Here is a 143,516-nt window from a genome sequence, read left to right as displayed (position 1 = left end):
GTGAAGTCAGGGCAGGAACTCAAATAGGAGCTTGAGGCAGGAAAAAGCTGAGCGTAAACACTTTTTGCTGTCTGTTTCGGGACCATAGATTCAGTGTGACTGCTGCCTTGCGTCGCCTCAGCATGGTGGACGGTGTCCCCTTGGACTATAAACCAGAATTAACGCTTTCTCCCTTCCACCGTGTTGGGTTAGGTATTTGGTTACAGGAATCATAAAAGTAACTAGCACAGCTCCTTTCCCAGACATGGCCTCCTTTGCCTGGCTTCCCCAGGAGATGTCAATATGGACATTTGTGTGTAAGTGGCTTCTCTGAGCAGAGACACCAGGAGCAGCAAGAGAAATGACAACTGCCTCACAAGTCGGTGCACACATTAGGTCTAGAGTGCATGCTCACAGATATGTGACGTGGGTGTGACCAAAAGACCACGGTCTTCTTGACCAGCCTCACTCCTGCTCTGGACTCTCGCTTCTCCCTACCTGAGTATCTCATGCTGTGCTCATAGAATTACATCTCACTGGCATTCAGTCCCTGCTGCTAAGATCTCACACTGGGCCACCCGGATGACTCCACGGGTAAAGGTGCCTGCTCTCAGGCCTGATTACCTGAGTTTGGAGGGAGAACTAACTCTGAAAGTTGTTTTTTACCTCCACATGTATGACGCCCCCCCCCCCAGAATAGACAGGCAGGCAGGAAGACAGACAGACAGACAGATGTGGGTTTTAGAATTTAAAATCTTATATATGTGATAAAACACTGTGAAGCCCAGCTCTGCCCCCTCCGAGCCCTGAGTTCCCTTCCCTGCCCACCTTCCACCTTGCTGGGGCTTCTGTTCTGTACCATGTTACAGCAGACCACATTCTCACTGGTTTGGGAACTGGCCCAGAGTGCTGTGTTTCTCTAGTCCTGCAGGTATTAACCTCACCTGACTCCAAGGCTCATGGCAGAAGGTATGTCTGCTAGGAAACTTGGCTGCCCTTGCCTGCCCTGGAACCATTGGGCATGTACACAGATGGTCCCGGTGAGAGTGGGTCAAGATCCTGTGTGGCAAGACCCGCTACATGATTTATGGATCTCAATGTAGAAGAGAGATATGAACTATTGTAGCAAAGGCAAGAGAATTCCAGTGGGATGGCACACACCCATAACCAGCACTCCGGGAGCAGAAACTGGAGGCTGGCAGGTTCTTGGTCAACTTGGAGAACATAGCAAGTTCCATGCCAGATTGAGCCATTCCATGAAAAACTGTGTCTGTTTTTATAGATTTTTTTTTTGAGTTTGTGTTTTGTGACTCTTATGGGGACAATGGAGCGTGTCCTGGTGGCTTCAGACTAAATCACTAGGTTTCTCCCACCTTCCCAGGATGGAAGTCTAAAAGCATCAAAGTGAAGAAGCAACCAAAGTAGAAAGAAAGAAAGAAAGAAAGAAAGAAAGAAAGAAAGAGGGAGGGAGAGAGAGAGAGAGAGAGAGAGAGAGAGAGAGAGAGAAAACTTTTCTTAACAATCCAGCTAAATGTATAGGAAGGCCACTGATTTTTTGGAGTTGATCTTGTATCCTGCCACATTACTAAAGGTGTTTATCAGCTGTAGGAGTTCTTCGGTAGAGTTTTTGGGGTCGCTTATGTATACTATCATATCATCTGCAAATAACGAAAGCTTAACTTCTTCCTTTCCAATACGAATCCCCTTGATCCCCTTATGTTGTCTTATTGTTATTGCTAGAACTTCAAGCACTGTATTGAAGAGGTATGGAGAGAGTGGACATCCTTGTCGTGTTCCTGATTTTAGTGGGATGGCTTTGGGTTTTTCTCCGTTAAATTTAATGTTAGCTGTTGGCTTGCTGTAAATAGCTTTTATTATGTTTAGGTATGACCCTTGTATCCCTAATCTCTCCAAGACCTTTATCATAAAGGGGTGTTGAATTTTCAATAAAGGAGCTAAAAGTATACAAGGAAAAAAGAGAGCGTCTTCAACAAATTGTGCTGGCAAAACTGGATGTCAATCTGTAGAAGAATAAAAATAGATCCATATCTATCACCATGCACAAAACTCAAGTCCAAATGGATTAAAGACCTCAATATCAGTCTGAACACACTGAATCTGATAGAAGAGAAAGTGGGAAGTACTCTACAACACATGGGCACAGGAGACCACTTCCTACGTATAACCCCAGCAGCACAGACATTAAGGGCCTCATTGAATAAATGGGACCTCCTGAGACTGAGAAGCTTCTGTAAAGCAAAGGACACTGTCATTAAGACAAAAAGGCAACCCACTGACTGGAAGAAGATCTTCACCAACCCTGCAACTGACAAAGGTCTGATCTCCAAAATATATAAAGAACTCAAGAAACTAGACCGTAAAAGGCTAATCAACCCAATTATAAAATGGGGCACTGATCTGAACAGAGAATTCTCAACAGAAGAAGTTCAAATGGCCAAAAGACACTTAAGGTCATGCTCAACTTCCTTAGCGATCAGGGAAATGCAAATCAAGACAACTTTAAGATACCATCTTACACCTGTCAGAATGGCTAAAATAAAAAAACACCAATGATAGCCTTTGCTGGAGAGGTTGTGGAGAAAGGAGTACACTCATCCATTGCTGGTGGGAATGCAAACTTGTGCAACCACTTTGGAAAGCAGTGTGGCGGTTTCTCAGGAAATTCAGGATCAACCTACCCCTGGACCCAGCAATACCACTCTTGAGAATATACCCAAGAGATGCCCTATCATACAACAAAAGTATATGCTCAACTATGTTCATAGCAGCATTGTTTGTAATAGCCAGAACCTGGAAACAACCTAGATGCCCTTCAATGGAAGAATGGATGGAGAAAGTATGGAATATATACATATTAGAGTACTACTCAGCAGTAAAAAACAAGGACTTCTTGAATTTTGCATGCAAATGGATGGAAATAGAAAACACTATCCTGAGTGAGGTAAGCCAGACCCAAAAAGAGGAACATGGGATGTACTCACTCATATTTGGTTTCTAGCCATAAAGGACATTGAGCCTATAATTAGTGATCCTAGAGAAGCTAAATAAGAAGGTGAACCCAAAGAAAAACATATAGGCATCCTCCTGAATATTAACCTTCATCAGGCGATGAAAGGAGACAGAGACAGAGACCCACATTGGAGCACCAGACTGAAATCTCAAGGTCCAAATCAGGAGCAGAAGGAGAGAGAGCAAAAGCAAGGAACTTAAGACCGTGAGGGGTGCACCCACACACTGAGACAATGGGGATGTTCTATTGGGAACTCACCAAGGCCAGCTGGCCTGGGTCTGAAAAAGCCTGGGATAAAACCGGACTCGCTGAACATAGCGGACAATGAGGACTACTGAGAACTCAAAAACAATGGCAATGGGTTTTTGATCCTACTGCACGTACTGGCTTTGTGGGAGCCTAGGCAGTTTGGATGCTCACCTTACTAGACCTGGATGGAGGTGGGTGGTCCTTGGACTTCCCACAGGGCAGGGAACCCTGATTGCTCTTTGGGCTGATGAGGGAGGGGAACTTGATTGGGGGAGGGGGAGGGAAATGGCAGGCGGTGGCAGGGAAGAGAAAGAAATCTTTAATAAATAAATAAATAAATACATAAAAACAATCCAGCTAAAGAACACATGGGTACCCAGGATCTATGCCCCCCTTTCTTGTGACCCACAGACTCAAGATTAGTTACACTCCTCCTATAAAAATTGTTAAAGAAAATTACTCCTTTAAAATGTACAGAGACATATTTTAGAATAATCTTCCCATAGACCTTTTTGGGACTAGACGTGGTTTGAATAAAAATGGGTCTATAGGTTCAAAGAGACTGGCACTATTGGGAGGTGTGGCCTTGTTGGAGTAGGTGTGGCCTTGTTGGAGGAAGTGTATCATCGGTGGATGAGCTTTGAGGTTTCAGATGCTCAAGCCAGGCCCAGTGTCTCTCTCTTCCTGCTGCCTGAATATCCAGATGTAGAATTCTCAGTTACCTCTCCACCAACATGTCTGCCTGTATTCTGGCATGCTCCCTGCCACAAGAACAATGGAATAAACCTATGAACTGTAAGCCAACCCCAATTAAATGTTTTCCTTTATAAGAGTTGCCATGGTCATAGTGTCTCTTCACAGCAATAAAACCCTAACTAAGACAGTTTCAGGGTCTGGAGGCAGAGCTAACAATGTAAAGAGAACATGGTGCCCTTTCAGCCTCCCTGTGGCTTCTACCTAGCATACAGGCTATATTCTTCAAAGAGCCTAAGGTGATATTCCACCACAAGGATTTCTGCAGGTGTTTGCCTTGTGAGGGATATATGACTAGAGGTCACCATTTGACACCCTTGAAGGGCCCTGGATGAACAAATGGACAGTCCAGTCTCTATGAGCTTGAGGTCAGCCTGGTCTACAGTGAGTCCCAAGTTAACCCTGGCTACATAGTGAAACCCTATCTTGATAAACACAATAAAACGCAAAACAAAACAAACAAAAAAAAAGCATACCTGGGTTTATGAAGGTCATGGATCTTAGATGAGAATCTCTACTGATACTTTACGGAGCCATCTCTCTAATCCCATAACCAGCATAGTTCTTAACTGCACTCAAAATACTTATCCTACTTATACCTACAGGTAAGTGTAGCTCTCATTACTCAGTCAAAGAAATTTTTCTTTGAAACTGACAGAGATCATTACAAAAAAAGCCCCACAACTTGTTAAAACTCAGAGAACAATGGATCATAGGGTGCCTGGTGCCAGCTGATACTTCTACAGCTCAACTCCTGTACCTGAGGCTCAAGGTACGCCACAGAGAATGGCTAGATGATCAGGAAACCTGCTGTGAGATCGTGTCTTCCTGAAATGGCAGAGAAGCTTCAACTTTGATACCTCAGCAGTACGGCTGCCTAAACAAGACCTGAACAATGACACCAACAGACGTGTTAACACAGAAGGGAGACTGCTCACGGAGCTCTCACCAGGAGACACGGACTACAGGCGACTAAAAAATGCTGAGAGCTGGAGAAAACTCTTCCCCACGATGAGCCCCTAATTGGTTTTTCTAATACAAACAAGCAACACAAAACGGACTGAGCAGGCTGTCTGTATGTGTATATGTATCAAGTCTTTTTCTTTCCTGCCTGCCAGCTCCCAAATAATGGCATAGAGACTTCTTATTAATTATGAAGGTTTGACCTATAGCTTAGGCTTGTTGTCAACTAGCTCTTGTAACTTAAACTATCCCGTTCATATTGATCTACATTCTGTCATGTACTGCCCATCCTGCTTCTTCCCTGTCTCCTGGTGTCTCTTGCTTGCCTTGATTTCTTCTCCTCTTCCTTTCTCTCCCCAGAAATCCCGCCTATACCTTTGCCTAGCTATTTGCCATTCAGCTTTTTATTAACCAATCGCAACAATACACCTTCAAACAGAGTCCAAATATTCCACAACATGTATAAGTGTAATGTGTATGTATATGTAACAATAACAAGACAAAAAGCATGAGTTTGAGAGGGAGCAAGAGAGGACACGGGGGGAGTTGAAGGGAGGAAAGAAAAACAGAGTAATGATGCAATTATATTTTAATTAAAAATAAAACAGACAAGAATTGAAAAGTCACCCATGACACACATTTTTGGAAGTAAGATTTCCTAAAATGGAGAAGATGGAGGAGCACGTATTTAAGGGCTGCAAACCAGCCAGAGCCAGCCCAGCCTTGCTAGACTGCCAGTCGACCTTCAGTCTGTGAGCTGAATCATTATTAATATTGGTTTATATCATTACTGTACCCTTAGCATGCTGTAATGTGTGTGTATGTGATATGGGGGTACGTGGGGGTGGGGGTGTATGTGTATGTATGTGTGGTGTGTGGGGGTGGGGGTGTATGTGTATGTATGTGTGGGGTATGTGTGAGAGTGGTGTGTGTGTGTGTGTGTTTGGTGTGGTGTGTGTTTGGGGTGTGTATGTATGTGTGGGGTATGTGTGAGAGTGGTGTGTGTGTGTGTTTGGTGTGGTGTGTGTTTGGGGTGTGTGTATGTTTGTGTGGTGTGGGGGTATGTGTGAGAGTGGTGTGTGTGTGTGCTGTATGTGTAAATAGGGGTGTGTGGAGAGGGTGTATTGTGTATATGTGTGGTGTGTATGTGTGTAGCCTGTGGTTTGTGTGTATGTGTGGGGTGTGTGTATATGTGTTTGGGGTGTATTGTGTGGTGTGTGTTTGGGGTGTGTGTATGTTTGTGTGTGTTTGGGGGGGTGTTTGGTGTGTATATATGTGCCGTTCAGAGGCTGATGTCGGATATCTTCCTCCATTACTCTCCACCTTGTTTGTTTGTTTGTTCGTTCGTTCTTTGGAGACAGACAGAAGCTCGCTAAAGCCAGAGCTCACTGGTTCAGCTAGACCTACTGGCCAGGGAGCCCCTGTGATCTGCCTCCTCTAACTCCCAGATGGGCGTTGTGACTCCCAGGTTTCACATGGGTGCTGGATATTGGATTCGAGTCCTCATGCTCGTCTCGGAAGCCCCTTGCACAGCAAACCTCTCCCAGCTCCTAACATGAGCTGTTATTCATATGACCTGTGTTATTCTGGTTTTTTATGAGCAGCTTTGTTTTGAAGTTTTTAGATAAGCACTTTAAAAATTTATTTTTGTGGCAAGCATTTTGAATGAGCTGACCCACACCAGAACTGACTCAACACATAAGCTTAGAGATGGATGTCCAGGCGCCATTCACAGGTTGTAAGCACCCATATAATTCTATTTTCCAGATATGGTCATGGTTTCCAGTATGTTCTCAATGCTTCAGTGCATGGGCAAATGTATGCAGGTGTGTGTGTGTGTGTGTGTACTTATATATAGTATTCTGTATGCCACCACTTACTGTGTTATAAGATCTGACTTTTTCATTTGATTTTACCTGGGATATCTTTTCAGGTCTGTTCAGGTTCCATTCACATAAGCAAGCTTTTTAATATCTCTGTTTATTTATTCTGGAGTATGTTGTGTTATGCATGTATGTGTGGATACATGTGTGTGCCTGCACATGAGTGAGGAGACCTGAGGTTGATGCTAATGTCTTCTTTAATTGCTCTCCACCATATATTTTGAGGCAGGATCTTTCAGGGAAACCCAGAGCTCGCAGACTGGCTAGGCTACCAAGCCAGGTTGCTTCGCTGTCTCTGCCCTGGGAATTATAGGTAGCCACTCTACCCACCTGGCATTTATGTGGGTTTTGCAGGTCTAGACTCTGGTTCTCATGCCTGGGCAGCAGGCATTTTACCCTCTGGGCATCTCAGCGGCCTGAGAACTTTCAAAGATGAGCCATTAAGCTTGCTTTGGGGGTCAAACAATCGAGATCCAGGATTGCGGGGATTTGGGGGGTTGAAGATTGCCTCACCATCTCCTCAGGCCGGAAAAGAGTTCCTGTGCATGGTGAGGTAGCCCAGTGCTCCCTCACTCACACCACCTGCCCTGCAAACAGCAGCCACATTCGGTCATTCCCCACAAGCTCCAGCTGGGCTCACCCGCAAGGCCAGAAAGTTGGCTTCCCAATCGCAGCCAGTCTGTCAGCTGGCTACTGTTCTCACAGAATAAATTTGAGTTCTTGGGGAATACTGTGTTTCAAAATATAAGAAGAAAACTGCATAATCAAAGTGAATAAATTTTTAATTAAATGCCTCCAAAGTGGGGCATGATGTCAGCGTGGTTAACTAATATATTTAAAGTATGTTGAGAAATTTCATTATGTTTGCAAAATGAATGGAAAGTAACATTTCTTCTTCTGTAATGTCCTTGAGTGGTGCTTAGGGGCTGCCAAGGAAGAGCATGCGGTATGTACCCTATCGTTTTAAAAAATAAAACTGGAAAAATCATTTCTAAATATTTTGAAAAAGAGGGAATATGCACATATAGAGTTGGCCCTTCACAGCCACGGTTTCACACTGCAAGTTCCACTATCTGAGATTTAAAATGTTTGGAAGAAACTTGAATCTGTACCAAACACACGGAGAGTCGGCTTTTTGCAAGTCATTATTTCCTAAACAATACAATCTAACAATAGTTCACAAGGCTCTTACGTTGTGTTACATGTTAGAGGTCATCCAGAGACGCTGGTGGCTCTAGGCAGAGACCGTGGCATCTAAGAGTAGAGCTGTCTCTAGACACTGAAGCTCTTGGGGTTTCGGAATCCATTCCCCTGAGAAAATCAAGGAACAACTGTGTGATCTATATATGTTAATGAACACTTTTGCATTTACTCCAGTGTGGGTTGTTCCTGGTGCCCTGCTTTTGTGTGTGTGTGTGTGTGAGTGTGTGTGTGTGTGTGTGTGTGCACTTGTGCGAGCACATGGCCAGAGCACAACCTTGTGTGTCCTTCCTCAGGAGCACCCTCTACCTTTTCTTCTAGAGGCAGAATCTCTCTTTAGCCTAGAACTTGCCCAGTAGGCTAGGCCGACAGGTGAGCTAGCTCCAGGGATCCCCCTGTCTACTTCCTGGGGCTAGACTACAAACTGTGCCCCACCTGTAGTGTTTGTACACTGGTTCTGTGGATTGGACTCAGGTCTCATCCTTATAAGGCATACGAGCACTTTACCTGCTGAACCATCTCCCCAGACAGACCAGGGCTTTGAAAAGGAAGCACAGGGGGCCAGTGAGATGGCTGAGCTGATGACCTGAACTCAGGGTCCCTGTGACCCTCCTCTCTTGTCCTCTGACCTACACCTACACAACACAACATGTGTGCACTAATACGCATATACTCACACAAATAAATAAGCAAACAAAAATGTAAGGGGAAAAGTTTTGTTTGTTAAATAAACAAAGGACGCAGGGAGCACCTCATGTATTTTTTAAGCCCCTGGAATTGGCACACCCTACGCTGATACAAAAATCCTCTTCTATAGACAGGAGGCAGGCATCAGGCCTCGGGTTGAATCAAGAGAAGTTTTTCCTGAATAATCTCTAAAAATAGAACCCAAGAGGCACTCATGAGGCCCCCACCCCTAGCTGACGAGCTGCGGGTGTAAGTTTTCTTCGGGGGAGTGGCCAGTGGTAGGCTATGCCAGCTCTAGTGGGAAGCCCACACAACTACACATATGAGCAGCATTAATTAGCCTCAGTTGATTAAAATAAATAAATAAATAAATAAATAAATAAATATAAATTGAGCTGGGCATAATAGCACATGACTTCAATCCCAGCACTCGGGAGGCAGAGGCAGGTGGATCTCTGTGAATTCAAAGCCAGATTGGTCTACAAAGCAAGTTCCAGGACAGCCAGAGCTGTTGCACAGAGAAATCCTGTCTCAAAAACAAAAAGCAAACAAAAAATTAAGAGGACATGAAGTTGGAAAGGGACCATTTATTGGGGACAGTCTGGAGAGAGTTGGAGGAAAGAAATGGTGGTGGATATGATAAAATATATTGTACACATGGATGCAAGTCTCAACAAATAAAGGTATTTTTTTAAAACTGAATAAAAGTCAAAATCGTCCCAATGTGCCATGGGTCTGGAGCTGGGAACCAGAACAGAGCAAAACAGAAACTGCACAGCCTGCAGGGTTTCTTCAAGGGCTCCTTAACTGCCTGGTGCCTTCAGAGCCTAGAGCTTCAGTAAAATGTATATAACTTCGGAAAGACATTCCCGTCAGGCTTTTCTTAGGGGCTGCAGAGGTGGTGCAGTAGTTAAAAATACAGGCTGGAGTTCTAGCACGCACATGGTGAGTCACAACTCTAGTTCCAGGAGACCCGGTGCCTTCTTCTGGGCTCCACAGATACTGCACACAAGGGGTGTGCAGATTGGCATCAGGCATAACAGCCACACACATAAAATAAAAATAAAGGAAAAAAATCAAAAACTATAAATTCAGTTTTGACAATCTCATCCATGTAGATAATGTGTTGAGACTGTTTTCAGCCCCCTCATTTCCCACTCTCGCTCCCTCTCACCCCTGCTGACCACGCTCACCAGTGGGTTAGATGTAACTATTTAGAATGCAGTGTGGCTATAATGGGATGACTCTTTCCCGTGTGGCTGATTATAGCCTGCCTTATTCCCAACACACAGCCAGTGAGATGGGCAACCAAAAATCTCAGAAGACTACATTTGTTACAGTTTAAATGCAAAACTCTCAGAACAAAAGTGACACAAGCTTATCTTAAAAAAGTATAATCCGTAATCACGAAATCGCAAGATTTAACTGTGAGGCTCTTGGCTGTTTCTCCCGAACACTGCCAGTTCCAGGGCCCATTCACGGCCTTTGACTTAGAAAGCCTGGCTTGAGAAGTGAGTTAGGTGTGTTCTGTTCTCTCCCAGGCGAACAGATGTGTCCTTTGAGACTTGGGGAAGCTGCACTTGGCAGAGACGTTGGCATCCCTGGACTGTGCATGGCATTGCCAGAGCCTCTCCTGGGACTGGAGTTCAACCCCAGCTACCTGCCCTTGGAGCATCTCGACTCTTTCCCCAGGACAGCCTACACCCAACGGGTGGTTGATGTGAGGTCAACTCAGGCCTGCTTGGAGTTCCTCTGGGGCGTTGGATGAGACTTTTCCCTGACTCCACTAAAGCCCAGTTTCTTCTCTTCCCACTCCTATCCCTTCCTTCTTCCTTGTCCTCTCCCCCACTCCATTGGCTCAAGTGCGCATTGTAGTGAACTTCCAACTCTCTCATCTCCACTTCAGGGTGTCTGAGGGAGCTGGTTCACCACAGAAGCTCAGAAAAGATTACTGGCACATTTAGGGATGACTCTCACATCTTCTACTGGTCCCACCGAGTCCCAAATCTTCTACTGGGTGTTGGGTCAACAGTGTCTCCTCCCAGACTATGTAGGTCCCTTCTGGAGAGCTTCTGGCCCAGCATTCAGGCCTCCAAAGGGAGAAGTCAGATAAATAGGGAGGTATCTGACCAAGTGTGACCTCTCTAAACCTAAGTCTCTTTATTTGTGTAATGAGCTAACACTCCCTGCTTCATAGGATTCAGGAGAAGATCCAGACACCGTGTGTAAAGTTACTGGGTTTCGGCTCTCTCTTTCTCCCAAAGTCTGAAGTTAGTCACTGACAGACTGGGGGAAAAGCCCTAGTAATCTTCAGGTAGAGTCCCAGTGACTCTCACGACAAAAGGCCATCTGGTTCACAATTTCTCCCAGGGGCTCTCTGGATAGACAGAAAGCCCCACCAAACCCTCCCAGCCCTCACGTGTCCCTCATATTATAAAAAAACCAGAGTTCAGAGAATAGGGGTGATCTACTCAAGGTCACAGTTGGGATGCTTGTTATATATATTTTAAGTTGGCACCACTGATCTCATAACCTTGTTTCTGCAAGAGGACAGAGAGTGCAGGTACACCCTGGGAGGAACTCTTTGATTGGTAACCAGGGAACAGGAGCCAGGTGTCCAATGCTCTTCTTATCAGGAAGTATAGGGAAGGAAGAACTGAGAGAACTTCCCAGTCTCTGAAGTGCCAACTGTTTCCTTGGATGAGGAGATACAGTGAGATACGGAACTAGCTTCAAAGACCCATCGGGCGCAGCCAACAGTGCAGCGGTCAGGGCAGCACTTCCTCACATCTACTCAGGGCTCCTTCACAGAGGTGACCACAGAAGTATCTATCTTGCAGGGCGGTGGTGGCGCACGCCTTTAATCCCAGCACTGGGGAGGCAGAGGCAGGCGGATCTCTGTGAGTTCGAGACCAGCCTGGTCTACAACCAGCTAGTTCCAGGACAGGCTCCAAAACCACAGAGAAACCCTGTCTCGAAAAACCAAAAAAAAAAAAAAAAAAAGAAGTATCTATCTTTATACCATGAGAAAACAGTTAACAGCTGCCAGTCAGAACCATAGGGACTTTTGTTTGCGGACAGCCCAGGGTGGGCCACTCCCCTGCATGCCCAAAGTGGGCTCCTGTGTTTTCCCCATTAGGCTTTTCCCAAGGCGTCTCCATCCTGACTGAACCCCTCTTTTTTTCCTCTCTCCCTCCATTTTTCCTAGGGTGTGTGTGTGTGTGTGTGTGTGTGTGTGTTTTTCATTTGTATGGGGACATGAGAACATGTACCCTCTCTCTGTGTGAAGACCCAAACATTGGTGTTGGTGATCACCCTTGACCCCTCTTTCCATTTGTCTCTCTGAGGTAAGGTCTCTCAATTAAACCTAGAGCTTCACCAATATGGCTAGTTTTCCTCGCTGGTTTGATCTGGTGATCTGTATCTATGGCTCTGCTCTCAGAGGTGGGCCACCCCCTCCACTGGCATCTCCGAGGATTTCTGGGGGTCTAGTCACGTGAGCAGCAAGCACTTTAACTGTTGAGCCAGCTTCCCAGCTTTGGCCACTCCTTCTGTCTTCCTTTCCAGCTTCCCTCCTGTGTTCATCCCTGCACCACAGCGTCCCCAACAGCATTCACCCAGTGTTGCTCAAGGCCAGGGTGCCTACTCCTCATCCAGGGACACTCTCCTAGAGGGCAGGGGGAAGGAAGATGATTCTCCTCCTCCCAACCCCTTTGGACAGCTGTGTAAAATTGTCACCTTGTGTCCCAAGTCCCCTGCACGGCATCATTCACTTTCCTGTTCCCCTAGTCCCCAGCCCTGACAGCTCAGCTCCTATTCCTCAGCTGGCCCGGACCCTGACGGGAAGACCGCTTCTTACAGCCCAGAGCTCTTCAGCACCCTACCCCACCTTCAGCCAGGTCACTGCCGGTTTTGTTGGTATCTCCATCACAGCATTTGCCATTAGCTGCCTAGCTAAGAGTTAACCAGATTAACTAGCTACCATGCTGCTTTGGCGAAAGTGAGTCTCACATTGCCCAAGTCTGATAACTTACAAGTGGCCTCCCGTTTCTTCAAACTTGGCACCAAAACCCGCAGTTCCTGTGGATGCGTCAGCGGAGGGAAAACTGATTTACTGGTCTAGGTTTGGAGAAAGTACACACAAAGGGCGTCTCGGTTTTCTGTCCCCTCCAGCGATGAGCACCCCCAGGACGGGAGGATTGAATGACTTGTGTCCTAGCCTCAAGAAGCCTTGTCCTGGGAACTTGTCTGCAGAGGAGGAAGGGTGCTGGATAGGCTCCCCTCCCCTGCCTGTCACCCACAGCATGGTGCCAGGGGATATTTGTGGGGCCAGAGAGCACGACTCCCTCCTACACACTGTCTTTCCACCCCAGGGGAGAGGTTGGACCCAAGAACTCCCACACAATGTGACCATTGATATTTGTGGGTGCCATGGAAACCTCTCTTGGGAGCAGAGTCCTCCCACACTAAACCCTTTGTGCCCTGAGCCAGTTTCTCTCCAAAAGCTCCCCCTTCTTAGCCTGAGGCTCCTCTCTATGACTCGGGTGGGGGAGCCAAAACCGGATTTGCTTGTGACAGGCTCTGCTACCCTGGATCTTGTCATCCCAGGCTCCTGCCTGGTCCCCATTGAGTCACAAGTGGCTCCAGAAGTGAGCACCACAGCTGGCTTTTTGGTTGTTCTGAGTCCTGACCACAGAGGCACACGGAGACAGGCACTGGGAGTGCCCCTTCCCTGCCTGTTTGCCTTCAAAAGCTGGAAGGCAGAAACCGCTCCTGAAGGGCAACCTCCTGCGGCTTGGGCCACCCTCAGTGACAAGCCAAGCTCTGACTAGGCCTTTGGACTAAATCGATTTGGGCCACCTAGTCCTGGTTCTCACTACAGGGCTCCACCATGCATTTTTCTTTTAAGTTCTGGTAACTTCTCCAGAAGTCACCCCTCTGCCCTTGCCTGGCTCCCTAAGTCTCCCTCACATTTGCTTGAGCCAGGGACTAGATGCAGAAACCCAGATACAGAATGAAGTCAGAGAATGTCAGGGCCACATGAGGCCCAAGACATAAGAGCCATGAACGTTCTTCCCTCCCTCTCTCCCCCAAGACAAAGATGGTGTTATAGAGAAACGAGTTTCTGCAGAAAAAAGGACGGGGTGCTGCCCACAATGAAGGTCAGGCCTAGCACACAGGGCCTCCAGTCTCCCTGGCACTATTTCCCTATGCTATTTCCCTACTTCTTTCTCTAAGTCATATAGTGATTATAGACAGGAGTTCAACAGATCTCTGGAAGCAACAAAACCCCACAGGGACTGGAAGCCATCACCCAAGATGTGGGCTTACCAACTAGAAAGAAGAATTTGTGACTAGCACCCCATTTTTCATCAGCAGCCATGGGCCCATCCCCCAGACCACTCCTCTCACAGATACCAGTGTGCACCTAGATATCACACAAGCAGCCATTCAAATAAGGACCTTGATGCTTTGCAAGCATGGGAGGGAGCAGCTTGCTGATGGACGACCAAGTTTAGACTGGAGCTCCGGGAGCGCAAACCCTAGATGGGTGACCAGGGATGGGTTATGTAACCACTCTTTGCCTTGATCTCACCCACTGTGAAAAGAGAGTAATAAAAATCTTCCTGCTTTCCTAGGATGCTGGAAGGGACTCGAGAGGTTAGCAAAACTCCAGGCTATACAGAATACATGGGATAAACAGACCATGCTGGTGTTAATGTCAGCTCAGGACACAAAGCCAGGTGCATAGGTAAGGGGGTCTCAGGCTAAAAATGCCCCACAAATGACACCCAGAGTGACCATGACTCTATCCCAAAGTAGTGCCCAGCCTGAGGGAGGAGAGAGCAATCGGTAGGGCCTGGGCAGCTGAGTGGCCCCACAGCAAGGGGTCCTGTGAGCATTCCTGCTCGGCTTTGACGTGGGGTGGCCACTGGGTTCCTGGAATGTCCAAGAAAAACAAACTGGTTATTCTGAGTGAAATTGCAGCCTGGCGGCAGGCTGGGTCTGCTTTAAATTAAACACAGCATTTCTCGGATTCTTCTCCTCGTCTTGCCACTGTGGGGTTCCAGGGACATTACCTCACCTCACCTTCCTGCTCTGAGGAAGGGGAACTGACAGGGTGTGGGCCTGGGGGGCTTAGGAGGGGAAGCTGGAGAGCCCACCCCTTCCTAGGGCTGAGGTACTCAAGGCCAATCTCGCTCCCTGCTCAGCCTCCCACGGAGGCTGGAAGGACAGACTGTGCCAGGAGCAGAGTGCACCCGGCCCTGACCTTGATATTCAACAAAGGATTGTAACATTTTCAAAATACACATCTCTCCTAGGAGTGCTTGGAAGGACCCGACTACAGTTTTATAAGTCTAAGGTTGGTCTCCCTCTTGGCCACCGTGTAATATTTAGGCTTGAGCTAGCCATGCATGCTAGTTCCTCAGCTGGCAGAGAGGCTCCTTTCCCTGCTGGGCACTAAGGTTTAGGCTGGAGTTCCTTCTGGTTTTTGAAATTGCTTTTATCAGGCTTAGGGAGTCCTAGAAAATTCCACAGTGCCAGAGTTAAGCAGCCCTCCTGGGAATGCCGGCTCCCTCAGGGAAGAGACAGCTGCGTCTTGCTTAGATCCTGAATCTTTTGCTTATTAATTTATTTATATTTTTATTAAATTTACTGTGTAGGTGTAGGTCAGAGGACAACTTGCAAGAGTCAGATCTTTCCTTCTACCAAGTAGGACCTGGGGGAAGAACTGGCATCCTTAGGTTTGGCCTTAACCTGCTGAGCCATCTCATTGGCCCTTTGTTTTTATTTTCAGTTGTTTGTTTATGACATGGAGGTGTGGGAGGTGTCCCTGCCTTGGCCTCCCAAGTACTGGGATTACAGGCTACACTGTCTGAGCCTTGTCCTGAAAAGGTAGAATGGTGCCTCGCATAGTCTCTTAGTTATAAGAAACAGGAACTTCCTAGGCGGTCTTCCCAAAGAGGGATCTTTCTTTCCTTTTCTTTATGGTTTCTGGATTTTATGAAGGCAGGCTAGGCTATGGCTTCTGGAGACCTGGAGCCTGGAGGCAGAGAACTTAGTTGCTCTCTTTTTGCTCTGTGTCAGGGGTTCTACCCCGAGTTTGATCTCAGACCTAGAGTCCCGTCAGCTGCAGAGCCTGGGAAGCCAGGCCAGGTTCGTGGCACCTGTGCTTCTGTCATCGATAGCGCCAGCTGAATGTTCCCTTTGTTCCTGAACATCGCCTTGCTCTGTCCCTGGAGACTAACTTGTAGGAGCCATGCCCACTAAGCCCCTTCACATTCCGGGTTCACACGGGTTCCTCCCACTGTGAGCCCCAGCAGGAAGCAAAGATCCAGAAACTTTAGCTGTGGCAGGTGAATTGGCAGTCACTGTCACATTCCTCAACTAAAGACAGCTGCAGGTTCAGGCCATTCCCTCCTCCAGCTTCAGCTGTCTCTGGGTGCCTGTCTGTCACCACGCTGTCACCATGTCCCCTTTGCCCTTAGAGAGGCCAGAGCTCCCCACTGTCACTGTCCTGGAACTGATGCTCATCCTGCTCACACCTTTGACTTGGCTCTTTCCTCTGCTGGCCTCTACTCTAAGGAGGTCACGGAGGTGACAGCTTTGTCCTCCTGTCCCATCCCCACTCGGCATCTGAAGGGCATGGATGAAAGTTAGGAGTTCTGAAGTGAAGTATGAGAAATAAGAAAACTGGATCTTGGAATGTACCCAGAATTTTGCCAGAAGTGAGAAATCATACATTATTTCTGGGTGCAACTACTTTTTAAATTTTTTATTTTTATGGCTTGCATTGGTGGCACATGCCTTAAATCCCAACACTCACAAGGCAGTGAGTTCAAGGACAGCCTGGTTTACAAAGCTAGTTCCAGGACAGCCAAGAGTACACAAACCCTGTCTCAAAACAACAAGAAAAAATAAGGCAAAACCAAAAAAGAACAAAATTATTTTTATGTAGTGTGACTGTGTGCAGTGTGTGTGTGTGTGTGTGTGTGTGTGTGTGTGTGTGCGCGCACAGGTGCCCATGGAGACCAGAACAGTGTTGGAGATTGTGGAGTTTGAGAGTTAAAGGCAGTGGTGAGCTGCTCACCTTGGGCACTGGTAAAGGAACTTGGTATTTGGGAAGAGCAGAAAGCACACTTAACTGCTAAACCTTTTCTCCAACCCTGTACCACAATTACTTCTTTGACAAGAAATGTTCCATTTTCCTGGGAAAATATGACAATATGTGAAATATACTCCCAATTCTCCTCTTTAGTACACAGTGTCTATACAACTTATTTGTATGTTGTTGTTGCTGTTATTGGTTTGTTGCTGTTGTTATGCTGCTGTTATTTTGTTTGATTGTTTTGGAGACAGGGCCTCACTCCATAGTCCAGGCTGGCCTCAAACTCATGGCTGTCCTCCTATCTCGGCTTTACTAGTGCTGGGATTACAGGCATGAACCACCATGCCCAGTTTAAGGATATAACTGAATCCCCTACCCCACCTCTGCCCTATTCATAGGATTAGCCACAAAAATTCCTGTCTTTTTCTTTTCTTTTTTTCTAGTTTGGTTCCTATGTGTTTCGCTTTCAGTTCTGATGTATATAACCTAGGGGTATGACTCTGGCTCTTGCTCTGTCTGTTTCACAGATCTCTGTCAAATTCATCAAGGCTTGGCCCAAGCCTGGGCAAGTCAAGCCTCTTACTGAAGCATTCTGCAGCTCCCCACACAGGCAACTCAACAATGCAAACTTATATTCAAGGTCTCTGTTGTAATAGTATAAGTAAAATGCTGTGGATCCCCAAGTGGCTGCAGCAGGCAGCAGGCCATGAAACCATGCTGCAGGTCCCCAAAGTGGTGGCAGGCAGTGGGCAGTGGGTCCCAAGAGCAGTCAGTCCCAGGCAGAGATGGCACAGTTCCCTGAGTAGCTATAGTGGGCCACGAGTCCCAGGCAGGGAGCCGCATGGTGGGTGAGAGACCTCAATGGGGCAGCCAGTCCCACAAGGAGAGATAGACAGATGGGCATGCCACGATACCACACTGCAGGTCTCCGAAGGTGGCTGGTCCCAGGCAGAGTGAGGTTAGATATTTATTTAGTGGGTTATGGGGGGCAAAGGGGAGAAGGAGAAAAGAGCAGAGAGAAAGAGGGGGGGAAGAGGAGAAGTGGGGAGAAGGGATAGAAAGAAGCTGCCTCTTCGAGAGGGAGACAGAAAAGGAAGGGACTCAGGCTAGAAGCTGAAGATCAGCTTGCCTCAGTGGATGGGAGAAGGAGTGGGGGTGGCTTGTCTCTTAAAGGGACAGAGCAGAACATTACATTCCCGTCTCTTTTTTATAATAAAAAGGTGGGAGGTTAGGCACAACAGGTTAAAGGAATTGGGGCAGCAGATTCTCAAGACTGCTTCCTGCTTATTTGTCGGTGTCATCTTGGGGGGGCCTGAAAAAGCTGGGTTCTGGTCACATCCTGGTATATCTGGTCTGTTTGCTCCTGTCTGGTGTTTGTGGTATGGATACATCTGGTGTCTCTTACACCTGTTTAAGTTATTGTCAGTACAGAGGACAAAGTTAAGTTTAGGAAAAAAATTTGGACCAGAAATTGAACGTGATGTATCTGACCTGTTTAAGGTGGATCCTTCAACTTAGCTCCCTGGAACTCACACAAATTCTTTTGGTTTGTGAAAACAGAACTTTTAGACATATACATTGTATAAACAGTAGCATATTTATGTCAGAATGACTGTGACAGATATTTTTGCACAATGAAAAGTATTTTTAAGACTATGGGAGACAGGGTGAGAGAGAAATTTGACAACTTGTATATGTCCTCACACCATTATAACTTGAAGGCCTTGTATTTGTATTTTATTGAAATTTGTTTGGTGAGGCTGTCCTTTTAAACTGACAAAACCTCTCAGCTGTCAAACTGCATCAGAGATCTTTGAGAAGGATCTAATTTTACTTGAGTTATTGATTTAAAAACGACAGAGAACTTACTTGGTTGGCACCTAGAGCCCCTCCTCAGGGTCCTCCATGGTCACTGAGGGTCATATTTGCCTTTTGCTGTTTAGTGCAGAGCCTGCCAGGCTCCAGAAGATCCTGTGGGCTAAGAAGTCTGTAGGAAGACAAGCCTACCTTGACCTGAGCAGCTAGGCTGTCGATTCCAGTGATTCTGTCCACTCTCTGGAGATCTTCAGTTCAGATGAAAGGCAGTTTTGCCCAGTGGTCAGCACTTGGCAGTTGAAGCAAATTGCAGAAGGACATTGTTCTGTACCCATTTGTCTTCTTTGGAGGAAGTAGAGTACTGCTGCTAGGAGCCATCCTGTCTCTTTTTGTTATAAAAAAAAGTCTTTTGATAATTAAATATTTAAATGCCTTATTCCCCCACATCTTTGAGCAGTTGAGGGCTGTTTGTCAGGTATAACTACAGTATAGAATCTGCCTGGAGAGCTGGATCCAAGCTTGATTGTACTGGCTTTCAACTTAACAGGTAAAGCAAGGTTGGATTAAATATAAAGTAATTTTGTAAGATACTTAAAAGTACATACTGTTATGGGTTAAGTAAAACACTGTGGATCCCCAAGTGGCTGCAGTAGGCAGTGGGTCCCAAGAGCAGCCTGTCCCAGGCAGGGACTGCATGGTTCCCCAATTGGCTACAGTGGGCCACAAGGGGCAGTGAGTCCCAGGAATGGAGAGGCATGGTGGGTGAGAGACCTTGATGGGGCAGCCAGTCCCATGAGGAGAGACAGACAGATGGAGATGCCACGACACCATGCCACAGGTCCCTGAAGGTGGCTGGTCCTGGGCAGGGAGCTATGTGATGGGTGAGAGACAGAGACATGAATAGGCCATGAGACTGAGGTTGGATATTTTTTTTAAATATTTATTTATTATGTATACAATATTCTGTCTGTGTGTATGCCTGCAGGCCAGAAGAGGGCACCAGACCCCATTACAGATGGTTGTGAGCCACCATGCGGTTGCTGGGAATTGAACTCAGAACCTCTGAAAGAACAGCCAGTGCTCTTAACCTCTGAGCCATCTCTCCAGCCCCCCCTTTTTTTTGAGGTTGGATATTTATTAAGGGAAGAAGAGAGGAGAGAGAGAGAGAGAGAGAGAGAGAGAGAGAAACAGAGAGGGGGAAGGGGAGAAGTGGGGAGAAGGGAGAGGCAGAAGCTATCTCTTTGAGAGGGAGATGGAAAAGGAGGGACTCAGGTTGGAAGCTGAAGATCAGCTTGCCTCAGTGGATGGAGGGGAGTGGGCATGGCTTGTCTCTTTAAAGGACAGAGCAGACCATTACACATACCAGTTTAAAACATGAGATTTATTGCTTTATAGTCTTGAATGAGATAAAATGAACAGACAATTATAACATTTAACAGTAAACATAGGTGCATTTAAGTTATATGTATGAACACACATACAGAGTGAACAGGAATTGGGTGAATGGATGCTCTTGGTGGGCCCTACCAAAGGCATGCCACTGTGCAAAACACACATGCAACAGAGTCAGCAAGAGGAATTTAGAGACAAAAACATAAGTAAACCAGGGGACCAGGCAGAATATACCTCGCAAAGATGGCTGAACTTGGTCACCTGACCTGGTTCTCAGCCAAGATGGTGGTAAGGTCACCTGACCTCAGTCAAAATGGCAGTGGTCACATGTTGTATAGAAGAGAGACCTAGAGGAGTGATCTGCCCTGTTGCCCAGCTGCCATGCCACTAGCTGTGGTGGGAAGCAACAGGCTGGAACTGAAAACAGCTGCTTTATGGATTCAACCAATCTTGTTGACAGCAGTAGCAGTGGCAGGGACAGTTTGGGGAAATTCCTTCCATTTGCCAGTGTGCTGATAGTAGTTAGAACGTTCCCAAAAAGTGGAGCTGGCAGGACACTGGTAGAGTGAGGGTAGGAGCTGAAGAAGTAGGGCATTAAGGCCCAGGGTTTTAGGGCCTCTAAAAGACATCTACCCCAGGGGGAGGCTGGATTGACAAACATGGATGGCTTGCTACCCATAGTTGAAACTGTGAAAACCCATGAAAATGGCAACACCACAAGGCCTATAGGGAGATATCTCCCCTCTATAGACAGGGTGTAAATTGACAGCAAACACACACACGCACACACATGCACATGCACACACGTGCATACATGCATGCATACACACACACAGCAGAACTGAAGCTAAGACAGATGTGACAGGTGTTAGAGAGAACTCTGCAACTGTAGTTGATGGAAAAATAAGTCATTGCCCAAGAGGGGGTGGCAGCAAACACAGGGCTTGTAGGAGAGTGTCCTCTGCTTACAGGTAAGGTGCTAAAGCCTGACTGGATCTGGTTAGTACAACTCAGAAACCAGAGAGGCCAGAGGCTGCTCTGAGCGGCCCTTCGTGGTGGAGAAAAAAAGCAAAGAAAAGAAAAAGAAAAAAAGAGAAAGAAAAACCTGAGGGACCCTGGGCCCCTAGTTGTGGGAGAACTGACCCTTGGCCATCCAAACATGATTTTAGCTAAGGGAAGTACTCCAGATATGAATGTCAGTGAAGGGCTCAACCATAGCCTTAAAGACCATGGTTGGGGTCTGTCCCCTAGTTTCTAGGAACATCAAAAGATTTCCGGGATCTCAACAGTCAATTCCTTGGGTTCAGAGAAATGGTTAAGCTGACCAGAATGGGGAAAAGTCACCAACTGAAGCCAGTGGTGTGCATAGAAATTTAGCTCAGGCAGATGGAATGGAGAGTTGTTGTAAGGAAATCTGGTTCCCAAGCCCAGGGTTCCACGAGCCCTCAGCCATCCCACCTGAGGGCTGGAGGGAATGTGAAGAGCCTGGCTAAGTCATGGCACCAATGTAATGGTAAAAGTAAAATGCTGTGGATCCCCGAGTGGCTGCAGCAGGCAACAGGCCATGAGACCACACTGTAGGTCCCTGAAGTTGCAGCAGGCAGTGGGCAGCCGGTCCCAAGAGCAGCCAGTCCCAGGCAGAGATGGTGCAGTTCCCCAAGTGGCTGCAGAAGGCCACAAGTCCTAGGCAGGGAGCCTTATGGTGGGTGAGAGACCTTGATGGGCAGCCAGTCCCACCAAGAGAGATAGACAGATGGGCATGCCACGATACCATGCCACAGGTCTCCGAAGGTGGCTGGTTCCGGGCAGGGATGCCACCACAGCAGGGAAAGAGACAGATGGATAGGCACACCACGCAGAGTGAGGTTGGATATTTATTTAGTGGGTAATGGAGGGGAAAGGGAGAATGGGAGAAGAGCAGAGAGAGAGAAACAGAAGGGGGAAGGGGAGAAGTGGGGAGAAGGGAGAGACAGACACTGCCTCTTCAAGAGGGAGACAGAAAAGGAAGGGACTCAGGCTGGAAGCTGAAGATCAGCTTGTCTCAGTGGATGGGGGAGGGAGTGGGGGTGGCTTGTCTCTTAAAGGGACAGACCATTACATCTGCAGTCAGTTCCCAGCTCAACTTTACAGAAACTACCTTTCCTGATTAATCAGATCCTCATTGGACAGACATTGAGTCCCTTCTCACACAATACTTTTAATCATTCAGTCCTCAGTTGCAATTACTTTGACTATAGCAACCAAAATCTTAGATAACAAGAGCCTTGTGCTTCAATACAGCAAATCCGAATACTGTGCAATTGATTGGTACAATAATTTTTTTGGCGATCGATTATACATGCCTATTTTTATGGTTTGAACAGGTCATGTTCCCCAGAGGCTCAAATGTTCAATACAATGATGCTATTTCCAGAGGTGGGGCTTGAGAAAGGAGGTCCTTAGGGGTTTGCTTTAGAAAGGTATAGCTGGCTCTGGGTGCTTTCCCGTTTCCTGTCCATTACAGGTGAGAAACCTCATCCTCATATCGCTAGCACCATGGTATGCTGCCTTACTGTAGATGTAGAATCAATGAAGGCAAGCACCCAGCCGAAATTTCTGGAGTAGTAAGCCAAAGTAAGTCTATGTTTAGAGCCCTGGCCCTCTGCCACACAGCACTGGTTGGGCAGAACAGCCATGATTGTGGTCCATATTATTACCTGAAGTGGTGTGGATGCCTGTGGCCTGGGTTGCTGCCTGAGGCCATGTTGATGTCTGAGGGCAGTGCTGAGCAGGCCCTGCCCCTCATCGGTAGTGGGAGAGTTACCCCATCCCTCACCAACTGCCACACAGCTGGTATGGCTGTGGTATGATATAGTATACTGGTATGGCATGGTCACAGGAGAGCTGGCCCCATGGTGTGGGCTAGGGGGAGCTGACTCTGCCAATCTCCCCCCACTCCCCATCTCCCCTCGCACCCTGAGCAGGTCCTGGCCCTCACTGGCCACAGGGCAGTGATGGAACTGGCATAGGAGAGCCAGAGGAACCGTAAGTGCAGGATCTCCATGACTCTGGGCAACAACAGGATGGTAGAGAGGAGTCCAGGGAGGATCCAGTGTTGATGCTGTAGTGGAGCCTTGATTCATTGCAGCAAAAGGATATACTGTGTGACAAACCAAGGTTCCACGGTAAACAGATGTGTGGTGGAGAGCAGGAAAGGAGGAGGAACAATGTAGCACACACACACAATGCGTGTGCCCCCACACACACATCCACACAGCAGAACTGAAGATAAGACAGCTGTGATGGGTGTTAGAGAGAACTCTACATCTGCAGTTGATGGAAAAGTAAGTCATTGCCCAATGGAGGGGTCATCAAGATTTTTTTCTTTTTTAAATTTTATTTTTTTTAAATTTCCCTTGTGGGGATTACAAGGGTGTAAAGGGTAGACATGGAAGGACTGGGAAATGTTGGATCTGGATGTATGATGTGAAATTCCCAAAGAATTAAAAAGTTTATGATAAAGAAAAAGAATATGTTTGTTACTTTTAAAACAGCTATGGCCAACAGCATCTTAGATTAGGAGTTATTTTGGCTCATAGTATGGAGAGTATAGCCCATCAAGGGGGAGGCATTGAGAAAATGCCTCCATGAGACTGGGCGGTAGACAAGCCTGTAAGGCATTTTCCTAATTAGTGGTTCATGGGAAAGGGCCCAGCCCATTGTGGTCCTGGGCTCTATAAGAAAAAAGATCCATCAAGTTGAGGAAGGCAGCAGGGTGTGATGCTGGGGGCCAGGGCCTTCTTCCTCACAGCTCAGAGAATGAGGAAGCAGAGAGCCAGGAATCCTCTTTTTCTCCTTTTCTCTCTTTTATTCAATCTGATCCATTACCCCCACCCCCAGTCCATGGGATAGCGCCACAAACCTTTACAGCAGAGCTTCCTTTCTGAGTTAAAACTCTCTGGAAACACTATGACACACATGCCTGGAGCCGTGCCCCAAAGGCCACAGCTTTTGAAACAGATGCTTGCAAGTCTGTCATGAGGTCATGAGTTAGTCAATGGCAAAAATTTGTGAACACAAAAAAAAATAATTTGAAAGGAAACATGAGGAATTTGAGGTGTTTGAGAGAGTACTCCTCATGTTACACACTGAGCATGTATCCCATGATGATCTTAATATGTGCATGAGAATGACTTTGAACTCCTAGTCTTCTGCCTCCCCACCCAAGGCTGAGATTATAGGCGTGTACATTCATGCCTACTTCATCGAGTGCCGGAGGATGGCACCCAAGGCTTCGTGCATACTATGCAAGCATTCTACCAAACTGTGGCATTTTTACTACTAAATACAAAGTTTTCTGCTTTTATAGACATATAATAGCTTAATTATAGAAACGCAAAGGTTCTTAGCATTGTCCATCATTCTTCACCATGAAATTACGAAGTTAGTGTGCCTTGGAATTGTATTTTTTTTAATTTATTTATTATATTATGTGTATAGCATTCCTTCCACGTGTGCCTGCAAGCCAGAAGGGGGCACCAGGTCTCATCACAGATGGTTGTAAGCCACCATGTGGTTGCTGGGAATTGAACTCAGGACCTCTGGAAAAGCAGTCAGTGCTCTTAACCTCTGAGCCATCTCTCCAGCCCGGAATTGTATTGAGTTGGAATGCTAGATTTTGAAAAACTGATAAGCAAAACTGAGTTACTTAATAGGTTTTCTGTAACACAATAATAGCTTTCTCCACCAACAAAGTTAGCTAAATCAAGTTGAATTGAAAAAAGTAAAAGAACAGGTTTATTTGAGCAAAGCAACTTCCAGATGATCAAGGCAGCCCCAGAGATCAAGGCGGGAGAAGTCACACACCCGAGCTAAAGTAGGGAGCTTATATAGGTGAGGGGTGATGATGTGTCCGCCACAGGTTGGGTTTGTACCCGAGTATGGTCAAAAGCTGAGCACTTTAAGCAGGGACTTGGGCTTCTGGCAATTTCAGGGAGGAAGCTTCTGCAGCCGCCAGAGAATGCAGAACTGGGCTTTTTGGTGCCTTTTCTTTGTTGGAGATTCTCTGAGAGGGCGGGGTTCAAGAAAGAGGAATGGGGCTTTCCGGATCAAGCAGGAGTGAGCTGGAGGTTCCAGCCAAACATTACTGACTTGATTTTGTTATTTTGAGTGCTAGGGACCAAAACCAAGGCTAGTCAAGCATATCAAACCCCCAAATTTGAGATTCTGATTTGAGATTTACAAAAAGTTTTTATGAGGTGAATTTTGGTTTGGGATTAAGACACACTTTTCAATAATTTCTGAAATGGCCCTAAATATACTCTTTCTGTTTTGTGGTGTTTACAGAAAGAAGCAAAATCAGAATCTACACTAACAACTTAACAATCAAAATGTTGGGTCTGGAGAGATGGCTCAGAGGTTAAAAGCACTTGCTGCTCTTCCAGAGGACTTGAGTTCAGATCCAACACCCACATTGGGCAGCTTACAGTTGCCTGTGACTTCAGCTCAAGAGGATCTTGTCGCGCCCGCCTCGACCAGCAAGGAAGACGCAACACCAGAGCTCTTCTTGCAAGCAGTTTATTCAGGACCTTGTTCACAGCAATCTTTCTCCTTCTCTTTCTCTCTCTCTCTCTCTCCCTGGGCAAACCTCTCCCAGCCTTTAAAAAGGCACGGGCCGCCAACCCCGGATTGCCACGTGGGCACTACCCATAGATCCACGCATATGCAAGCAGCTGACGATCATTGCGTGATAATAGCATGAGTCAGGCCTTAGCCATATTAGGAGTTGATTATCACAGAGAGCACTCGATTTTTTCGATCGCGGAGGGCGGAAGCCAGCACCATCAGGTGCAGCTCCACGCAGCTCTCTACAGGATCTGGCACCTCCTGGCTTCCGCAGACAACTGTACATACATAGTGCATGCACACACACAGACACATAAATAAAAATAACTTAGAAATCAAAATATTGATCACTGGAAGAAAGTCGAGGATGTTTTATGTCTTAAAGTATCACATATCCATCTAAGACTTAATTCTGTTTCTAAAAATAATCATATCCATCTCAGAATAAAAATTTACCTTTATTCTTAATAAATGATAGAATTGCATGTATATAAAATCATGGTTCTGTTTTCTTTGTGTGTGTATGTGGTGCATGCATGTGTTTGCATGTATGTGTGGATGTGCTCACCCATGCATGCACATGTGGAAGCCAGAAGCTGACATTGGCTATCTTTCTCAGACTCACTCTTCACCTTGTCTTTTATTAAGATAGAGACTCTCCTGGGCTGGAGGGTGGCTCAGGACTGGCTGCTCTTACAGAAGATCTGGGTTTGGGTCCCATCACCCACATGCCCACTCAGAACCACCTGTAACTCCAGTTCCAGGATATCAAGTGCCCTCTTGTGGCTTCTTTGGGCACCAGGCATGTACATGGTGCACATACATGCACACAGGCAAACACATCCATACACATAATAAAACAAAACCATTAACTTTTTTTTTAAAGATAGGAGTTCTCATTGAACGTTCAGCTCGCTGTTTCAGATGGCTGGCTGGACTGACTAGCCAGAAAGTCCCTGGATCTACCTGTCTCTTCCCCACACACAAGCAGGGGCACAGATTCATGCTGGCACCTCTCTGACTTTCATGTGGGTTCTGGGGATTCAGCTCAGGTCCTCATATTTGTACCAGCAACCACTTTACCTACTGAGACATCTCCCCACCCAAAAATAATTGTTTTAAAATAAATTTCCTTCTGATTTGTTATCAACAAATGTTTTATTTGCATACCTTTTTTTTCTAAACCTGTGTACTTGGGGTCATCTAAAATTTCTCAGGTGAAAGAGTATAAGTGAAAAGAGCCCTATTCCAGGGGGATTCTAACTCCAGTTAAACTGGCAATTAAGATTAATCATCCCAGCATCCTTTGTTTGTTGTTTATGGCAGAAATTTTGTCATAACAATAAAAACTAGCACAGCCCCTTAGGAACCAAAGATTTTGGTGCTTTTCATTCTGCCCCTGGCAAAATTGAGCATAGTCAAACATTAGGTATTAAATATTTATACCATAAACCAGAAATGAAAAATTTTAAGTTGGTGTCTTAGCTAGGTTTTCAGTTTCTGTGATGAAATGCCATGACCAAAATCAAGGTGGGGAGGAGAGGGTTTGTTTCACTCACTCTTCCTTCCACCTGACTTCAGCATTGGAGGCAGTCAGGGTAGGAACTCAAACAGGACAGGAACCTAGAGGCAGGAGCTGGTGCAGAGGCCATGGAGGAGGGCTGCTTACTGGCTTGCTCCTCATGGCTTGCTAGCTTTCTTAGAGAACCTAGGACCACCAGACCAGGGCATCCACTTCCACAATGGGCTGGGCCCTCCTATCAATCACTAATTAAGACAATGCCCTATTACCTGCATACAGCCTGATTTTATAGAGGTGTTTGCTTAATTGAGGCTCCCTCCTCCCAAATGATGTTAACTTGTGCAAAGTTGACATAAAACTAGCTAGGACAGTTGAATTTTTACTTTCCTTTTTTAAAAAGTTTTAAAATATTTTTATCTCTGTGTATGTGTATCTCTGTGTCTCTCTTTGTCTTGTGTGTGTGTGTGTGTATGTGTGAGTATATGCACGTGTGTGTGTGTGTGTGCACATGCACATGTATGCACGCACTGTACATGTGTTTTTGCCTTTGGGGGCCAGAGGAAGGCATCAGATCCCTTGGAGCTAGAGTTACACACAGCTGTGCACCACCAAACATGGGTTCTTGGAACTGAATTCATGTCCTATGGAAGAGCAGCGAGTTCTGCTAACCCCTGAGCCATCGCTCCCATTCTATGTTGCAATGTTTTAAAAGGAGAAAAACTATACTGATCAATGGAAGACAGTGCGTTTTTCCCATGAAGAAATCCCACTGAACAAATCTTTTCCGTTTCCGCAGTCGTCTGAGTCTAAGAGCTTAGGGGAAGTGTAGCGGTTCCCACAAGGCCTGTGAGGGAGCCTCTCACGAACGCTGTGACAGCTTTAGTCTGGGACACAGATGCTGCATTTCCTTGCCCTCCTAAGGGAAAGTAGATGCTATCACATGAACTTGTTTGGCCAAAAGAACATGAGTGGAATGACACCCGTTAGCTCTTGGATGAACTCACGGATTTAGCCAAACCACGTCTGGACAGTGTTACTATCCACTCTTGAGGGCAGGTTAAAGATAAAGGACTTTTTGAAGTCAAAGATGGCAATGACTTTGGAGATAAGCTAGTAACCAGGTGAGACTTGGGGCCCCAGGGAGCTAGGTTTCCACAGTTCTGAGACCTGGGCTCCATCTACAGAGCTATGAGAGCTCCTGGTGCGCTGAGGGAGAACAGGAGATCTCGATGGCTGACAGCTGGCTCTGAACTTCTGGACTCCCTGTCCCACACATGACTGGGAGCTTGAGGAAGGGTAATGGAGACAGATGTAAGTACACTGAGAGGGAAAGTTGCCAATGATTTTTCCATGTCTGTGGACACTGGAAGTCTCTCTTGGAGACGGTTTGCTCATCTTCTCCTTTGAACCTCAGTGATCACTGGGAATTGAGCAAAAACAATATCAGGACCTTTAGCGGCCAGAAGTCTGTGGCACCCGGAACCCTCTGTATATGGAGATAGCTAACTGGGGTCGGGAGGGTCCTGGGAAAGCAGGGACAGGCTCCAACTGTTTCTTCCCTTGTGAATGTCAATGTGACCAGGACCTTCTGTTACCAAACTCAGGGTCATAATCTGTGAAGTCTAAGTTTGGCTACTGGTCCTAAGCAAGTCAATTAAAATGATCAAATTAATAGCAAATGGCAGAAAAAGATTTATAGAATGTGACATTTTGAGAAAAGGGACAACGACAGCCCTCACTCTAGTTCATATTCAGCATCCTGAAGTGACATTAAAGTTTAAACAGAGGGCTGGAGTGATGACTCAGCAGTTAAGAGTACTTCCAGAGGACCGGGGTTCGAGTTCCAGCAAGCACATGGAAGCTTGCAGCTGTCTATTGCTCCGGTTCCAGAGAATCTGGCATCCTTGCACAGAAATACATGCCAGCAAAACACCAATACATGTAAATAAAAATAAAGTTTAAATAGAAGGACAGGATGTGCAGTCTGAGCAGCAGCAGTTAGGATGTGGTCCTGTTCTCCACTGACTCATCATTGCCTGAGCTTCAGGCTTATCCTGCCTGGTGGTCTGACAACTTCGAACCTGTGAAATCCTTGCTGGGGATGAGCTCCCCCTCTGACTAGTGCCAGGCTTGTCTTTTCCTTCTCTCGCCATGAGGTTTCTGGGACAATGTCAGTTTTGTTCAGTTGAAGCTCCATCCTAAGCCCCTTCCCCAATCTCTCTCCAAACCTTGCTGCATCTCAGAAAACCCGCCAAATAATGACCCCTCTCCCAGAGATGCTCAAGACCACTCCCACAGGGTACTTAAACTTCCCCCAGAAAACAGATGCGTGGTTTTCCGGTCTTCCTTTCCAGTCTCCTCTCTGTGGGTCTGGAAAATCATCTGGCAATATTGTATCCATTCAACCGGGCTTTTTCTAATTCGGTTTGATTTAGTCTGATATGGATTATTGCTTCAGCAGAGAAGCTGATCGGGGTGTGGAAACTTTTCAAGTTTCTTTGGGTTCATTGTTTTATAGCCTGATAGATTGAGGGAAACAAGAATGTCTTCAAAATGTAGTCATGCTGGATGTGGTGGCTCATGATTTAATCCCAGCATTCAGGATGGAGAGGCAGGGTGATCTCTGTAGGTTGTGGGCAAATAGCATAGGCTAGTCAAGGATACATGGTGATATTATGTCTCAAAACAAACAAAAATTTTTCTAATATTGAAGAAATTACATCCGGAGCTGTTAAGAGTTGAGGACCTGCCCCAAACTGCAGATCTCAGATGAGGTAATGGCTCTTGTCAACTACTTGATGATATTCTTGTGGAATGTAAGTTCACAACCAATTTAGCCTTGCCTAATTTGGATCCATGGAAGCTATAAAATTATACATGCATGTTCATTGAAGTTTGTGATAATTTGTTAGGAACCAATAGGAGACAAATATTCCACACGACAGACTTAAGATCTTTTCCTGAGTTCAAGGGGAATCCACTGAATGGTTTAAGGATGGTGGGGCCAGGATTATATTTATACCATACAAAGTCTGCTGATGGCTGCTTCCAGAAGTGTGAGCATGAATACAGGAAAACTGGTTGGGAAATTTCTAGAGAGAAGAGGCAGGAGGAGAGAGAGATGCAGAGATCTACCGAGGACAAAGAACAGAGAGAAAATTGGTTCTAAACACACTGGGAAAATGATGATGGAGCCTAAGGGTAGAGGAAAGTGAAAAAGAGGTCAATTGTGTCTTCCAAGCTTAGGAAGACAATCTCTGAGCCAGTCATTTGGGGATAAAGAGAAATTAGCAAATATATACAAGCTTGTTAAGTCACAGTGTATATTAAAGCCATGCTTACTCCCGTTCTTATAAAAAATCAAGTTTCTAAATCTATGTACAAAGAGTTTTCCTAAAATACTAAAGGCTCTAAAAATAATATCCTAGGAATCATTGTATTTCAACAGTGGGATCAGCTTGTCTGTTGCTGTGGTAACAACTGCTGGGATGAATGGCAGAGAAAATTTCATTCACGTAAAGCTAAAGTTAAATGGACATCGGCATTTGATAGCTCCCACTTTAGCTGATAATCTACTTCTGTGGTCTTCACCGTCGCCATGTACATGTCCTCTGTCCTCGTCTTTAGTAGGCTTTCTTTTCTTTTTTCCGTTTGTGAGAAAAGGTCTCGCAATGTAGTTCTGGTTGCCCTGAAACTCACTTTGTAGACCAGGCTGGCCTGGTACTCACAGAGATCCACCTGCCTCTGCTCCCTGAGTGCTGGGATTAAAGGTGTGTGCCACTACGCCTGGCTAAGTTTTCTTAACGTTAGTGACATGATGAGATGAACTGTCTTCCCTGTACAATGTTTAAATGACAACAGAGTATTAACATCACATAGCAAAGCAGTGCAGAATCAAGATGTGCTACCTCAGACCCTTCCAGGGCTGGGTTGGGTGATGGTTTGGATGGGAATGGCTCCATAGCCTCATCTATTCAAAGACTTGGTCTGCAGTTGGTGGAGCTGCTTGGGAGAGGAGTAGGGGGTGTGGCATGCTGGAGGAGCTGTGTCACTGGGGATTTGAAACTTCAAAGATGTGCACCATTCTCAATGTGTATGTCTCTCTGTCTTGTGGTTGTGTCTCAAGATGTGAGCGCTCGGCTATTGCCCCAGTGCCATACCTTCCTGCTTGCTATCATGCTCCCCATTATGAAGGTCACACTCTAACCCTCTGACTCTGTAAACCCCAAGTAACCTTTGTCATTTACAATTTCCCATGGTATCTTATCACAGCAATAAAGAACTAAGACGAGCGGCCCTCTGCCTTCCTGGCTCTTCTCAGGAAGATGACTTCCCAGCTGCATAACCCTTATAGGATATGTGCAAAACAGGAAGCAAAGTGGAGGGTGGCCTTCCTGCCAGAGACTTGGAGAATTCTAGACAAACATTTCCCAGGATCTCTTATACATCATTGGCCAGGGTTCGGCCAACCATGACTGAGCACACTGCAGCCTGGTTGAAATTTCCGTGTGTAGAAGAGGCAGGTGGGCAGCTGGACACACAAGCAACCTCTATGGGACTGGAATGGTGACTTAAGGGGAAGATACTGGATGCTCTTCCAAAGGACTAGGCCCCAGTACCCACATGGTGGCTTACAACCACCTGTAATTTCATGTCAGGGGATCCAGAGCTTTCTCTGACCTCTGTGGGCTCCTGTATGCATGCAATGTGCATACCTACACTCAGGTACACACTCATATACACATAAAAAATTTAAATTATAAAAAAGAAAGCTGACATTGCTGTCTACCTTCCTTGTGCGATTGTGGACCCAACCCCTCTTCTAAGATCCCATACAGATAGCAGATGATGGAAGAGATGTGGAAAATATTCAACTTTTATAGAGCAATAAACATTACAGAATAAGAAAGCCACATCAGAGTCATCAGGGACCTACCTTCTCATAGGAGGGATGTTGTCCAAGACTGTGAGCCTAAGAAGTCCTCTGATGAGCCTAAGAAGTCCTCTGATGGGTGACACTCACCCTGCCCCTTTCCCCAGTACAGGCTTTGGGCCTGGCTAGGGGAAGTCCTCATCTTTCCATGACTAAGCTCCCAGAAACAAGAATTCTTGGCTACGTTATAAAGATGCCCAGAAAAATGCTGGGGAAATGAAGAGAGGCCATTGAGCTGTGGGTGTATCTCCTGGGAAGGCCTGTGCGGGGCTTGGAAAATTACCACAGGCTTTTCTTCAGCCTTGGGAAACTCACTGGAGGTCAGGCCCTGAGCAGAACTTGACTTCGCGTTCTCCTCTCCCATCAGTAGCTGTATGGACACTTCCCATGGGTAAGGAGATGAGCATGTGTAAACCAGTTGCAGAAGGCCCTACTCCTTCCTTGGGACCATGGGCCCCAGAGAGCAGCTTCCAGCATTGTTTGTTTCTTGTTCAGTCTACCCAACAGCCTCCTTCTGATCTGGTCGCTCTGCGACCCCTGCTCATCCACCACTCAAGACAGGGGGGCAGACGGTCCTGAACTAACCCACATGGCTACTCACTTGTCCCCATCACTGGGAAAGCTGGTCTTGTATGTGTTAGTTATACCTGTGGCTGACAGCATACAGCTACCCTAGGATAGTCCTACTGCTATGAAGAATGTATCACACAAGGCAAGGTGCTGCCTAAAAACCTGTGGTGATGCTTGTTTGTTTTCAGCTTGACACAAACTAGGGTCATTGGGAAGAGGGAACCTCAGTGAGAAAAGGGCTCCATCAGATTGGCCTGAAGGTATGCCCATGGAATATTTTCTTGATTAGTAATTGATGTGGGAGGGTCCAGCCGCTATGGGTAGTACCATCCCTGAGCAGGTGGTCCTGGGAGGTATAAGAACGCAAGCTGGGCCTGGAAATCAAGCCAGAAAGTAGTGTTCCTCCATACTCTGCTTCAGTTCTTGCCTTGAATTCCTGCCTTGACTTTCCTCAATGATGAACTGTGGTTAGAACCAAATAAAAACCCTTCCTTCTCTAAGTTGCTTTTGGTCTAAATGCTTTATTACAGCAATAGAAAGCAAATTAGGACGAAATCCATGCCTGGTGGGGCCAGTCTGCAAATGCAGAGCAGGACATGCCAAGGACCTCAGGTGGCAGGATGCTGTGTGAGATGGTCTGGCTAACAGGCTAAGAAGCAGAAGCAGGCAGAAGCCTGGAGCACTGAGGACTGCGGCCTCTGGCAGCAGTTGGTCACTGATCTTCAATGTGATGAGCCTACAGTCCACAAACTTCTGTAGAACTTCCTTTTTCCCTGAAGCACGATTAATAAAAACACAGACACAGAAACTGGGGTTCAACCTAAAGATCCAAAAAGCAAAGCAGCCAGCCACTGGTTCTTACCTCGACCTCAGTCTGAAAATGGTGATCCTGCCTCCAAGAATCTCACAACGAGACTGACACTGTAATCTGTCTCCTCCTGTTTTATAACCTTCTCTACTTCTGGGATTAAGGGTGTGCACCACTACCACCTGTTTTCTATGACAAGTTAGTGTGGCTACTAGGATTAAAAGTGTGTATCATTGTGGCTACTGGGATTAAAGATGTGTGTCCTCACTGCCTGGTCTGCAAGGCTGGCCAGTGTGGCTGTTGTACTTTTCTGATCTTCAGGCAAGCTTTATTTATTAAAATACAAATGGAATGCCACTCCATTTCCCTCCAGCAATCTTGACCTCACGTCTTGCCATCTGCTCAGTGATCAGAGCAGAGGAGTGTCACTTTGCCCCAGACATTACCGAGGGATTGTGTCAGGAGGTGGCTGAGCAAGGATATCAGCAGTCTTCATTGAGATGCGTGCCAACTCTAGGGTGACATTTTCACTTTCTCTAAGTAGATTTGGTTCTCTGTGAAACAGCCAGTAGGAAGCAAGCCAAGGATTTGATCACATGGCACCACAGACGGCCTGTATGACTACAGAGCCCACACCGGGCTCCCTATGCAGTTTAGCCACGGGCTTTCCGAGTCCTTTGAGGAGCCCAGAATTTGGGTCTTGGTACTTTTTTCCAACTTCCAAGTCTGCCTTTTTGCAATCTGGGAATCCATAAGATTTCTTTGGGGAGTTTTCCCTGTACCACAGATACAACAGAGAAGAGATGCCCCTGATCTGTATTCTGGAGGGAAGTTCCCTAATAATAGTGAGCTTCTTCTGAACAAAGGGGCTGGAGACAGGAAGTTTAAGAGCTGTTTCTGAGCCAGCAGACTGGCTTCAGGTCCTCAGTCTACCACAGGCTTGCAGATCTGTCCTTGAGCAAGCTGTTGTTAACAGAGGGAAGGAGTCACACCCCTTACTAGCTGATGATAGGACTGGGTGAGCGGGCCACGGCACATGCTACTCTATCCAGCTCAGAGCTGACCGTATGGAAGGCTTTGCAAGCTTCAACTTTGTACCAAATTCTTGACTTATTTTATCTCCTCGTGTAATGATCTGAGAGAGTATTTAAGGCAGGTTGTAAAAGGCTATTTTTACATACAACAAATAATTCTTTAAAATAGACAAGCAGAAGCATACCAAGTAAAAACAAAAAGGAGTGAAAGAGGGGCTGGGGAGTTGGCTCAGTCAGTATGGTGCTTGCTGTGCAAGTATGAGGACCCCCAGGAACCAGATCAAAAGGCCCAGTGTGATGGAAAGCTCCAATAAACCCAGCACTGGGGAAGCAGAGACAGGTGAACCCCTGGCGCTCCCTTGCCAGCTTAGCCTACTTGGCAAGCTCCATGCTAGTGAGAGACCCCATCTCTTATCTCTCTTCTTTTTTTTTTTTTTCAATACAGGGTTTCTCTATAGCTTTGGAGCCTGTTCTGGAACTAGCTCTTGTAGACCAGGCTGGCCTCAGACTCAAAGAGATCCACCTGCCTCTGCCTCCTGAGTGCTCGGATTAAAGGCATGTGCCATCACCGCCCGGCTGAGAGACCCTATCTCAAAAAGATAAAATGGTCAGGCAGGGTGGCACAGATCTTTAATCCCAGCACTAGGGAAGCAGAGACAGGTGGATCTCTGAGTTCAAGGCCAGTCTGGTCTACAAAGTGAGTTCCAGGACAGTCAGAGCTGTTACACAGAGAAACCAAAAATAAATAAATAAAGTGGACAACAGCTGAGGAACGAGACTTGAGGTTGACCTTTGGTCTACATACACGTCTCTCTCTTTCTCACACAAGATATAGATAAAGAGACACGTGCAACAAACACAATTTTAACTAATGAAAAGGAATGAGCAATGGTTAAAGAAGCATTCTATTTTTGTTTTGTCTTGTTTTTCAAGACAGGGTTTCACTATAGCTTTGAAGCCTGTCCTAGAACTAGCTCTTGTTGACCAGGCTGGCCTTGAACTCAGAGATTTGCCTGCCTCTGCCTCCCAAGTGCTGGGATTAAAGGTGTGTGTCACCACTGTCTGGCCTGTATGGCTGATTGGTATGGCTGCTTTGCCCTCTGATCTTCAGGCAAGCTTTATTTATTAAAACACAAATAATATACCACTGTAAGAAGTAATGGAGAAATGCCGTTTCATCTGTGGGGAGACTAAAGCGGAAAGGATTCCACCCCCTGGAAAGCACACCCAGCCCATAGGCGGGTGTGGTGAGGCCTTTCAGCCTTGCACTAGTGACGTCTGCAGCTGGATGACTGCTGTGAAGACTACACTGAACTACAGCAGCATTCCAACTTGTACCCACTAGATGCCAGTAGCATCTCTACAGCTGTGACAGATGTGCGGGAGGAGGTGCAAATGTGCCCAGTTGAGAAGCACCTGGTGTGCAGGTGAACACCTGGAGTGTGGAGGACTCCTTGAACACTTGTTAACCACTAATGTGCACACACGAGAAAGGCATGCAGGAAGGCCGGGCACCTCCCTTGCACAGGAGGGAAGGAACCTGTCCTCTCGAGGCACACATGGCTGGACCACGATGGGAGCGAGGCTGGTGTGGGAATGGAAACTGCAGTGGGAAGCAATGACTGAACTAATTTTTCCAAGTTTCCTCTCTCCTGGCCTCTGAGCACCTTGGTGACTTCTCTTTCTTCCCCAAAGAGCCAGCAGTTTGGTCCTATATAGAGGACTGTGCGGTGCAAACTCACATGGTGCCTTCTGGATACCTTAACCTTTGGTCAGCAACGAGGCAGAATTTCCTGGCGAAGTGCATTTGGCATGCTGTATTACTGGTTCTGTGAGAGCAGGCCCACACGGTTCACACAAGTGCAGGTTGTGGTGGGATGGATGCAGGATGGGAGAAAACTGGGAGAATGGGCACTGGGTGCAATCTTTGGGAGCAGGCAAACAGTAGGTGCCACCGAGCACAAAGCCACCCTGTTGACACCTGCTTCAGTGTAACCACTACAGAGCCTTCAGTGACACCTGGGACCTGCACCCAAAGTCCTTAACACAGAAGGGCAGAGGCACTTGCCGAACCAGAGGGATGGTTCTCCTTAGATATTGAGGGTCTAAGTTTTTAATTTGCTGAGCTGGGCTAGTCCAGAACCTTGCAAGAGGATTCTCCCACACAGCTGCACTCTAGCCCTTGTTCTTTCGGACAGGATCTTACTATGTAGGTCAAGTTGGTCTTGAATTCACATGGAGACTTTGAGCTAGAGAGTCCAAGTGCTGGACTTACATGTGTGTGCCATCAAGCCAAACTGTAATGTGTGGATAAGAATTTCTCACGGAACTGTTTTAGAGGAAATATTGGCTGTCAAACATCCCTTCCTTTTGGCCCTGTGGTGTCCCGGCAGGAACTCTGGAAGGTGGACATGCCGTTTCCCTAATGTGCTGGACTCGGAAGCTTTCTGCTGAGAGAACAGCACCTGTTTTCTGCCAGGCTTCGTGTTAGGTCATTGCAGCTGCCTTTAAAGCCCCTTTAAAACCCTGCAGACAATGTGTGGAACCAGAAGACATTGGCTATCTAGAGCTCACGCTAGGACCTAGGGCTAGAGACTCACTTCTGAGAAGTCGTCTCACAGTTATGTGAAGTTAGTTTTAAGTTAGAGTACTTAGGACTGGGTTAACTAAGCCTGTTCTTGCTGTATAATCTTCTGGAGCTCTTCCCACACACAGGTTGCATCCCAGGTCATTCTATCTTAATCTTGGAGTGTGGTTTTATTATCAGCCTTCTAAAATAGTCGCTAGGTGCCGGGGACAGAGTTTAGAGGTAGGCCTGGCATGAGCGCCCTGGGCTGTCCTCAGCACTGAAGGGGGATATGACTCCACTCCCAAGCAGAGGAGTAGCGAGAGCACATTGGGCTGTTCGTATCTAGAGCCTGCTCACCTCCCTCTCACGGGGTCATTTTATAGAATCACTTGTTTGTTTTGGTATTTCTCTGTTCGGAACCCTTTGAGGCTGGTCTCCATGGCAGGTTATGGCAACAGTCTTGGGAGTATTCTCAGGACTGCAAATGTTCTTTTTCTGAACAAAGTTTGAGTTTAAGAGTTACAGTGGCCCAAGTTAAATGTGAGAGAGAAGATGGAGACAGAGGGATCAGATACTGCGAGGATGGGTAGCCGCCACCACCTCAGGCTCCAGTACAGGCCAGGTCAGGCACAGGGGAGGTCAGTCCCTAGCCATGCTTTTCCACTCAGGGTTTGCTCCTTCAGCTCCATGCACTTCAGTTCCGGGGGAGGCTGGGGCCATGAAACCATATATTCTCTAGATGCCACAGCCCTAGCTTATTTTTCCTACGAGGACACCTTCTCACCACTCTACTCCACATAGAAACAGTAATGAGTTTACCTTTTCACCCTGAGAATGAGTGCCTTATCCTGCGGGCTGCGTCCTCAGGGTAGGGTTTTCCAGGGACCCTTCCTCCCTGCCTCCCTTTGAAGCTGTGACATTCTTCTATGCCATGTCCTATAGTCTGTCACAAGGTGCTGGCTTTCTTGGGTGCACACAGGAGGCACGGGCTGGATCCCATCATGAGCCTGGAAAAGGCTACAGAGTCTCTCTCTTGGCAAGGCCTACCTTTAACCCAGCTCATTCTTGAGGCCACTGCGGCCCTCTTACTCCACAAAGGTTGACACAAATTCTTCCCATAGGCTTCTGTTCTGTGCTTCTGGCCATGGGGCCTGGGAGTCAGAGGTGAAGAATGGGGGTCAGGGCTGAGACCTGTCCATAGATTGCCAAATAAAAGCAGGAAGAAGTAACTGAACTTTGACTGTGCCAAGAAAATCCCAATGATCAGATGTAAAAACTATAAATGAAGGGAACAGATTAAAAACCTATGTCTTGATTCTCTCCCAACAGCCAGTCCTGGCTATGTTTATTACTCAGACCATGCTGGAACAACAGTGGACAAAAATAGAATCGGCCATGGTCGAACAAAGCCTCTGCCCTTTCGTCCTAGTCAGGACACCTTATCGCATGCCTCAAAGACCTCACAGTACAGAGCCCGTGGGTGACTGCAGGCTTTGACATGAAGCTAGGAGCAGAGGCAGGAAGGCCAGGCTACTTGCTAAATAGCCCCAGAGGGACCCCTGGGGCTTTCTGTGAGGTAGAGAACTGCTGGGGTCCCGGAGATGTCCTGGCTGTGGGGCTAGTCTGCTCTGGTGCATGCAGTCATACAGCAATGCCAACAGGACCAGGCAGGGCCTTGCGTCACTTTGTCTTTGGCCTGGGTGGAGACTCTTTGAGTACTCTCCTCTGGAGGCTGCACCAAAGAGGGCAGGGAGGGGAAGCCATTTCATGTCCTTTCAGGCTCTTCAGGAGGCCCCAGGGATGCTTTCTCAGCCACTGGCAATGGTTCTCACCGGTGGCACCTGGGACTGCCAACAGCAATGGCTCACAGTGGCATTTTTGCTGTGAAGTCCTGGGCATTCGTCAGGGATTTGGCCGAGGCCTCCTGGAGCACAGGTAAAGCCATGGTCATCCTGAGGGCTTGGGCAGCCTTGTTACTGAACCCGAGATGGGAGCAGAAAAGTGAAGCTGGCCCAAGCTGCTTTCTGGAGCCCAAGGTCTGCTATGTCACTCTGAATGGCCAGCTGTGCCCACCCTCAGGTCCTCCGGGCTAGGCAGACAATGCTGCTATCTTAGGGGCTGCTTGAGCTCGAACAGGCCTGTCCCGCCTTTGACGACTTTCCCCACCACGAGACAGGCTGAAGGTGATTTCAGTTCATCATGGGATCCTGTGAGAAACAGAAGAGCCTGTGTCGGGGTCTGAGGACTCAATGCCGAGGTTGTGTAGCGGGTGCCTCAGAGGCCCTGCACACTCACACTGTGGCCCTGTACCTAGTTTGGAAGAGGAGACACCCCGCCTTATTCCATCAGAATGCAGACCTTTACTGTCTGTTGCTTCTCCACTTCTGATTCCAAGTTTACCCATGCAAAGACGCACTGCGGGACGAGCCAATTTGACTAGGGAAGGCCCAAGTCACTGCTCACACTCACCCATCATGGTTGCCTGTTTGAGAAACTGGAAGCTGGTTTCAAATGTCATCTGCTGCAAAGGGGAGGAACTTGACTGGATCCCAAAGCGATTGAGTGGCTTATAAACACCCTCAAAACACATATAGTCAGCGACCAGGGAGAGATGGCGAGGGTCAACTGCAATGCCTGTCACGGGGCAGAATTAGGAGGGGTAAGCAGTGACAGGAGAAGAGTTGGGGAGCAACACCTGACACAAGGCAGCTGCGACCACACCCCAAGGTGCCTCTCAGCTCCTCTACCCCTCACCCTACACCTGGCCCAGGCACTGCGCGGACTCCATCGTCACATAAGTTCATCTAGTAGCACAAGAAACAAGAATCTGTTGGACGGTGCTGTTTCTACCTGGAATCTAGAACCTTGATGGGTCAAGCCATGAACCCTGAACTTCACAAAAGGCACCAGCAACTGGGACATCACTGAGTGGCTTCAAGAGTCAAAGCCACCATCGCCCATGCTCTCTCATGGGGACTCTCAAGCAACTACAGCCCCTGTATACTCCACACCACGCTTCTGTTCCCACCTGCATGCACGGCTGACTCGGTTCTCTGCCATGCCATTGGGCACTCCCACTAGGCCAGGTATGCTGTCATGTTCTGCTTACCATACACTGCAAACACATCCTTAATCTCCTTCTCAATGACCCTCAGTGCAGCCTCGATGCCGTAAGTGTTGGCCATGGCGTGGATGTCATTGGAGTAGAGGCGGCGCAGGTCCAGCACCTGGGCAAGGGAAGGAGAGACTGACCTAAGTGCCCATTGCCAGCTCTCTTCTGTGTGCATGTCCTCTACCATTCTCGCTTGCCTTGTGCCCATGGCTGACCCAGCTGGTGCCAAGTGTGCAGAGGCAGCAGGGATGAGGGAAAGGGATGCTGCTGGCAGAACTGCTGCTGCACACCAGTCAGGGCTGTTGTGACCAGACAACTCAGGACGCACTTTAGATTCAGCAAGAAACATTTTTTCGTTGTTCATTATTATACTTTTAACAAAGATCTGTTTACTGGGATGGATGCTTGGGAGGTAAGGAGCAGTCCCTCAAACACCTCTCTAGGGTGCCCAGGGCAGGAACAGGTTGAACCCCACAAGTTCCTGGGCCTCATTAGAGGCCTGAGGCTCCAACTGAGCCAGAGGGACTCTCAGTGGCTCTGCACTATGGATGGAGCGGGCCCTGCCGCAGTACTAGCCACACTGCACAGGAGACGGAGATAGGCTGCCAGGCTGAGCACTTGAAACAAACCCCAAGTGAATATAGCCACATCCTGCGCACTCAGGAGATACAGATCTCTTCCTGCTCACCCCTTGGGCAAGCTCTTGGTAAAAAGCTCTAGAGCACCATTGGTGGAGGCAGAAGCACGGGAGCACAGGACTTTAGACAGTGCAATGTGGACGAGGAGATAAGGGACCAGAACAGCCCCAAACTCCTAAGTAGCCTGGAGGAAACCCTTATGCCCTGAAGCGTTCTATAGAAAGGAGAAAGGACTGGGGAGGAGATGGGATGGAGCACAGGGTCTCCTTCAGCTCCTGGCAGGCGCTCTGTGTTGGGCTGCAGCTACCTTTACCAGATAAAGCGAGCAGCAGTACTCAGGCCAGCAATGCAGCAAAGTGCTCCCTATACTCTACTTTAGGAAGAACTTCATTTCAAGAGAAAATAAAACACAAAGAGGGTTCTCAAATGACTCTGAGAAAGTCTGGGCTAATGTCGAGCAGGTTTCTATACTGCCAACCTAATAGGCACCAAGAGTTCCTGGGTCATGGATGAGGGCGCACACTTGATTTGGGGACCAGAGTGTATGTAGCACATATGTTTCAGCAGGGTCCAGTTGGCTGACTGGAGCTCAACTCCCAGGGCCTAGTTCCCAGAAGAATATGAGGTCAGGGCTGAGGATTTGTCACAGAGCAGCACCCAGGCTGCAGGCTCACACACCTCGGAGTACTTGAACAGCTCGGGGAGGTTGATTCCCTCTGTGTTCAGCACAAGCTCCTTCTCATTCTTACTGTTGGTTGTTTCGTTCAGGAGGCACCGAGTGATTCCCTTGGTTGTATAGACAATGGCATTGTGGGCCAAGGCCATAACCAAGGAGCTCATGTCAAAATTAGTCTTCATCAGTGGGAGCTTCAGAGTTACCTACAAGAGAAAGAGAGTTGGGTCAGGGAAGACACTTTTCCTAGCCCCATCAACAGGGCAGAAGCCTGCAGGTCCACTCAGTGGTCTGGTTGGGGAGACCATCCTGCTGCAGAGGCTGGCAGGAGGACTGAATTTGGGTAGTTTAACTGACCCAAACTCAAGGTTGAAACAGGCAACAGAAGTCAGTGAGGACACTGAGACTCAAGCCCACCCCACTGCCGGTCCTTTCAATGGCCACAATGCAGTGCCTGCTACTTTGGGCTCGGGGTCCACAGCAAGTTCTGTTATACAAGCTACCACTTGGGAACCATGGAGTTTGACTAAAGAGAAGACAAGGAGTACGTCGATGCTGATATCAAAACAATCAACAACCATGAAATCCTTAGGAGGGCCAGGGGACATTTGGGGGCAGAAGAACTGATGGGCTACTGTCTCCTGGCAGGAAGGAAGCTGTCATATCTGCGGTGTATGGTGACATGTTTGTGTGCAGAGATTAAAGGATGTGACTCATTTCAAAGATTTACACTTACAAGGCCTGTAGTTGAGACTCACAAGCACACTTTTCTGAGCACTGGTTGGAAAGAGGGGTGCGTAAGGCTGTGCTTTAGAGGATAGAGTCTTCTGGGGGTGCTGGAGAAATGGCTCAGTGGTTAATAACACTGGTTGCTCTCCCAAAGGACCTAGGTTTAATTCCCAGCACCCACATGGTGGCTTACAACCATCTGTAACTCCATTTTCTGGGGATCTGATGCCCTTTCTGGCCTCCAAGGGCACTGTACACATGTGCAGCCATCCTTAAAGACAAACACCCATATGCATAAAATATTAGAAAAGGAAGAGAGCTTCTTCAGGAGATGGCCCAGCTGAACAGACTGACCTGGCACCATAGGCTCTCCTCTGTGTCATACTGGTAGTCCTCAACGAATGAGTGGGCCTCCCGCACAGTCTGGATCCTGCGTTCCACAGCCTCTGCTCCCTGAGGCCTGGAGTGCCGGCGGGGAGGCTTCTGGGATGATTCCTCCTCCAGGCCTGAACCCTCTTCCTCACCTGGCTCATGAGCCTGGTGGGCACCTTCACTGTTGATGTTCCCTTCCTCTTGGGCATCCTCCTCCTCCACTTCCTCCTCCCCTTCTTCCTCACTCTCATAGTCAACCTGGCCAGGAAGTGAAATGCAGGCAGTTAGTGGGGGTCTAGTCACCTGGACTGTCTATGGAGCAAGCACTGCACCCCGTGCTGGCCCACACTAGTAGCTTTCCTGCTCTGGCCTGCTCACCTTCCTCCATTGACCTTCCTTGGCTGTTGCTCTGAGACTTCTCAGTCCTGAGAAGCAAGCCCTCCAAGGTGGCCTGCTTGCCACACAGCTTCCCTGGCTCACAGACTTTCTGAGCTATCTCTCCTATGACCCCTCCCCCCCCAACCGCCTCTGTAACCTTCTCTTTGTCCTTAGAGAGACTATGACACTAGGGATTGGTCTGACAAACAGGAGACACTCTGATTTATTGTCAGTCTCCTCCAGGTCCTTGAGTCTGACTTGTATCCAGGGTTAACCAGATTCAAGGAAAGTCCTGTCTGCTCAATCAAGAGGTATGCTGGACAGACAGGTCTTACTTCAATCTTCTGGTGGGGTCCAATCACGACAGAGAGGTATAGCCTCTAGGTCAGGGAGAATTCCTGAGGTGTGAGCACAGCCCCTGCACTAAGACAGCAGCCCTCACCTCCTCCTCTTGCTTCTCCTTGCGTTTGGTGTCAGAAGCATCTGCATCGCCCTCCTCAGCTTCAGCATCCACAATGTTCCCCTCCTCCTCTTCATCCCCTTCTTCCTCTCTCTGTAGTTTGAGAGTAAGGAGAAAAATAGTGATTCCCAATAATCAGTAGTCAGAGAATCCATCTGTCCACCCAATGACGCTTTTACTTAATGATCTATCCAATCCACCTTCCCACTTGTCCATCAGTCCACTACCCACCTGCTACCTAACCCAGTCCATCTACCCAGTGTCTACTCATCTAGCCTTGGGTTTGCAAACCTTTTTTTCCCCTTTAGCTTTTTTCCCTTTCACTTTTACATGCACCTGCGAAGTCTTTCAGGTTTAAGAGGTTTTTTTTTTTGTTTGTTTTTTCAAGACAAGGTTTCTCTAGGTAGCCCTGGCTGTTCTGGAATTCACTCTGTAGACCATCCTAGACTTGAACGCAGAGATCCCCTACCTCTGCCTCCTCAGTACTGGGATTAAAAGTGTGGGTCACCACCACCCAGTCAAGAGTTTTTAGAAATTACCTTTAGGTAGCATACACAGCGGTGGGCTTTGTTTAGCGCCTGAGTACTCTCGGTACACTTCCCCCTTCGTTGCCCTCTCCATCTTTCCTCCTTGCTCGTTCATTAGATCCTATGGCTCACCACACATTTCCTCCTTCCACTTTCACGTCATATATATATACTTCAGTACTCTTTCCTATTTACTCCTTAACTTTTAAAAAAGGGATTAGGGATGCAGTTTAGTGGTAGAGGGCCACCTCAAATCATTACAAGATGATAAAAATATTGCTCCAACAATGTTAGTGGAGGCAAGGAAGAAAAGCTGTCTTTCTCTTCCTGGCCTTAGTTTCAAGTTTCTAAGCCTCTTTCTGGCTAAGTCAAGACTGGGCAGATGGTTAAATACAACCCATGTCAATCTGTGCTTGAGTTAGTAAAATGGCAAAGCCACAGGACAGGAGGAACCTAGCACTTTCTCTGATCTAGATATGCCCAAAGACAGGTGGCACAGAGCCAGGCAGGGAATTCCCAGTACATGTGATACCTCACCCAGGTAGGCTCACTGCATCAGCACTGGCCTCTGCTTACAGCGCTAGGTAGTGCTAGTCCCTGGCCTTAGGGACCTCCTACACTGCCCCTTACCTGGTCCACTTCTACCTCCCCTGCTTTGCTACCAACAGTTTTTTCTGCTCCTTCTCTTTTGTCACTGAGGTTCAACTTCTCTGCTTCAAATCACATTTCTAGGCCTTGATGGTTTGGGCAAAGTTAAATGCAGAGAAAAATGAGACCAGAACAAGGACGTTCAAAGGCTCAGTGCACACCATCTTTGGGATGGAAACTTCTTACAGGCAGCCCCTGAGATCAGAGATGGATGTCTGTAGGTCCGACCCAGAGCTGGGCAAACCATATTGCTGGCACCCTCCCTGGCCTGGTCCACCACGCCTGGGAGTGAGTGCAGCTTGCAGGCCAAGAGCAGCAGATAATGCTGAGGTGTGTGGAAAGATGGGCTAGTGTCAAGAAGAATCTTGTAGAGTGCTGAGAACTGTCATGACACGGCCCCTGGAGACATGGGAGTCTTTCATGCCTCTCAGACTTAGGATGAGTCCTATGCACTTCGTAAGGGGTCTCTAGCACTTGCTCACCCGGTTCTTCCCGGAGTCCTCCGCGTCATCAAGGTCCTTCTGTGTAGCCCTTCTAGTATTCACACTTCTGAAGGCCGATGCTTTGCTATTCTTCTTTTTGATGGCTTCCATTAGTAGTTTAAAGAATCTGTATGAGAAGAAAGCCATGCAGTCCCGTCAGGATAAGTGTACCCTACCCTCTCGATGCTGAGCGATTGGCACGGGAGCTAGCACAAAGGACTAAGGCCAGTTTCTCCTACCTTCCTCTACCTTCTCCCACTTGATCTGTCAGAAAGAACATCAGTCCTACACTCTAGCCTGCTTCCTCTGGATACATACTCTGCAACTCCTAGACTAGAGTGATTCCTGCACATTTTGATTTGCTTGTCTGGACAATGCGGGTTTTAATATGTATGGTGTACACTTGTTCTAAGAAGCATCAGACACTTTCCCTAAGGCTTGGTAGAGCTTACATTTGGTAACTGATAGTTGTTGGTGCCACTGCACTACATTCTAATCAGCACAGCAGAACCAATTGTAGGAGATGGGAACCCACCCTGCCTGGGACAGCCTGTCCCATCCCAGACACCTGCAGTATCTCAAGAAAGTAGGTCTGGCTGGGTCAAAGGAACCCCCAGCCTCATATATGCAAACCCCATCAACTGAATGAGAGAAGGCTTTAAAGTGCACTAGAACTTCAAAAGGTAGTGCAGCAGGCTTTGTGGTACAGAATCATACACAGATCAGAAGCAAACCTAACTGCAAACACTCATCACCCCCATCCCTCCCAAGCTCCCTATTTTAAGGGTGCCTCAGTCTTTCAGCTTGCCCCATCTCTATCTTGCCATTTTTATAATCTCCATTCCCTAATCAGGCACTCAGACCATCCCAAATTGAACTGCTTTTAATTTTACAAAATATTAGTTCTTACCCCAACCCTTGCATTCATCCATTCTATATTCTGAGTCCAACCCTGCGCCTAAACCCACACTAGTCCTGTAGGTAAAGAGAATGATGAAAAGATAGGCTCCCAGCCCCCAAGAAGCATGGAGTCTTACTTTGAGAAGCAGGAGGTCAAATATTTTGATCATTAAATCCTAAAGAATGTCATTTCCCTACCCACATTTTATATTTTTTTAAAAACAATCTTTTTAAATACCAATCCCAGTTCACTCCCTCCTCCCTCTCCCCTCCCATTTTTAAAGATGTACTTATTTTATGTGTTCAGTGTTTGCCTGCATGTATGTATGGGCACCACGTGTGTGCCTGATACCCATGGAGTCCAGAAGAGGGCATCAAATTCCCTGGACCTGGAGTTACAGATGCTTGTAAACCACCATGCGGATGCTGGGAAGCAAACCTGGACCTCTACTGTGGTCTCTTAACCTCCGTTCCATTTCTCCAGCCACCCCCTCCTGTTTGCCTTTTTAAAGAGTGTATGGTTTTGTTGAGACCCACTAAGCCACTGACAAGCTTGCTCACCAGATGCTGAGGAAGGGGGGTAGGAGAGTCAGAAAAGAGGAGGCAGGGATGACTTTGGAAAGACACAATCTAAGTGGAAAGAGTGGACACTGAAGATGTGAGAGCCCAGATCTCATATGCTATGAGGAACCACTTAGGGTGGAACAAGGCAGACAGGTGCTTCTCCCTGAGGCTAGGTTCTCCCTATCGTCAGTGCCTCTGCCTGTCTCATGTGGACACCCAGCTCTGAGGTTTCTTGTTGTCCCTCTCTTCCTACTCTCAGGCATCCTTTGGTATCTGTATTCTAAGCAACATTCCCAATCTGCTACCATCCTCCAAGGCTAGGATGAAGCGAGGATGTAACTCCTCTAAAACACCTTTTGGTGTCCAGAACTATTGAGAACATGGGTGAAGGTGGACGAGCTAGGTGCTTCTGAATGGGGCGTAGCAATGTACAGTGTTTTCCTGAGGTGCTGTCAACGTGCTCTTCAGTGATGGTCTAAGAGCAAGGGGGTCACGACCCTCAGTGAATGCTCTTTGAAGGTCATGCTATTTGTCAGTGTGGCAAATGAAAGGAACCAGAGAGGCATATGGCAGAGGACCCACCCACCCCACAGAAACAATTATGAACTGGGAACATGACCCTTCGATGCCTCCAAAAGTGCCTGTCAAAAAATCCTCCCCACCTACTGCTTCAAGAGTCGGTTTCTGCTCAGTGGCTCAGATTGCAGGAGGGGCTGTAGGGTTAAGTCTCTGGTGGGGCAGGAGCCAGAACCTACGGTCCTTGAGTCTTAGTTCAGTGCTCTTTCTACTTTAGCACTCTGGCCCATTCTTGTAGGTTAGTCACACAAATAGTAAAAGTGATAGGTGCCTGTGGAGGAGATACCTAAGACCACCTGGGCTTCCGTGTCCCCATTATTCTTCCTTTTCTTTCCACTATGCATTAAAACAAACAAACTCCTGATCCCACAGATGAGGAGGAGAAAAGGAAAAGAGGTGGCAGAGGCAGGAGGCGAAGGGAAGGAAGGAAAAACAGCACAGGGGGAGGGCTCTCATGCCCTCTTCCATTTCCTGTGAGCTCTCAGGCCATAAGTGGTTGAGTCACTCACTGCCTGGGCTGACAAAGAACTCTAAAACCGCAGCCCAGATTACAGGCTGCTCTTACTTTTATTGGCCTGAGACCTCAGAGGCCTGCTACAGAGTCATGAAGAGTACTTCTGTCCAAAGTGTCGGAGTACACAAGGCCTTGTTTATCACAGCTTTTCAAGTGTGCAAGCAAAACATGCCTAAGAGCTGAAAAAGTACTTCACTGCTGAGAACAGCCATAGCTGTCACTTGCTGGGAAGAAACAAACAAAAACGTGGTATAGGAACTGATGTGATGGCTCAGTGGTTAAGAGCACTTGCGGCTCTTCCAAAGGCTAGAGAACCTATGTTACCTGTAAGCCCAGTACCAGGGAGATCTGACATCTCTGGCCTCTTTGGATCATGCCCGTACCCACAGACACACACATACAGACATAATTAAAATAATACATATAAATCTTTCTTTAAAAAATGTCTTACTGTCTTTACTCCCACAGGGTAGACAGAACTCTAAGTTCAGCTGGCATGTGCCTCATGGTGTCTTACCTGCTTGGCAGCTAAAGCTTCTGGGTGAAGAGAAATGGGGCAAACTGTCAACAGACAATTTTTGAGACTCAGTTCTTTCCTTCCACTCTATGAGATCCCAGGGATCAAATGTCAAGTTTGGTAGCATGTTTCTTTACCCACTGAGCCATCTTGCTGGCCTGGTTCTCTATAAGTTAGCAGCTCTGGGATCCTGTCTACATTAAAGGCAGTGGTCAGGGGCCTATGGCTGTATCCTGTTAACGATAGCATCTCTTTTGCCTAAAAGTGTATTTACTAGCTGCTGAGACTTAAACGTTAGGAGTCTGATTTCCTTTCTCTCCCTCTCCCCAACAAAACAAAACAAAACCAAAAAAAAAAAGCACGTAACACAAGACAAGAGGAGGCAAGCTTTTCATGTTTTAAAACAGAAGATATGGACACCCTGGCCCACATTTTTGCACATGAGAGCCAACCTCCTGAAATAAGTTCCACACTCTGCTAGTGGCCTCCCAACCCGCTTCACCACCATCAGGGTCAGGGGCAAGCCACCCTTCTGACCTTGTACACTCAGCATTATGGCCTATGCTTTCAAATACACAGCAGTAACCTGAACTTGAGAGAAAACGGAAGTTCATTCTCCGTACCTGATAGAAACCAGAATTTTTAAGCTGAGGATCCACTACAGAAGAACTTTAAAAACAACAGGCCACTGGTTTCCTATCAGCAGACTAGAAATACATGAGGAACCACATTACAGTCTGGAATCACACGGCATCCAACTCTATACCATGTGCTGGTCTGAACCACAGAAGCACCACAGGGAAGGGGCTCCTTCCATATGTTATACCATAAACTAGAGAGGACTCATCAATCCAAGACAAGCAGAGGGAATGACAAGTGACTCAGAAGGGTCTCACTAACAGGCCAGATTGGGGTAAGGGCTCAATATTAGGTGGCAGGGCCTACTGTTTTCTAAAACACTTCCTTTGTGGGATCACGCCAGGAGTGCTTCATGGGTCAAGGTCAAAGATGAACATAGTGAAGTCCTGACCTGGTTTCCATGAAGTGCAAGATGTCCTCAGGTCTCAGGCACTTCTCCTGCTGGTAATATGCATGTGGCAGGAACTGAAACCGGAGCTCATACATCCGGAATTTGTTCTGTTTTTCTCCCATATGGAAGGACTCTTGGACATCGACTTTCTGCAATACCTAGGACCAGATGAACACAGGCCCCAGGTGACTGTCCTGCACGTGGGTCACAAGATACCACGTCTGAGGCAGCTGCGGCCATAGCCCCAAACTCTGTACAAATCCTTGGGGTGTGTCGGGGAGTACAGCGCCTCCTGTGGTCATCTCCTGGGGTCTGCTAAGTTAACCCAGGGCTCATTCTTACTGCATCCATCAGGCAGGTGCTATGGAACTGACAATGACCTTCAAAGCTTCTTCCTGCTCAGTGCCTGGCAGAGACAGTGTCTATCTCTCCGGCAGAAGATGCCTGGGCAGCAGGATTAGACCTCCACCCAGTGTGTAATCCAGTATGAGAAACAGTTACCTCCCCCAGGCACACCCTGGTGAGCTGCTTCTTTAGGCTCTTCACTCTCTTCAATGCTTTCTTGGTGTTGAACACAGGCACACTCATCATGGGTGTCTTGATGTTGGCACTGGCCACCATGAGAATCTCCCTCAGTCTGTCAAAGAATAAGGACACATCTCATGAGATATAACCAAATCTTGTTTACCTGAAGCCTCTTTTAAAGATGGCAGTTTGTCTGTGGTATGAGAAGCCCTGGGATATTTATTACAGGGGAATATGTTTTGTCAGACTCCTCCCTGCAGTACTGGCTCGGCATGCAGAGTTAGATCTAAGGCCTGCTTCCTTCACTGTTCTCAGCACTTGGCAGCTGGAGCTAACCAAACAGATGAGAGAGAGGAAAGACTAAACTAGACCAGCCTTACCAACCCCACAGTCTGTGGGCTCAGCCTCCTGCAGTCATGGGTGAAGACCCTCGTGTTGGGAGGTTAGGGAAGCCACCCAGAGTCAATCTCCCTGCAATGGAATGACTTGAATGCCAGGACTGAGGGCCACACTTTCTGCTTTCTCAGAAATCATCACACTGCGTGTACAAACAAGTACCTAAAGGGCCAAGGCCACAGAAATGGCACTCCTGGAGTTGGGAGATCAGGGGGCACTGTGCTGGAGTGTTAACAATGTTCTTGTGTGTACGGTCTCATTAGCATTTCTGCTAACTTGATGAAGGAAGTGGCGGAGTGATAAAAAGGGATCTAAACATCTAGCCACAGAAAGCACTCTGGCTCCAAATACACTCCAAAATTTCAACTGAGGATCCAGACTAGAGAAGACATAATCTCTCACTCACCAGCTCCCTTCCCTGTCCCTTTCTCAGGGGCACCACAGACCTCACAACTGTACAGTGTGCACCCTCGTTCCCCCATACCTTGGAATGCCCAGAGTGACATTCATCTCGCCTCTGCCTGCAAAGTGGAAGGTGTTCAGTGTCATCTGTGTGGAGGGCTCCCCGATGCTCTGGGCAGCCAGTAGGCCAACAGCCTCGCCTGGGTCACACAGGGAGCGCTGCCACTTTAGCTGCAGTAAGGTTCTCAGGCTGGAGACAGAAGGGGACAGAAGAAATCAAGAACAAGTATTGGACTGCCCACCACACCACCAGAAACCAGAGCCCTAGCTGGTTCCTTGTTTGAATTATTCAGGTTTGCCACGAGAATATCAAGTGTCCTTGCCAGGCCAGACACAGGTCTCTCAGCAGTGGTTACTTTAGGGACCACTCACATCCCCTCCCCCACTAGCAAGAGAGGCTTGGAGAAGCCTACACTTCTTGCTGTGCAAACTGAAAACAGGTTCAGGCTTACCAAGCAGCCAGAGGTAGGGGTGTCCACTTGTATGTGGAGATCACATCACATGTACCTGCACTACCTTCACTCTCTTCACTCTCACAAACTGGGATGTGTATGAACAACTCTGTGTGGAGGGCAGTGCACATGTGCAGGAAGCCACAGAGCTACATGTCCATACATGTTCTTCCAGGTGCTTTCGAAGGCAATTGTCACCTTCTGGGAGGCAGGTAGAGGCTGCCTTCCTCTTCTGGAGAGGGTCAGGAGACCCACCCACCATGACACTGATCAACATCCTCACCTGTCTAGAGAAAGCTCTGATTTCTTGTAACTCCTCTCTGCTTGAGCTGCCCACTCCTGAGTGTAGTCATCAATTTTTTTTTCAAATGTTTCAGACACAGACGCAAAGTAGATGTCTGGGCGCCACACAGACAGGCTAGGGTCGGGACAAGGAGCAGCCCTCTTCTGGTATTTCCATCGGCTCTGCTCATCTAGTTCATACCACATCTGCAACATCTGAACAGACAGCAAGGCATGTCTTAGCTAGGTGGGAAGGCACAGCCAGTGGCACGAGAAGATGAAAGCAGAGAGCAGTGCGAGGCGGAAATCTAAAGTACCTCGACACTTAAACCAGGGGCACAGACTCTGTCCCACAGCATGCTGTTGACCAGGATGCTTTTGGCAATTCATCCTGGCCGGTCTGAAGCACAGTAGGGGCAGGACATCATTATTTACTGTCAAATGGGCAGTGCTCATGATTGTGGTCTGATAAGAGGCAAAGAACTGTCCCAGGCAACTAGGACACTAGGAGTGAGGCGACTACCAAATGCCAGTTAGCACCTCTCTTCCCTACCCAGGCTGGCCTCTCTCTAACAGAGCTCTGCCCACAGCTGCCTTCCCTCTCCACTTCTAGACTGGTCTCCTTGACCCTCATGCCTGGTGTGGTGAAGAACCCCAACCACCAGCCCGAGTAATTCCCTCAAGCTCTGCAACTCATAGCCTCTACTGAGTCTCCTAGTTAGAGTTTCACATGGCTGCCACTGGCATCTTGACTAATATCATTCTTTTTTTTTTATTAAATTTATTTATTTATTAAAGATTTCTGTCTCTTCCCAGCCACCGCCTCCCATTTCCCTCTCCCTCCCCCAATTAAGTCCCCCCCCCAAGCCCAAAAAGCAATCAGGGTTCCCTGTCCTGTGGGAAGTCCAAGGAACCCCCACCTCCATCCAGGTCTAGTAAGTTGAGCATCCAAACTGCCTAGAGCTGCAAAGGAAAAAGGCCAAGTAACTTATAAAGGTAAACCGATCAGAAAATAGTAAAAATATCATTCTTTATTACAGAGCAATCCCTTATCCTTCTCTAGCTGGGGCCTGAACACGCCAGGCACTGTGGACACAACCTCCCCATGTTACCTGCTGGGTTTCTGGGCTGCGGCCATTCTCGTTCTTGCCCTTTAGGTTCAAGGCTTTCACAGCTGCCTGAATCTTCTGGGAAAAACTCAGGAAGGCGCCTCTTCGCAGCAGGGCACTGGAATGCTTGCTATGCCATTTCTTAATGGCTTTGAAGTGGCGGAGCACTTTCTGGGGATCTGCTCTGGATAAAACTTCCTGAAGATGCTTGGACTTCATTATCACCTAAGAAGACAAATCACACAGACAAGACGACAGCGTGAAAGGTTGGTCACACTGCTGACTTCAAGGGGCCCAAGGTGCACAAGAGTCCTCAGTGCCTCTTGGAGGGATCAAGCACTCATTGGGGGAGAAAAGTCCTCACTATCAGAAGAGAAGGCAGCTCATTCAGAGCAGGACTAGGGAGAGGAAAAGACAGCCTGGGTAGCAAGACAGGTGCCAGAAAGGCAGGGCCCAGCCAAGAGTGAGATCTTCATCCTGCCTGGCAAACGTGCCTAATGGCACATGCCTTTAATCCTAGGAGGCAGAGGCATGCAGATCTCTGAGTTCAAGGCCAGCATGGTCTATAAAGTGAGTTCCAGGACAGCCAGGGATACAGAGCGATACCTTGAAACACTCCCTACCCCATCCCACCCCCCAAAACAACACTAAGTCCTGGACAGCTCATGATGGTTTCAGCTCCCCAATCTGCATTACTTGGCAGTAAGGAATATGTAAGTTACAGATGTGTGTAAAGTAGGCCTGAATTCAAAGCCTTGCCCCACCTCTTACCAGTTAGCTACTCTTTTAGTTGCCTCAGCTGTCAACTGGACAGGGTGCTACTACAGTCCTAGAACCAAGAACCAAGAAAGTACCCACTGACCCCAAAAGCAGCTACTATTCCACAGATATGTATTGTCATGGCCTAAGCAGGAGCTTTGAAGATATCAGATGCTTCAGGACAATGATGGGGGCTTTTCAAACTTCCAGCTTTTCTCAGTGGTCACACAGATGGAGTGGCGAGACTAGTCATCACTCACAGGCACAAGGGTGAGACCTTACCTCATAGTTGCTGGCCAGGAAGGGGAACTGCTTGGGCTGCAGGAACTGTGTCTTGGGGATGTCCAGGCCATCCTCCCCATATAGGAACTGTACCACGCTGCCGTCGCTATCACGGACTGTCAGATCATACTGGATGACCAGCCCTTCCAGGTGCTTGATGATACACCTGTGAAGAAACACCCCGTTCAGTGTCCACAGAGCAAACACCCCCAGGAGGCCCGAGAGGACCTGGTGACAGTAAAGGGGAAAAAAGGGGACTGCTGTACCAGATAAACACAACTCTAGGATGGACCACTTCCAATGCCCTGGGATCTAACATCCCTCAGCGAGAAGCTACATTTCCTGCCAGTTTTCCAGTGGTCTGGCTGCCACACTCCCAGAGCGAGGCTCCCATCAAGCCCAGCTGCTGGGGCTGTCCTTCACCCTTTCACTCTTCTGTATCTCAGAGCTCTAAGGGCATCCTTGGAATCACAGGCAGCCAAAGCAAAGAGAGATCAGTGTAGAGCTGACCAAGAAAACAAGGGGCATCATAAGAACTAAATGCTGACAAGATGTCCTTAATCTGAAAGCCTTCATCTTCAGTCCTCTCGTAGCGACTGGCTTTTTTTTTTTTTTTTTTTTTTACCTGCTTTTGCTTTCTGTCCTGGTCACAACTCAATGTCTGTTGCAGTTTCCCAAGACCCTGTTTGCTCTCCTCTGGCATTCAACCCAAGCTGGAAGGGTAGAGGTCAGTTCTGGCCACCAGTTTTCATGCTTGACTCAGAGCCTAGCAAGGTGGTGCCAAACACCAGCTTTCCCTTTACTACCCATGGCGGTGGTGTCGGTCTTTGGCCCTCTGCTATGCTGGCCTCACAGGTCCCAGCAGCTGCCCCTTGTGCCACATCTCTAGACTTCTTTCCTGAGCTCCAGGCCTATTGACATGCCTGCTTGGGATCTCCTGCTGCCACACCACAGGCAGCCATATTCCCCTCTCTGCAACAGCGCTCTTTCTACTTCCTATTAACTTAGATCTGCACTGCCTCTCGGGCCTAAACACTTCAGCAAGCAGTTCTGTGTCTTCCCGACTATCCCCGCCCTGAAGCCTGCCCTGTGCTCCTCATTCCTGAGTTCTCAGGAGCTCTCACTGGCAAGTGAATCCTGTGAGGTTTGCCCCAGTGTGACCTCTGCCCCACCGGCTGCTGCTCTTCTGTTCAGTGAGAAACTCCAACAACCTGCTGTTCCCTCTTCTTTCTATGGGTTCCATGCTGAGATTCTATCACACCCAGGTCTGTACTTCACACATACTGATCATGTACTTCCTGGTTTTTCTTAAACTACACAAGTATTCTTGAGTAATTGAGGGGCGAAGGGCCTCTGCTCATACAAAGGAACTGGTTAGGCGATCCAAGCCCCTGGGAAGAAAGGGGACTGACCTTACTTCCCTGACCCTGCTTGGGCACTGCCAGCCCTGCAGATGGGCATCTTACCAACAGATCACTCAATGTTATTTTTGTCCTCCCTTCTCTAATGCCATTGAGTCAAGGAGGAAGAGATTGGAACAGGGTGTGCACGCTTGAGTTCAGAAACAGAAGAAATGTCAAAGGCATAGAGAGGAAGCCATGAAGGAATTGTGCTGCCTGTTACCCTGCCCAGCAGGGCTCAGCAGAGCAGCTAGAGAAGCATGGGGTCTCCATCCCCTCCCTTCCCATCATTATTCTCAGAAGCATACATTCTTCGAGCTCAGGAAGAACCATGACAAAAGCCTTAGAGGCTGACCATCCCACTCTGCAGTGTGCGGGGGTGGACATGGGGCATGAGAATGCAGGATTTGCTTGCCTGGATGACTGGTCCCTGGAGTTGGGCTTGTCTAGGTTTAAGCTCTATAATCCATCTCCATAACAAGGTACTGACTCCTTTTCTACCAGAAAGGAAAGAAAAGGTCTTGGCTGGGAACCTCCCAGAGAACACCTGTTACTAGAGCACTCTGTACTTATCCCAGATTGCTGAGATTCTCAAACAAAGGACAAGCTACCATTACCACTCAGACATGTCCAACCTTTTGATCTTGCTCATCATATTGCCATCTACAAAGTTCAGCCCTGAGAACTGTGTAACCAGCTTTATATATGCATAGAGAAGCTCATAATGTTTGATGTAAGGTTATAAGTTTATGTTGGCTTGTTTCCACAGATATTTTGAGACACATGCAGCACATAGGTTGGGCACACGTAGAAGACCTGCAGAACACAGGACCTACTGTGTAAACCTCTGAGGGCAAGCTCTACCAGCAATGCAGAAATACTCTGTGCTATTTTCTGTCTCAGGCCACACATGGAGACATTTAAAAGAGATTTTATCATCCAAAGAACCCTTAGTGACACACGACAAGTGCAAGGTCCTGGGATACCAACTCCACCCACCAGAGGCTTCAGGTGCTTTTACCTTTGGAGATAGCCAGATCGGCTGGTTTTGACAGCAGTGTCCACCAGGCCTTCTCGTCCCGCCATGCAGTGAAAGAAGAACTCCTACGGAAATGTGAGAGCCAGGTCTCAAAGGCAGCAGTGAACACCACCCTATGCACCCTCTCCTAGCTATGCAGACTCTTCCTTTCCTAGAGCCTAGAACCCTGGTTTTCATAACCCCAATGGCTCCTAAAGACTTCTGTGGTCCTTGGACATGTGGATCAAAAGCACCAGAAGCCAGAAACCCTATATGTAGTTTGCCATCCTCAAGACACTCCATGCCAGATTTCCAGTGAGAAGAATATCAGTGTCAAATGACATTCTAAAGTCCCATGCTTGATTCTGCAGTTAAGGTGTTTTCCAAACTTCTCTGGTTTTAAGATAAGGACTTCATTTATAGTCCAAACTGACCTTCAATTGTGATCCTCCTGCTTCAGGCTCCTGACTAATTGAGATTACTGTTGTGAGCTGTAGTTGGGATTACACATGTGAGCTATCCCAGCGCAGTGATTTGATACACTAAAGGGTGGAAGTCAGAATTTGAAACATTTTTGTTTATCTCGCTTTTCCAAAATTGACTTCCATCACAAAAATACATTTACAACATCCATCAGCAAATATGCAAACACACACTGAGAGAGAGAGAGAGAGAGAGAGAGAGAGAGAGAGAACGAGAACTCAAGGTAAACTTTTATGGTACTATCTCATCCCTTATTACATGGGACAAACTATTTTCTTTACCACTCTACTCTACTTTATCACATAAAGGGATTGTGAACCCTATCTACTACAATGACAGGGTCTCTTTATTGTGTAACTCTGGCTATTCTGGAACCACTACGTAGAACAGCCTGGCCTCAAACTCAGAATCTGAAATATTCTAGACTACATCAACCCACTATCATCTCTTGCCTATAGGCTACAGATGACCCTGGGAATGCTTGTGTGGGGTCAATGGAGGGGCCTGTGGAGTACTCAGCAGCCTTGGAATAGTTCACTCTAGATTCGGCATCCTTTTAGACATACACAACACCATGGAAACAAGGGACTAACATCCAAAAGGCCATTCCCTTAAAGAATGTGTTTGCTGAAGCAAAATTAGGTACCTGATACAATATCCCACTATTATGAAGTGAGGGGAGGGAATGGGAAATGGGGACTTCATAAAATTAATCTCCACCAGCCGGGCGGTGGTGGCGCACACGCCTTTAATTCCAGCACTTGGGAGGCAGAGGCAGGCGGATCTCTGTGAGTTCGAGACCAGCCTGGTCTACAAGAGCTAGTTCCAGGACAGGCTCCAAAACCACAGAGAAACCCTGTCTCGAAAAAACCAAAAAAAAAAAAAAAAAAAAAAAAAAAATTAATCTCCACCATGTTCCTTTTAGTGACATGAGCACCATGGTGACTGACACTCCTTTTTTCTAGTTGCTTCTGAAGCAGCTAAGAACTGGCTTTGAGAGGCTACATCATAGACAAGGGTGAGGCCAAGATCAATCTTATCTTTTCATTTTCTTTTGAGATAAGGGCTGGCTATGGCTTTGGCTGGACTCAAACATGACAATTCTCCTTCCTTGGGCAAATACTGGGATTACAGCAAGAGCCACCACATCTGGCTCTTTCTTTTCACTTTTGCACTAAACATTTATCACATGCCTACTATGTGCTAGCACCCTGCTAGCTCAAGTATCACAGTGGGGACCACCACGAGATGGCTGTGGTCTTGGAACCTGTGGTCTAGCCTTTAACACTTTCCACTTGATTGTTCTTGTGGTGTTGTTGTCCCATGGCCTCACCACTACTAGGTCTAAAACTGAGAGAAAAATACTAAAAATACCACATACAGGAGGCCTGATACCAGTAAGGAACCTTCCAGTGACGAAGCCACCAGCCCTGGGGGTGAACTCGTAAGGCTCGAAGCAGGGTAGTGACTTGCCAGATGCCATCAAAGGGGGTCTCCGACCTTCCAACTCAATCTGGCCCAGCAGGCAAGAGATCTGGGGGAAGGAAACACAAAAGACACGCAAGGTTTCTGTGAGTGCTAAACAATGCTTTATCTGAAAACACTTCCAGCTTTCTTTCATGAGAGCATTCAGGAAGAGATCTAGAAGGCCAACCTAGTTGTTGTAACAAGTCATGGAAGCACATTTCCGGAAAAAGTTGGCTCTGGCTTACTTTTTACTTTTGGGGACAGTTGAGAACAAGTGATGTTTAGAAAAGAAGCTAAGACTTAGAATCATATTATACCTGGAAGGACCTTGAAGTTTTATCCTGGTTGGTTTTTAAATAACTTTACACAAGCTAGAATTACCTGGGTAAAGAAACCTCAGTTGAGAGAATGTCTCCATCAGGTTGTCTGGAAACAAGCCTATAGTGTAGTTTCTTTGTTAATGATTAATGTGGGTGGGCCCAGCTCACTGGGGGCAGGTTATCCTGAGCTGTAAAAGACAGCAGACTGAGCAAGCCATGGGGGACGAGTTGGTAAGCAGTATTCCTCTGTGGTTTCTGGTCCAGGTCCTGCCTTGAGTTTCTACTCTAATTTCCCTTAACCATGGAGTATGTCCTGAAAGTTGTAAGATGAAATAAACCCCTCCCCACATTGCTTTATCACAGCAATATAAACCCTAACTAAGAAAAGTTCCAATGGAGAAATGGAAATCCACAGGAAAAACTAATCCTAGAGCCAGTCAATGCACTCATGTGGGTGCTTAGGAAACGGCATGTGAAGACTCCTGGGCGGGGAGGCAATGTATCTATATTTCCTCTTGGTTAGTGGGCTTTTGGCAGGATGTTCAGTCTTTAAGCCCACTCTGTGTCGTGGTGCTACCTACAATGGAACATGCCCCTTAAGAGCCTCTCAAAGTCATCAGGATTGAAAAACAAAAAAATCCACATCACAACAGGTACTAAGAATTCTGAAAATGACTCCATAGCACCAGGGAACTCTGGGAAGACAATGAGGCTCAAGAGGTAAATGATCCTTAGACGAATGCTTACAATGCAATAGTAAATGAAAAAAGTGGAGCATGCAACATCATAAGGTTCTGCGTGTGTGGTGAGTGACAGTGTGAAATCATGTATTACTTGTTGAAGGCTAGAGGTTGGCACTGGCTGCTCCCTTAATCTCTTGTCACCTTTATGTTTAAAACAGGGTCTTTCACTGAACTTCAGACTAATCAATTTGGTTAGGCTGGCTGGCCAAAGAACCTCAGGGATCTGCCCCCACCCGCAAGAAGGGGATTACAGGCATCTTTTACTATATCCAGCTTTCTATGTGAGTTCTACAGATCTGAACTCAGGTCTTTGGGCTTATGAAGTGGACACTTTATTGACTGAGTCATCTCCTTATTTCAACATCAAGATCTATACTGAAATTTTACAGAGACACGGTGTGTAGATACAACATGAATATACACAGCACAATGCCTGCTGTTATAATACATTTCCATGTGGTATATAACTTGCTATTTCTATCAGCTCTGCCTACAGCACTGACACTGGATAACACCTGCACTGGTTTCTATATGCTTTAGTGTTTTTCAGTCTTCTCAAATCTGTTTTATGTGAATTGAAGATGTTTTAAAATCAGAAATGAATGAGAAAGCTGACTCCTGACAGCAGCCCACCCCTCTGGCACACTGAATAAGGTACTTTTGTTCATACTTGCATTGTGTTCACGGTTGACCCTTTGGCTCCCGACTGCACCATCATCTGCAGGTTGTTCTCAGGGAACTGTCTGTGCAAACCGAAAGGCATACATGCCTGTGGGTTAAATCAACACACAGGTCAGTTCAGAAGGCAAAATTATGACACAGAAACAATAAAGCCAGAGAGAGACTTTATCTATGGCCAAGGGCTAAATTGCATTAAAGACAAAGGAAAGCCTAATCTGGCACTATTCTTCCACTAAAATGTCAAATGGGTGCCTGCCCTCTGCTATGCTCAAAAGAACCAAGTTTCATTAACTGGCTAAATGGCAGCAAAAAGGGAAACAAAAAGCTGAGAAGCAGGGTGGGGCTGGCAAATCCACTCTGTGATTCTGACAAGGAGCTGGATGTGGTGGTTTGAATAAGGATGGCCCCAGAGACTTATTCACTTATTTGAATGCTTAGTCATTAGGAAGTGGCACTATTTGAGAGGATTAGAAGGATTAGGAAGTATGTCACTGCCCTCCTCCCCCACCCATCAAGAAGTAGAACTCACTCAGCTACTTCTCTGGCAACATGTCTGTCTGTGTGCTGTGATGTTCCCCACTGTGATAATAATAACTAACCACCGAAATTGTAAGCAAGTCCACAATTAAATGTTTTCCTTTATAAGAGTTGCTTTGGGGGCTGGAGAGATGGCTCAGAGGTTAAGAGCACTGCCTGCTCTTCCAAAGGTCCTGAGTTCAATTCCCAGCAACCACATGGTGGCTCACAACCATCTGTAATGAGATCTGGCACTTTCTTCTGGCCTGCAGGCACACATGCAGATAGAATACCGAGAATACTGTCTACATAATAAATAAATTAAAAAGAGTTGCCTTGGTCATGATGTCTCTTCACAGCAATAGAACAGTGACAAGATAATAGGTAAGAATAAAGTCTAAGCCTGCCTTGGTGGCGTATGCCTTTAATCCCACACTCAGGAGGCAGAAGCCTGGTCTACAGGTAAGTCTGGACAGCCAGGACTACATAGAAAAAACCCTTTTTTGGTTAAAAAAAAAAAAAAGCAAAAAAATAAATAAAATCTAAGATGAGGTCCTGATGAAGCAGGCCAGAAAAGCTCAGCCTAGATGCCCAGAGCTAGTGCACCACAATGTCCACACTTGCCAGCAAGCTCAGGAGAAGTAGGAAGCCCCACCAGGAGATCCTGAGGGACAACGGCATGGGGGCATGGGTTCTGCCTGGAGATCCAGACACCCTATTCAACACAGAAGGGGCAGAGCCTGGGTTGGAAGAGGGCAGGAAGTGGGAGCTGTGCTCTGTCAGTGCTGGTGGACAAGATCCCCACCTTCCCATGCAGTGCTAGAAGGCTCTCCGAATAAAACCGTCTATTGAGGAGCGCTATCTTCTAGGCCACCAATCGAATGCTGATAGGCAGGAAGGGGACCCACAGACAAACTCTGATGTTGTCCTTTCTTTCCTCAGGCTGGGCCCCAGGGTTGATCAGGCAGAGTGAAAGGTAGGCTGGCTTCTCCTAACCACAGGGTAGGGAGTTCAGGCTCTGGGGTAGGAGCACAGGGAGAAGCAAGCTGTGATCTTGACTTAGGCAGATTCCCCTCTCCTTCTGAACTGCACAGGCTGGGCTTGGCATTGTCTGCAAGCGCTGTGAACCAGTGCTCCCCACATGCCTGCTTCTAGGCAGGAACAACTCGGAGCCCAGGCACATTACTTATGGAAAGAAGTTCCCACAGCAAGTACAAAGCACAGCATGAACTTGAAGCCAGGCATTCACCCCAGCTCTGCGGCATAAGTAGCAGTGGCTTCTGCCCCTTCGTTCTGTTCACCCATTTACAGTGCTGGGGTTCTACTGTGCAGCTTCTTTCTTCAGTCCCATTTAATGCAGCAACTCCAAAGTAAACACATTTAGAAATGTGGTACAAACTGTTCCCTTTTTAGCAGGAACCTAGGGCCTTCCCAGACTCTCATGGAGAGAACGAGACCCGGAGCTCTTCATAAAGATGCAGTCTACCTACCCAACTTCCAACCTCACCTACTCTCAAGGGCCCAGAGTGAAAATCAAAATGTAACTAAAAACAAATCAACAAAAATCAGTATTCAAAAAGATGGGGATTTCTACAATGTATGTCTAGGCTAACCTTGTTGATCTCATTGCTGTAATGGTTCACTTCCTCCTTGAACTTCATATCAATCATATTAAAATCCCTCTGGTCTTTCCCCAGATGGGCATCCTGCCATTTCCCTTGGATCTCATCACATGATGCAGCTTCTGGCAGGTTCAATGCAGCTCTGACAGCCTAGAATGAAGAAAGGAACAGAAGATGGTAGCTAAAAGAGGGTGTGGTTTCTATCTGTGAGATGAGTGGCCCCTGGACAGCAGGTCAGCCTCCCAATCCTCTTCTTTACCCGGGGCCCACACTGGGTGGATTCTTCAATGATGCGCTGTCTCTTCATGTCTGCATCTGGCTTAACCAAAATGTCTTCTACACCTGCAAAGTCAAACAGATAAATTCAACAGGGCCCAGGCCTAATGTCTCACAGGCTTGTGAACTTGGTGATACTCAGAGCCAAAGCTGAGAGTCACAGACACAGGAAGATCTGGAAGAGTGATGTTCACATCAGTGCATGCATAAGAAGGTCTAAACATTTCATAAGAGATAAAATTAAGGCTTAAAATTGAGGTATGTAGGTAGGAAGTAAGCCTAGGCTTGAGCTACACTCTGCTGGCTACATCCAATAAATCTGTTTGGGGTGAAAAGGCTAGAGATTTTGGTTAAAAAGCTGTTCAGTGGTGGAAGAGAGGCAGTGAGTATCCCAGGAGCCCTATGTGCAGGTCACACCATGTCAAGTGTGGGCAACAGTGGTCCTCAGCACTGCCTCAGAAGAGTAGAAGACCTGCATCCATTAAGTAAAGCCCATCCTTTGGCCCAAAAGATTGAAGAACAGCTCACCCTAAACAGTAATTTCCTTTCAACCCAACAATATTTTGTTTCCACCTGTGAATGGCATAGACTTAAGAATACCTTATCCAAGGTTTGATTGGGAAGGCAACAACTGACGATTTAAAAACTAGAGCAAACATCTGGAATCCCAGTACAATAGCATGGAAACTGGAGACTACATGTGAGCACAAAGAAGAAGAAAAGATTCCTCTGTGTGGAAGCCAAAACCACAAATGCAGGCCCTGCTACAAGGACACATCCAGGCCATCCTTGTAATGATGACCTCTGTCTAAACAGAGCTGGAATGAGGTTGGCCAGCTTTCTCCCAAAGCTCCACTTGCTCCTAGCTTGGCTTTGTTTCCTCTGTCAGCTTTATGGCATATGGATCATCGATGCACTTGAGCCATTCAGGTTTGTACCATGTGCTCAGAATGCTACAAGCATGACAGTTGCTTAGGTCTGGTCTTTGCTTCTGAGTTGGGTGTAGGAGCATTTTCCATCATAAAGGGTGAGGTGAAGAAAGGAGCAGGATAGGAGGAGATGGGAAGAGTTGCTCTGTGCCGTGGCAGGGAAAGGGACAGTAGCTGCAGAAAGTCAGATAGATAGCACTGAAGGGAAGAGCCTAAACATCCACCAAGAAAATGATCTAGATGCCATCCGCAGGGTCTGCAGAGCCAGGGTCACGAGCCTAGTACTCACCCAAGGTGAAACCTCTATAGAGCTGCAGGTAGGCAGTGAAGAGGCGGGCTAGGCAGGTGAGAACCCTGCCGCTGGTCTCACCCCCATAGATCTCATAGCAGCAGTGGACCAGGCCATAGGCAGAGCTCCCGTAGTGTGCCTTGTCCAGCACTCCACAGAGCAGCTCCCCTTCCCTGATGATCACCTGTGCAGGGAAGGGTTACTAATGTCAGGTTGCAGGGGACATCTCTTGGAAGAGCCACCCACACAAGTCAAGAATTATTAGCTTTATTGTGCATGTCCCTCTACTGTGGCCTGCCTCAAATCCTTCAGGGAAAAAAGGAGGGATTATGTGAAACTAACACATACTTTAAATAAGGGAGATGAACACACACTGGCTAAGTTTTTAATTGCACACATTAAGTTGTTGATCTATTCAGGGAAAAGCAATAGCTGCTCCAGGTCTGCACAGGACGTCTGTCAGTCCTGCTACAGGACAGGGGATGAGCTTCATGGGTACAGTTCACGCTAAGCAATCAGGGACCCTAGGTTCAATACTCAAAACCACAGAAAAAAGAAAGCAAGAGGGAAGAGGGAGGGACGGAGGAAAGCAGGCCCTGTTAAAAATACACAGCCAGCTGCACACTTGAGATGCTTGCTCACGAAGAACATAGGGGCCTTGGAAATCTTTGGGGTGGGAGTATTCTCATAGCAGCAAAGCACTGGCCTTCCCCAAGCCTGGTTCCATGTTTAGAGCAAGGATTTGGAGACCTCATAGCAATTTGGTGAACTCAAGGCACCAGAGGCCTTGAAGAAAACATGGGCTCTACACTGTAAGCACTGCAGAATCAGCACCAGCTTCTGGGAAGCCTTCCCAAAACAACAGCAGTTTCATATGAGAGCCAGAGGGCAGAGAACAACCCTCTCCACTCACCCCTAAACAAAAGTGGATACCACCTTGGACAAAACTCATCTTCTGAGGCACAGCATCAGTTTCTGGATTCATTTTAAATCAACCTGCCTACCACCAGAAACAGAAAACAACTTTACAAAGAGCAGCCATACCTGAGACTCACACATGGAGTCAGGGTCAAAGTCAGGGACAGGCCGTGGAGTTTCCTTCACCCAGGCTTTACTGCCAATTTTTGCCTTTCCAGATAAGTTCAGGGGGATGTAGTCCTCTGGGATTATGTTTATGAGCAGGGTTGACACAACCTGGAGGAAAGGGGACAATATGATGGAAGGGGAAGAGTTAATTGCTCTTTTAGGACCATCTGCCTCATGATGCCATCTCTCAGGCTTTCAAGGCTCAGTAAGGTGATCAGGTCCTCTGAAAGACAAGCCCATCAAAAATACACTAAAACTTCATTAGGATTTTTATTCCCTAAATACTTCAACCTAAAGTGAGCATCTCTGAGAATTGCATTAAATTTCTGAACAGGCCAAAGGAAGGATAATTGTTTTGGGGTCAAAATAAGTATTTGGTAATGTGGTAAAATAACAAAGGCGAAGCTTTCGTGACGTTGAGAGAGATGGGGAGGCTCCTAACACTCGTCACCTGCCAGAAAAGACACGCTCCTCAGCTGTCCTGCAACAGAGACCATTATTCCTGTGTTTAGTAACTTCCTCCCTGCACAAGACTTGGCTTCTCAAGGCAGGGACATAACGGCGAAGAACTGACTAAGGAGCATTCCTTGGGAGGCCTGAAATGTCTAACTGAGACGTTTCAGTTAGACTGGCTGCAGAGTGGGGCACACCAGGGATTGGGGTGCCCTGGTATCAGTCATGCAATGAGGACACCTTCTGATTGAGCATTGTTTATTCATAGTCTTTAGACAAGCTAAATCTACTCATTTGGCAATTACCCATCAAATGCTATGAGCCAGGCACTGCGGACAGAGCCTTGACTCCCTAAGGATTCATGCTCTAGAGGAAGGTAGGACAAGGAAAGGTAACTCAGAGCAAGAGTGAGAAGGCACCAGGGCTTTAAATAAGCCAGGGAAGGCTTCAGCCAGCAGTGGTGAAATCCAGAGCAGTCAGGGACAGGATCATGTGTTTGCGGGCAAGGGGCAGGAAGAGTAGGTGGAAAGGCTTAGCCTGAGTGAGAAGGAGAGTATCTGGTAGGTATTGATGTGTTCTGCCTTGGCCAATTAGGGATACTATCCCCAATACCCTAACCTGCAAAGAGTGGGAATAGGAATTTATTTCTATGGTTATGGGAGCGGAGAAGGACAAAATGAGGCAGACTCAGAGTCTGGGAAGAGTCATGCTTTCTAGTTCATAAACAGAGATTTCTTAAGCTGTCTTGGCTTGGTGGAAAGAGTGTTTAGAAGACTTACAAGGGTGCTAATCCCATTCATTCTGCTCCCGTGACCTAAACATCTCCCAAGGCCTCATTCTGCAATACTATCCCAGGGGTGGGGAGTAGAGTGAGGGTTGTGAACAGGAATCTTGAGAAATAAATATTCAGACGAGAGCATGCTCTTATTAACTCCCGACAGGACCATTTACTGTAAATACATTCCAGGTCTACACTCTGAACAAAGTAAATGCCTTAGTGAACAGGTGTCACACTGATAAGACTGCTAAGCCCATAACCTGATTTGCCAATCAGCTTTTAGAACACTAAATGCTACATCAAGAATTAATTTTACTACAGAAAGGCCAGGGTGTCTTCCCAGAATCAACCAAAAAGATTATCACTTGGTAAACAGTCGCTGATAGAAGGCCAGGAGAGGCACTTTCTCAAGCTGGTGTTCTACAGAGGAAGGCAGGTGTCTCTAGGGACAAACAATGGACTAGCTTAGGAGGGCTGCCAAGCACATCCCCACAGAGGGAGCAGGCTGGGGGAAAACAGTCAGGTATTGTAGGCAAGGGGTTGGAGAGGTAGCTCAGTGGTTGAGAGCACTGACTGCTCTTAAAGGGGATGTAGGTTCAATTTCTAGGACCTACATGGCAGCTAACTGCCTATAACTTCAGTTCCGGGGATCTGATGGCCTCTTCTGGCTTCTGCAGGCACTGCATACACATGGTGCACAGATACACATGCAAACAAAATACCTGTGCACATATAAGTAAAAGAAAGAAAAATAAAGAAAGCAGATAACTCTGTTTCTGGAGCAGAAGGCTCACTCTCCCCCACACCTCAGCTCTACAGGCTAGGGTGAGGCGAGTGTGGGGTAAGAGTCGGGGCAAGAGGTGAGGCTTCCCTGGGCTGCTTACCACAAGCTACACCTTTAGCAAAACAACATATGGCTAGTGGGGGCTGCCAGGTTGGACACCGTCAAGACCAGAATTTGGTGTACGGTAACACACATAGGTAACCATTCACACACAGAGAAATAAGGCCTGCTATCTCACCCAAGAGAACATCTGACAGTGAAGAAAATGCCACAGACTAAAGACTGGAATAAATACCAACAGCCTGGGAAAGAAGCAGCATTTATGCAAAAGCACTGCTAACATACTCAGTAAAAGTCTGTGTGTTCTTGAGGAAAATCAGGGGCAGGACAAGGATGCCTACTCTTGTCGTTTCTGCTAAGCAGTGTCCTAGAGGTTCTTGCTGAGACGGTCAGGTAAGAAAAAAGACAACATGCACTCAGATTGGAGAGGAAAGAGGAAAATCATGGTATACAGAAGATGTTCTTAAGCATTCCACAAAAATTATCATCAGAGCTAGTATATGACTCTGAAGCTGAAGGGGATCAACTTACAGGAGCAATAATGCCACCATCTGTTGGCAACCAACAGTCTAAAAACTAACAACAAAACCCACATATAAACACTAAAACGAATCAAGTACTTCAGGAATAAATTTAAGCCAAGAAGGGCCAGCAGGATGCCTCAGCAGCTAAAGGGTGCTTGTGCTAAACTTGAAGATCTGAGCTTGATCTCAAGGACTCGCACGGTAGAAGAGAACGGACTCCTGCAAGCTGTGCTTCGACCATGACACACATACACAAACCCTAAAAACAGTAAAAACAAAACAAAAAAAGAAAAAAGGAAGAAACAAAAAGAAAGAATAAAAGAAAAATTTGAACCACACATGGGCAAGTGGCTGAGGGGATAAGAGCACTGGCTGTTCTTGCAGAGGCCCCAGGTTAGTTAGTTCCTAGCACCCCATCAGGCAGCTCTCGACTGCCTATGAGTCTAGTTCCAGGGGATCTGATACCTTCTTCTTGTCTCCGTGGGTGGCTGAATGTATGTGCTGCACAGACAGACCAACAAGCACAAAACACTTACACAATAAAGATGACAGCACAGCTGAGAGGAGTGAAAAGGGCCAGCTGACCCTAAAATTCGTGGGAATGCAAAGGATCTCTTGGTCAAAGCAATCTCAAAACAGAAGAACAGAGCTGGAAGACTTTCATTCTGATTTTAAACCTCACTAAGAAGCTATAGAAACCAAGGCAGAATGGCCCCGGCATTATGATACACACTAACAAAAGGAATATAAATGAGTCAGGAAGAAATATCTGCAAGTAATTGCTTTTAGATCTAGTGTTGAGGACATTCAATGGAAAAGATCAATACTATCAGCAACTGTGCTGACAAAAAAGCACACACACACAGACACATATATATCCAAGAACCAATTTTGAACCCCATCTTATACCACAAAAGTTAACCCAAAATGGACCCAAGACCTAAATGTATAGCTAAACCAATAAGATGATTAGCCATCACAAGAGGAGCACAAGCGACAACACAAACACCTGGTAAATTGGACTTTATCTAAATTTAAAACTTCTGTCAGTTGAATGACAAGAAAATAGAAAAATATTTCATACAATAAGAAAAAATTTTATAAACCACATATATGGTGTAATGCTAATGGCCAGAAAATATAAAAATTCTTATGACTCAATAAAAAGACAAGTACCATAGTAAATGGGCAAATAACTTGAACAGACATTTGTCTAAAAGACATTTGTCTAATCTATTGACATTGCTGGGACAAATATAAACTATGTCAACTTCAAAAAACAGCTTGGGTGTTCCTCAAAAAATTACAGAATTACAGTATGACTCTATTACTATAGCATACATACAGAATTATAGTATGATTCAAATAAGAACTGAAAACACATGCTTACAAGGGGAGCAGGTAGAAGAGTTCATGGCAGCTTTACTTGTAATATTCAAGTGGAAACAACCCTAAATATCCATTCTTAACTGAAAATGAATAAACAAAATGTAGTATGTCCACATGACAGCATGTTCTTCAGCCACAAAAACAGTGAGTAATACACGTTAGCCTTCAGAACATTATACTAAATCAAAGAAGCGTGTCACAAAGTCTCACTGTAGATTTAGATGAAATGTACAAATCAGGCAAAGTCACAGAGACTAGGAGTTGAGGGGAGGAAGTGGGACTGATCACTAATGTTCACTAATAGATAACAGAATTTCTTTGTAGGGTGAGAGCAATATTCTAGAATTAATTCTTAAAAGTTGTCCTCTGCACTTACGGAAATGTTCAACATCCTTAGCCATCAGAGAAATGCAAATCAAAACAAATATGAGATTCCATCTTACAACTGTAAGAATGGCCAAGATCAAAAACACTGATGACAACTTATGTTGGAGAGGATGTGGGGTAAAGGGAACACTTCTGCATTGCTGGTGGGGGTGCAAACTGGTACAGCCCCTTTGGATATCAGTATGGTGATTTCTCAGAAAACTAGAAAACAACCTTCCTCAAGACCCAATAATACCATTTTTGGGTATATACCCAAAGGATGCTCAATATTACTACAAGGACATGTGCTCAACTATGTTAATAGCAGCATTATTTATCATAGCCAGAACCTGGAAACAACCTAAATGCCCCTCGACCAAAGACTGGATAAGGAAAATGTGGTACATTTACACAATGGAGTACTACACAGCGGAATAAAACAATGACATCTTGAGATTTGCAGGCAAATGGATGGGTCTAGAAAACATAATACTGAATGAGGTAACTCAGACCCAGAAAGACAAACATCATATGTATTCACTCATAAGTAGCTTTTAGACATAAAGCAAAGAAAACCAGGCTACAAATCATAATCTCAGAGAACCTAGACAACAAAGAGGACCCTAAGAGAGACATACATGGATCTAATCTACATGCAAAGTAGAGAAAGACAAGATCTCCTGAGTAAATTAGGAGCATGGAGACCATGGGAGAGGGGAGGGGAGAGGAAGGAAAGGGAGCAGAGAAAAATGTATAGCTTAATAAAATCAACTAAAAAAAAAAGTAAAAAAAAAGTTGTCCTCTGACTTCCACATGAGCGACACACACACACAAACAATACAGTAAAACAAATTTGTGATTTGCAATGGTGAATCTTCATTGTCAACTTGATGGGATTTAGAATCACCATAGGAACACAACTCTGCGTGTGTCTGTGTATTTCTAGAAAAGTTTAATTGAAGAGACCCACTCCTGGATGTGGCTGGCACCACCCAAGGGAGAGCTGAGCACCAGGGTTCATGTCTCCATGCTTCTTGACTGTGCATGCAATGTGACAGCTGACTCCTGGCCACCAACCTTTCCTGCCATGTCAGGTATTCAGTTACAGCAATGAGAAAAGTAATAGCTGTTCTAAACAAAATATTAGCAAGTCAAATTCAACAGCTGCAATGATGATTTAGATATGAACTATTCTTTCAAAATTCCCCTTGTGGTGAAGGTTCTGCCCCCAGCTGGTGGGACTACTGAGAGATGGCTGCACCTTGAAAGTGCTAACTCCATCAAATGGGCCAATCCACTGAGTTTACTGGATCTGCTGATGTAGTAGAAGGCATAGAGTAGAAGGCCTGGAGCACAGCCCTGAAGGGCCTCTCTTCCATGCTTCTTCTTGGTTCTTTTTCTGTCTACTGTCCCTCTACTATACCCTTAACGTTCTGATTCACCAAACAAAGGTCTGGAAGCAACAGAGTCAAGTGACCAAAACTGAAAGCTCTGAAACTGAGCTACAGTAAACTCTTCCTCATATAAAGGGCTTTGTTACTGCAACAAAATGGAGACATAATCATTCATAAAATAGTCATGGTGTTTTAAGACTTTTATAGACTAAGCTGGCAGTGGTGGCACAGGTCTTTAATCCCAGCACTTGGGAGGCTAAGGTAGGTGGATCTCTGAGTTTGAGGCCAGCCTGGTCTACAAAGTGAGTTCTAGGATAGCCAGGGTTACACAGAAAAACCCTGTCTTGAAAAGAAAAACAAAAAAACAAAAACCAAGACACTTTCACAGACTTAAAGAATTATAGAGCTGGAGGAGGCCACAGAGATTTTTTTCAAATCCACTTTTTATGGGTAAAAAGTCAAGACTCTAGAAGTTGATCCTTGAAGCTGAACTTAGAGGCCCAGGCAACAGTAGAAGAATATACTGTAGTGTATTTCATCATTTGGTTTCCATGTATACTATTATATGTTTGCTTTGGGCATTAAAAATCCTGAGTTTGAATTCCAATTCTTCCTCTAATAACCCCGAACATGTAATTTAACATTAGTCTCAGCATTATCATCTGTTAAAGAGAGAAAGCTAGATTTAAACACTAAAAAAATCAGGTGTCAATGAACTCAGCAAAGCCTTTGGTTATTTCTCAATGAACCTTAATACTAGAACTGTAACACCATTGGCATTTGCACTGCATCTGAATTAGGGGACACCAACTTCATGTTAAAATCAATAAACAGGAACCATGCAACCTGCTCTTAGAATCACCTTGAGTTTTCCCAGACCTTGGAGCCCCACGCAAAGGGAAGGATTAGAGACTTTGTTGTCTCTGCTCTAGGATCTCTTGGAATTGAAACTGTTATATGAGTGGCTTATTTCCTTTTAAAATATACACTGGCTGCTTTCTCCCAATTACCTGCTTTCCTGTCCACAGTGGGTAGGGCTTCAGGATGGCAGGAGCAAAGAGCTTCACACGTCCCACTTTGTCTGTGAGCCCTCGGTACACCAGCTCCATGTACTGCTCCCGGGTGAAAAAGCATCCCCGAATGGTCATGTTTGCACCTGAAACCATGTGATCTTGAATCAGTCCTGCCAATGGCTGGCCATCCTGAAAATCAAAGAGAAAAGAACAAAGCCAAACTTCAAGTCACAGTCTCCAATTTGTAACCATGTTCTTGGAAGTCACTTTGATCAAGAGCTTTCATATAAAGGCCAGACTATCCACCCCATGCTCTCCCTTAGAAACAGGCCTCACAATCACATGACCAGGAGTTACACTCGCCTCAACTTTTGCCAGCCGCCTACTGTCTTATGGCAAAAGTATTTCAAGCTCATTTAGTTCCACAAGCCGTCCTTTTCCTATGACCATCTGGTTCTGGTTACTCAGCAGATTTCTGGCATTTATGCAGAAGTTTGGTCTGGCTGCTGTCAGTCGTGTTCTTGTTTTTTGTAGTTTGGTTTTATGCTTTTGCGTTTTCACACATTTCTGGCCTTGTTCTTCTGTAAATCAGTCATCCATTTAACAAATATTTATTGAGAGCCTACTGTATGCCTAGGCATTAGGCGGATCATCAGACTATTTCAGGAAAAGACAGATAGTAAACAAATGCTGAGACGAGTACATGACCACAAAGTGTTTTAAATGTCACAGAAGAGCAGCACCGAATGGGCCATTTACAGACTGGGGAGGGGTGGCCAGACCCCATCTCTCTGGGAGAAGCGCTGCAGCTGAAGTCTTAGGAATGACTTGCTCTTTTTGAGACAGGGTCTCACTATGTACCTCTGGCTGTCTGGAACTCATTAAGTAGACAAGGCTGGCCTTGAATGCAGAGATCTGCCTGACTCTGCCTCCTGAGTGCTGTGACTAAAGGTGCGGGACACCACAGCCTGGGCTCAGGATTCCTGAGAGGATCTTGATGTATTCGACTACACGGAGAAAGAACGTCCTTGACTAGTGTGTCTTCAGAATACAGCATGTGGTTTAGGTAAGTTCTCACGAAGGTACTACCTACCTAAGGCCAAAACATGGGATTTTATTAAAACCCCAGGTTCAGAGGGCACATTAAATTCGTTTGACATTTTCTGTCGTTGCAATACCCAGTCTCCTGGACCTTATCTGCCAGGTCTGTGTTCATGGTAACATAGGCAAACGGAAGTAAAAATAGCACACTGACTGATATTCTGTAAGTAGTTTCTGAAAACTTTTCAATGTTTACAGGAATCTGAGGAAAAACTGATACTAGAGCTCAAAGAGCATTATCAGCTGTCATATTATGGCCATGTTTCATAACCAAGGGCTTGGCTTGGGACCTCACAGCACAGTTGTTGGAAGAGCCGGAATGTGAACACATGTACTAATTCAAAGACTGAGGATTCTTGTCAAATGGTCTAAACACTGTAACGACGGGTCTATGAAAGCTCATATAGTCATTAGAGATGGGCTAAAAAGAGGTGCCATAAACATACGCCAGGACAGATGGACTGTGCAGCCTTTCTAATGAAGGCTTTGAGTTACTAACACAAATAAAAACTATCTTCCCTAGTGACACTGGGGAAATCCACTGCATTCCAGGGCCAGCCCCTTGTCCAGAAGTAGCTGGCCAATATAAAACAGATTGCATGCATTTTTGTGTGTGTGCTTTTGTTTTGTTATATTCTGTATTATTGATTTTTTTTAGTTTTAATTTTTGTTCCTATTTTTTTAAAGAACATGATGAAAAATACTGTATGAAAAAGGTTTAAATAAAAAGTTAAATAAAAAAATCTTAATCCACATTTTAATCCAAAAATGATCTTATTTTTCTTAGAAGAAAAATCCAAGCTAGGGGCTGGAGAGATGGCTCAGAGGTTGAGAGAACTGACTGCTGTTCTGGAGGTCCTGAGTTCAATTCCCAGCAACCACATGATGGCTCACACCCATCGATAATGAGATCTGGTGCCCAGAACACTATATACATAATAAATAAAAAAATTAAAAAAAATTCCAAGCTATGCATTGATCTATCCCACAAACTACAGTGAAGGGACTTTATCCCAGTCTCTTGGAGCAGATACTACAGAATTTCCACTCTTTAGGAAAAGCAATAATTACTTATATGACATACCTGGTGCCTTTTTTTTCTATATAGATTTTTCCAGGACTAGAAAATTCCTTAAAGAGCTAAATTGCTTTCAATGCATTAATCATGGACTCTAGGGAAAAATGCTAATTAATTTGATTATTAAGGAACTACTTATAATTTTGAATTTCCTAAAAAACTTTTTAGGGTTGGAAAGCACAATTCTGAATTAAAGCCCCAGAAAACTGTCAGTGCTGCTACTATCTAACATTCCAGCAAGATGACATTAATATTAATATCTTTGGTTAGTATGCTAAGAAAATAGTGTGTTTTATATCTTGAATTTTATAGTTAAGTAAAAGTCAGGAAACTGCATCTTAAGTTTTGTTAAGAAATTTCCACAAAGCTTTGGCCCTTGGAAAACAAAGGAAACAGAAGGGGAATATTATTCAAACAGATAAATGAAAAATTAGGTTCTTTTCTTTCTTTTTTTTTTTTAAAGTTAAAGTTCTATTCATCTGAGCTTTTAATTAAGAGGACAACACAAACTACAGTGAAGGGACTTTAACTTGGCCCCACAGTTAGGCAAAGATGCAGAAAAAATGAAGCAATGAACACTGTGAAATGTAAATGAAAGGAAGGAAAACGACCAAAGAGAGAAAGAAAGAGTCCTAAAACAATGGGTTTTCTGTTTAGCTAAACCAACCCTGACTATTATTACTCTGCCATCAATGATGCTGCATTTTTTACAACCATAAGGATTGTAAAATAAGGATTTCCCTCTCAATATTTATACTAAAGACTAAATAAAACTGATCAAAATCTTAACTATATTGACAAAACAAGCTGGCTGAAAGTAAAGAGAACTTGTAGACAACCTCCAAGGTTCCTTTAATTCAAGGGCTGGGGACATAGCTCAGTGGGGCTGGGGACACAGCTCAGTAGAAGAATGCATGAGTAGCATAAGCAGTGTCCTAGGTTTGGTTTTTGGTATTAAAAACAATTTTTAAAAAAAATTTATTTGGGCTAGGCGGTGGTGGCGCACGCCTTTAATCCCAGCACTCGGGAGGCAGAGGCAGGCGGATCTCTGGGAGTTCGAGGCCAGCCTGGTCTACAAGAGCTAGTTCCGGGACAGGCTCCAAAGCTACAGAGAAACCCTGTCTCGAAAAACCAAAAAAAAAAAAAAAACTTATTTGAGTTCTGCTTATCGCTCTTAAGCATAAGCTGAACCTAAAACCTAAGACACGGGGCACGCGATGAGGTTCATATGGAGTCACAGGCCGGTCCTTTTCAGGGCACATCACAAAAGGAAGCCTCCGACTGCTCTGTGGACTAGCCCATGCAAGCTCATTAGTCTGAAGACCTCAGGGTGCCCCAACTCCCCACGGACACAAAACTCAGGTCACTGTCACCACCTCACCTGCCACTTCCTGGTAGTGTCCACCTTTGGTGAAATGGGCTCAAACAGTCCCTGGTGTCCACACCTAGGCCCAAGCCCAGCCCCAGCCATTAAGTGAGGCTAAGGATTAGAGGTCTGAGTCTTGACCTCGACACTGAAGGCAACTATTTCTCTGTTTCTTACCTGAAAATGGCACCTATTTCTAAGACTGCTGTGAAGCCTGCATAGGAAAATGTAAATTGCTGACATCATGTACTGACCAGTGTCTAGGGCCTGGTACATGATCACTTCATGCTACTATCACTCTGACAGCTACTCCTGCTATTATTAATTTTTTCATCTACTGTTATTACATGAAAAAGTAAAGAGCCAATTTTCACATTAGCAAATTATCTTTTCTAATTTCTGAGTGGTCTAATGGGCTCAGAACTCCTTCCTGTATTAGGCTTTCTGCTAATCAATGGCCTGTAAATGTGGGCAGAAAAAGCAAAGTTAAGCACCAACTGGTACCGGGTAAGCTACAGTGATATATTAGGGTAACAGAAAGCTGACAGGGGAGAAGAGCTAAGGGGCAGACAATGCTGGGCAGCTTCTAGCATTCCCCGAGTTCATGTTTTCCCTCTCTGTAGCAGAGCCAACACAGGGACCTACAAGCTCCCTGTGACATTCCTCAAGTGTAACGTGTAGATGTTAGTAGTACTTACCTGTGAGGACTGTCAACAGTGGGAAATAAGAAGTGTGCACAGAACTTTGCAGTGTCTGGCATGGAATACACACTTGTAAATGGTACCTGTGGCTTCCATTGCTATTTCTAGTTTCTTCAGAATCCACCACACTCCAAATGAATGTTATATATCAGTGCCAAGAAACTGTACATTCTGAAAAGGCTTCAGTCCTTTGAATAGGTGGAAAAGACGAAATAGAGCCTGGAAAATACTCAGCCTTTCTCCTCAGTCTGGCTTTCTTTGCTCTGTTCCTCCCTTAAGCACTCACTGACTCCAGACCCCTGACATGAAGTGAGCACATCAGGGGATAAGGAACAATAGGAGAACATTATATCCTTCTTCCCGTACCTTCACTTGGACAGCTCTGACCACATCATGTTGCCCATGAAGAATAACCATGGAGGGAAATGGAAGGAATTCAAAGAGATGCCTTCATGGATTGTTGGGGAATCTCACCTGGACTCCTGGGATTAAGCTGCCTCTTAAAACAGGCTCAGAGATGGGAAAATGAGGTCAATATAGCAGGAAAAAGAGGGAGGAAGGAGGAAAGAAAACACTTAATATATATGAAAAAGCCTTCGGGAATCATACTATTTTTATTTATCTAAAATCACAGATGATATATTTAAGTATACATGTATGTATACACACACATAACTTAAATGAAGTTCTCCTACTTGGGCTAATAATGTTCCCCTTGAGCCATGGACTATTAAGCAAAAACCAGTAATGAATAACTCCCTTTTGAGCTGTTGGTCAGGGGAACCCAAGAGATGTGCCCTCTTCTGTTAATGCCCCTGACCACCTCCCAGAAGTCAAGTCCCTATTGCTGAGATATCATGAACTTCAGCCACAGAATTTAGTGGATCCAAACTAGATTTGACCCAAAAGCCTCCTTCCTGAGGACTAGTTTTCATAGAAAGTGCTATGCGAGCTGCCAAGGGAAGGAAGCAACCACTAGCCCTCCTCAGCTTTGGTGCCCATGAACCACATCAATGACCAGCACAGTAGGTATCTGTGCAATACTGGCACTCAAGTCTTAGAAATAACTCACAGCTGTCTCACTGGACTTACAGCCTGCTTAAGAGAAAGGAAATCATGACTGGTACTAGAAACCAAGATAACTACCTGAGCCTAGATAGGTTATAGAAGCAAGTATTATTGACATTTTACTAAATTAGCTAATTTCTAACTGTATTCCAAATACTTACACATACATCCTCTCACCCCTCATCAAAGAAAACTACAACTGGTCAAAATGAAGAGAACAGCTGACCTAGTACCTCGCCCAACTGAGATATAACTGTGTGTGTGTGTGTTTTGGGTATATAATCTATAACACAATTATTGCATCTAAGACACAGGGAACATGATGAGAGGATTGAGAGACTGTGAAAGCCAGAGCACCAAAAGCCTGCTATGAGACTGTGTCTCCTAAAAATGATACACTTTAACCAGGATACCTCAATAATACGGCTGCCTAAACAAGACCCCAACAATAATAATACCACCACACATACGATCACGGAAGGGGAAAATCTTATAGGGCCCAAACCCAAGACAAAGACAGTGAACTAAGGGATGCTAAGAGTGGGAGAAATAGTCTTGCCTAGGAATAAGTCCCTTAATTGGTTATCCAATACCAAGCACAACACCCTGAAATCATATTGAACATAACCTGTTCAGTTCATTTTGTTTTGCATACAGTTAATATTTATGCACTTAAACACACACACACAATAATAACAAAATAGAAAGAAAACATAAATTTGAGAAAGGAGTATGGAAGAGGCTGGGGGGAAGAAGTGATGTAATTATATTTCAATAAAAAATTTATAAAAATAAACAAGACTAACCAAACGGGAAAAATACACAACCTTAGGCTCCTCATAACTAAAGAATCAATCTTCTGTGGGTCTTCATATTTTGCATGCTAAATGCTTGCTAAACCAGTAAGTTAGAGAATGCAGACAAGTCTGGAACAAAATGCTATTATTCAGCTACTGAATCTGAATCTGGCTCCCTGGGATGGCTGTGAGAGTCAGAGGACCAGAAGTCTGCTGTGAGACTGTCCCAGGTTTTATCCTAACGTTTTAAGTCACAAGACAAAAATATTTCACTGATTTTAGGCACTAAGAGCTGAAAAACACACTGTGAAGAACCTAGAACCTCCTATTCCACACACGCCTCTCCTGGAGCTGTCCACCAGCCAAGGTCCAGACTCAGCACGGTAAGTCATGCTGGTGACAACCACGACATGGTCTCAAGGTCAGACTTACCTTGGGAACAAGATACTGCTGATCAGTGCAGGCCAGGACATAGGCTTCAGCTCGGCCTAACTCACTCTGGGGGAAGTGGGCGTTCATCTCGTCTCCATCAAAGTCAGCATTATAGGCTTTGCAGTTGGCATAGTGAAGGCGTAGGACCTTTTCTTCAGGCAGAATGTGGGCACGGTGGGCCTGGATGGAGGGTCTGTGCAAGGTAGGCTGTCGGTTCAGTAGGAGAATGTCCCCATTCTTCACGTGCCGGCACACCTGGGGACACAGAAAGACGAGTAGATGAGTGCCAGTGGGAACATCTGCAATATCACCGATCCCTTCAAGGGCTTACCACACTTCATTCTGTCAACTCTGTAGGCCTCGTGTTCTAGTCAACTAGATGAAAGGGGAGTTTTTGATCTACAGAAAAGCTCTACAAACTGAGAAATTCTCAACGGGCCCCTCTGCTCAGAGGTGTAAGGAGCAGACATGGGTGGCCACACATCTGTGCAGCAAGCATCACCTTATCCAAAATGCACAGCTGAGCAGAGCCCTAGGCTCCTCTTTCAGAGTTAACAGAGAAACAGATCAAAAGTCCGCAAGACTGCAAGCCTCCATGGATTTCAAAGAGCTCAACAGTTTCCCAAATCCTCCCAAGGTCACACATGAATCCCACAGTTTAGTAGTAATTAGACCAGCTTCTCACAGAATATCCAAGACTCGGAAGACATGGCTTGGTGAGCCTCAGTTCAGTGACCCCGAAAACATTTTGTGCTTCAAAAATTCAAAACAAATATAAAAGCTAAAAACTGTCATAATCTTTTGAGGAAAAAGATCTGAAAATACCCCTTACAACATTCAAACCATTTCCTTTTAGCCTTTCAGGAGGGAGAAAGCATCAAGGTAAGCAAAAAGAAGGTATGTTTGTGCCACCCTGTTTACAGTAGGAAAGAAGTAGAAATACCCCAACTGTCCCACAGAAGTAGCTGTAAATCCCAGGGTATGCTCATTACAGAATGCTACACAGAGATAACAGATACTAAATTAAATCAATACTAGTCTGAGTGTGATGATGAAAGACATATTAACACAAAGAAAAAAAATAAAATCCCTGCAGCATGTAAGGAGAGCACCTGCATATGGGAAAAGGTGAGAAGCGCCTCACTGCTAGGTCCCTGGGGCATGGACTCAAAAGGAAGGGGAGTAAGGCACACAGTAATGTCTGAACCATCACAGACAGGTCATAGTATTGTTCATATCAGAATACATACTACTTCTACAAATAGATTTTTTTTGTAAACAGGGTCTTGCTGTGCTGCCAAAGTTGGTCTCAAAATTATGGTCCTCCTGCTCTGCCTGCCAAAGATGACTCTGTGTTAGGCAAAAGCACTTCCCACTGAGCCTGGTGGCCTGACTTCGATCCCTGGGACTCACATGGTGGAGAGAGTGATGTGCTCACCGAAGGGAAAAACCAGAAGATACAAACTTTAAAGAATAAAAAAGCACAAGAAATTTTCCCCATCTAGACAAACACTGATCAGACTTCCCCTTTCAAACCCACTCTGCCGTGCTCCTTTGACAGAACACCTCTGTCTCAAAGCTGATTTAAAACCCAAATGACACTTTTGAAAACAACTACCATCAAGTGCCCCAGAGGACATGGACCCTTGTTAACTGTCTCTCTTCCTCAGGTCCCCTCTGGGCCGCAGCAGTTGGGAGGTGGGAGGAAACAGATCTAGTATCCTGCTGTTGCCGTGTGTCTGAGGGCACACTGAGAAGCTGGGCCTGTAAGCTGGTCTTCAGGCTGTGAAGAGATTTATTTCTTCGCTCCTTCCCACAGGCCGTGTCAGTTCTGCTCAAGTTCCATCAGAGGAGCAGTCTTAAAAGCACAGGGCCCGTGTTTTCACTTCCCAAGGAATTCCAACCTTTCTATGCCCACACCAGAGTCCTTCCTGTGTTCCCAAGGAGACCTGACCTCTGAAGATTCCCATGAGCATCTCTGCTCAAGAAACTGGCTGGCTCAGTGCGTCACAGCCTGAGGTTTTCTTTCCTTAGCGTCTCAAGGGAAAAGTTGGCCAGATCTGTGGTCCAGTCTCAAAAACACAGGCTGCGCCTAGGATCTGAGTCTAGTGAATCTAGCACAAGCAGCTTCACTGCAGCTGGGAAGAGATGTAGGCCAGTCTGCCAGACAGTGGCCAAGCCAAACAAAAACCTGGAGCACAGGGCACTCCCCTTGCCAACCCAAACCAGGGCTTTTCCTTTCTCTTGTCACTAAATAAACACTACGGTGAAAATTAGTGTGCCCCAGAGCCTGGGTCAGAGTTTGCAAAGGCAGGCATGGGGCCAGAGGCTGCTTAGGGTAGCTGACAGGCAGAAAAACAAGCCTACACTATCCTGACCACTTCCTTCTTGATGAGGCCCAGGGGAAAGAACAGGGGTTACCTCTGTCACATGGAAAATGACCTTTCCGCCAACCCTTCCCCCTCATCTAACCTGTAGGTTAACCCTTCATCTCCTTCTGAGTCGCCTCTCCCAGGCCTTCTGCCCTGTCCTGAGCTCTGTGTAGTAAATGCCCAAACTCTTTCAAATGACAAACAAATTAGAAGTGCATGAATACAGAAGTCGAAGCATCCTAAATTTACATAGCATTATTGACATTTTGACATGAAACTTGCCATCCCAAGTCGCAGGACCTGATGGGAGGACCACTTTTCTTTGCACAGGAATGGGGAACTCAAACACAAGAGAGATGGGCACACACAGGGATAATAAAACGTGGTGAGAGCAAGAAGCAGGGAAAGGGATAAGGGTACAGACTGTGTGCTGGGGAACACATCAAGGAGGTACCTAACGAATACCATCTGCGGCATGGCTTCCTAGTTTATAAATAAATATTTTCGGACACACATTCATCTGTCTACATTGCTTTTACACTACGTAGTAAGAGCTAAATAGTTGCAATAGCCTGTAAGACCAATTAAAGTTGAGATATTTACTATGATCTTAGGGAAGAGAGGGTTGGGCTGAGACTTGAAGGAACAGCAGAAATCAGCCATGGAGTCAGAGGGCAGAGCCCCAAGCATATGCAAAGCCTGAAAGGAGATGAAGCCAGCTGCAGAGAGCATCAAACAGTTTGGGTTGAAAGGTAGGACCAGTGGAGAAAGCAAAGACCACAGGTGGCCTCATGACCTTGGTAAGGGTTTGAGCCCAAGTAGGAAGATAATCAACTGAGCCACCCTAATTCACCGTCACAGCTATTCAGGGATCTCTCACTGGCACCATGTGATCTCCCGAGCACACTGCAGTTGAGCAACCTCCCTCAGTGGAGCTCCCTACCTACCATTTGCCTAGCCCCACCTGAGCCCACAGAAGTAACCAGGTCACCTGAAGAAAGCACCCTAGTGCCTCTGCATTATCCTTACACCCCCATAATGTCAGACCGTTTCTGACTGACCTTTCAAATGTCCCTAGCTACTTACTGCCTATTTCCTCAACCCGAGGGCTCTGAAATCTGTCTCCCTCTATGCTCACAGGTGACTTTGGCTTCACCCTAAAGAACCCCTAAAGAACTACATACAAGAAACAAGAGCAGACACAAACCCAGCAAGTCCAGTCTCATCGCTCCCTAACTTCCCTGCTGCTCCCCAGCTCACATTCCCAGGGAACCTCCTCTTCTCTTTTCAATGTACTCTGCTCAATGAGTTTAATGTTTTGACAGCTTTTTCTTAATTCCATGGTCTCTCCCATCTAAGCCTCACACTTCTACTTTTTACAGATGAACCCTTATTTTCTCCAAAGTCATCTCAAATCTAGAAGGGCTAAAAAATGGTCTCTTTCCTTGACGCCTGCCCCTCTTCTCTCCTGATGGAAACTATGTTCCTCTCCTCTCAGCAGCCTCCAGGGCAGTGTCCCAGTACTTGGCCTTGATTCCCCGGCAGCCCAAGGGCTCACTTCTGGCTGACAGCAGATATTTATTGGCAATCCCTGCTGTGTCCTTGCAAAGCCTGAGCACACAGTAGGACCTCAGTTCTAATGATCCCTCATCATGCACTCTTGAAACCTTTCTTCTCACTGCAACTGTTTAAGAGAACAGGAAGATTATTCTACATTTGCCTGGATTCATCAAAGTTAAGTGAAACAAACTTCTCAAATCCCTCACATAGCTCCAAGCAAAAAACCTAACAATGTACCAACATGACAAAGAACAAAATTGGTATCTTGACCTATCTATTGGTCTGAATGGTGTCCCTGTCACCAAAGCAAAATGGCATAGAGCACAATTTAATTCAAGTAGTGTTGCTGTTCTGATGGAGTGGAACTATAAAAACAAGGAAAGGGAGGACGGGCCTATAGTGCTGCTGCTAGCACTGGACAGCAATAGGAATGAATGGTCACCATGCCAAGCCCAGAGTGTCTCTGCTCTTTCAAAGTTCCTTCTAGACAGGTGGGAACTTTGTCGTGTTTGTACCCATTATTACAAACGGCCAACCTTAGAAATGCTAATTCAGTATGAGGGCTGAGTTCAAATTGTATTTCTCCCTAGCTCCAGTGAAGTTGCTCCTGATCTGAGTACCACCTTTCAAGTAGCCCCTTGCAAAGGTAGCATGCAGGAACCAGAAGGAACTAATCCTAAACCTTCATTCACTCACAATTTTTGTCCCCTGGGGCTTAGGAGCGCCTGTGGCTGGTGTCAAGAGCTGTTTGGCCACAGCTTCCCGCTGTGTAGCATCTACTGCGCTCAGGGCTGTGCGACTGCCATCCTCATTGATGACCATGGAGGCTCCTGGGTGCACGTTGGGTCCATTAATGACTGCTTGTCTCAGTTCCTGCACGTTCCAGGGGGTAACTGGCTGAGGGTAGGTCAGTTTTGTGGCAAATACCTAGAAACAGGATTGCATGTTAAAATTCAAGAGGGGCAGACAAAGGTTCCAGGAATACAAAAACTAACAAAATGAATTATCTGATATCCTTCCAAACTGTAGGGACCATCCACTTAGCCAAGGCTTTTGGTAGGCAGAACAACATCTGTCTCCTTTGTGGAGTCATTGTGCTTTGCTCGCTCCTTTAAGGGAACAAACTGAGTAAATGATGTATTAGTTTCTTAAACGCACGCTGAAACTTTACAGGTTTGCCAATAAAATCAGGATCGCCAAAGGAGTGGTATGGGGCACTTGCTTGAGAGCCACCGTACCCTCCACATCTTAGCAGGCATCACTAACTGCTAAGGGTACTTGTGCTGAGCCCAGGTGTAGCATCAGCCAGTGGCATTTGAGGGGAAATGGATTTGCAATTCTGAGACCCGAGAACATTAAACACTAGACTGAAACCTGCTCTAAAACAGGTGAGTTCTCTACAGTTAAGAGAGTTTCTGAACCACTGATTTTTATTTATTTGATACTTCAACATATACACAAGTGCATCAAAGACTTTGGAGTTCAGGAAGTTAACACCCCAGGTCCTGTGCAGGAGCAGTGTAGGAGCCCTGCCATGATCCCACCTCTTTAACTTTGTGCTAACGGACTCATCTACTGTTTGGTCACCACTTGGCCCACAGCTTTAGGAGACACTAATCTGGTATGTGGTTTCCTGCCAGACTTTAGCTCCTTATCTCCCTGTGGGGGAGGGGAGGAGAGCTGCAGTTTTACCCACTCTGTTCTTCCTGGTTCTCTTGTAACAACCCCTGGCCTCCACTACTCTGAGAACTGGGGTAGAGTAGGGGCTAGTAAGTGAACAGCATTATAATCTCTCCTCAGGATACAAGCCATTAGTAAATAAACCAGACACTCTAGGCACTGAGGTCAAAGCTAGGGTGGCCTCTACATTCTGTCTAGAGAAGAAAATGAACATGCCTAGGCCTTTCCTTCTAGGGCTTCACACTTAAGAATACAGTTAGCTTTCATAGCGCCTTTCTTTGGTATAGAGTCCAGCTTTCTGTTGCAAGGACCTGCAGTTCCTGGGAGCCAAGGAACACAGGGTAGAGCCTTCTCTGCCTGTTCTTGACACAGCAGGCTCTTGCCCAGGAAGCCAAAATGTGCCGGAGAATCACAACACTTTAGCTCTGCTCATTAGCAACTTCCCAAGAGATGCAGGGTGGCGTATAAGGAAATGAACTTTGCACAGAGGGAATTAAACCATCTTCAAATTATCGACCTCAAGGCCCATTACGGAGGAGTCTGCCGGAGAGCTGCTGCTAATGAGCGCCAAGGCTTTAACTGGTGGGGAAGTGAGAAAAGGAAGCTGGCTCGCCAAGGGAGCAAATGGTGGACAGGCGAGCCACTCATCCCTGGAACTGGGAGGGACAGGTGACACACGCTACCTTTCTGAGGGCTTTCCTACTCTCCACGGTCAGACACCCACATGGGATTGAAAGCCCCTTGCCCTCTCCTTTTCCCACCATGGACTCAGCTGGACATGGAAGGTATAAAAACTAGGTTAAGACTGACAAGAATACGATACAGACACAGATGTGGAATAACCTCGGTAAAAGGATGGCAACACTGTTCTGCACCTCAAGTTCCTCCCCACATGTGAAGCACTAGATGTTCTCCCCACCGCAAACTAAACTCTGCCCCCAGACCTTTATGGCACACCAGCTATCTCCCAGCTACCACCAGCAAAATGAGGCCTCTCCCCAACAACACACCAAGGGAATCCCAATCTCATTCGTGTTGATGTACATATCTGGGCAAATGACCGAACGGGCAGCATAGTCGACTCGCTTTCCCATCATGTGCTTCCGGAACAGGCCTTCCTTCTTCTCAAGGATCTGTAAGGAGCAGAAGTGACAGTGACAGAACACCAGGTAACTCCACTACATTTACTATTTTCCTGCTTCTGTGGCAGTGTGGATAATGTGCATTTATAAACATGTGGATGGGAGCTGGGGACGTAGACCAGTTGTAAGCTGTGTATTACGGACCTTCACCAACTTGTGATGGGAATCCAATTCCCTGCTCACCTGTCTTATGCCAGGGTACTTTTCCAACATTAATTTGTCCATCTCACTGTCAAACACAATATTGACGTGGCTCTGAAGGCGAATCCAAATGTTGTAAAGCTTATCTGTGAGAGATTGGCCTGGAAGCATACTTAAAAAGGATCGGTCGATAACAACTGAAGATTCATTTTCCTGGGAAGACAAACCCAAGGGAATAGGAATGATTAGAGAAAAACCTGTTTTTACTCAACCTAGTTTTGATTTAAAAAAAAAAAATAAGAGCTCAGCCTTGGAAATGCTAAAACTGGAGTTTAGCCTCTGAAGCTGACAGAAGACGAACTAAACTTGTCGTACGTATCAGTACACATCAGCCCCATCATATACCTATCAGCTTGTCTCTTTTAGTAGTAAAGTTTACTCAAAATTCATAAGCAGAGCAACACTGTGCTACGCACATGAGAAGCTGAGGCAGGAGAGTCTTGAGACCCTCCTGGTATACATAGGAAATCCTATCTCAAAAATCAAAACTAAACTAAGATTTAAAAAAAAAACATGTGTGTGTGTAGGCTCCTATCTTAAGCTTCCTAATGTCTTGTGCACCAAAATAAAGAGAGCCTTAGAAGCCCTTCCCTTGGGTACTCTACTTCTGAGGCTTCTACCAGACAAGCGAGTTTCATGTGGAGTTGCCTCTTTAGTTAAAGGTTTAGGAAAACGTGCTTTGGTGAATTTATAAAAATGCGGGTGGAATGCTTGCTGCCATGCAGGAGCTCCACCCCAGCACTGCAGAAACTGTGTGATGGTACACTCTTGTAATTTCAGCACGAGGTAGCAGGAGAAGTAAAGTCTAAGGTCAGTCTTGGCTATATAGTGACTTAAAGGCTAGCATGGAGTACATGAGATGCTATCTCCAAATAATAATAAACAAATAATAACAATAATAGTATTACTATTATTTTAATGTAGGTCAAATAATTTCTTAAAAAGAAAAAAAGGCTTCCCATATAGTACTGTAGGTTTATAAGTCCTAAAGTGGGTTAGATTAAGTTACGGGCTGATCCTCAAGCTTAAATACTTATCTAATCACTTAAAAATATTTCTATCCCATATCCTGTCTCTTCTGCTTCTCCTGTTATCTGCTCAGGAAAGAGAAGTACAGAGATCCTAGAATGTCTTAGAGCACCACCTACTGGCCAAATTGGGCTGCAACTGGCCTAGGTGTTCAAGTCCTCCACTGTAGTTTAAACTATCGGTGTATCAAGGTTAAGGGCAGGTGATGATCCAATAGATTATAGTGTCATGGTGATAGTCTGGGTTTGCCCCCACAATCAAGGAATAAAGGAATCATCTAGGAGGGTACATGCAGTTCTGCAGGCAACATTATGGTCTCTTTCATCATGTGCATGACGGCAGAGGCATGTAGAGCTGAACCCATGGCCTATACAGCATTTGCTGGTTCAAAGCCACATGATTACTGTTGAAATGAACAAGATCTTGTCCACTGGCTTCTAGTCCCTAGGAACTGCTCCCGGGAGAGCACTGCTATGGGAATACAATGATGAACACAAACTGGGAAAAGGACAAGAATATGTCTAATTAATCAAAGGGAAATTGGCTTAAGGATCAAGATGGCACTGGTTCTTCCCCAAAGATCAAGCCCTGTTATTACAAAAGTTTATCTCTACTCTGAAGGGACATTAAAATAAAATTTGTAGTCCTGGTCACTGGATTTGGTTATGTTATGGTTTTGTTTCCCATACTGGACCAGGGTCTGCAGATGGGAACTCTCTCTTACACTAAAACCTGTTAAAAGACGCCTATACTGACTGAAGTAAACTTCAGCAGAACCAGAGAAAGTTTCAAGGAGCCATGCAAAGCTAAGTGCCCAGGGGCAGTTTCAAGGAGCCATGCAAAGCTAAGTGCCCAGGGGCAGTGGTGTCAATTTGTGACATCACTGGTTAATAGCAGGACTGTCTGAGTAGCTGGCAGGGAGTCTGAGAGGCTGTCTCTCCAAAGCTGGAGAAGGCCATTTCTATTTGCATCCTGACTGCATTTCGGGGATGAGAGTGACTTTAGCAAGTATTCTAAGTACCCAATTCAGCTTTATGTTCACTACAGTTAGTATAAGACCCAGAATAATGAAAGGGGTAAGGAAATGTCAATAGGAACAGTCTTATTCTAGAAAACCCACTCTATATTGTCCCCGCTGCATTGCTGAAGTCCTTATTGAGCCTACAACACACATTCTTAGAGCCCGAGGGAAGACTGCTTGCCTTAGAGCAGCTAGTGGTGCAGAGCAGCCTAGGTGTGAAACCTCACCATAACTACATACACTACAGCGGAGATGAGTCCAAGAAATCAAAGGGACTGACGAAACCATGGCACTGTCATTGGGCACAGAACCTAAACTACACCTAGATTTATCTAGAATCAGGTCTGTGTTTGTCCCAACAATTCATACTGCCCACCATGGGTGCTGCCCACTGAATTAACATCTTGCACAGCCATAGGTTCTGTGCCTGCGAAGGGTTAGAACCCAGTGTGTAGTTCTTATCACACCAATCATTAACCAAGCCTATTATACCAGCACCGAGGCAGTCCTGACCTTGTCTGTGGTGAGTTCTGTCACCTCACAGGGTAGCTTCTGTTCTTGGGCCATCAACGCCAGAAGTTTCCGGATCAAAACTGCATCCTTCATGACAGCTTGCAAGTTCACGGTCTGGCCGTTAGTAAACATCTGGTCCCCCAGGCGGTTGACGGGGCGATATCTGCAGAGTGACATAAGATTCTTCAGCCTCTTAACCTATTTACCGAATTAACACAACACAACCAACTCAAACAACCATCGTGTCGAGGACAATCAAATAACAGAGAATGCTCTGGCCACTACCTGCAGCCTTGGGCTGACAGTTTGATTTCTCAGTGCTCTAGCCTTTCCAGTCCTTGCTCAATACCTCTGCCCACCCTTCTTATGCAAAGTTAAGTTCAAACACATTACCTGGAAGGCGGCACCACTATGAAATCTAGAAAGAACATACTAGGGTTGAAACTGGACTCCATGCCAATATCATCCAATCCCGAAAAAAGGTAATTCAGGAAGAATCCTGCATTTGAAATAGAAACCAACAAGACTATTTAAGCCGATGTATAAAGATATAAAAATATCACTGAGAAAAAAAAAAACCCTCAAGGTATGGCAATGTGGGAGGTCCTTCTGTATATGTGTTGCTTTTATTGGTTAATGAATAACTGCTTTCGGCCAATGGTTTAACAGAATATAGCCAGGCTGAAAGATATATATATATATATATATATATATAGATAGAGAGAGAGAGAGAGAGAGAGAGAGAGAGAAAGAGTAGGTGGAGTCAGAGTGAAGCCATGTAGCCACAACTGGGGACAGATGTGCCAGAACCTTGTCAGTAAGCCACAACCATGTGGCGATACACAAATTAATAGAAATGGGTTAATTTAAGATATAAGAAACATGCTTAAGTTATTGGCCAAACAATGTTGCAAATAATTTGGTTTCTCAGTGATTACTTCAGGTATGGGCAACTGGGAACGAACAAGCAGCCTCCACCTACAGTATGGGATCATATGTAATTAGAAAACAGTTTTTCATAAAAACAAACCAAAACCAGCCTGGGTATATGACAGCTTGTGTGCAAGTTAGATAACAAAAAGACACTCAGGGACAATAAGTAAGTAAGAAATGAGCTGTGCAGGAACATGAAATTGTTATCACCCTCTTGATGTGTAATCTTATATACATAATTAAATATTCGCTACTTTGGACTCTAGACAAACTTAATCAAAATTTAAAAAAAAATCAGGTCAAAATAAAGTTTAGCCTTTTAAGAACAAAAGATAAACTGGGCAGTGTAGCCTTTAATCCTGAGTTCAAGGCCTGGTCTACGTAGTAAGTTCAAGGCCAACCAGGGCTATATAGAGAAACCCTGTCTCAAAACCTCAGGGGGAAAAATGTAACATTCTTTCCATGGGTATGCCAAAGCCAATCTTCTGCAAACTGAATCAAAGACATATTTTTAAGTTTCAGGGGACCTCCAACAGCTTGGAGAAAACAAATAAAACCTGCCATAGAGAGCATCTTGCTAACTTGCCTATGCTTTCATTTCTGATAACCCGTTAACGCCATGCTTGTCTGTGAGCACTTAGCAGAGACCACAAGCAGTGTCCCAGAACACCCCCTCAGAAGAGGGATGCAAGGACTTGAGTATCCTGCATAGATTGATACAGATTTAAAAGAGAACAGAGATTTCCCTTTCTGTGGGGAACTGAAATGTACAAAAGCTCATTCCTTGATTCACAAAATGAATTACCATAGAACATTTAAAAGATTTTTATCTGGGGCTGAGATGGAGTTTCAAGACAGGGTCTCAGTATGAAGCCTCAGCTGTCTTAGAACTCACTCTGTAGACCAGGCTTGCCTGGAACTCAGAGATCCACCCGCCTCTGCCTCCTGAGGGCTAGGACTAAAGGTGTGCATCACCATGCCTAACTAAAACATCTTTTTTCAAAAAAAATTATTTTTATTTATGTGCATTGGTGTTTTGCCTGCATGTATGTCTGTGTGAGGGTGTCAGATCTTAGAGTTACAGACAGTTGTTAGCTGCCATATAGATGCTGGGAACTGAACTCGGGTCCTCTAGAAGAGCAACCAGTGCTCTTAACCACACTAAGACCAGCCCCTTAAAACATTTTTTTTTTAAAACTGGCATTTAAAAATAGATGCCAATGAAACTTCCAGAAATGTTATCAGTGTAGGAGTGACTGGACTCAATTATATCAATTTCTTGGTGCTGGGTGTGAGCTGCCCCTGCTCCTTTATGGCTCTAAGTCAATGTGCCCTGAAGCCTGCCCCAGACATATGGATGGATTCAGGCGAGAGTTACATTAATTAGAACTTTGGTTAAGGAAGTAAGAGGGTGGGCTAATGAAATGAACCAGGAAATCAAAGGTCACAGACTGAGGCTGTTTCTCTAGCACCTTCGTTCTTCCAAATGGCAAAAAGATGCTCTTGGGCGCTGCTAGGTGTCAGGTACCCTCGCTTCCCCAGCAGAGCGTCTTCAATTCCTGGAGCTGCCGGTACTCCTTCTGTAATGAGATAGATCCTTTTTTTTTTTTTTGTCCCCATTCCAAAAAATTTGAAACTTGTCCACAAACCTCAAACTTTTCAACCCAGATTTCCACCTGTACTCTAATTTCCAGAATAATGAAAACAAAACAACACATTATCATACAAAACCAGAGAGGCAGAGCAATAGACGATCACCAATAGCTCACAGTATTAATGAAACTATTTTCAGTGTTAAATAAGTACTTTCCACGACACTGAAACCTTGCCAGGAACAGTGGTGCAGTCCTATTACCATCAGGAGGAGGATGCAGAAGGATCAGGAGCTTCAGGACAGTGTGGACTACACAATGAAATATTACCCCAAGACTACAAAAATCTTCTATGGATTTCTCTTCTCTCTTTTTCTTTCTTTTTGGTTATTGTTATTGTCTGCTTTTGTTTTTTTTTTTTGGTTTTTCGAGACAGGGTTTCTCTGTAGCTTTGGTGCCCGTCCCGGAACTAGCTCTTGTAGACCAGGCTGGCCTCGAACTCCCAGAGATCCGCCTGCCTCTGCCTCCCGAGTGCTGGGATTAAAGGCGTGCGCCACCACCGCCCGGCTTTGCTTTTGTTTTTGAGACAGGGTTCTCTGTGTGTAGCCCTGGCTGTCCTGAAACTTGCTCTGTAGACCAGGCTGACCTTGAACACACAGAGATCCGCTTACCTCTGCCTCCCAAGTGCTGGGATTTATTTTCTGCATGGATGTATTTTCACCAGAACTCTGTTCATTTGGTGATATCAAAGGAAAACAAGAACAATTGCTACCAAGTTTTCATCTAACTGACCACTATTCTGTTTGTTACTGAGACTACCTTATATAGCCCAGGCTAGCCTTGGAGTCCTGAGCCTCCTGACTCCACCTCCTGAGAGCTGGGTTTAGATAGTTTATACTACCAAGCCCAGTTTCAATCACCAATTCTTTTTCCCTGTTTTTTTTTTTTTTTTGAGACAGGGTTTCTCTGTATAGCCCTGGCTGTCCTGGAACTTGCTCTGTAGACCAGGCTAGTCTCAAACTCAGAGATCTGCCTGCCTCTGCCTTCTGAGTACATCACCACGCCCAGCTCCAATCACATTTCTGGTTGCATGAAGTTTCCTAATGTACTTAACCAAGGTTTTTTTGTTTTTGTCTTTTTTTTTTTTTGGTTTTTCAAGGCAGAGTTTCTCTGTAGCTTTGGAGCCTGTCCTGGAACTAGCTCTTAGAGACCAGAATGGCCTCGAACTCACAGGGATCAACCTGCCTCTGCTTCCTAAGTGCTGGGATTAAAGACATGCGCCACCATCACTAGGCTTTAACTATACTCTTCTATTTGGACATCCAGCTCGATTCTAGTGTTCTGCTTTTCTAAATAAACAATGGGCTGGGATACTAATTACTGGGAGAATATACCTTGCACAAATGAGGCCCTGGGTTCAATGTTCAGTATGAAAACAAGTAACATTATCTTTATACATATGGTATTCACCAGAAAGAGTTACAAAAGCAGAAGTAATACTTGTGGAGATTTTTTTCTTTATTGTGTGAATGTGAGAACACATGTACCACCATGCACACATGGAAATCACACATATGAAATTTTGGGGAGTTGGTTCTTTCTCCCAGTATGGGTTCTGGGGACAGAACATAGATTTGGACCCTAAGCACTTTCATTCACTGAGTATTCTTGCTAGTCCCTGTGTGAAGATTTCTACAGATTCAAATATACTGACTTTAGAAATATCACCTTAGTAGGTGAAGTTGGCTTCTCAGACTAGGCAAAATCTTTGAGAGGCTGATTACTAGCTATGCACAGATTAAGTAGAAAATTTTATTTAGGATTGCCATTTAAGAGGCCAACTTCTAACACTCAGATGAAGAACAAAAGCAATTTAAGTATCCTGTAGGCTCAAAATTGTCAGCATTTCCTATGATGCCATACTAAAATGAAGCACTGCTCAATTTCCCCTTTTCTGGATCTATCAGGCAGGAGCCATGCGGTGCTTGTGCTCACAGCACCAGTGGCTAGGACACAGGTGACAGCTGCCAGCAGAGAACACACATTCTGCATATTCTAAACTATTCATAAACAACATCACTGTTTTACCCTGTTTTGTACTTTTAGCTAATCTTTCCCTTAACTAATAAAAAATAAAACCGACTAATCTACCGTGGAGTGGGTGTGTATGTAATAGTGGATGGCACGGCGAAGGTCAGAGGACAACTTTCAGGAGTCAGTTCTGTCTTCCACCATGCAGGACCTGGAGACTGACCTCAGGTTGTCTGGCTTATCCGAACCATCTCGCCAGCCCAATGTGGGTAAATAACATTTAAATGTTATTTATGCCGGGTGTGATGGCACACACCTTTAAGCCAGTACCTGGAAGACAGAGGCAGGATGACCTCTGTGAGTTCTAGGACAGCCTGGTCTACCTCGAGAGTTCCAGGACAGCCAGGACCATGAAGAGAGACGCTGTCTCAAACTCCTTCCAACCAAAGAGTTATTAAATAAAAAACAAAAACAAACAAACAAAAAAATCAATCCTAAAGCCAAAACAAAGACTATTTTCTACAGGTTTCTAATGCCCAGCCTTTTGGTTGCACCTTATTTTTGCAGTTACAGCAAAAGATTGCCTCACATGAATGTGCTTTGTTGTGCCCAGATTATGACCCCCATAGAGAGACCACCAGAGAGGTCCAGGCTATAATAATACAGCCTGATTATTATGATTATAATCGGCATAATACAAACATGTTTGGAACCCCTGTCTCTAAATGACCCCGTTATAGCAAGGTAGAGAGAGGAGTTGTATCTCCTCTGTGGGGTAAGCTTTTAAAGGCTTAACTACAAAGACACTTTTTGAAGTTGCTTTGGCACGGGTGTAAGGATTTTTGCTCCCTCCCATCCTGCTAAGTCAGCTTTCTCCTTGTTCTTAGAGCAAGGCCATCTTTATCAGCCTGTACCAGATGGCCAGGCATAATTTCTAAGGTGAGAGAAAAAAAGGCCACTATCTTCCTAAAAACAAGCAAATCTGGGTTTCTATTTTTAAAACATTCTGCTAAAAAATTCCTTTTCGTCCCTTTAAAAATACGGGATGAGGGTCCCACAGGCTTGACTAAGACAGGCTACCTTCCCTGGGCACTGCCCCCTAACTGGAGCTATTCTCTAAAATTCTGAACATCTGTTTTCAATGTCTCAGCATTTTCTAGGATAGACTGGGGGTGCGGTAGCAACTGTTAAGTGTCAGTGTGAGGAAATACTTCCATGGCCATTCGCAGGTAAGGGAAGGAAAATCCACTCTTGCGCTGTTAGCTGTTCACCATCAAACAGCACTTAGCAGTCTTTCAGGGCGTGGGATCTCACTCTGGGTACTAGAAAACAGAAAGGCCACGACCAGAAAACCTGGCACACTTCAAATGAGTGTGTAAGTTAGTTAATAGAGCCACACCTACACTAGTTCTGATGAGTGCTCAGGGAAATCTACAGTGTTACAGGGGACAAACTAAATAGAGATTGTATAGGAACTCACTGTGCTTGCTACCCTGTAAGTCTAAGTTGAATCTACAAAGGTTATTAAAAATCAGTACACAGAGCCGGGCGGTGTTGGTACACACCTTTAATCTCAGCACTTGGGAGACAGAGGTAGGTGGATTTCTGAGTTTGAGGCTAGCCTGTTCTACAGAGTGAATTCCAGGTCTACACAGAGAAACCCTGTCTTAAAAAAACAAAAATAAAACAAAACAAAACAAGAAAACAAAAACAAAACAGCAACCCTTGCCAGAGTCTCAAAGTAAAAAAAAAAAAAAAGAAGATAAAGCCAGGCAATAGTGGTTCACGCCTTTAATTTTAGCACTTAGGAGGCAGAGGCAGACAGATCTCTTTGAGTTCGAGGCCAGCCTGGTCTATAAGAACTAGTTCTAGGACAGGCTCCAAAGCTACAGAGATACCCTGTATCAAAAAACCAAAAAAGAACAAAAGAACACTCACTCTCCAGACCCAAGAAGCCAGGACTCACCTGAGGTGACACACGCATCGCTAGAGCTCCTCAGAGACCCGGTCTGCTTACCTGGGGGCTCTGCATCCTTCTGGCCAGACTTTCTGTGCACCGTGGCTGGGTAGGTAATTGTTAGCTTACTGTTGTGTTCCTTTCGAACCACTGACCGTCCGGTCCTACACATGAGAATACGTGCGGGGAGAAACAAACCCCAATGAGACATTTAGCAATGGTGCTAGGTGACTGGCCAAAGCAGCTCAACTAGGGATGGGAAAGGCTGGTGGACAATACTCACTTGCAGTGCGGACATCGCTTAGCGGCCATATGCGTCTTCCAGAAGTGAGCAACAAGTTTGCTCCTGCTTTCACAGACATTTTTCACCTGTTTAAAGTCAGAGAATGTTACAGTGCCTTATTTTAGGTAGTCTCACTTTGTAGCCCAGATTAGCCTAAGATGTGTGAGATCATTACTGTAGTACAGATGTGTACTCCATGCCTGCACTGCAGTGTCATTCTGAGGAGATTACAATCTCTATGTATTTAGCAGTTCTCCACTTTTACTTTAACTGGAGGAAATCATCCTGGTAGCTTGAATGAGAAATACCCTCTGTAATGCTCAGGCATCTGAATACTTGGTCCCTAGTTGGTGGCACTGTTTGGGTAGGTTATGGAACCTTTGGGGATTTGGCCTGGCTAGAGGAAGTCTATCAGTGGGCACTATCTAAGAGTTCATAGACTTGCCCCATTTCCAGTTTGCTCTCTGCTTCATATTTGCAGCTTATTTCTTAGTCTGGGGCCTCCCGCCATCACAACTCCACTTCTGGAAGCATAAGAGCAATAAACTCTGCATCCTTAAGCCGTCTTTGTCAGGGTGTTTTATTTACCACAGCAACAAAAGTTACTAAAACACACCCTTACTTAAACAAAATGTCCCTCAAAACACTCTTTAACACAGCTATCTGGGGGTTAGAGAGATGGCTCAGCGGTTAAGAGCACTGGCAGCTCTTCCAGAGGTCCTGAGTTCCATTTATTTATATTTTTTATGTATGAATGCTCTGTGTGTATTCCTACATGCCAGAAGAGGGCATCAGATCCTATGGATGGCTGTGAGCCACCATGGGACTGAAACCTAAGTCTACCCTGAGAAGCCAGAAACGTATGCAGAAGATGGCACAGAGAAACTATGGTTACCAGGCTAAAAGCAGAATGTTACGGAAAGGGAGATGGTGGGAACTCACATGTGCACCTTGGGACCCCAAGAGGTTGTTCTGTAGAATTTTGTTTGTGTATTCTTCTAACTCTTCTTGAATTTCAAAGGCAGAAGGATCAGCAGTTTCTTCCAGAAACTGAAACAGAGGAAGACTATTGTAATACCTTACAGTAACTGTCTGATGAACAGTAGGGTTAGGGCTGGCCTCTTCAAGGACTGAGATCAATCTAAGGGAGGAAAGGAAGCCTGAGTTACTGTGCTACACTTACACACAGTGAAGTGGGCTAGGGATGTGGTCAGTGGTGAGCGGAGCATTTGCTTGCCCAGCACAAACAAGGCCACAGGTTTTACCCCGAAACACAACAACAAATCCTTTTCTAGTGACTGTGGCCTGGACTATTTGGGTCAAATTAAAGACTGCAAAGACCTGAGACAAAAGTGTTTCTAACACCTCAATTCTCTGAAGAGCTGATAGGTCAATGGGGAAGCAGCAGGCCAAACTAAAGTAAAAAGAGGGGTCCAGTGAGGTCAGTGTATATGAGCTGGGGATCACCCAGTACTCTTATGCATCTCTGTGGAAGATACTGGCACAGATGTCTCTGAGAGGCCCTGGAAATCTGTGTAGAGATAGCCCTGGCCTCAAATTCATTTTCTAACTCATCAATTTCTGTAGGCCCATATTTCTATATGGTGTGGCAGCCAGACTCTGAAGCCATAGCCCGACCTGAGGCAGTCAGTAGCGTTAACAAAGGGTCAGGATGTTGTTATTCCTTTCTTTGTAATTTGGAGGATGCCTGATAGAGATGCTGATTCAAGCCTACATGATAGCTAGCATACAGAGCAGACAGGTAGTTGTGGAGGTGACCAAAAGCCATTCACCTGGTTACCTAAGAGACAGAATGCTAATGTATTTCCCCTAAGTTAAGTTTTGGTATAAAGACTGTTTGGGGAATAAGCAGAAAATTTCTTCAGGATGTGAACTGAGGATATCATGAGGGATCTCAGAGAATCTCCCTCCCAATGAAACCATGTGAGTCATGTCTTTATTCCCGTCTCCTCCACGCCAGAGAGAGTTTATGTTGGGGTCTGGTAGAGAAATAATTGAGGGTCCGGGCTAGCACCGGACCCCAACAGATTTTATGCTTTTCATTTTGAAGCCCTCAATGATGAAGAAACAGAAATCAACACCAAGAATGAGTACAAAGGTAGTATCAAATGGGACATTGGCCACTTCCCAAACCCAACACACAGGCCTATTAAGGTAAGGACCTGAAGGGTCCCTCTCAGGAAACAAGCCAAGTAAGTACAACTGCACAGGTAGACCAGGGCCTTAAGCCTGGACAATGAAGGTTTCAGACTAGGAATACCACCCAAGTGGAGAAGTAGCCTGACTCCTCTCTGAAGACGGCGACAGCACCTAGCAATCGAAAGTACATATATGATGACCAGACATCAAAGGGTGCCAAATGTATACAGGATTATATTTCTGTTTGCACATTTCATAACAAAATAAAGAAAATAAACATAGGAGCCATGAGTACTTTTACGAAGATAAAATTAAATTTGGATAAGAGAAATCCCTAGAAACATATAACTTCTTTGATTAAAGGCTTAGCAAAATCTTTATCTCCCTTCACTCTCTTGCAGGTAAATTTGACTGTGGGTTAATGGCTTAGCTTTGTTTTCTTGGAGGCAAAAAGGATGAGAATTTCTACTGTTGGCAGAAACTGGCCCAGGCTTTGAGACTGCTTCTCTCAAAGGGTTGTGAGTACCTAGTGCAAACCTCAGCTCTCTGCTTTCCCAAAGCAGGTCCTCGAGGCTCCCCAGCAGTGCTGAACTACTACAAAACACGATATGTCAGGCACTGATGCCTTGGCATCTCTCATCCTCTACAAATGCTTTCTTTCAGGGCGTTTTATAGAGAACTTCTTGAGACTGGAAAGATGGATTAGGAATTAAGAGCATCAGCTTCTCTCCCAGAGGACCTGAGTTAGGTTCCCAGAATGTACACGGCGGCTGACACCATGTAGATAGTTAGCCTCTCTAGCAGTAGTCAGAAGATCCAACAGTCTCCTCCAAGGCATCAGGCATGTTATGTAGAACACACATACACACAAGCAAAACATTCATACATATAAAATAAAAATATCCAAAAAAATTTAAAGAGAGAAGTTCCTTAACTCATTTTTTTAAGATTGAATCAATGCAGGTACCCAAACTCTATAGGACAATATGAGAAAGGAAATTTACAGGTCAATCCAACTCAAGATTAGATGTAAAAATCCTAAGCTAAATACTAGGAAGCCAAATCTACAACACATTACAAAGCAATTTATATCACGGGGCATGGTGACACAGGTCTTTAATTCCAGTACCCAGGAGGCAGAGGAAGGAGATCTCTATGAATTCGAGGCCAGTCTACATAGCAAGTTCCAGGACAGCTGGGGCTATATACAGAGAAACCCTGCCTCAAATGATTAAAAAAAAAAAAATACAAGGGTCAAACATTCTGAAGACTATTGGGGTGGCAATTAAGGACAACATACAAACAAGCATCTCTTGATGTCCTGGTTACCATACCAACCTACCCTGCTCAGAATTCCTTCAAGCTCATAGACCGCTTGTAGAGCTCCAACTTCCAGGACTCGAAGCTGGCAGACCAACAGGTGAATGGCAGCCCGAGGACAAGTCAGCATGTGGCAACTTAAACAGGAACCTCGGAGCAGAAGGTAGAGTTTCTAAAGAGTGGGGACAAAAAGAAGCAAGACATTATAAGGAGACAGAGAACTCATGATGATTTCCATTGTACAAGCGATTTTCTTCACATAGTCTGTCTCCTGAAGAATTCCACTTCTGCCTCTGCTATAGTCTTTTAGACCTATAAATAAACTAGACAAACATTCCCAAATATCTTTTGATTTCATTTTAAACCATTCAAATTTGAAATTCATATAAAATGAATTCATGGTCTGAGAAAAGGAATTCTTTTAGTTTTATACCAACTACTTAACTAAGACAATAGCCTTTCTTTAATCTGCTTGACTCCCGGAGGCTAGGTTCCTTGAAATAAGACCTAAACAGACCCAAGTGACAGTTTAGACAGGAGCTTCATTGTGATGTTACTGGTCTTCCTTTGGGGGCTTTGCTTCTCCTGCCAAGAAACCACACTTGGCAGACCTAGCTGAAAAGCCAATGGTCTTGGGAGCACCAGAAATCCCTATATTACTAGGGAGGTGACTGCCACCCAGCTTTCTGAAGGACACAGAGCCCTTGAAATGAAAGGGCATAAATCAGGATTAGACCCTGAGTCTTGGATAGGTGGATGTGTGGCTCCCTAAACATTTCCCTCTTGCATGAACAGAAACTTGCTATGGCTTTCCTCAACTGGAATCAAACTGAAGTTCTCCACGTAAGTCTGTAGCATAAGCTGAAGTTACATGGCAAGCATCCCTAATCTGAGAATCTAAAACCCTGAACTCCTTGAGCCCTGACATACAAGAAAACAAATTCAACATATGACTTCATGGATTAAGGGTTTAGTAAAAATGTAGGAACATCAGGAATACAATCTCCTTTAGGCTATGTATATGAGGTATGTATAATTATGAGTGAATTCATGTTTATATATGGTTCCATCCTATAATATCACCATAATGTAGACTGCAAATATTCTAAATCCTGAAATTCAAACCATTTTTGGTCTCAAGCATTTTGGACAATAGATACTCAAGGAACTTGTACTTGGTCCCTCAAGGTTTTTTCTTTCTAAAGAAAGAGGAACAAAGGACGGTCCTCACAACACCAGCACCCCCAAGACCAACAAGCCCTGCACGTACATCGAAGAGGAGAGGGTTGTACACGGTGAGCGGGAGCTCAATGTGGCCCAGGTGTCCCGAGCAGTTGTTGAAGTCCTGCACGCAGGTAGAGCACACTTCTTTGGAATCTGCCGGACCCAAAGCCAAATCATACAGGCCATTTGCTGAAGGGTTTCCCAGGCTGTCCACATAGCGAGGATTTGTAATGGATTTAACACTTAATTTCCTGAGGAGATGAAAAAAAGAACCAAGGAAAGCTCAGGTTATTAGCTTCTCTGATGTTGAAGTGAGAGAGGCGGCTTATAAACCAGACCTGACTGGAAAGCTCAAATTCTTCAATGAAGGGATTGCCATAAAACAGAATAACAAATTCAAGAAAATTCAACACAAATAAAATCATAAAAAAACAACTTCCTTTATGCAAAATTTCATCCCTTTGCTTAATGGAATCTTGTAACTGTCAAATAACTAGTCTTGTACCCACTAACAGCATGTTACTGCGTCACATTTGACAGCAAGTGTGCAGCCTGTGTGTGTTCTACTCAATTCTATTTGGGTGTTCACACAACAATGAAACAGCTGGAAAGTATCCTTCTTAAACGTCATATAAACGTACTTTACAAGGCCTAGTTTGCCTTTTGCGGATCTTTGTGAGTTCGAGACCAGCCTGGTCTACAGAGCTAGTTCCAGGACAGGCTCCAAAGCCACAGAGAAACCCTGTCTCGAAAAACCAAAAAAAAAAAAAAAATTATCTAGTTTAGACAATCGAGGGGAGCCAGACTAACCCAAAGTTTTCTCAGAGGCCCTGATGAAAGGATAAAGAAAACTTCAGTTCTGTGTCCTTGTCCAGAAGGGGACTTGGTAAGGCCAGTCCAGAGGAGGAGCCAGTGCCTCTAAAGGAGTCAGGGTTGCAGCTTCTGAGGAACCAACTCTTCCTCCTAGGCTGCGGCTATCAGTCCTAAGGCAGTGGTGTCTGAAGTTTCCTGCGTTCTCTTTGCCAACACTGTCTGACTTAGCTCTCTGCAGACCTTGGCGGACTTCCTCCCTATAAATAGTATATAAGATGCTGTACTTCCTAATAAGTTTGGTTGGCATAAGACATAGCTTGTGCAAGACCTCCTGACATCAGCTTTTCTCTTCTCTTATGTTTCCATCCCTTGGCATCTCCCCATCAGGACCCTGTCACTGAAGAACGACCTGCTGGTCCGGGTCAGACAACAAATGTAAGAACAGATACCACCCCTATCTTGCACTCTAGAGGGAACAACAACAGCAACCAAAGTCAGTGAGCTGTACGGCCAGGAGAACTGATGGTGGTCCATAGGAATGAAGCTGCACAGATCTGAAAGACTCTCATGGCCCATGCCACTGTAAGAACTAAGAATAGACGGAGACAGCTCTCCTGCTTGGCTCTCTTTTCTACTGGTAAACCAATGTCAGCACTTTATCTAACTCACTGCTGTATAGGTGGTCTCTTCCTCCAGCATGGAGGCAGCTGGCAACCTTGAACTCAGTAATACTGAAAAAAATTACTTAGTTGTTCTGTTTTACAATCCTAATTTTTGAAACTGCAATAAAATATACATAAAACATACCGTGTTAACCAATTTTAGGGTGCAGTTAAGTGGTATTAACACAGCACGCTGTGCCATTATCAGCATTACCCACCTCTAGAACCTTATTTCCCTGTCCCTAACTCCTGGCAACCATCTCTGTACTTTCTATCTCAATTAATCTGACTGTTCCAGCACCTATTAATAAATGGAATCAGTCAGTACCTACCTTCTCATGACTGGATTATTTTGTTAAGCACTTCACAGTTATAGATAAAATATATCAGAACTTCTTTCCTTTTTAGGGATGAGTCAATAATAGTGCACACTGTGTCAACGGTGCACGCTGTCAACGGTGCACGCTGTCAACGGTGCACGCTGTCAACAGTACACGCTGTCAACAGTCCACGCTGTGTCAACAGTCCATGCTGTGTCAACGGTGCACACTGTGTCAACGGTGCACGCTGTCAACAGTGCATGCTGTCAATGGTGCACGCTGTGTCGACAGTGCATGCTGTCAACAGTGCACACTGTGTCGACAGTGCACGCTGTCAACAGTGCATGCTGTCAACAGTGCACGCTGTGTCGACAGTGCACGCTGTCAACAGTGCATGCTGTCAACGGTGCACGCTGTCAACAGTGCATGCTGTCAACAGTGCATGCTGTCAACGGTGCACGCTGTCAACAGTCCACGCTGTGTCAACAGTCCATGCTGTGTCAATAGTGCATGCTGCATCTCACCTCATCAACTCACCCACTGATGGACATTTGGGCTAGTTCTACTTTCTGGCAATAGCAAATACAGCTGCTCTGAAGGTGTGTGCACAAAGCCAAGAGAATTCCTAGATCTGACATCAATGCCATTTTAACTTGATGAACAAGTTATTTGATTTTCACAATGTCAGCACCATCTTCATCAACACCTGTATTTTCTAGGTGTATGTGTGTGTGTATTTGCTCTTTTGAGGACACAATAATGGTGCTGAGGTGGCGCCTCACTGTGCTTCTGATCCACACTGATTTTAGGATGCTGAGCATCTTCTCATGTCCATCTGTGAATATTCTGTAGCACTATGTATATTCAAGTCCTTTACTGCCTGTGGTGTTCAGGAACAGCAAGAAGGCCAAGGTAACTGTAGTAAAAGTTAAGTTCGGAGATCAGAACGACCCTTCCATGTTATTAAGGGCATGGTAATAATTTGGAAGAGGATGAAAAGCTACCAGCTCCTAATAATAAAATGGAGCATTAACTATTTAATGCCAGAGCCAAATGTCAGCATCAAGGAAGTCCTTGTAGACCCATGAGACTCAACTCAACCCCTCTGGGGAGGGGGTGTCACATTGAGATATCCTGCATATCAGATAATTACAATACCATTTATAACAGTAGCAGAGTAAAAACTTTATGGTTGGAGGTCACTACAACATGAGGAACACTAGTAAATGGTTGCAGCGTTAGGAAGGTTGAGAACCACTGTTGTGGTTACACTAAGCATCTTTCCCCAAGGGTAAACTCCTAGGGAGGTTTGAAGAGTAATAGGATGCCGACAATTTGCACTTTAGAATAATGTTGACAGCTGTGTGGAAGACTGACAGGACTAGACATAGATGAGGGTGGAAATGGAAGAAAAAGACGAGCAGAGAATGACAAAAGAACTGACCTAAGGCAGTGGCGATAGAGATAAAAGGAAGGTAAAGTCAAGTTACGTATGTAGGTAACTGACAGCGAAAGACTAGTAAATGAGATGTCAGAGTGGGATCCAGAATGACATAATTTTGTATTAAACCTGGCACGCCACTATGGAAAGGTAGGTCCTTTCAGTTTGGAAGAGAGGGAGCATGCTGCGTTTCGAGTGCAGGTTTCAGATGCGAGTATGTTATCGTGACCAAAATGAGGATTAAAGAAGAGTTCATAAAGTAGAACAAGGCCTTAATCTGAGATTTAAAGGTTCATCTCGCTTGTACAAGAAGAGACTAATTAGGTAATTAATAAGCGCGTGGTGGACGTGAGAGCATACAAGACGTAACACTGGTTCGTTAACGAAGAAGATGAACGGAATAAAATGAAGCAAGACAGGACAACCCCAGTCCCAGCTCATTCCTTCCGAGTTCCCGCGAACAGGCGCCAGCCACACAGACCCAGAGACAGGCTCAGCGCGAGGCCTTCTGGGAACCGTAGTTCCCGGCGCCGACGGCCACAACCAGGGGCTAAGCGCATCCCATTAACTCCTTACTTGAGCTCCTCGGCCGAATACATCCCGAACGAAATGCCCTGAAGCCGCCTCCATGGCGTGTGCTTGGAGGCCAGCATCTTCCCAGTCAGTTTTGATATCCGTCTGCCAGAAAGAAGTTCCCGCAAGCTCCGGCGAAACCCTCTCACGTTCACTAGCGCGGACCACCATGTGTTTTCCACTGCGCTTGCGTACAGGAAGCGCTGCTTAGCGTTTTGGCTTGGACGAGCTCACTTTTGCTGTTGGGGTGGGTGGGAGTGGAAGAAAATAGTCTAAGACCCTCTTTCCGTTTAAAAGCAAAATTACAACTGAGACTTCAGAAGAAATGTATCAAGTAAATATATCTGAGGTGAATGATGTGCATTGAGCCTTCCTTTGGTATCCTTGCCAAACAGGACCTTGTAACCACCCATCCCGAGTTGAGACGTTCCACGGCCGCCCCGCCCCTCGCGACCTTGTAGGCGGAGGGCGTTCCCAACGTGCTCTGCGCACAGTCCGAAGATGGCGGCGGCCCTGTCTGCTCGCTGCCTCCGTTTCCGCAGAGGTTCTGCCTTGCTGCAGACCGCTCGGGGCCCAGGTGTGTGTGAAGCGAAGCTCGGCTGCAGGTAAGAAAGACCCTGGGTTAATTGCATCTTGAATTTCTCCGAGAGTTGTAGAACTAGGTGGTTTGCAACGCTGGAGGCCGCGCGCCCCCAAGGGTAGCACGAGGTAGCTGTGGTTTGAGATCACACGTTTCGAACAACGTGTTTTCTTTCGGGAGGTTTCTGTTATTGGGTTTTAATACTCTATAAAGTTGAAGTTGCCCTTTAAAACAGGGCCATGTTTGCGTGAAGTTTCCGTTTCCGTGAGTGCTTCTACAAGCCCTTTTACAAGTTTCTTTTTTTTTTTCTTTTTTCTTTTTTTTTTTTGGTTTTTTGAGACAGAGTTTCTCTGTGGTTTTGGAGCCTGTCCTGGAACTAGCTCTGTAGACCAGGCTGGTCTCGAACTCACAGAGAACCGTCTGCCTCTGCCTCCCGAGTGCTGGGATTAAAGGCGTGCGCCACCGCTGCCCGGCTACAAGTTTCTTTAAACCGCTTCTCATATTCATTTTAACTGTGCCTAAAGGAAAGGGCGAAGTAACAGATTTTCCCCCAAATAAAGGGCAGGCTGTTATCGCCACTGCGGATCGAATGTTAGAGAATGTTATGAGCCAAGACAATTAGGCTTTAGTAATAGCAAAAAAGTCTCAAACGCCAGACCCCACTCTTTGGATCCCATGTTAGCTACGTCTGGGTAATTTAATTTTACACCCTTCGAACAGTGGCCTTGTGAAAGTGTGAGGCATTTAGGTGTAGTAAAAACTTGAAACCCAATTTAACTTATTTTTGGATATGGATTCCAAGGCCTCATGCATGCCAATTACCCCACTCTGCTGCTGAATTAAAACTACCAACCAACCCAAGAAAAACTTAATTTTTATTTTATTGGTATTTATTGAGCTCTACATTTTTCTCTGCTCCCCTCCCTGTCTCCCCCCCCCCACTTCAGCCCTCCCCCAAGGTCCCCATGCTTCCAGTTTACTTGGGAGATCTTGTCTTTTTCTACTTTCTACTTCCCATGTAGATTAGATCTATGTAAGTCTCTCTTAGTGTCTGCATTGTTGTCTAAGTTCTCTGGGATTGTGGTTTGTAGGCTGGCTTTCTTTGCTTTATATTTAAAAACCACCTATGAGTGAGTACATGTGATAATTGCCTTTCTGGGTCTGGGTTACCTCACTCAAAATGATCTTTTCTACCTCCATCCATTTTCCTGCAAAATTCAAGTTGTCATTTTTTTTTCTGCTGTGTAGTACTCCATTGTGTAAATGTACCACATTTTCCTTTTCCATTCTTTGGTCGAGGGGCATTTAGGTTGTTTGTTTCCAGGTTCTGGCTATGATAAACAAAGCTGCTATGAACATATCTGAGCACATGTCCTTGTGGCATGATTGAGCATCCTTTGGATATATACCCAAAAGTGGTATTGCTGGGTCTTGAGGAAGGTTGTTTCCTAATTCTCTGAGAAATCGCCATGCTGACATCCAAAGGGGTTGTCCCAGCTTGCATTCCCATCAGCAGTGCAGAAGTGTTCCCTTTTCCCCACAACCTTTCCAGCATAAGTTGTCATCAGTGTGTTTGATCTTGGCCATTCTTACACGTGCAAGATGGAATCTTGGTTGTTTTGATTTGCATTTCTCTGATGACTAAGGATGTTGAACATTTCCTTAAGTGTCTTTCGGCCATTTTAGATTCCTTTGTTGAGAGTTCTCTGTTTAGGTCTGTACTCCATTTTCTTTTATTGGATTATGTGATCTTTTGGTGTCCAATTTCTTGAACTCTTTGTATATTTTGGAGATCAGACCTCTGTCTGATGTGGGGTTGGTGAAGATCTTTTCCCATTCTGTAGGCTGTCGTTTTGTCTTGTTGACCATGTCCTTTGCTTTACAGAAGCTTTTCAGTTTCAGGAGGTTCCATTTTATTATTTCTCTCAGTGTCTGTGCTGCTGGGGTTATATTTAGGAAGTGGTTCCCTGTGCCAATGCGTTCAAGTGTACTTTCTCTTCTATAAGGTTCAGTGTGGCTGGCTTTATGTTGAGGTCTTTGATCCATTTGAACTTGAGTTTTGTGCATGGTGATAGATATGGGTCTATTTTCATTTTTCTACATGTTGATATCCAGTACCAGCACCACTTGTTAAATATGCTTTCTTTTTTCCATTTGATATTTTTTACTTCTTTATCAAAGATCAGGTGTTCGAAGATGTGTGGGTTGATATCCGGGTCTTCTATTCGGTTCCGTTGGTGGTTCTTATGCCAATACCAAGAAAAACTTTTATATTCAGTGTCTGCCTTTTCTTCAGTTGGATGACAATAAGCACTTTTTCCCTAAGTCGATTCTAACTAGTAATAATTGTCAGAAAGAACGCTAGGGAATGAATGAAATGTAACTTACAGTATACATTTTGTACCTACTTCATCTCAATTTGAGAACACCAGCTTTACCATTTTGCATACTGGTTACCCCCACCCCCACCCTCCCCCGTGCCTGTTTTCTTTGCCTGGTGGCTACTTGTTCAACATAAGATGATGCTCTCTTCATGTTGTCATTGGCTAACAAATGACTTTTGAAAGAGTTGATCCACTTCTAAAACGCCCCTGTCACAGAAGTGTCGCTTTCAAATGTTGCCTGAAGGACAGGGAGATGGCCCAGTGGGTAAGATGCCTGTCATCCAAGCCTCCATTATAGTTTCATGTTAAGTTGGAAGGAAAGAACCAACTCCACAGAGTTGTACTCTGGCTGCGTGTGCCATGGTACATACAATCACACAAAAATAATGAATGCTTAAGTAAAATGATACCTTAGACCAGGTAGGTATCAGTGGATGATGTGCTTTCCTCTGTGATCACATATAAAATTTCTGATGCCCTTTAGGAATGGAAGAGACAAGATATTATTAACTTCATTATTTTTGTTGATTTTATTTTAGGATACCAATAAGTGTATTGTTACCAGTGAATAAGATAAGCACTGACTATCCTGGAACTTGTTCCGTAGGGTAATATTTCTATACCAGGCAAAAAAAAAAAATAAAACCTTGGTGGCCTCTGAGAATGTAGCAGCCTTGTGTTGTTGATACGGTTTTGGTAGTTAAAAGTGATATACTGTAAGGCTATGGGTGATCGTAGCTTTGTTCTGATTGCTTTGAATGAAGTGCGCATTTACTGTCTGGGTTCTGTCTGTTAAAAGCAACGGCTCACTGAATTGTTCCTTGTCCTATGTTTTCCAGGTTAATTTCTGTGTATTTCAAACCAGCTGTTCAGATGTTTCAGTGCCATTCAGTTTCAGTTCTAACCTTGTTTATTTTGTGATGAGATTAAATGCCCAAAACATTTTGGCTGAGACTGTAGCTTAATTGGTGTTCCAGAGCTTGGCTTAGCATGGGTGAGGCTCACCTTCAATTCCTAACATCACGAATGAGTCAATCAGTCTTGATCTCCTGTTTCTTGCATTAAACTTGTGTTGGTCATGATGTGTGGTATGGAGTCTGGTCTGTTTGATCATGATGGTTAGAAAATGTATGCATGCAGGTGGAGATGAACTGAGAACGTCTTTAGTGAGCAGTATTAACATTAGAGGGTTTTTTTGTTTTTATTTTAATGCAGATTTTATTCTGGAAGTGAATCCCTCCCTAAGGTTGAAGGAACAAATGTAACAGGTATTTTTTAAAATTATGGAAATAGTTTTTTATTTAAAAACAAAAAATACACAATTATATTTCTTTGTAGTTAGGAAGCTATTTTTATTTTTATCTTTAAGGAATTGAAGAAATAGTCATTCCAAAAAAGAAAACATGGTGAGTATTAATTTGCTATTCGTTTAACCAGTGGTTGGGTGTTTACTGCAAATAAAACATAAGTTTTTTTTTTTCTTTTTCTTTTTTTTTCGAGACAGGGTTTCTCTGTGGCTTTGGAGCCTGTCCTGAAACTAGCTCTGTAGATCAGGCTGGTCTCGAGCTCACAGAGATCCGCCTGCCTCTGCCTCCCAAGTGCTGGGATTAAAGGCGTGTGCCACCATCACCCAGCTCAGAGGTTAAGAGCATTGCCTGCTCTTTCAAAGGTCCTGAGTTCAATTCCCAGCAACCACATGCTGGCTCACAACCATCTGTAATGGGGTCTAGTGCCCTCTTCTGGCCTGCAGGCATACACACAGACAGAATATTGTATACATAACAAATAAAACATAAGTTTTAAGCAGTACCTAGAACGTAGGCAAATATTTATGTTAACTATTATTTTGAAGTTTTGTGATGTCATTTTTGTGTAAAACTATACATTTAGTTTAGAATTGAACTATTAGATATACTTTTGTATAATACTTTTAAATTTTAGTGGCTGTATTATATTTCATTATCTAAATATGACTAGATTCTTGTTTTAGTGGCCAAGAGCAAGAACAGTGGCTGGCCATGGTGCCACCTGCCTTTAATCCCAGCACTCAGGAGGCAGAGGCAGGGGGATTTCTGTGAGTTCAAGGACAACCTGGTCTACCTGGTGAGTTCATACAGTGAGAGGCCCTGTCTTTAGAAAAAAGGACTCAGAGCTAAGAGTAGAAACTTGTCTGTGAATAGAGCATCCAGTGTACAGCACTTTGCCAACATCTGTATGCAGAAAACTACAAGAGGTCCAGCAGGAGGAATATTTGGAGTGTGTTACAATGTAATGGCCACCCGCTTGTATTGTATCTTATAGTCCTCTATGTATGTAAATTTACCCATACAGCTGGCAGGAATCCAGATACGTTGAGTGTTGTTTTGTGGTGGCATACACCTGTAATCCCAGCACTCTGGAGGCAGAAGCTAAAGGGTTGTCAAAGGTTCCAGGGCTAGTTAGCAAGGTCTTGACTCAAAACACAAATTAAAAGTATTATTTATACCAATCAAGTTGCTTTTCATTTAATATTTATAGTTTAGCTATACTGAAACTAGGTCTGATCACTCCAGGGTTTTATTACAGATGCACCTTCCTATTGGTAGTTCTTCTGAGATTCAGGAAGGCAGATTGTTGTTGACTGTGGTTGTAGGAGTCCAGGAAGGCCGGTGGAAAATGTTAGGAAACGGGATAGGAGTTGGTTGATACAAAGTGCGGTCAGCAAATCAAGGCCCCTTTTTAAAAATTTAGTTTATAAGATTAGTTTTTGTTTCTTATATAGTGGGGGAAGGGGGCTAAAGAAAATAACATCAAAAAAAAAAAGAAAGCTGGGCAGTGGTGGCACACACTTTTAAATCCCAGCACTTTGGAGGCAGAGGTGGGTAAATCTCTGTGAGTTCGAGGCCAGCTGGTCTACAGCGTGAGTTCCAAGACAGCCAAGACTACAGCATAAAACCCTGTCTTGAAAAACCAAAAAGGGAAAAAAAAGTAACCTGAAAAATTGTGTCAAATTCTGTGTGGAATGCAGCTTAGTTTGTTTACATGTTTCCTTTTATTGCGTGCTGACAGTTTGGACAGTAAACTTTTAGTCCCACCATAGTTTACTAAATCTGGGGCTGCAGAGATGACTCAGCCATTAATGGTTAGACTCACAACCAAAATATTTACTCTATCCCCTTACCCCCACCCTGCAAAAGAAGAAAAAAGGAAGGAAAGAGAAATGGTGTGGGGTGTACTTTGAACCCTGATTTCTAAGTTGAACCAGTATTTTCAGACTACACATTCCTTCTGTCCTTTAAGGCAGTGTATTCTGAGATCTCACCATGCCACAGAGAACTTGAATAAATTACAGTCATTGTGAATATGACATTATGGAGGCAGTGTCTAGCAGGATAGTATGGATTATAAGAAGCCTAAGAAGTATAATTTTCTGGCTCTTGAAACGCAGAGGCAGGTGAACCTTAGTGAGTTCAAGGCCAGCCTGGTCTACAAAGCGAATTTCAGTATAGCCAGGACTGTTACACAGAGAAACCCTGTCTAGAAGAACTAAAAAGAAGAAAGAAAAAGAATAATAAGCTCGGTAGCTGTGTACTTACTTGTCTTGAAATGGATGTATAGAATAGGCCCCACGCCCATAATTAATGACCCCGATGAAGCTGAGGAAGGAGGAGCTTGCATTCAAGGACTACATAAAGTGACCCTGTCCCAACACAACCAAACAAAAACAGCCAACATAGCATATCCAGTGGCTGTTTTGTACAATAGAATTATTCAACTTCTTATGTCATAAAACTTAATGTTTCTTTCTCTTTCTCAGATGACTTACAATCTTAAAAATGTTCTCTTAATTTAGAATAACCCTTAGTTTTTTTTTTTAAATCACAGTGATTCTTTTGGAAATGAAGCACCTAACTCTAACAATAGAGTAAACATAAGGGGCTGGAGAGATGGTTCAGAGGATAAGAAGACAATTCAGTTTTGTTTTCTTGAGACAGGGTTTCTCTAGCTTTGAAACCTGTCCTGGAACTCTCTCTGTATACCAGACTGCCCTCGAACTCTGCCTTGACAGTTCAGTTTCTAAAGTCAGATGGCCCATAACCTCCTGTAACTTTAGCTCCAGGGGGATCCAGTGCCTCAGGCTTCCACAGGCTCCTGCATTCATGAGCATATAACCACACAGACACATAGATACATAATTAACTAGATGGTGTCATCTGTCATTTATGCTGGTGAAGCTTTTCCAGTAGTTCAGCAACAGAGGTAAAGTGTGCTGCTGGCCTAAGGGTCTTTTGCCCTCCCTGAATAAAAAAGTAGGTAAGAAGTTTATTCAGTATGGCCAATTAGGAAGAGAGACAAAGATCCAGTGGGAACCTCCCCCTCCCACCCCAGTCACCAGTAAGGAAAGGGCTGGAGTTATAAATAGGTGGTCCAGGCTATGGCATGGTCTCACATCATGTCCCACCATTGCCTACGCTTCAGTCTGACAAGTTAGAACTGCATGAGATCTATTTATGAGAGAAAATTCTTTTTTTGGCTAGCCCCAGACTTCAGCATTTTTCTTCTCCCAACATGAAGTTCTCTGGGGTACCCCGGGAGGGACAGAGGTGTGTGATATCCTCATTTTTCCTTGCCTATCACTCTTAGCATTAGATTTAGATAAAGAAGTGCCTCAGTCCTGTGGGATTCAGTAAGGATACAAGTGAGTCATTGCAGAGGCTTTGCTTTAGTTTCAGGTCAGAGTTCAGAGCCAGTACTTTGGCTAGTTAAAGGCAAAAATCTAGAGATCTTCTCTACGAATACATGAGGAAGTCACAAGATAGATTTATGAGGCAGGAGAGGGAATCACCAGCCCTGGGTAATGGTATTAGGGACAGGTCAGGATGCATATGAAGCAAGGGAAGGTAGCATGTGTGCCCATCAAAAGAACCAGTGCTGAGGGTCTGCCCTCACAGGACTCTAAGCCCCATCCTCTAGCACTGATTATTGAGTTGGAGTTCAGCTCTGGAGCCAGGAGTCTCCAACCTTCCTCCTGCCTCTGCCTCCCTGTCCCTGAGATTAAGGATTTGCATACCTGCTTCTGTTCTGGTGGTTTTGAGAAGTAAGCCCTGGCTCTGGGTGAGGCCTTGTCTTGTGGCCAAGTCCTCTAAGAGTAGAGCGACTTGCTCGCTTTGTAAGTGTGAGTAGTCTTGGTAAAGACTGACTTGTGTGGTTCTTATTCTAGGGATAAAGTGGCTGTTCTTCAGGCACTTGCAACCACAGTGAACAGGGTAAGTAGGATTTTTTGATTAGTAACACATTAAGTGTTATAGCTCTTTATTCAGAGTTAAACTATAGTGTATCTAGAAATTTTTTTTGCAATCTAACCCAATCCCTCCTTTTGGAAAATGGGTATACAGGTTTGTGAAGTGACCAGCCTAGGTCTGGCTAGGATGTAATGCTCATGGAGTGTTTTTACAGCATACGATAATTGTTTGTTTTGAGAGACAGTCTTTCTGTAGTCCTTGCTGTGCTGGAACTTGGTATGTCGAGCAGGCTGGACTCAAGATCACAGAGATCCTCCTCCTGCCTCTGCTTCCCAAGTGTTAGGGTTTTATTTATTATGTATACAGTGTTCTGTCTGCATGCTTGCCTGCACGCCGGAAGAGGGCATCAGATCTCATTATAGATAGTTGTGAGCCGCCATGTGGTTGCTGGGAATTGAACTCTGGTCATTGCTCTTAACCTTTGAGCCATCTCTCCAACTCCCAAATTTATTTATTTTTATTTTGTGAGCATTGGTGTTTTGCCTGCATGTATGTCTGTGTGAGGGTGTCAAATGCTCTGGAACTGGAGTTACAGCTACTTATGAGCCATCCACCATGTGGGTGTTGGAAAATTGAACCTGGGTCCTCTGCAAGAGCCGTCTTTCCAGCCCCAGAGTGTTAGGATTTTTCAGGGCTTGTACTGTCGAGCCTATCAAAATTGCTATCAGTAATTTTTTTTAAGTTACTGGAAAAGCTATTTGACATGCTTGTTTCTAAAAAGGAATGAAATAAAAATTAATTAATTAAAAAACAGATGCTTGTTTCTGAGGGATTTGGTAACCAAGCAGAGATGTGTGACTCTGGGACTTGGGTCCTTCCTGCTGGTGATAATACACTGGTCAAAATACAGATCTTATATCAGGTGCGGTGGTACATGCCTTTGATCCCAGAAATTGGGAGACAAAGGCTGGGTAGAGGGCTGGAGTTCTGTAGCTCCTGAGGCCTCCAAAAGGCACACACACACAGTTCTGAATAGCATTTCAGATGCTTATTTACAGACAAATGAACTGCTCAATCACTGTCCACCTGATTAATTGGGGCAGGGTCTCAATTTTACCAAGAGCTTGCTATAAAGGTTGCTTTAGCTAGCCAGTATTCTGGGAATCCCTTGTCTCTGTGTTCTGAACACTAGAATTACAGGAGGACTAGCGCAACCATCCAGTACTTAAAAGTTCTGTAGTTCATACTTGCATGGCAGGTGCTGTATCTACATGGCCATTTCCCAGCCCCTGAAGACAGTTTCTTTGTAGCATTGGCTGTCCTGGAACTTGCTCTTTAGACCAGGCTAGCCTCAAACTCAAAAGATGCACACCCGTCCCCCGTCTCCCACCAGTACTGCAATTAAAAGTGTTCACCACTACCTAGTAAGAAGAAACTCTTAAAAAAAAAAAAAGAAGGAACTCTTCAGGGAATATACATATGGATGCAGAGTGGCTGTGCTGTGAAGGGATCTTACTATAGGAAACTGTCAAGGGACTAGTTAATTCAGGGAGTCCTTAACTAACATTTAAAACTGTGATAGTCCTAACTGACAACAGACTGAACTCCTAAGAAATAAGGCGGAGGATTAGCACAGTGCCTAAATGCTAATTAATTCTGTGAAGCTCTGGGTTCAATCCCTAGTACCAAGAGAAGAGAAAATCTCGTAGGATGGAGCCATGGGGATTTGTACTTGTTTTAAGTTGTACATAATTTGGGGAAAATCTTTTGACGTGTGTGTTTTCTTTCTATATATGCAGACATATGACCATACATATTCCTGCATATATGTTTCATATATTACAGAATTTGTGATCATCAATAAAGCTTAGAGAGTATGAATGAAAATCTAAAAAGCTGTGCATTTCCACAGGACCCCACAGCTGTACCTTATGTCTATCAAGATGACCCTTACCTCATCCCAACCTCTACTGTGGAGTCGGTGAGTGCTGTTATGAAACTTCTCAAATACTTTTAAGACCCTTACTAATTTGTGTAACAGTATGTAAATAGTTGAATTATTAAAATAAAATAAACCTTGAAAAGCTTATACATGCTGACAAATGTTAGGCTCTGAATCTTCTATCAAAAAAGTATTTAAGTATTGTCTCTGAAGAAAGTTGTGCTTGTAATTTTTCTTTTATTAAGGTCTTAACTAACACATAGCAAACCATTTGTGTGCGTGTATGTATGTGTGTGGGAGGTGGGTGGGTGGTGTAGGTTGCGCTGTATATAAAATGTGACCTGAAATAGTCATACTCAGAAGTGAGCTATGTGGTGTACTGTAACTTGGCTTGTAATTGGAACTTCTTGTATTATTGCATTTTTCTTTCTTTTTTTTTTTTCTGGGGGGAAGGGAGTAATTTTGCCGAAGGTGGAGCTTTGCTTAAGTCTAAATTTTATGTTAAGTGCTAATTTGTATTTAAATCTCTTCCCCTCTCCCATATAGCGTTCGTTTTTATTGGCAAAGAAGTCTGGGGAGAATGCAGCAAAGTTTATTATTAATTCACATCCCAAATATTTCCAAAAGGATGTAGCTGAGCCTCATATTCCGGTAAGGAGAAGTGATTGTGTGTTTTACATACTTAAATGAATGCAGATTAAATCACGCTTCCATAGCTGATTTAGCCATTTTAGTGCCCTGGATGCTGGAGTGAGAACATTTGCTAACCTTTTAAAATCCTTCTTGTGTGATTCCTAATGCTACTCCTGAGTCTTCTCTGTGACCGTTCCTTTTCAGGGTGCTCTAGTGGCTTCCTACATTTCCTTATAAATGTTTATCTTTATGATGTCTCTGCTCCTCTTTCTGTTTTTACAGTCTGCACTTGCTGTTTTGGTCATCCTTGCACTCTGTAAATATTGCCATGTATCTTGGCCAGGTTCCTCTTCTTGGGGCTTGAGGCTGTGCTTGTGACTCTCCCTTGTTCTGCAGTATGCAGTGTTACACTGTCTGCCACTGCAGTCCATTCCTTCTGCACAACAGTGAGCAAAATAGGTTCATCCTTTCCTCCCAGAGTCGTGAAAACACCAGCTTCACGTCTTGCTTACAGCCACTCACTTTCCCTTTTGTTCCCCAACTCACACCCAGACCCGGCCTTCCTCCAGTCACTTCTGGTGACTGGTCAGCATGCCAACACTGTTATGTGGTAAGATCAAAACCCTGATTAAAACGATGGAAGTTGTGGACTGTTGGCTCACCTCTCTCCCTTTAAGTTTTTGGTTGACAGTGTTCATGTGCTTGGCTTTGGGGTCACTGTCACTGGAAGCCTTGCAGGGTCTCTGCCTTGGAGATAGTGCCATAGCACATTGTACTAGAATGAGCTGTCTCTATCTCTGGTTTTTAGTTTGTTTGTTTTATTTTGCTGTTGGTGTGGGGGATGTTAATGACGGAATGCATGGCCTTGTGTAGGCTCCCTGCCACTACTTACACCCCTGTATAGGTTGCTTTTCCTGTTGTGACAAAATACATGACTTAATGAAGAAAAGCGTTGGTTTAGCTTAGTGTTTAAGGAAATTACAACCCATTGTGTAGGGTCAGTGTTGGCAGCAGGAGCAGCAGGCAGGTAGTCACACTGGAACTGCATGCAAGCAGGGAGCAGAAGCCTCGTGTCCCCAGTGGTTAGCTCACTTTCTCTTTATATGCAATCCAGATCTTGTATGGAATGATGCTGCCCACGTTTAGGATGGGTTTTCCCTCCTCAAGAACCTGATGTAGAAAATCCCTCCCCCAAAAACTTGACTTTTTAGAGATTATTGATTCTGTCAAGTTGACAGCATTAACTGCCACTACTGACTCTGATGTCTTAAGTACTTTGATGGAAGAGAATCCCCCCTCCTTTGATAAAATATCAGAATCCCTAATGCCTAGCCTAGTACCTGGAGTAAAGTGGTACCTACTCCAAATATATTTGAGAAATTAGTGAATGAGCTACAATCAAGATACCTTGGTGGTATTGAGTGTTCAAAGGAAAAGCAAACTCCAGGCAACAGTTTTGACTTTTAGAAACTCATGCTCTGGTGACTTTAACCAAGATGGGCAGTGAAGGAGGAACAAAAAGTTTTGGGGCCGGGCGGTGGTGGCGCACGCCTTTAATCCCAGCACTCGGGAGGCAGAGGCAGGCGGATCTCTGTGAGTTCGAGACCAGCCTGGTCTACAAGAGCTAGTTCCAGGACAGGCTCCAAAACCACAGAGAAACCCTGTCTCGAAAAATCACAAAAAAAAAAAAAAAAAAAAAAAGTTTTGGGTTTGGGGGTGTGCTAGCTGGCATTGTGTGTCAACTTGACACAAGGTAGAATCATGAGAGAGGAAGGAACCTCAGTTGAGGAAATGCCTCCATGAGATGTGTGGCATTTTCTCAATTAGTGATCAGTGGGGTAGGGCTCAGCCCATGGTGGGTGGTGCCATTCCTGGACTGTGGTCCTGAGTTCTATTTAAAAAAAAAAAAAAAAGCAGGGTGAGCAAGTCATGTGAGGCAAGCCAGTAAACAGCACCCCTCCATGGCCTCTGCATTAACTCCTGCCTCCGGGATCCTATCCTGTTTGACTTCTTGTCCTGGCTTCCTTCAGTGGTGAGCAGCAACATAAAAGTGTAACCCAAATGGACCCTTTTCCTAACTTGCTTTGTGTTCATGGTGTTTGTCACAGCAATAGGAACCCCAGCTAAGACGGGGGGGGGGTATTGTTCTTTGTCGTTTTTCTATTTTCAAGACAGGCGCTCACCAAGTACCCTGGTTGGCCTGGAACTCAGAAGAAATCCACCTGCCTCTCCTTGCAGGGTGCTGGGTTTTAAGATGTGTTCCACCATGCCTGGCTTTATGTTTCATTGTTTTGTTTTGGAAGCAGTTTTTTTTTTTTTTTACTGGAACCAAAGTATTCAGCTTCAACCTGGGGTTGAGACCCTTGGTTGGAAATAGGGTATTCAAAGTATGGATTGGATGTTTATGACTGAATATTTTAAATTTTTCATAAAGTCAGGAGATGATTAAGTAGTCTTCTATGTTCGGGTTGAAGTTTATTGGCCTTTCTTGTTCATTTATTTGTTTTGATTTTGGTTTTTCAAGACAGGATTTCTCTGTGTAGCCTTGACTGTCCTGGAACTTGCTCTGTAGATCAGGCTGGCCTCAAATTCACAGAGCACCAAGGTTTGCCTGCCACTGCTTCTGCAGTACTGGGGTTAGAGTAAAGGCATTCACCGCCACCCATCCAGCTTCTTGTTCTTATCTGTATATTTTATTTTAATGTTCGGATGTAAGTCGTGTGTAGTAAGGAAAACAGGAACTGGAGCCGTTAATTTTTTTTTTATTTTTTTATTTTATTTATTTTTTGGTGTGTTGGTGCTAATAGCCCCATCCTACTGTCAACCTGTTTCCTTTGCCTGTTTGCCATCATTTATTCGTCTTATTTTCTAGTGCTTAATGCCAGAGTCCTTTGAGCCTCAGATTGAAGATGTGAGTGAAGCCGCCCTGAGGGAACGGATCAGACTCAGGAGAGTCAAGGCTTCTGTGGACCTCTTTGATCAACTCTTACAAGCAGGTGACTCCCCTCAGTCAGAGCCCCTCTTGGAACACAGGGCCGTTTAATAGGATCCAAGTAGTATTAAGTAAAAATGACCAATAGTGTCTTTGCTTGATGGTGTTGTTTCTGTTTTAAGTGGTGTGCTATACATAATTCATTTTCTGCTCCAGCTTCATACTGACGCTGTCAGTGAAGCAGAACTGAAGGCTCATCCTTTTGTTTTTGTCCTGTGCACTGGGAAAGAAAGCACATGTTGACGATTATTCCTTGGCCTCCTTTTTTTTAACATTAGGTGTGAGAAGACATGGCCAAATAAATCAGAAATATGCTGGGTGGTGGTAACGCACACCATTAATCCCAGCACTTGGGAGGCAGAGGCAGGACAGCCAGGGCTACACAGAGAAACCCTGTCTTGAAAAAACAAAACAAAAACCAGAAATATTTTAAGTTTTGTGTGAATTTTGTTTACATGTATTATCTGTGCATCATATGTGGGCCTGGTGCCTGCGGAGAGCAGAAGAGGGCATCAGATCCTCAGTAACTGGAGTTATAGATGGATATTTTGCCACCATTTTGGGTCCTGGGAATCAAGCCAGGTCCTGTGGAAGAACAGCGAGTGCTCTTAACTGCTGAGCCATCTCTTCAGCCCCAGAGGAGTATTTTAAAAGAAAGATTGTTCAACTGGGATCAGAGACTTGGATATTGATGTGATTCTGCCTCACTTAGTAACCTAGATAAAGGCCATGCAACGTTTCCCAAGTGTCTAACATCATGTTGTGCTTTGAGTTAGATATGGAGAACTCTTGGTTTTTTGAGATAAGGTTTCTCTGTATGTCTCTGACTATCCTGGAACTCACTCTGTAGACCAGACTGGCCTTGAACTCACAGAGATCTGCCTGCATCTGCTTCCATGAGTGTTGGGATAAAAGGCATGCACCACTATTGCCTGGCTAGATCTGAAGAACTTTATAGGAAATACAATTCTAGATATTGTGGCTGGTAAGCTACAGTGAATGTACATGTGGTCACCTCAGAGGGACCATTATCATTAAATTTTAGGAGTCTAGAATACTGTTTAATGAATTAGAATAGAAGAAATAAAAACATGGGAAATCATTGAAAATACGATTTGAACCCAAAACATTTTCTCATACCCTTCAGGAATTTAGGTGTCTGACACCTGAAGGACGACAGCAGATAGTATGTTGGTGAGGTTTTTCTGCTTTCCGGGTGTGAGCAGTGCTTGGCAGGAATCTGGATTGCGCTCCTCGGGGATAGTGGTATAGGTGTGTGCAGCCCCTCAGTAAATTCTTTTGGGGTTTTTGAGGAGGCAGGGTGTCATGTGGCTTAAACTGGTCTTAAACACTTTTTGGTCAAGGATGGCCTTGAACTCCTTCCACCTCTGTCTAAAATGCTGGGTTGTAGGTCTGGGCAGTTATACCAAGCTTAATAAATTGGGCCTTTAACCTTTTAAAAAAATACTTCTTTTTGAAAAAAGATTATATTTATATATTTTTTGTGTGTATGGGTGTTTTTCCTCCGTATATGTAAGTATGGTTGTCATGTCCTTGCCTGCTATTTGTGGAGGTCAGAAGAGACTATTCACTCCCTTGGAACTGAAGTCATGCTTGTGGTCCACCATGTGGGGGGTCAAAGTTCAGGTCCTCTGCAAGAGCAAAAATGCTCCCGGCTGCTGAGCCATCTCTTCAGCCCCCTCTTTTCTTTCCTTTGTACTTTTCTCTGTAAAATGAGTGCTGACATGGGAGTCGTTTTGAGCAGTAGGTTTTTGGTGGGTTTTGTTGTGGATTTTTGAGGTGCTGGGAGTCAAATGAGTGGTTTTTAAGATGATTGTGATTCTTCATTTATGCTAGTCGTTCTTAGTACAGTTTTACTGAGGGCCTGAATCCAGTTGGGATAATTGTTTTTGTATATTCAGTGGATCTGTCTAAGGGAATTAAGTGGAAATTGACCTGGACCTGCAGGTCATTCTTCAGTGACAGGTTCCAGAGAGGAAAAACCAAGGGGTCAGAAAGCAGAAGATACCAAAACTGGGGTCAAAAGGTCTCACACAAGCTTTGTCTTATGGCAAACAAGTTTATTAATAAACAGCATCTTACATGCAGTTTGCAGGGGGACAGTGGGACAGAGTCACCAGAAAGCCATCATGGTTAATTGGTAACGTGGTAGGAGGGATTAAGTATGTATCCAAATAAGCCGCCATTAATAGAAAAAAAATGAAGAATTTTATCTAACAGGCTTTCTTTGGCTCTTGGATATTTGAAGGTTTCTTTTTTTTTTTTTTCTCCTAACCACAGGAACCACAGTCTCTCTTGAAACAACTAATAGTCTCTTGGATTTATTGTGCTACTATGGTGACCAAGAGCCCCCAGCTGACTATCCATTTCAACAAAATGAGCATACGGAAAACTTGGTAAAAAAAAAAAATGGCTTTTTGTTTCTAAAATAATGTTTTCTCAAAATGGGCCACGGAGGCCGGGCGTGGTGGCGCACGCCTTTAATCCCAGCACTCGGGAGGCAGAGGCAGGCGGATCTCTGTGAGTTCGAGGCTAGCCTGGTCTACAAGAGCTAGTTCCAGGACAGGAACCAAAAAGCTACGGAGAAACCCTGTCTCAAAAATCAAAAAAAAAAAAAAAAGCAAAAAAAATGGGCCAGGGTTCTGTGCCATGTGTCAGAGTAGTAAAGGGTCTATACTGAGAGGGCAAAGTAGCCTTCAGTAAGCAGTGATTGATGAAGGAAGGCACATATGAACATTGGTTTGTATTCATTTTTAATCAGTGTATATTATACAAAAATGATGTTTTATTATGACATTTCATTGATATATACACTGTATTTTAATAATACTCCCCCCCCCCCTTACCCTATCACCTTTCCCAGTGGTCTCTTTCATTTTCCCAAATAGCTCCCCTTCTACTTTGTTCGTATGAGGAAAAAACAAGCAACGTCTGCTTTTCTGACTACATATAATCTCTATCTAGTTCTACCCATTTTTCTACAAATGACAGAATTTTGATCTTTATGGCTGAATATGTGCCACACATTTTGGGGGGAGGTGAACGTAGGGTTCTACACATACCAGATAAGTACTGAATCGTGGAACCCTTTCTCCAGAGCCTCCCCCCCTTTTGTTTGTTTGTTTTTGAGATAAGGATCTTGCTAACGTGCTTGGACTATTCTCTTTTTTGTTGTTGTTGTTGTTGTTTTTGTTTGTTTTTTTGAGACAGGGTTTTTCTGTAGGTTTTTGAACTCTGTCCTGAACTCACAGAGATCCACCTGTCTCTGCCTCCTGAGTGCTGGGATTAAAGGCCCCACCACTGCTCGACTGGACTGCCCCTTAAATTCATATTCTGCATGCATCAGCCTCCTAAGTACCTGGGATGCAGGCACCACCGTTAGTTCTAGCTACACATAGCTGGGAGTGGTGCACACACATTTAATCCCAGCATAGAGGCAGAGGCTGGTAAATCTCTGCATTTGAGGCCAACCTGTTCTGCATGGTGAATAAGGCCCAGCATAGTCAGTGCTACAGTTCAGCTATTGTAAATGGGGCCATAGTAAGTATAAGTGTGCAGGTATCTTTACAGTATGTAGTTTTTCGGGCATATACATGCATTGTGGAAGGGCATAGCTGGATTGGATGCTGTTTTGAGGAAATTTCATGCTGATTTCCATAGCAGCTCCACTAGTTTTGTGTCCCCAACAGCCGTGAGTATTTAAGGATTCCTTTTATCCTGCAGCCTCACCAACATTTGTGGCTAAGGTGAGGTAGAATCTCAGAATAGTTTTGATTTGTGTTTTCTTAATGAAACAATTACCTTAATTTTATTCTACTTAGCAATAGTTTGTCTTCATGTACTATATACTCAGGCAAAGTTTTGGTCAGGAACATTTGATCCAGTCCTCTGTCACTATGGTGACTTTGTGTTGGGTAATGATCAAGGAAAGATTCTGTATTTTGTCACTGGTTACCCTTTGCCTAAAAATTGTACATATAGGGCCAGTGAGATAGTTGAGCAGGTAAAGGTACTACTACACAGGCCTGAGAACCCCGAGTTTGGTACCTGGAGCCATTGTAAAGATGCTACGAAAGAGCCAACTAGTTCCTCAGAGTTGTCCTGTGATCTCTGTGTGTGCTATAGCATTTGCAGGTCCATACTGAACACGATGGATTTTTAAAATTTATACAGATGTGGGCAGAGGAGGGAGCATGCTGGGCTTAAGCCAAGTATTGCCTGTAGATGGAATAGTAACAGTCAAGTTGGGGGGTTTTATTTCTAGAAATAGATTTCAAGGGATCCTTTGTATCCGGTATACAGAGGTGTGTATGAAGTGTTTTTCTAAACTGGTATGGATTTATGCCTGTATGTGCAAAGATCCTGAAAACAGTGTAGATAGCCAATAGCAGGTGATGATGGTGAAGCTGTTGAGCTGTCAGGATAGCCCTGGTGGTATGGAATGATTCATCCTGGAAGGAAGAGGATACTGAGCATCCATAATTAAAAATCCCCAATCCAAATTTTATTGCTGAAACTGATGGAGGAAGGTCATTGGTTAAATAAAAAGAAACTGCTTGGCCCTCATTGGTTAGAAGATAGGTGGGAGGAGTAAACAGAACAGAACGCTGGGAGGAGGAGGAAGTGAGCTCAGACTCCACAGCTCTCCTCTCGGGAGCAGACGCCTCAGAGAGACGCCATGCTCCCAGCTCCCAGGCAGACGCACGCGATGAAGTTCCGACCCAGGATGGACATAGGCTAGAATCTTCCTGGTAAGCGCACCTAGGGGCGCTACACAGATGATTAGAAATGGGCTAAATTGATATGTGAGAATTAGCCTAGAAGAGGCTAGATAGAAATGGGCCAAGCAGTGTTTAAATGAATACAGTTTGTGTGTTGTTATTTCGGGCATAAGCTAGCCAGGCAGCCGGGGTGCTGGGGACGCAGCCCCGCTGACCCATATTACTACAAATGGCGCCCAACGTGAGGCTCGAACCCACGACCCTGAGATTAAGAGTCTCATGCTCTACCGACTGAGCTAGCGTCCCTGGCACCCTAGCCGCCCCTTATTACTACATGAAACGCTCCAAAATATGAACTTTTTGACTATCTACTAAATGGGAACTTCCCGCCTGGCCTTATATGATTTCAGTCTTTCAAAACTTCTTCATGTTGTATGTGTTTGGAGAATAAATTTCATGTTTAGTTTATTACACTCTTTTGGATAAGGGGTTCAATTTTTGTTACTTTTCTAAAAAAACATTTTTTCATTTGCAGACGATAAAAATATTTTAAAAGTATTTCTCAGTAATGATATTATGGATTGTTTCTGTTCTTCATCCTGTGGGTAACTTCCCTACATAGTAACTAGTGTTGTAAAGTGCTCAGACAGTGACAAGTCATGTCTTCTGAGCCCTGCCAGACTGGCCCCCTGTTCCCAGCCTTGCTCCTGAAATAGCTGGCTGCCTACAGAACTAACCCTGGCTTCTGCAAATGCCAGTCAGGCCTCTATGTCTGCCTCATCCCTGACACTTGGTTTATAAGTAAGGGCAGAATTTCTAGTGTTAAAGGTCTACTATTAGACATTAATGGCAGTATCTCTTGCTTTTACCCCATGTGTGCAGTATTTTTCTGAGTCGAACCAGTGTTGGGTTCCGTAGAAGTAGATTGCACTTTGTTTTCTTTTCTGCTTTTTACCCCTAGTCCTATCTCTAGATGATCTCTTGTTTAAGAGCTGACTTTGCTTTCCTCTGTGTTCACTGATTTCACACTGAAGGAATTCGCTGTGGGTGGGAGCATTTTCTTCTGTTTCTCGTTGCCTTTTGCTGGTTTATTTCCCTTAGCTTTCTAAATTTTCTTTGCTTTTTTGATTTTTCTTAAGTAGTCCACTAGCAAATATTGTCTTACCTTTTATTTCATTCATTCTAGGAAGAGGCTACAGAGGAAAGTAATCAGACATCCAAGATGAAGACTATTCCTTGGAAGTATGTTACTCGTTGAGAATCTTATATTTTGGGGATTTTACAGTCCTCTGGAGTAGCAATCCTGAAATGTTCTAAATAGATTTTCCCCCTTCATTTTACAGATGTATTCTACAATCTGTCTTTATATTTTAGACCTTTTGTCTTTTCTGTGTATCTGTGTGTGTCAGGGTTTCTCTGCAGTTTTTGGCTGTCCTGGAGCTCACTATGTAGAGCAAGCTAACCTTAACTCAGAGATCCTTATGCCTCTTGAATGGTAGGATTAAAAGTGTGTGCCACTTCAACTGGCTTATTAGTTATTGTTATATTCAGGATTCTACCTACATAGCCCAGGCTAGCCTCAAACACAGACCATCCCTGCTTCTCCTCCCAAGGCCTGGTATAACAAGTATACAACATCACTTCTGGCTTAGACTTGTAAGAGTGTTGGCCGGGCGATGGTGGCGCACGCCTTTAATCCCAGCACTCGGGAGGCAGAGGTAGGCGGATCTCTGTGAGTTCGAGACCAGCCTGGTCTACAGAGCTAGTTCCAGGACAGGCTCCAAAGCCACAGAGAAACCCTGTCTCGAAAAACCAAAAAAAAAAAAAAAAAAAAAAAGAGTGTTAACTCCTGCCACCATACATAACCCATTTAGGGTTTGACCTGGTTGTCCTTTTTGTTTTTCCTCTGTTTTAGTTTCATTAACAGTGCTGCCTTGAGATGTAGATCCCTAATTCTGATAGAGTTTGTGTATTTTCGTGAATGAGAAATAGTTTGAAAAAAAGAGTAAATAATACTCATGGAGTGCGTAAGATAAAAATAAGTACTCTGCGTGGATGTGTAGAAAAGACGGCTACTGTTAATACCAGAAATTGAGATCCCGAGAGATGGCTCCGTAGACCATTTCCTGTTCTCTAAGATGTAGTTCCAGCTCTGGGCGGTCTGACCTCTGGGCACTAGCACATGTGACACACTGAAACAGATGAGGCGCACATGGACTTGGCTTATACTGTAGTTCTGTCTGGCTTCTTTAGATTAGATTAGGAAATATAAAGTTGAGTATAAAGGAAAATGTATATAAAGTGTATCATTTTCTTTTCCTCTAGTGGAGGTGCAAAATCGTTCGCATTCGAGTCATGCTTGCCTTGGGAATTCTGTATCAGGAGACAAGAAGTGGGGTGGGGAACAGAGGAGATCCTGCACTGTGTATCTTGTCTGCAGAGTTTTTCTTTACCTGGGGACCATGAGCTCTGCAGACCTTTGACCCTCCATTTTTGAGACAATCCTGTCACACTCTTCTGGGTGGTACAATAGTTATGAAGAAAATGGTGGCAGTTACTACTAGTTTTCCCAATGCCTCTGGTTCATGTTCATTCTGTTGTTTCTAGAACACAAAACAATGCTGAGAGAGTCTTTGCTCTAATGCCAGAGAAGAATGCACACTCCTACTGCACAATGATCCGAGGGATGGTAAAGGTACCTTCCATTATTTATTTTCATCTTGAAGGTCTATTGAGTTGGTGATTCTTTTCCACCCTTATACTAACATGGTTGGGAGATGCCTGGGATCCTGAGTGTATGTATAATGTGATTTTGGGGGTGGAGTCGGTTCTAAACAGGGTGTCTGTTTGCTTCATACAACTTTTATACACATAACTTGAAAATAGTTTTGCTTAGACAGGGTCTCAGTATATGACCCTGACTGGCTGGGTTGTTATGCAGACAAGGTGTAAATTCACAGCAATATGTCTGCCTCTGCCTTGTCTTAAAAGGTGCTTCAATACCAAATCAAAGCTCTTTCTTTTCCCACTCTCCTTCCTGCCTGTCTTTCTTTTTTTGAGAGACAGACTTTCTGAAATTGCCCAGGCTGGCCTCAGACTCAACAATTCTTTCCATCCTATCTCCAGAGTAATTGGGATCATGGGCCTATACTATAGGACTTAGCATAATCATTTTATGTAATATCTTTGTGAGTCTAGAGTCTATGCTCTGTTTGTAGCCTGTTAAATGAGGTTCTATTTATGGGACTCAAAATTTTTGAGCTTCTCAGCATCTCAGATTTTGGATTAGGGTTGAACAAGCTTTATTAAAGTTTTTGAGTTTGTTTTCTCTTTATTCATGCGTGTATACTTCTGTCTATGTCTTGTGTTACGTAGGAGTGTGTGTATATGCTTGTACGCATGCATGTACACACACTTTCATTGTATGCCTGCAGTTGATAGTAGACGGTGTGGATCCCTTGGAACCAGTTAACTACAGGCATGGGTGTGGGATTTAGAACTCTGGTTCTTGTGATGAGCACGCTTAAAGGCTGAGTTACCGCTTCCTCTTGAAGATCAGATGGTTGGAAGCTTTCCTGTATGTTCTGAGATGTCTTAGTGTTAGTTGTGAGTTGTCTAACATGCTCTTGCCTCACCCTCAGTGTCATCCCTGAAAATGTCTCCAAAGCATTGCTAGTGTACCTGGAAGATCCCTGCTGCACTAGGATGCAAGCCTCCTGAGAATTGGAGGCTCCTGTTTAGTGTATTCACGTTCCCTGCTGGGAAGGTTTTGATGATGTTGTTTTTCTCTCTCCAGCACCGAGCTTATGCACAGGCATTGAACTTGTATACTGAGTTATTAAATAACAGACTTCGTGGTGAGTTTGGGACTCCCCTCTTGCTGTGTCTTCCTCTATGACTATGGTTTTCAACCTTCCTAATGCTGTGACCCCTTAATATGGTTCCTTATGTTGTTGTGACCCCCGACCATAGAATTATTTTGTTGCTACTTCATAACTATAGTTTTGCTACTGTTGTGACTCCTAATGTAAATATTGGATATCTGATATGCACCTGCAGGTTGAGAAACAATACTCTAACAAGAATCGGTGGGATTTTTGAATTTTGTCTTGGTCATTGACCCATGGTTGTTGTTTGGGGAGCTGTTTGACTTTTGCTGCCACACTAGTGATTAAGATGGGATTAGAGATCTGGTTCTATGACCATTTTCTTTTCACTTCATCTGTTTTGAAGTAAATTTCCAACCTCAAGTTTTGTTAAGGTACTTTCTTTTACAGCTGATGTGTACACCTTCAATGCACTGATTGAAGCAAAGATGTTTATGCCTGATGAGAAATTTGAGGACAAATGGAATAACATACAGGTAAGGAAACACCTTCATTGTCTTCCTGTCCCTTTGACTAAGAAATACTAATTTAGCATTTCTGTGGCGGTCCCTTGCTTAAGAAGCCTCTCTGTTGTGGGGAGGAATACTGATTTGTCAGTGACTACATAGATAGGATGCAGGAAGATTTGGGACACTTAATGTCTAATTGATTTTATTGTTAGGTGCAAAGGTACATACCTACCTGTTGTAGAATTCTAACCAGGGAAGTTAAATTAAAATCACTGGAGAGATTTTTGTCAAAACGTAGAAATAGAATGTGTTTTTATGGTCACCATGGTCGCTTTTTATTTAGTCTCAGGTTGGTGGAAGACTGCAAATCCCCTGTGGTGCATGATAGGATTTGGAGAGACAGACACGTTGACCTATGACAGTGTTCAGAGGCTTTCTAGAAGATGAGATCCCTGTCAGCTTTTGGTTTTGCTGGTTTTCTTTCAGAAAGGGTCTCACCATCTAGCCTTTACTAGCCTGGAGCTTGATATGTAAACCAGGCTGGCTTTGAACTCAGAGATCCCTTGCCTCTGAATCTCAAGTGCTGGGCTACCAAACCAGGCTGTTTGTTTTTTAAAGCAGATAATTATTAAATTAAGGGTATAGTTAATTTGTTTCATATGTGGCCACAGAATTAAATTCTCTGTGCTTTGGCAGATTACGCTGGAGTAAAAAAAATTTTCCTGTTTTGGATTCGCCCAGGATCTGCTGAAACATATGGTCGCACAGAAGGTGAAACCGAACCTGCAGACTTTCAATGCCATGCTGAAGAGTCTCCGGAAGTTTAACTTGCTTGGAAAGCTGCCGGCCTTACAGACATTACGTGAAATGAAACACATTGGAATAGGTAAGGGTACATCCTGGGTCCTCACTGAAGATGAGGTGAGCTGGCCTCTGGTCTCAGCCACAAAAGCAGGAAGTGTCTTTACCTTTACCATTACTTTCCTGTTAGGGTTTCCTTGTGGCAGGTGTAATTTCATGTGCAGTTGCTCCTTTTTGTCTTGGCATTCAACTCAGATAAAAATGTCTGATAAAATCATTGTAAATATGTATATACTGGTTTTTGAACATTCCTAAACAATACAAGAAGTTGTTTGCATAACATTTGTGGCACAGCAGATGTTACTGGAGACCTAAAATGCTTTGACGTGCACATCAGGATGTGTATGAGTCACATGCAAATACGTCACCATTTTATATGAGCATCTGAATAGCCGGACATCAGGGGTCCTGGATACCAAGGGTCCCATGCATACCAAGTGATAACTGTCTGATAGGTGATGCCTTCTATTTCATATTTTTTACAGTAAATACAATGTTACTTTAACACTTGAAAGACTTTTTTGTAGTTCTCTTGACTTTAAAGGGAATTGATGACTTTGTTAGCCAGTTTTAAATTCCAAGATGTTTTTCTAGCATAATTAGGTATTCCAGCTCTAATTATGTGCTACTATATAGTAAATGCTTAGTTTAAGATTCGTTGGGCATTGACTGACTTCGTAGTGCTAAATTGCTTGTATGGATAGTAACAAAGTGTTGTCTTTAGGGTGACTTCACCTTTTTGTGGGACAAGCTAAGAATGTCTTCAAAGGAATAGAAATATCTTTTGCTTAAATGTTACCACTGTGCTTCAACTTTATTTTAGATAACTCTTATTATTTATTTCTCTTTTTTTCTCTCTACTTGGTAATTTGAGAGCCCTCACTTGCAACATACCATCATATTATTCAGCTCTTTTATCAGCGAGGTATGTATAACTTTACATTATTTTGATTTATATGAAAGTCATTTCTTTTGAGTTTTATGTAATTGTTGTAGTACTTGCTCCTTATATGAATTAAGAATAGAGGCTGGAAAGGAAAGATGGCTCAGTGGCTGAGAAAAGAACACTGTTCTTTGAGAGAACAGTTCAGTTCCCAGCATCCATCCACATGGTGCCTCGCAATCATCTCTAATTCCAGTCCTTGGGGATCGATGCTTCTTCTGACCTCCAAGGGCAGAAGCATAAGCATACATACAAACAAAACTCCATACACAGCTGGGCCTGGTGGCGCACGCCTTTAATCCAACACTTATGAGATCTCAGTGAGTTCAGTGCCAGCCTGGTCTACATAGAGAAACCCTGTCTTGAAAAACAAACAATAAGCATACACATAAAAAAATTTTAAAAATTAAAAATAGAGAATTCAGCCCTGTATGGTGCTGGATACCTACAGTCTTGGTGCCAGCACTTAGGAGACCGAAGCAGAAGAGTCAAGGTTGGAGGCCTTCAAGACAGTTATTTCCCAAAAAGATTAGTTTGAACAAAAGGTTAATCTTTAGAGTAGAACCCTTGATTGTGACTAAATGCAAACTGGAGAGGGCTGTAAAGTGTATTTTAGTTGCTTGCTTTTTCTCTTTTGTTCCCTTTGTCTTTGATCTTCTGTTTTTTGTGGGGCCCACCACCCAGCTCCCAAATGAATCACACATGGAAGCTTATTCTGGTGTTTTAGATAGGCACAGTAACACAGCTTCACGTGTGCTCAGTGTAGTAACTTAGTAATCACGTATGGGTAGTTTCAGTATATTAAAGAAAATGTGACATTAGGGTTCAGCAACTACATTCTTTTTCTTTGTGGGTTCCAAGAATCAAACTCCATCATCAGGATTGGCAGCAATTACTTTTATGTAACACCGAGCCGTCTTACCCCCCACAAATTACCCGCTCTTATTCTGCCATCCACACTCCTGTCATTCTTCATACAGTGGTTCCCCTCTACTTTCACATGTCATATAAAAACAGAAGCATCTGCATAATCTGGGTTTTATGTGAAAAAGGAATCTAAGAGTTGTCTGACTTATTTTGTTTAATAGAGTGATCTCCAATTCTGTTCTCCTGCAAATTGAATCTGTTTCTCTTAAATGGAACTCCATATATTCCAGACCTCATGTCATTTGTCTGTAATAATTTGAAAACTCAAAGCAATCAGATCTGATAGATGTTGGGCCAGCATATGATATATGAGTGTCAGAAAAAGGGAGCGAGAGACCCTAGGAAGATAGGTCACTTAGTAAAATGTTTGTTACACAATTGAAAAACTATAGAGCTTGATCCCAGAACCCAAGTGTGGTAGCACATACTTGTAGTCTCAGCAGGAATGGGCAGATTTTTCGCCTTAGGGCCATCCAGCCTGGCCATTTTACTCTTACCTTGTTCTTGTCATTCCATTTTATCATAGCACCAAGACAAACCCTGTTACAAAAAGATGGTTCAGTGGGTTAGGTCTTTGCAGTCCTTGGGAATTTAAATTGGATTCCAGAACCTGTGTGAAGCCAAACCAAGTGTCTAATCCCACCGTTCATGGTGAGACGGGTAGAAAAGACCATAAAATCCCCAGAAACCTGTGGTTCCTAACCTCTGTACCTTAATGTTGAGATTAATAAGCATATTTCCTTTTCAGAAAGTTCTTGCCTATGCCATAGTTTTAAGGTGATGTCCCTTTGGTTTTTATTTAGCATTTTGAGTATTATGTCCTTCATTAGTCTTTGACCCATTTTTAATTATTTCTGTACACAGTATGATTTTTTTCTATATGTAGAATTTTGAAGGCCATAGAGATGGCTTAAGCCAGTGGTTCTCAACCTTCCTAATGCTGTGACCCTTTAAAACAGTTCCTCATACTATGACCTTGAACCATAAAATTATTTTCATTGCTACTTCATAACTATGATTCTGCTACTGTAATGATTATAAATATCTAATATACAGGATCTCTGATATGTGACCCCTGTTGGAAGGGTAATCTGACAACCCACAGGTTGAGAACTACTGGCTTAATTGGTTAAGAGAACTTGTTGACCTTTCAGAGGACCCATGTTCCACTCCTAGCACCCACAGACTCACTTCCACCTGTAACTCCAACTTCTGGGCAGCTGGCATTTTCCTCTGGACTCCTAGAACACCAATACACATATGGTGCTCATTCACATATATCAGTGGTTCTGGGGTCACATATCAGATATCCTGCACAGTTATGAAAAAACAACTAAAATAATTTTATGGTTGGGGGATCACCACAAAATGAGTGACTCTATTAAAAGGTCTCAGAATTAGGAAGGTTGAAAAACACTGATATATATTAATAAAATAAAAACCTTTTATCAAAAGGCTGTGTTTCTACAGTGTGTTTCTTGGTCTTTGCTATATGAATTCATTGCTGAGTCCTCTCTCTTCAGTTCTGCTGGCTACATGTGTTTTTATGATAGTGATAGGAATGTAAGTTTTAGTGCTCACAAAGAAGCACTAGGGAAAACAGTGATGTTAAACACACCGGGTTGTCTCAAGTGGAGAGATAACGTGTTTTCCCTCCAAAAGACGGGAATAGATAGGGTTAATAGCCTGGTAATCTGCATAGCCTCACCACACTTATTCCCCCAGACCCTTCTCGTGTGTTTACCTTGAGCCTGCTTTCTTTGTTAATCTAGAGAGCCTATCATTATGAAAGAGTCCCAATATCCAATAGTTTTGATGTAGCCATGCTTTACTTTACACATCGGATTGAGTTCATCATCACCAGGAAACTTTTTCCACTTTGGGCTGGGCTTAAATATGCCTAAAATAAATACCTAGTTTATTAAAATAAACTCTAAAGAGTTTGAACTAGCACCAAGTATTGAGTTATGTTGAACTGGGCTGACTTCTTGCTTCTTGTGAATTGACATTCTTCTGACCATGGTGTTTGCAAAGGCACCCCCTTCCCATCTCAGTAGGTGTAGTTTTTGCCCTATTTGGTTACCTTTTCCAAAACCCAGTTATTTTGCTGTGTAGTGTAGAATGTCTTGAACTTGCTATGTAGCTCAGGTGAACCTGACTCATGGTCTTTCTACTTCTCTGTTGGGATTAAAAGTATGTGTGGCCATGACTGGCTCATATGACTTCTGCCAATTGCCTCATCCACTATCCATTCTTCAATTGGATATTTTTTCTTGGCTTCCTTATCTGGTTTTACTTTAAAAGAACACAGATACCACTAAATAATTTGGTTAAGTGTGTTGGTTTGAGATTGGGAGCTGTTGGTATTTGTCCCACTTGTTGGAGGGAGTGGGGCTACTTGGTCGTTCCTGGCTCCTCAGCCCCGAAATAATCACACAGAAAGTGTATTAATTAAATCACTGCTTGGCCCATTAGCTCTAGCTTCTTAATGGCTAACTCTTACATATAAATTTAACCTATTTCTATTAATCTGTACATCATCACGAGGTCATGGCCTACCCGCAGAGTTTCAGCACGTCTGTCTCCAGCAGCGGCTCCATGGCTTCTCTCTGACTCAGCCTTCCTCTTCCCATGCTCTAGGCCAAGCCAGTTAGTTCTTTATTCATTAACCAATAAAAGCAACACATAGAAAGACCTCGCACATCACCCACTCGAGAAATTTGAGCTTTTTAGGAAAGAAATGAATAAAAGTGAAGAAATCTAAGTAGAACATGACAACAGAGCATAGTGATTCTTAGAGATTTTACCAGTGCTTAGACTCTGGGCTATATTGGTCTCTTTAAGCAGGTTTTGGCCCTGCCCAGCTCTGCCAGGTCTTAGGCTAAAGATGGAGGCAGCAAATAGGCTTTTATAACTGGGGGCTATAAAGTTGGTTCTGCTTGTGAAAGTGAACTCCTGATTTAAAAAAAAAAATTGCCTTTTCTGCAGCTAACGCTATAAAAACACCATCCCTCATCATCTATGATATTATGCAGGAATTAGAGGGAAGGACATTTTCCCCACAGGACCTGGATGATGGTATGTACAGAAATTACTTGTGCTATTCCTCTAGCTCATGATGGGTGGTTTGCCTGAGTGCCATTAGAGGCCTTGTATTTGGATTGAATATTCTGTAAAAGCCAAGATGTCTGTGGCATAGTAATGTAATTAATATGAAAACAAGGTTACATCCATAGCAACCAAACTTGTGAACTTTACTTTTCAGATAAATTTTTTCAGTCGGCCATGAATGTAGTAAGTGCCATTTCCTATTTTTCCCAGGTTCCTCTCTATTTCTTCATTTTACCTGTAACTGAGAGCTTTGCGTGTCCTTTCAGTTTTAATTCTCTGGTCATGTCTTTGCTTCTACTTTCCTTCTATCTGTACAGTCTATACTTTCAAAACTTTAAAAATCATACCCCAGCTCTATTCTTTATTGTGTTGTCCTTTATGCCTGCTTTGATAGCTTTCAGAATGGTTTTTGCCCATTAGCTTTGTAGATTGATGGAAATAGATTATTATGTTGGTTTTTATTTTATCATCATCATAGGAGAAATTTCATGTTTTCTGGATGAGTAGACAACATCCTGTTTAAGGGCTCATGGGCACTCAGATGTAGCCCTATGGTAGTGTATGTCACAGGAGGGGAGAACTAGTATTTCAAGGCTGGTTCTTCAAGCTGTTTCATGGTGATTTTAATGGTGCACTGGAATTGCTAACTCAGTAACTTTGTTTTAAATTTCATAAAATTAGGGCTTATTTTTTCCTCAATTTTTTGTGACTTTTTTGCTGTCAGGTAATGAATTGAATATTGTTAGTTAAATATTTATGCAAAGAAATATATACTTTTTTTTTTAAGACAAGGTTTCTCTGTGTAGCCCTGGCTGTCCTGGAACTCTGTAGACCAGGCTGACCTCAAACTCACAGAGGTCCACCAGCCTCTGCCTCTTAGGTTGGGTTTAAAGGCTTGCGCCACCACCACCCAGTCCAGAAACGCATACTTTTTCATTATGTATTGAGTCTCTGTTTGGCTTACAAGAATGTCTGGGTAATATTAGTTGCAAATTTTCAGTGTTCATCTCTCAGAGATTTAGAACTTGCTTACCAAGTACATCGTCTTTTAAATACGGGGGACAACCGGAAATTGATTGGAAGTGATCTTCAACTCAATTTCTATTAGTAAGTATGTTACTTTATATTTTTTAAAGAGAGATTGTCAGAGATTGTCTGTGAGTGTATGCACACACCTGGTAAGCCTCCTATCTCTGCTCTACCTTGGAGTTGGTAACATGCATTTGCTAGGAATGCTTGGTTTGTTGCATGGTTTCTGGGATCCAAACTCTAGACCAAGGGCTCTTAACTCTTGAGCCATCTCTCCTTTGATTTTAATCACTAAATTCTGCAATGGGAGAATGTTAATGACTGTTTATCTCAGCTCTAGTTTTAGGTTGTCTGCCCATTATGTCATAGTTATTGAGCACTTGGAGATTAAAGCGGTGGGGCTGAGGAGATGGCTCCATGGGTAAGGTTCTTGTTAGGTAAGAATGAGGTCCTGAGTTCAGGTCCCAGCATGAAGGAAGGAGTAGAAATACACAGATCCAGTAGCTAGATGACCTCGGTGGTCACAGCAGCGGAGCTCTAGTCCAGAGATGGACAACAGTTGAGGACACCTGAAACACAGCCTACTAGCTGTCCTCCATTCACAGGGACAGGCACGCGCATCTGCATACATACATACATACAAACAAAGAAATAAAAAGCAGTGATAAAATGACCTGTCTAGTGTATATTTAGAGATTTTATCTTCTTTGTTAACATTTTATAACTTTATGTGTCGTGGTTGTGTTCTTGATCCCCCTCTGAGTACTTTCAATACAAGTACTATTTACTTCAAATAATAGTTCTAGGATCTGAGCAGACAACCCAAATGGTCCAACTGAGGAATAAAAGATCTCAATTGGGAAATTAATTATAGCTAGCACTTCCTTGGTGAAACATTGACCCTTGTACCTGGAAATTGGAAATAGTTTTTATTATTGTGTGTATGTGCCACAGCATGGGCGTCCGGGGTGGGGGTTCAAAGGACAACTTTGTGGAGCAATTTCTCTCCTACCTTTACATGTGTTCCAGGAATAGAACTCAGGTTGCCAGGTTTATGTGGCAAACAAAATACCTTTACCCCCTTGACCATCTCAGTAACCTGAAATTAGAAACATTAAAAGTCTATGTTCAGTACATGAATAACTATACTGAGATTTGACTCATTTTTTACCTCATTGTTAAGCACACAGGCTTTAATCTAAACATGCCTTTTCTCTCCACAGTTCGAAATTTTTCAGTTTGATTTGTTCAATGGAACAGATTGATGTCACCTTGAAGTGGTATAAGGACCTAATACCTTCAGTAAGAGGATTACTTGTCTTTTGTGTTTATAGAGGGCTGAGTATCTTTCCTGATGGATACTTTAAAGTCATGTTTGTACTTCTCTCTCAGGTCTTCTTTCCCCACTCCCAAACTTTGATAGGGCTTCTCCAAGCATTGGATGTGGCCAATAGGCTAGAAATGGTTCCTCAGATTTGGAAAGGTTAGTGTCAATTTTTGCAATATCATCTTAACTTCTGTTTGTGTTTTTAGGACTGAAAACTTTCATTCTTAACTAAGTTAACACATTTGTGGACTATTGCATCCCAGAGTGCCAACTTTCTCACCCACCAGAAGTTAAAAGTCAGTAGTGGATAAAGGTTCACCAGATGTTTTGCGTTTTGATGATCAGTGTTATTTATTTATTTACTTATTTATTTTTGCTTTAAGATAGTAAAGAGTATGGCCATACTTTCCGAGATGCCTTAAGACAAGAAATCTTGATGCTCATGGCCAGGGATAAACACCCACCAGAGGTAAGACTGTCTTGAGGCTCAAGTTCCATCATTAGATGTATACTGACCTGTGTATTTGCTAAAATTATGTTCTTTTAATGGTTGTTTCCCTGAATTTACCCATCTTTTGTTGGGTTCAGATGTACAAACCTAGATTTAGGTTAAATATGCATTACCAATAGCAAAATACCAATCTTAGTGTTAGCCTCATTCCTCAAGTCTAAAGCAGGCAGCAGGAATATAGTTATGACAGTGAATGCCAGATTATCTTATAATAAGTATTCCAGGGGCTAGAGAGCTGACTCAGTGGAAAAGCACTAGAGGACCAGGGCTCAGTTCCCAGTACCCACATCAGGCAACTCACAAATAACTGCACTCAAGTGCATTGCCTCCTCCCCTCCCCCCCACATACACATAATTAAAAAAGAAGGGTTGGAGAGGTAGCTCAGTGATGAAGGGCAATGTGCTCTTCTTTCAGAGTGCCCTGGTTCGACTCCCAGAACCCAGGTGGAGGCTCACAACTGTCTGGGACACATGCAGTCAAAACAGCCATACACATAAAATAAAAATGACTTTTTTATTATTAGAGTGAGTTGTTTGTGTTTTTCTCTGTAATTGCTACCTGAAAAGATGTGAGGTGGCTCAGTGGATAAAAGAGCTTTCTACCAAGTCTGATGATCAAAGTTCTTTCCCTGGGACCTACATGGAAGAAGGAAAGAACCAACCCTCACAAGTTGTCCTCTGACCTCTTCACATGGGCTCTGGCACCCTTTTGTGTACATCTATACACAGCCAATCAAAGGAAATTCATGATATATTTCAAACATGTAGTTAACTGTATTATTGCAAAGCAGGTCCAGGCTTCCTTTTACTGTATTTCTTGTTAGTCGTTCATGTGATAGTTTCTTGGTTTTAAAATTCTTGTCAGCCCAGCTAGGCACTGACTCTTAGAGCCTCTAGCTTCAGGTGGCATTTGCTGACTGTGCTGCTGATATCAAATCCACATATGAAAGCCAAGATGCCCGGCAGACTGCTCTTGATTGGCCAGCCAACTCTCTACAGTGTATAGCTGTCCTTTTTTTAAGAGGTGGCAGAACCCAGGAAGCATGGTGAGTGTAAATGCCAACATTTATTCTTAAAGCCAAAACATGGACTAAGGTTGATAGATGAGTGTTCTCTAATTCAGCTTAGTGACAGGAACAAACCTGAATGTACAGTGGGGTTTGGGTGGACACTTGCGAATACCAGTTAAAAAGCAAACTTTTGGTAAGGCCAGTGTGTATGGTTTATTTGAGAAGAGGGCATTGTTCAGGCAAGCTGAGAATTCATGTTTCATTTTATATCTTCTGGTTTTCTGTGTGTATTTCATGAATGTATTGGATATCTATTGCTAGTCTATTGTTTAAAACATCTTTTTCTGAAGAATCTTGTCTTTGGGTTGTAGCTCAGTTAAATGTGACCTGTTTGGCATTGTGTTGTCAGTAAAGACAAACAAAGCATTTGCATGGTCAGGCAGATTGACACACTATGAAGCAGGCTGTGATGATTGGCGCAGGGGTACGGACCTCAGCTGAGTCATGGGAGCTGAATGTATGTGTTTTGCCTTTGTCTTGCATGTGGCAGGCTGATGGCGTTCACATATATGAGACTGTTGCCTTAATCTGAGCCTGTTCTTCATACTGGGTTTTAGGGCAGACTGACTCTGGCTTTAAGAGGGAAGTAGGCTAAGCGCGCCCCACTGCCTCTTCTCAGCTGCACATTGTTGGATGGATCCCTCCTGCCCTGGAGGACAGCACTAAAAGCAGTCCTCATCGCTGGCTACATCTCAGCTCTGCCTGTTGAGGTTGTGCAGCCAGAACTAGTTGAGCACAGGAATTCAGGGAGTCTAGGTAACTTCTCTTTAGGTCACTTAGTTTCTGAGCCTGCGAAGAGACAGAGCAGCTTTGTGTGGTTGCCACTTGTTTTCCTGTCAGCAGTCATCTTTTTCTTCTTTGACAGGAAAATGTTGGCACTTTTCAAAAAGCATAATAAGATTCCCAGGTAAGTTGACACCAAGAGGCCTCACCTGGTAGAGGCTTGAATTAGTCGCATGGGCTTTGAAATTTCTTCATGCACCTAAGCCACTGCATTTGAGGGAGGGCTCTTTGGCTAGACAGGCAAGCATTTCGTCACCTACCATTCAGGGCATCCTGAGGGAGCCTTTTCTCCACTCAGTGATCATATCTCGGGGATATACAGAAGGTTATTTTGTAACTTCCCTCCAAAGTTAATGAGGATTTGACTAATAAACATATTCTCAACTTTTCCTGTAAATATTTGACTAAAAGTTAAGGGACTAAGTTGGGGGCACTAGAGAAGTGATTCAGTGGTTAAGAGCACTTTGCTTGCTTTTACTTATGTCTTGATAGGGGAAAAGTGAGTTGGGAACGTTCAGTTTGCTTTCTTTTACAGAAGTGAATTGTTGGAGGAGTTTATGGACACTGCAAAAGCATCTGAGAGCCCTGCTTTGGCCATTGAGGTGGTGAAGCTGGCAAGTGCCTTCAGCTTGCCTGTTTGTGAGAGCCTTGCCCAAAGAGTAATGACAGATTTCACAGTCGACGAAAAACAAAAGTAAGTCTGTGTATCTCCTCTTAGGGTGCTTTTCACTTTCTCAGGTACGATATTGTTCCCTTACAAAGCCAGGGGTGGTGGTGTAATAGTTGTTTCTTCTGTCATATGAACTGTTGGAAGCTTTCCTTGGTTCTTAAAACTGCTGGGACTGTATGTGTCAGGGATACCAAATACCATTTCTTTTCCTTACAGGGAAGCCCTGGGTAACCTCACTGCGTCAAACAACAGTAGCAATGGAGACAGCAGCAGTGACAGTGACAGTGACATCAGTGAAGACAAAAGAAAGTGAGGTGGCTCACCATAGCTGCTGGAACGTTGGAAGTAGTAGCTAAGCAGACACAGGGCTGAAGATGTAAACTCAGTGGTGCAGCACTAGCTAGACACAAGGCCTAGGATTCTTCTCCAGCACCTGAGATGCAGATCTGGGCAGCTTTTGCCTAAACAGTGACCAGCACTATGAGGTCTGTGCAATGCAGTGTCTGCAGACTTCACTCCCATTAATCATCATGTTAGAGCTCACTGGCCTTTGCTGCCCACCTGCTCTGTGGTGTGCTGGCCCTTTGGCCTAGAAATACCAGTTTAAACTGGTTCTCATGCCGGTACATAATTGCTGTTGTATTGATCGTATCCCAGTTTGGGGAGTACTTAATGTGAATAACTGTCTTAGAACCAATTATATCAGAAGCAAGTAACTGGTTTTAGGTTACACAACTGGCAAAATGATTAAATAAACAGTGATTTGGTGTGTGCTTTTATTTAAAAACTGAATATAGTCTTTTTTTTTTTTTTATGTGTGTACATGGTCAGGGGTCAGTGGTGTCTTCTCCAGTTGTTTCTCTAGGTTTATTTCTTGAGGCAGGACCTCTCCCTGAGCCTGGAGATTGCTGGTCATTAGACCAGTTGGCCAGCCCTGGAGATCCGCCTGGCTTTTCTACATAAACACTTGGGGATCTGAACTGAGGTCCTCGTACGCACATGCCAAGCTCTTTACAAAGGGAGTTTCCTCTCCAGCCCCAGCCTTGTCTTCTATACCCAAGAATGTTTTGAGTTGTATGAGTGGTACAACTCTTGCTTAAGCACATTCTTTTTCTCCTCCCTCCCCCAACAAGACATTTTGGGCCATATGGGCACTTTATAAGGGGGCTAGTGATAACAAAAGGATGTGAAATGTCATGACACTGTATTGCTACTGATCACCTTGATCAACTTTATATTAATCGTGTTTCTTTTAAATGATAGTAATGGATAGTCTTTCATCTCCAGTATTTTTGTTGTTGCTTTTTTGTTTTTGAGACAGGGTTCCTCTGTGTAGCTTTGGAGTCTGTCCAAAGACCAAGCTGGCCTTGAATTTAGAGATTTGCCTGCCTCTGCCTCCCGAGTACTGGAATTAAAGGTGTGTGTCACCACTGTCTGCCCAGCTTCATCTCCATTACTAATAAAAGGTTACGTTTTCTGTGCCAAAGTTGAGCACCACTCCAGTTTTTACTTTCTGACCCAGCCATGCCTTGAATTTCATCTGTCTCAGTCCTATGCTTGCTTTTTATTTCACTGGTTCCCATTCCTTGGTAATGAGATTGCACAAATTCTTACAGAACTCTACTGCTGGCCATTTCTGAGTGTTTGACTCCCTGAGTGATCTGTTTGCCATTCCTACATACCCACATTACTCTAGTACCACATTCCTAAATGACTCTTTTTTTTTTTTTTTTTTTGGGATTTTTCGAGACAGGGTTTCTCCGTAGCTTTTTGGTTCCTGTCCTGGAACTAGCTCTTGTAGACCAGGCTGGCCTCGAACTCAGAGATCCGCCTGCCTCCGCCTCCTGGGATTAAAGGCGTGCGCCACCACCGCCCGGCTAATGACTCTTAATTAAATGGATTTTTGATGCTATGGAACCCATTTTCCCACTATGTATACCATGCTGACTTTGATGGGCAAGCCATCTTGAGTGCCAAAATTGTAGCTGTGTGACACCATGCCTGGCTTTCATGTTTATATGGGAAAGACTTGCCTGTAATTCAGTTTCGCAATTTTAAAACAGATGGTATGGGATAGAAATTTGGAGTTGCAATTCACATCCAATTAGCACCAGAATCAAGGGGTAGGTTTTTCTTTTTTCCTTATGCACCCTGGGTTGGTCTTGAACTCATAGGCCACATGCTTAGCCTTCCTGAATCCTGGGATTAGAGGCACAAACTACCAGCTGGCTTGAGAAGCGTTGGAACATCAAGAGTGGGTGCTGCTTAAAACAGGTGCCAGCCCTGACACATAAGCCACCATAAGAAGAGCAGCAGACTTTCTGAGACTCTAGAAATGGAGCACTAGAAATGGAGCTAGTTGGTATGATATGTGTGTACATGAGACATGTTGAGTTCCCCAGTGGTGCTAAGCCTGTGAGGACAGGATGTATCTGAGTGACTTGTAACAGGAACTGGAGAAACTAGGGCACCAATAAAACAAATGGGAGAAAGGATTCTCATGGAGCAGCGAGGTAGGACCTTAGGATAAAGATTGATTTACCTGTATGCAAACGTGCAGGTGCCCAGAGGACACTTGATCCCCTGGAGCTGGTGCCACAGGTGGAACCTATTGGGAATTTGTCCTCTCTAGTCCCTTAATATGGACTTTAATGGTTAAGTGCCTCCTCATCGACCAAGACCCACTGGTCTTAAAACCTTTGGGAAAACCAACTTTTCTGATGACCATAGCTGCTGTAAGAGACATAGCATGGGGAGGAAACACTTTGTATGTGCTCTTCTATAACAGTTATCTTCCTTCCTAGAGGTCACGGGGGGGGGGGGGGGGCTCAAGACAGGGTTTCTCTCTAGCTTTAGAGCCTGTCCTGGAACTAGCTCTATAGACCAGGCTGGTCTCGAACCTTCTGGGATTAAAGGTGTGCGCCACCACCGCCCAGCAAGGTCACTTATTCTTAAGGGCAGCCTCAACCTTGTGTACCATTAGGATGTACTCTCACAGCAATGGCCCCTTTACTAGATAGTGCTTTATAACCATCCAAAACTCATAAAACTATCAATCAAGTTTAGAGAAACCATATCACCTCCCTGCCTCTTACAGCCTGAGAGTGAAAGAAGCCTAGACCACTGAACCCGATAAATGTAAGCTTCCTACCAATCAAGCCTTTTTATTTGCTCTTTGTGTTAATGGAGATGGCCTGTTCTTCTGTACTGAGTTCAAGCAAGTTACTTTGAAACTGGTGGGATTACTCATTTGGGATTTGCAGACTGCTTTTATCCAGAACCTGTTGAAAGAACAGAGGATGAACGTTAACCCGATGTTCTGTGTTTAAAGACTGCTTAAGATTCTACTGCATGAACATAGCTCATTAGTTTTCAGCCACTGGCCTTTTGATTTTTTTAAAAAAAAAAAAAAAAGATCAGGTCTGGCCTTGCGGATTTCTGATTTTCCTGCTGCCACCTCCATCTTGCTGGGATCCCAGGTATCCAGCACACTCAGTTTGAACACTCTTACAGCAATCAGGATGAGGTATGGTGACGGAAACACTGGACCCAGATGCCTTGGCTTTGTGTCAAGTCCCAAGTGGCCGTGGTATTTGTTCATATGCAGTTTAAATGGGATGCTGCATGAAGCAGGCATGCCCCACCTGACTGCTGGGCACCCCAGACTTTGTTGCACAAGCCCACGAGAATGCAAAGCTCTCCATTTCACTTTAGCAGTTAGCCCGGGCTAGGCACAAGTAAGGACAGGCTAAGCAGGAATTCCCTTCCTTTTTAAATATAATAGAGGTAGGTAGCAGTTGGTCATAGCCACTGTCCTAAAATTTGAAAGCCAGGGGCTGGGAAGATAGCTCAGTCTGTGAAGTGCTTGCTACAGGCAGGCCTCAAGAACCTGGAGCTCATCCCCAGAGCCTACAAGCACCAAAAAGTCATGAATGTGCATGCTTCAAACACTGGCCATCCCGCTTAGCTTACTAATGAGTTTCAAGCCAGTAGAGGCCATGTCTGAAAAACCAAGTGGAGGACACCTGCACACAAAAAAAACATCTGAAGCCTTCATTACTTTGATACAGAACTAAAAGGAAGCATTGTGTTGCTTCTGGTGAGCTCAAAGAATCACATCATTTGACACACACCTGAGTCTGTGTGGCCCTGAATGGCCTGACTTGAATGTAGGCATGAACCATAATGACCTAGTCACGTGTGAAGAAAGCCTTTCAGGGTTTGAAGAGAAACTAGATTTCCTTACGATCTAGTATATTCTTGTGTTAAGAACAGAAATGCTCGGTTTACATGACACATTTTACAAACTAACGTACTTTTGAGATGTAATCCTATTAGAGATGGGAGTAGGGAAGTGAACAGTCCAGGTAGTCGCCAACAGTGCATCTACCTTCAGAAACAGGGCACTCCACATCCAGGTGCTCCAATCAGACCCAGTGTTACCAAGCCAACGGGCAAACAAGGTCAGTGCTATGCAAAGACCTCATTACCCATTTTGAGAGGCTATAGGTGTGCAACTATAGAAAGGCAATACAGAAAACTGCTCTGATGTTTTGTTGGTATGTTTTCTAATACCCCAACAAAAAGTTAAAAACTGGCAGGATTTTTGTAGAGATGGTAGTATTCAGGGTATGAAGAATTAAGTCAAAAGTAAATATTTAATGTTTTTTCACTATGGCAACTGTGCCAAACTCAGACTTCATTGGCAGTCTGGCTAAATTCTGATTCCAGGTTCATAACCTCCATCTACTCCAGGTACTGGGAAGCAATACCACAGCAGGAATAGTGAGCTCAAGAACTCTGATAGAGTACAGATGTGTGTGTGCTGGATCCCAGTAATGCAGCTTTTCCTCTGGGGAAATTCTTGTGCCTTTCAATCACTGAGTGCGAGGTCCCCAACTATACACACACTGGCACGTGGCTTCTACATCACTCCTGACTTTGACCATCAGGAGATCCATTCACCCAAACATTCAAAGCCAAAGCAGCAGCCCTTGGATTTCAGGTTACCCAGCTCCGAGCTCTGAAACTGTGACCACAAGTCCCTACCACTGGCTGCTTCTCGTGGAAGCTTTCTGCTCACACAACGAACTGGAAATGGCAATTTGAAAAGGGATAGAGTACTCAGTTTTCATTGTGTTGCTTTATTCAGTTTGCTCCAAGGGCAGAATCAATAGTAGGGATCACAAACATTATTTTGAGTGGCTCACAAGCCTGATCAGTAAAACCTGAAAAACAGGAAGTGTTACACAAGTTGCAAATAAAGCCTCCTGGAGTTCATTGGCATGATAGCAGTGTAAGGACGGTAAATGCAACAGGTGTTAACATCTTGCACAGGACTTGGAACCTGCTCACTTGTAGACGATTCTGGGACCCTGCTGCAAACCCTGCAGATAACAATGCTGACTTCCTCTGACATGAATATGACATTACACAGCTCCTAGGCCTTACTCTTGCTGCACGTGAGTGGTTCCTATCCCTACGGCGCTGGCGTATGCAGTCAGGATCTCCACTATCTGCTTCGTTTCTAGGGTCATTCGCGCCTCCTTCAGCCAGTCCTGGGCCACTCTTCTCGACTCCCCTTTTAGCTGATTGACAAACTTTGCTGCCAGCTCCAGGTCACCATGCTCAATACAATAAGAAGCATAAGAGAGCAATTTAAATGTGTTTATATCCTCGGGGTCGAGCTCTGCCGGTGGCTTCAGCTGCTTAGGCGGGAACAGGAGCAGGGACTGCAAGTAGGAAAGGAAGTATTGGTACAGGCTATTTCTGGTTTCGTCAATCATCGCTACCCTTCGGGCTTGTTTTTGAACAGCATAGAAACGGGCTCTTAGGGTCTCTTCACTGTATACCCCCCTGGTCAGGGATTCTGGAGGAATGGCTGCAGTTAAAGCCTGGGTAAATTCATTATCAGAGCAGCTGACTCTGATGGCCTCAACAGCACTCCCCAGTGGGACGGTAGGTGTTTCTGCAGATGAAGTCTTCATGCTGTACTTTAATGCCTCCACTGAAAGCCAGAGCTGGTGGGCTTTTCTGGCTTCTTCTTCAGCAACTGCATGACCTACAAAAATTAAATAAATAAAGACATTTCTCTGTCTTCTCCACACACACCCCAGATACACCTTGAATAATCTACATCCAACAAGTTAACAAGGCCAAAGCCAGACTTTTTACAAAGTAACAGGAGATGACACAGTTTGACGAGGACCTGATTCTACTAACACTGACAATACTGTGCACAGCACAAGTTCCCTTCTTCCTATGAGATCCAGGACAATGGCTCTTTTCTGAGGAGGATGGTGAGGTCATTCGTATTTGCAAGATTTCTTTTTTCTTTGGCAAGAGTATATATCCCTGGCTACTTTTGAACTCTATGTAGACTAGGCTGTCCTTGAACTCAAAGATCTGTCTGTCTCTGCCTCCTGAGTGTTGGGATATGGCACTATATCTGGAGATTTCTAATTCAGACATTTTTATATTTGGTAATTTGGTGGTGGGGCAGTCAAATGACAGGGTTTCTCTGTGTAACCCTGGCTGTCCTAGAACCCTGTAGACTAGGATGGCCTCTGCCTCCCTCTCAAATTGTGGGATTAGAGGCAGGATGGCCTCAAACTCAAAGATCTACCTGCCTCTGCCTCCCTTAAAGGCACCAATGCCTAGCCCTAGGCCAAGAATTTCAAGGCCACCAGTTTTTCCTAGGAAAAAAGCAAAACAAAACACATAAAGATTTCAAAACAGACTTAATGAACTAGGAATTAGAGGATGAGTCAGTGACTGAGAGCACTAGCTGCTCTTCCAAATGACCCAGGTTCGGATCCTAGCACCCACAAGAGGACTTGCAACTCTGTCCGTGACTCTAGTCCCAGAGGATCCAACACCCTTTTCCGGCCTCTTTGGGCCTACTTGCATGTGCTGTACACGCAAGGCAACATATACACATACGTAAAATTGCTTTTTAAAGTATTTTAACTAAACTAGATATTGACGTTCCTTATGTATTGTG

The 143,516-nt window shown here is 44.6% G+C and overlaps 3 protein-coding genes and 1 non-coding gene across 10 annotated transcripts in view; 2 read left to right on the top strand and 2 right to left on the bottom strand.

Annotated features, from left to right (window-relative positions):
• Window positions 1-38,418: 38,418 nt before the first annotated feature.
• Window positions 38,419-102,609, bottom strand: Polr1a (RNA polymerase I subunit A). The gene is made up of 34 exons (XM_041639341.1): window positions 102,454-102,609; window positions 98,688-98,892; window positions 97,440-97,589; window positions 94,880-94,987; window positions 93,938-94,023; window positions 93,715-93,818; window positions 89,547-89,654; window positions 87,535-87,640; window positions 87,142-87,304; window positions 84,561-84,731; window positions 84,246-84,368; window positions 82,252-82,482; window positions 77,624-77,878; window positions 71,078-71,269; window positions 64,278-64,427; window positions 63,234-63,417; window positions 61,999-62,081; window positions 61,731-61,889; window positions 59,591-59,689; window positions 57,772-57,924; window positions 55,911-55,993; window positions 53,490-53,655; window positions 52,452-52,673; window positions 51,341-51,555; window positions 50,628-50,795; window positions 49,724-49,859; window positions 49,223-49,380; window positions 45,122-45,248; window positions 43,447-43,557; window positions 42,609-42,884; window positions 41,531-41,731; window positions 40,212-40,329; window positions 39,572-39,736; window positions 38,419-39,309 (listed from the first exon to the last, which is right to left on the bottom strand). Exons 1-34 carry the CDS (start codon window positions 102,528-102,530, stop codon window positions 39,209-39,211), a joined length of 5,154 nt encoding a protein of 1,717 aa, XP_041495275.1. The 5' UTR covers window positions 102,531-102,609; the 3' UTR covers window positions 38,419-39,208.
• Window positions 102,610-102,951: 342 nt separating this feature from the next.
• Window positions 102,952-137,298, top strand: Ptcd3 (pentatricopeptide repeat domain 3). The gene is made up of 24 exons (XM_041639868.1): window positions 102,952-103,055; window positions 106,630-106,682; window positions 106,784-106,820; window positions 110,615-110,660; window positions 112,549-112,617; window positions 113,125-113,229; window positions 116,084-116,207; window positions 118,505-118,620; window positions 122,132-122,187; window positions 123,553-123,640; window positions 124,742-124,802; window positions 125,223-125,308; window positions 126,023-126,167; window positions 127,017-127,067; window positions 131,001-131,090; window positions 131,278-131,306; window positions 132,124-132,230; window positions 133,376-133,454; window positions 133,545-133,635; window positions 133,863-133,948; window positions 134,888-135,036; window positions 135,926-135,967; window positions 136,379-136,537; window positions 136,730-137,298. Exons 1-24 carry the CDS (start codon window positions 102,952-102,954, stop codon window positions 136,824-136,826), a joined length of 2,070 nt encoding a protein of 689 aa, XP_041495802.1. The 3' UTR covers window positions 136,827-137,298.
• Window positions 135,461-135,597, top strand: LOC121443958. The gene has a single exon (XR_005973735.1). It is a non-coding gene; the product is annotated as a small nucleolar RNA SNORD94 (small nucleolar RNA).
• Window positions 137,299-141,637: 4,339 nt separating the features above from the next.
• Immt (inner membrane mitochondrial protein) overlaps window positions 141,638-143,516 on the bottom strand; it is a 41,107-nt gene continuing 39,228 nt past the window's right edge. For all 7 annotated transcript variants that reach the window (XM_041633898.1, XM_041633892.1, XM_041633880.1 and 4 more), the window contains one exon: window positions 141,638-142,574. In XM_041633898.1, coding sequence (XP_041489832.1) covers window positions 141,961-142,574 — 614 coding nt within the window. In that variant the 3' untranslated portion in view covers window positions 141,638-141,960. The remainder of the gene's footprint in view (window positions 142,575-143,516) is intronic.

The sequence above is a fragment of the Microtus oregoni genome, unplaced genomic scaffold, assembly GCF_018167655.1.
Source record: "Microtus oregoni isolate MIOR12 unplaced genomic scaffold, Mior012 000002F_ref0000024, whole genome shotgun sequence".
Taxonomy (NCBI): domain Eukaryota; kingdom Metazoa; phylum Chordata; class Mammalia; order Rodentia; family Cricetidae; genus Microtus; species Microtus oregoni.
This window is presented reverse-complemented; position numbering and strand designations above follow the sequence as displayed.

Excerpts from the sequence above, each read along its gene's own strand:
- Polr1a (XM_041639341.1), bottom strand. The coding sequence starts at position 102,530 with ATGCTGGCCTCCAAGCACACGCCATGGAGGCGGCTTCAGGGCATTTCG. Across the intron at positions 93,819-93,937 it reads AAGCGATGTCCGCACTGCAA|GACCGGACGGTCAGTGGTTC; the intron begins GTGAGTATTGTC and ends TCTCATGTGTAG. Across the intron at positions 49,860-50,627 it reads GTCACTCTGGGCATTCCAAG|ACTGAGGGAGATTCTCATGG; the intron begins GTATGGGGGAAC and ends ATTCTTTGACAG.
- Ptcd3 (XM_041639868.1), top strand. The coding sequence starts at position 102,952 with ATGGCGGCGGCCCTGTCTGCTCGCTGCCTCCGTTTCCGCAGAGGTTCT. Across the intron at positions 113,230-116,083 it reads TAGCTGAGCCTCATATTCCG|TGCTTAATGCCAGAGTCCTT; the intron begins GTAAGGAGAAGT and ends CTTATTTTCTAG. Across the intron at positions 133,455-133,544 it reads ATAAGGACCTAATACCTTCA|GTCTTCTTTCCCCACTCCCA; the intron begins GTAAGAGGATTA and ends CTTCTCTCTCAG.